Here is a 113,777-nt window from a genome sequence, read left to right on the forward strand (position 1 = left end):
AAAGTATGAAGGTGAATAAACAGGAGAATAAATTTAGTGAATGAAGCATCTTAGAAAAAACTATTGTAAATACAGGCATGCTACTTTTTGTGTTATTAGTACTAATACCATCCTATATCATCTAATGATATTAGAAGATGTGCCTTTCATTTTCTCAAGAAAAGTGTTTATTTTAATATTTTTACAAATCAGAACAAAATAGGCCAATGAGTTGGAAGGTAATATTGTAGGATTACAGAGTTGGTATAGATCTAATGGTTAATTGCAACAAATCTCTCAATAGAAGTTCTTGGTGTCTGAGATTCTACATCAGAAAACAAACTACAAAGACAGCTTCCATTACGGTCTCACTGGTTAAAAAAGGAATCATTTTGTATTTTTTAAAGCATGAATAACATAAAGTGCTTCAAATATATCGCAGCCAGGGCTTAGCCTGGGAATGTCTGTGCCCAATTTAACCACAAATTTAATTCATTAACTTTCTAAATAAACTCTTCTGCCGCTGTAGTCTGTAAGTTTTACTGAGACAATGTCATGATCAAATCACACTGACAGTTATTCCTCTTCTAGCTTTTGATGATCCTAATTTGTGTGAATATAATACAAAATTTTCTAAAGATGCATTAGAATATTGACAGAAGATTCACCAATATTTTCATGGATGTTTTACGTTTTTAAATCATAAATGGTTTGTCTACTTGCTGTCAACGTCCCTGTATTTCAGGGTTATTTTCGGGAATCAATCTCAGCGAAACTGGAAACATTATGTTCAGTAGACTTTAGAAACTATGCTGCACAGCGGGTTTGATGATTAGAACTGTCACCTGAGGACTAGAAGTTTTCTGGTTTTGGTTTCTGTGAAGTTTTATTTATTTATTTATTTATTTTTTACTATCCATGTGCGTATTTTCTCCTGTTAGTCCAACTTCCTCCACAGTTCAGATCCATTTGGGATATGCTTTAGTCACCTCTGTGACCCGAAACAAGTTGAGGGAGTATACAGCAAGTAATAAAAATTACCACTCATCAGCTGGTATAGTATAGTATAGTATATTATAGTATAGTATAGTATAAATAGCCTATTAGTAATGCTTCCTAATACGTGACAGTATAAATTGTCATTTATGTTAACTCTGCTCTTTTTGGAAAGTCTTCACATGATTTACCTTTGACCTCTTACAAAAAAAACTCCCTTTGTTTAACATTCACATTAAGCTAAAGGGAAACCTTACCGTGATTTGAAAAACTTGAACTTAAAACTAACTTTGCTTTCTCGGTGATATGACTGTTACTGTGTATAGGACACGTTTCCTCCTAAAAAAAAATCATTCTGTTTTTCAGGGACAGAATTCTCACAGAAAGTCTTTGATCATTTTTTTTTATTTCATAATTTAAAAATATTCTTTAGTTTTATAAAAGTGACATTGGTTACATCAGCATTGTTTTTATTGAACAACAAAGTAAAAACCAATAGGAAGTCTATCTGTTACCATTTCAGAGCTCAGAAAAAACAGGATTGACATGTTTGACATGTTTTTTGTTGATGCAATTCTCATAAGAAATCTCTTTCCATATGATAAGTGAAAGGAAAGAGATGAGTAGAACAAAAATAAATGAGATTAAAGGCCAAAACAAGGTAATGTAAAATACTTTTTTCTTTTATGGTTGTATGAAATCCAGGTAAGTTTTGCTAACTCCGACTGCACTGTTCAATGGTTAGGATTAATTGGAATGTATGAACCTGACTGTTGTGAAGTACCTTGAGACAACATGTGTTGTGAATTGGCGCTATATAAATAAAACTGAATTGAATTGAATTGAATTAACTGCTGCCTAAATGAAGACATAAAGTTCCAAGCAATGTTCTGTCAAAACTGACATACCAGTATCAAATATTTACTCAGGTTGTCGAAATATAACCAAATCAGAAGATGACACAGATTCGATGCACAGAATTAGATTGAAATTAGGTTCTATTGTTCCAACTTAGGTAGACCTTGATTAGAGTTGTTAGAAGCCAGAGGATGAGGAAGCCCCAAGGATCCGAGCAGAGAGAGAGTGTTCTGGCGGTGGAAATATTTACAGTGCAGATTTCCTGAAGAAGAGTTCCATATGGCGACAGGCAGGCAGACAGATGGGCAGATCGACAGGAAGGCAGGACAACAAGCGATCAGGCAGGCTGACAGAAGTCCACATAACAGAGACTATGTTCCAGCAACAGACTGTGTCAGCAGCTGTCTTAAAAAGCCATGAGCTCATTAGCTGAGAACAATGAAGTGCCAGAACCAGCCAGCAGAGATCTCACAACCAGTTGTTTATTGCCCTATGCAAATTGACCCTTGAGTTTTAAAGACATTAGCTGGTACTGTCAGCTGCTGTAGAAGAGTAACTCCCATAAGATTACCTTCAACACCAACGTTTTTTCTGTAACTCTGCTGCTGCTGGATCCTGTGAGTCTCGCTGAGGTAGAAACACTTACAGCATGATCACACTAAACTGACTCATAACTATTTATCTAGTAATCCTAAATATAATTTTTCCTCCACAGGTGTGAAATGTGACCAGCTGATACAGCCAGCCTCTATAACGGCGCAGCCAGGTTAACGTCAGACCATCAGATGAAGAAAACCTCAATTTCTAGTCCATTTTATAAAGGAAAGTCATACCCTTTTCAGTCTCTGTCAAAATGTTGCAAATAAAAAGAATCCCAACATGAAAACCAAGCTAGATAATGCATTTATTTTATTTTTTATCAATAAACATTCCAAGTACATTCCTTTTTGCCTCTCACAGTAGAGACTCATCTTGAAACATAAAATAAATTAACACATGGCTAAAGAGACTAAATCTGTTTTATACTCCTGTTCTGCAAAAAGCTGCTTGTACCTGGACCAGATCTGCTTTCTTACTTGTACTGCAGTGCATTAGTGTGCAAGATGAGACCACAATAACAAACAAACAGCAGAGCCATACAACCCCCTCACAGCCTGAACATGTCCTGGAAATAAAGTAGAAATGCTTTTATGAAAACTATTCACAATTTAAACTGATATTTTTTACAATCTTTTTGAGCAATTTAATTAATGGAGTGCTTATCACATTGTCTACAGTACGTTTTAGATGTATTGTTGGATGGGTGCAAAAACATGTTATCACTCATGTAAAAACTTTGTGTTGCAAGGCACCTGCACTATGCCTTCCCCCCTGTGTGTGTGAGATCATTGTTATCTTTGTGAGAACCAGCCTCCTTTCCGTCTCACACACACACACACCCTGTCTGAACTGTCTGTTGAACTGTGCATATAAATAAAGAGATAGGGTGTCAAAAACTTTGTAGTTTCACTGCAAAGTGGGCTACCCTTGCTGCAAGTAACTCTGACTGTATCGTTCTTACCTCTGAGTTGACTAAATAATACCTAACATTTATTGGTCCTTCGAAGCCGGATTAATTCAATAACCTTATTTCTCTTTGCTTTAACAGTGACTCTGGGATCCGTGGGGAAAGCCTGACGTCGAGCGAAGCACCGCTGCACAGCCTCCATTAGCCGGAGTGGCTGAAAGTCCCGGTGTGTGTGAATTCACACCTGGCCAGTGGGTTATCGCCTTCCTCGGCGCGGGGTGACTCTCACAGGGTCCAAAGAGTCACCAAGAAGTCAACTCCGAGGTGAGACAGTTTTAAAATACAGTTCATAGGAAAAGTACTTAACAGTCGTTGGTAGTGCGTCGCCGGTAAGGACGCTGCATTCGGATGGTTTTATTCCACCGTGAAAGGAATAGTGACAAATTTGGTACAATCCCGCCGTGAAGGGGATTAAAGAAAACGACTGAGGATTATTCCCCTGCGAGGGAATAGAATAAGCGCTATATAAATAAAAGAAGAAAAGTACTTAAAAGTCGTTGGTAGTGCGTCGCCGGTAAGGACGCTGCATTGGTATGGTTTTATTCCACCGTGAAAGGAATAGTGACAAATTAAGGTAGGGCCCCGCCAAGAAGGGGGCCAAATAAAACGACTAAGGGTTATTCCCCTGCGAGGGAATAGAATAAGCGCTATAAAAGTAAAAAGAACGGAGTAAATTGAGCTCATAAAATAACACCAAGTTAACTTAGAAAAATTACAAGGTACCTGAAACTAACTGTGTGACTGTGTTGTGTGTGTATGGAGGACTAAGCATTTTAATAGAATCATAGCAGGATTCTGCTAGTCCTGTGTTTTCTTTTGCCCAGATTAAAACTACGTACTGGTGACTTTGGAGATTAAGGTCGGATTTCATTCCAGAAAATGAACACCGCTGCGAATTAGTCGCAGTAGAAGGCCGTGTTAATGTCCTCTCCTTAAAGTCTCATGCCAGTGACCTTTTATCTGGGACATTTATACTACAATTAAACTAACATAAAACATAATGGGGAAGAAACAAAGTAAACTAATTGACTTAGAAGGGGAGGTAAAGTTTATGGAGAACTATGTAAAAGGAGCAGGTATGATCTGTCATAGATGGAATAAAAAATAAAAAACATGGGTTTTTGGGCAAATTAGATACAAAGGATGTCTTAAAATTACAAGGGGATCTAAAATTAGAAATAATGAAAACTAAAAAGAGAAAAATAACAAAGAACAATGGGGAAAGAACAGAGAAAAATCTCTGATTTAACAGAAATATGTACACGATGGCATAAAAATACGGATTTTCAGGTAACTTAATTATCACTGAAATCGTAAAACTACACGGGGATCTTAAACTGGAGATTATGCATTCAAAAGATTCAAGAGACAATAAAAAACCTTGCCAGATTATAATTTCAAAAGGGACTTTTCAGTCCCTGAGTGCTCACAGTTGATAAACAGATTAAAACAAAAAGTTTAATTAAAAGAACAACAATAAGAGCAGCTTTTAACTGACATAGCCATAATACTGAGGCCTTAAGAAAAGCACAGGAAAAAACTTTCAGCTTAACTGAAAACAAATAAAGGGGGGCGGACTGCCACCCATCCCAGGTTAGAATACCAAGGTAGCCCCAAATTATAAAGACTAAGAGATGGTTTTAGAGGACGTGGTAAAAGAAGTTAAAATAGGAGGTGACAATGTGGACAACATGGAAACTGTCCAACTGGACAACCCAGTGAACAATGACTAGAGAAGAGAGAACATAATGTTGTTAAAGAAGTAATCTGAGAGTAAAAGATTTTGTAGGCAAGCATTAGTGAGAAACAGGTGCTTTAAAAATCATTCTATGGTGTTATACTACCAACAATATCATGATAAAATGCAAAAGATTCATTTTACAGGGAAATAATTCCATATTTGGCTCAGATTGTGTGCATTCTTGATTTTTCCTCTTTGAGATAAGTTAAATTTCAGCTCTGTGAAACGACCTTGACAAAGAGATGCAGCTGCCTGAAAACAAAGATAAAACTTCAGCAAACAGCAGAAGCCTGTCTCTGCTGAAAGGTCTGAAAAAAATTGTAACTCTACCCTGCATGTGTCAAACTCAAGGTCCGCGGGCCAAAACCGGACCTCAGACGTTTAGTGATTCTCTAGAAGTAGAGCCTTTTAATATGGTGATTGTGTGCTTGAATGTTATTTTGTCAATCAATAAGCAGTTTTGTCTACATTCTGCCACAATCTGCCTTTTGAAAATGTTTTGAATCTTGCTCTTTATGTATAAAAAAAAAAAAAGAAAAGAAAAATTGGCTAAAGTCTGCAGGCACAAAATGAACCTGGATTGAAGCTCTAACTATGTTTATTTAATCTGAGATCCTCTCCAAATGAAACAGTATATGCCAGTCTACATGAGATACTAACAACTTCACCTACTGATATAATATAAAGATCTGATTTAATATGTGAAACAAACAATGATGAAAGTTTTTCAACAGGTGATGCTCATCCAGGAGGAAGACAGTGTTCCTAGGAAATGCAGCTCATTCATTAACAATCAATTTTTCTCCTATAGGTGGAAGTTTTGCTGACTAATCATAGGCTGGATCTATGAAACATTATGTGCACAGACCAAATGACCAAGGTTCTGACTGACTTATGAACCTCACTGACCTGACAATGATAACATGACACCCAACAGATAACACCTTTAAGGTGGACCCACTAAGACCACCTTATTGATTCTTGGTGAATAAAAAAAAAGAATTGAAGCGTTCAAAACAGACCTTGTGGAAACAAAAGGGGTTATGAGGAAACAATGTGCATTTTAAGAATAATAGAAGTCAAATTATGCTCAAATTTTTGCAAATAAAATGACTCTGACAGAGAAATAAGTAAGTAGTGTGTGAATGTGTGTGAATGGGAATGACTGATTTCATTGTAATGCATCTTTGAGGGACCTTAAAAGCGCTAATAAAGGTCTGATGTTCTGATGATCTTTGCCAAATTTATATCTTAATAAGGTTTCCAGAATCTTTTTCGAAAAATCATATAAAGATGGCAAAGGTTCTACCTGTATTGAAAATACTGATAACCATAAGAAAGTTCATAGACCCGTCTTCAATTTTTCATAATTCTTTTAAACTTTCATGTGGCCAAATGTCTGTATTTGACTTTCTGTTTTTGTGAAATAAATGTCTTTCATGTTATGTAAAAATTAGAGTCCTCAACAGTACCATAATAATATTAGGTCAGTTCTCTATGGTAAAACAAAAAGATTTTAACAGATGTTTAGACTTTTTCCAGTCAGGTTCAAAATGATCGAATTAGACTCAAACTTAACATAAGATGAAATGAACCTTAACAGAATTACTGGACTGGACTGAAATAGAGAAAAATTGAGTTAATTGAAACAAACTTTAGTTACTTGAACTAAATACAAAGCTGACTGAAACTGTATGTTGTATCTATAAAACTGGGTAAGATAAACTAAGATTATAAGATATAATATGCCCTTCATTTTTTGTGTTCATCAGTGAGTGAGTTTTTATTTTTTATTTTTAATAAGAACTAAACCAAGCATTATTTATAATAATAGCAACTACCAAAAATATTGATCTCATTTTTAAATGTAATAAGGACTTACTTTATAAAATATGATAAAAAAGAATAATAAGAATTTGGAAAAACAGAGGCTTTAATCTTCTGCAGGAACAGCACTGACACTGTCAAAGGTAGATCCTAATACAGGAATCTGGAAGCTCATTCTGGCGTGGACAGTCATAGTCCATCCAAAGACACATTTAGATGAGGCAGAGGGACAAATACAGGGCTTAGCTGAGAGCAAAGAGAGCAACATGCATCCTGCCCTAGCTGCTGTCCCACCTGAACTGTGGTCCCAATCATCAACTGATGTAGGACTTATAAAGGGGTTCCCACCATACAAGGTTAAACTAATATCTGAAAAAAGGCCATTAGTCCACCAATACCCCTTCAAGCCAGAAGCTGAAGAAGGTATTAAGTCAGTAATACAAGATATGTTGAAGTCAGGAATATTAAGAGAAGCACCTGATGCTACATGCAAGGCATATCACACTGACATCGCTATTATTATCACAGCCAAACATAACTCTAAAAAGATGTGCCCTTTAAATCCAAGTACTCTAATACCTACTGCAGAAGATGGAAAACCACATTCTTATAAAGCAAAAGTTGAAGAAGACACCAAAACCCAGACAAGACATTTCTCAAACCCTTATACCAGATGTGTTGTGTTTGTAGATGGCTCAGCATCTAAAGATGAATATGGAAAGAATAGAGTTGGTTATGCAGTAACAACCATCGATAGGATAATAGAAGCTAAATCTCTACCCAATACATGCTCAGCCCAAACAGCAGAATTATATGCTGTAGTAAGAGCATGTGAATTACATGAGGGACAAATACTTAATATATACACAGACAGCCAATACGTTTTCGGATCAGTACATCACCATGCTAAGATTTGGCAAAATAGAGGTTTTAAAACATCATCAGGGACAGAACTAACTTATTTCAACCAATTAAAGAGAAAATGTCAGATCTGCTATTTATAGACACAGACGTGCTGAAAGACGCCCAACAGTCAGCACCCAAGACAGAAATAAAGGCCTGGCTAAAGAGAGGAGCACAGAGAAAAGATGACATCTATCAGATAGAAGATAAACCAATCCTCCCAAAAACATTTATACAACACAGCGGCTACAGTGACACATTGGGAAGACCCACGTGTCAAGGGGGGAATATGTCACATCTGGTAAAGCATTAATGCTACACTATAAATTTTTCTGCTATTCAAAGAATTTTTGCAGATCATGCATAATTTGTTGCAAACACGGGGGAAGAAATATTGCCTAGTTGCAATAGATGAACCTAGTGACACATTTTTTCCCCACATATGGTATCCCACAGATTATAAGGTCAGATAATGGAACTCATTTTGTAAATAAATTAATAGAACTAAGTTCTAATGCATTAGGGTTTCAGTTAAAGATTAAGGAAAACAATGGAAGAAACAGGGAGGCCATGGCCCGAATGCCTATCCCTGGTTAAATTATGGATGAGAATAACTCCAAATCAAACTGGTCTTACTCCATTTGCCACCTACTGTACATCATTGTATAACTCCACCCACTATATTCTGAGCCTGAGATCACATGACACCAAGTTGCTGATATAAATTTGTATTCTCAAAGAAATAGTACATGGCAGACCGTTTTCTCTGCCCTCTGACATGAATGAAATAGAGAAAGCACAACAGGAAACTTCATTAGCTGAGTGGATGAATAAAATGTTGCAGACAGAAGAAGAACAAATGTCCAGTGGTCTGCCGATAATCTCTGCTCCTATCCCACAGAATGACCTGAGGCCTGGAGACCTGGTCCTGATTAAGACACTCCACAGGAAGGATTGGAGCACTCCTCGGTGGGAAAGGGCCGTTTGAAGTACTCCTGACAACGCCCACAGCTCTGAAAATAGCAGAGAGGCCTTCCTGGATCCATAAAAGCCACTGTAAGCCAGTTTTGCCGTTACAGGAGCCAAACCAACCGACGGGGTAGCAGAAGGAAGTCCGGGTTCAAAGGAGTTGGAGGACCCATATGGCCCAGCGTCTCAAACCGGTGAAGAAAACAGCTGATCTGCGCCCAATTATAAAATGGCTCTCTGTAACATGTGGACAGGACTGATAAGCCTGAGCTTAATTCTGGTAGCAGGACTCTTTCTCTATCTAAAGCAGGATCCACAGGAGGTGATACCGAACCAGAAGAGATGGACATCAGACGGGACCCATCTCAGACCACTGACGGAAGGACATGACACACACCCATTTCTGCAAAATTACTGGTATCGTTATGTGTATGACACAGCTAAAACTCAAAATAAAACTGATTATGTGTGTTCTATAATGCACGTGCATTCCCAAGACCCCACCATATATGTCAAAGCTATGAACCTCACCGAGACAAGTTGCGCCATATCAATGGGCCTGATAGGATATACAAATAAAAAGTTATGTCTTATGCCAGACCAATCTTTCAGTAACCAGAGATTAAATTATAGTTGTGACCCAGAAAACTGCACTTGCGACAGAAAACAATGGCAACCTCTCAACATTACAGAGAAATCAGACCCATTCAAAGCATATGTAACAGACCCCGGAAACCATCGACACTGCATAAGACAAAATATTACAGGGAATCATACTCATTTTGTAGGGAATACTACGAAATGTAACTACTTCTACACTTACAGGAATAATCCCGGAAACGGCACATACTGGATAGAAGGGGTGGCATGGTTATGTGGTAATAATGCTTATAATGTACTTCCACCCAGTTGGTATGGTGTATGTGCCCCAGTTTTCACATCAGACCACACTGTGGTACTTAGTAAGCAGACTATAGTTATACCACATAGGAGATCAAAAAGGGAAATAGATGTTAAACCACATGACCCCATTTGGGGAACAAATGTCCCAGATGAATTTAAACTTTGGTCTAAAGATGATAAAACATTATTATCTCTCTTACCCTGGTTAGGTGTGGACAAATTAATGCTGCGCGTGGAAACTTTAAGTTATCGATTTGGATTGTTACTAAATAACTCCATAATAGTAGAAGAGGGTCAAAACACAGAAATGAGCGCTATGCGAGCCATGATAATTCAGAACCGCATGGCTTTGGATATTCTAACAGCATCAACGGGGGGCGTTTGTGTTCTATTGAATAACACCTGTTGCACATATATCCCAGATAATATACACTCTGCAAACATAATGGGAGCATTAAACAACCTACGGAATCTGCAAAATGTCATGACACATGACCACCCAGATCCTAACTCTTCTTGGTTAGATTGGATGCTCACAGGGGGATGGATAAATCTTTTTAAGGTTCTCTTAGTTGCAGTAATAGCATGCATGGGCCTTCTGTGTCTCCTGTCAATATGTATTATCCCATGTTGCAAATGCATGGTACAAAGAATAGTAACTCAGTCAGTCACGGTGGCATATGCAACACTGAACCAGGTGGAAATGCACGAAAATGAAGGGGACGATTATGATGACATGTAAATAAATCACATCGAAAGCCTGAGTGTACTCATACATTGTATTTAATAAAATGACCTTACAGCAGAAAATCGAAAGAAGTTGTTGCTTAAGTGAAATGAGAAAAAGTGCAATGATGACATAAACAGGGCAGATTTTTAAATTCTTTTATTTTTATGTTTTCAAATATTATTCTTTTATTTTTATGTTTTCAAATATTATTCTTTTATTTTTATGATTTCAAGTATTATTCTTTTATTTTTATGATTTCAAGTATTATTCTTTTATTTTTATGTTTTCAAATATTATTCTTTTATTTTTATGATTTCAAGTATTATTCTTTTATTTTTATGATTTCAAGTATTATTCTTTTATTTTTATGATTTCAAGTATTAATCAACATTTAACTTTTAATGGTCGCTGAGGGCGGCGGGACCGTATGAGTATTTCCCACAAAATATAATCTGTTTACCGTCCGTGGGTTTTCGCTCATACAAAGTATTTTTCTTACTCGTTTTTATATTAAATGTTTTTACTTGTGATAAAAGGAGGGACTGTTGGATGGGTGCAAAAACTTGTTATCACTCATGTAAAAACTTTGTGTTGCAAGGCACCTGCACTATGCCTTCCTCCCTGTGTGTGTGAATTATATCACAAATATATATATATTTGTGATTGTTGAAACACGTTAATCTTATGTAGAAGGTCATTTTAGTTGCAAAAGTGCTGAAACATTTTTTGCTGATTTAAAGATCTAAACCCAATCTGCATTTTTCTAAGGCAGGATTTTTACTGACTCTGCAGACATTAGTGGCAAAAGCAGACATCAGTGGCATAAATTACACAAATTGTTCTAAACAAAATTCAGAATGATAGACTCACCTTCACCGCCTCCACCTTCCAATGCCTCTCCTGTGCGTCTCCCGGCCTTCCAATCAGCATCCTGTCTGCCTGATTCACCATCCAATCACCTTCCGACGCCTTGCTTTTAAAGAACCTTCAGCGGTGTTCACCCTCGCTTGTCAGCTTAGCTCATCCCTCCTGCGCCCCACCTCAACCATCTTCCTTCCCATCTCCTCCCAGCTTCCTCGCTCCCTGGCTGCCAATCCACCACCAGAGTTGGATCGGGGGAAGACATCCCTAAATCTAAACTTTACAAAAGTTCATATTAACTCATGTCATTCTCAGCATTCAGGTCTTCCTCCCAGGTCCGAATGCCAAAAAAATAACCATGTAATTTCACATCATTAAAACTTTGCCAAAGTCTAAAATGCAAAGCCAGATTTTAAAATATGAAACAAAGATGTAAAAATTTCATGAATTTCTTATATAAACATTGACCACGAATCCAAGTTAGCTTTTCCACTATGAGGCATTTGATAAAATATTTCTGACTGTATTTTTTTAAGATGAAGAAGGAAATTCATCTTCTGTCATTGTGTTTTAGAAACTACAGCGAGGTTGACTATGATTCAACAAAAGTAAGAAGATGTTTTCTATGTTCCCCATATAATACCTGAAATAATTTAATAACAGCATTGAAAATTCAGGAATGCTGTTCCCCCATGCAGGCTGAAAGAACAAAAATATTTTAAACAACAAGCAGACAAAGTATTCAGTGGCTGTTTAACGTTACGCAAATTGAGTTTTCTGGTTTAAAGACTTGATCTGTCAGCTGCAGAAGAAGACATCATCTGATTACCGTCAACACCAACATGTTCACTGTAGCTCTGCTGCTGCTGGCTGATGGATCTTAAGACAGAAACATTTGCCGTATGAACATTTTCTTTATTCAATATATTATAGACAAGAACTCTTAACATTTCTACAGATTATTTGGTTATTGTGATGTCATTCTTCTATTTGTGTGAAGTGGATGATAAAAAGGGAAGAATGTAAAAGAAAGTCTTTCCATTTTGAGATCATAAATAAAGAAAATATAATCACTAAAAATAACTGGATAGTACAATACAATTATTATACTTTTTTTAAAATCTTGTTTATATTCAGGCCAAAGATTTTATAATCCATAACAAATTGCAGTTACCCTTTTTATGTGAAACCCAAATGTAAGAACACAAAAGAACAAGTTAAAATTAAAGTTTTAATTAAGGATACAATTCTTTGTTAAATGGATCAAACTCTCTCTACATTAAGCCCCTCCCTCATATTAATGCAAATCTCCGCTGTGTATTTCAGTCCTGCTGACTGCTTACTAGTTTGTGTCTCCAGCCTCAGGATGATGAACATGCTCACTGATCTCCTTCTTGTCCTCTGTCTGAACTGTAAGTTCCCCAGCTTATGTTTTATATCATATTACTGGCTAAATGTGAGTACCTTTGTATTTCTGATTGTTGGTTTCTCGTTTTTAACCCATCAGGTTGCACAAGTCAGAATATGGAGTCCATTCCTTCCAGTTCAGTGGTGAAAAGTCCTGGAGAGACTCTCAGTCTGTCCTGCAGAGTATCTGCCATCATAATTAGCAGCTATCAGACAGCCTCCAGGAAAAGGACTGGAATGGATAGGAAGAGGGTTGAATGACTGCAACCGTAACACATATGCCAGCAGTGTGGGGGGAAGAATTGAAGTCAGTCCAACCTGAAACCAGAAGACTCTGCTGTGTATTACTGTGCCAGGGAAGCGCAATGTTTTATGTGAGCACAAAGGCTGTACAAAAACTACATGAACTATATTGTTTGTGAGACCTGAAGAGGGCAGCAAAAAGACTGATGACACCAACAGACAGAGACATGCTATACCTAAGAAGTGTGAACTTTTTTAGTAATTTATAGAAAATAATTAACAAAAACTTTATAAGAGTACGTATAATAGTACTTTCAAATATGTTTGAATTTCATATCAAATGGTATTTCCAAACGGTTGCTGTTTGTAAGAAGCCGTCTTCCTCTTTTATTCTTTTTATAATTACGTCTATGCAAAATAAAGATGTTTAGAGTTTATCATTAAAACGTGTTTGCTAGTAGATAGGTTAGATCTGCAATGAAAATTTAGTGGATTTGAATCACAATCTTGTTTAAATCCCATGTCACAAATATTCACTAAAGAACAAGTTTAGCATCAAAGATACTTCCAGTAAACCAGCAACTCTGACCGGACAGACTGAAGTTGCTGTCAGAGTCACGGTAATACAAACCATCAGTGGACCACTGACAGTCGAATGACGTAAAGCATTAAGAGACTAGAAGATCAGGAGAACTGAAGCCATTAATGATTTCAATGCTGATTTCATAAAAAAATATATATATAATTTTTAACAAAAGAAATGTTGCGATGGCAGTAATATTAACAGGCTATCCTGAATGTACTCACATGCTTCAGTCTTTCCATATTTTCTTAAATTACAGACTTATTCTCAAACTAACCTTATTATAGTGCTATTTGAAAAACAATCTACACAAAATAGCTTATAATGACAATGTTAAAATACGTTTTCAGCCACTTTTGTATATTCATATAAATGTTACATTTAGAGATCAAAGTCTTATAAGCCTTCACAGCCTTGGCTTAATGTTTTGTTAAAGCACTTTGGCAGCAATCACAGTCCTAAAGTCTTTTTGGATATGTCCTTGGCACACCTGTCTTGTGCTATTTTCTACCATTCTTCACTGCAGCCTCTCAAGCTCAGTCTGATTGAATGTGCAGTGTCAGCAGACAGCCATTGTAAGACTTTCCAAAGATGTTTAATTGGATTTAAGTCTGGCTCTAGCTTGGCTACTCAGGGACATTTACAGGCTCCTCCTCAACCCACTACTTTGTTATTTTGGGTGCTGCCATCATACCCTTTATGCGGACTAGTCAATTAATCTGTGCTACATTAAGACATCCTCACAGCATGATACTACCACCACCATGCTCACAGTAGGGTTGGTATTAGCCATGTGATGTCATGCTTGGAGTTCTGAACATAAGGTTCTCTTTTGATGTCATCCTACCAGAAATGTTTCTCTGAGCTGTGTTTTAACAAAAAATAAAATTAAACCATGTTTGTCTGGTCACTGTACCATAAAAACCTGATTGGTAGATAGCATTAGCATTGAATGATGTTCTGGATTGTTTCCCAATCTCCACAAGTTAACACTGGAGCCTGTGACAGTTGGGTTCTTGGTCACCTCTCTGATAAAGACAATTCCTCCCTGATTACTCAGTTTAGTCGGGCAAATAATGAACACAGAGAATTGAACTGAATAAGGCAGGACCTAAAGACCATAACAACGAGGAAATGATCAAAATGCAAACACAAAAGAAAACCAAAATTCAAACATCTGTGGATTAGGACATGGTTTAGGTCTACGGGAACTCTTTAAAATGCTTCCTCACTAAACAAAACAAAAATCAACATGGTGGTCTCTTCAGAACACAGCTCTGATTGAAAGACTAATGACCTTCTTCATTAGCCTGACCTTAAACCTTTTGAACCTCAGATTTTATTTTTTAGTGACACAGGTCGGATTAAAATAGTTTTAAATTGTTCTAAAAAATATTGGGAAGCTTTAGGGCATAAAACAGTGGTTGATGGCTGTGAACTGGCTTTTAGAAAAAGACTAATTATAAATCAGCAGGGAGTCCAAATTGTGTAAGGCAATGATGTTAAAAATTACTAAAACATTCAGGCATTTTATAACTACTCGTTATGAGAAGATCTTATGATAATATGATAATATTCCTATAAGATGAGCTTTTCTTTTCTAAAGTTTTAAAGAGTTGGTGCAATTTTTTTTAATGATAAAGAGAGAATAATAAAAATAAATCCAGTTTAAACTTTTTTTTTTTTTTTATATCTGTCTTATAATAGACAAAACAATGAGACTTACAGTAGTGTGTCGTCAGAGCTGGCTCAAGACACCAGCAAACTTGGCCCTATTTCATCATAATCAATCCTCTCACGTAATTTATGAGCCTAAATTAACTGAAAGTGGACCCCCAGATGAAACTCTGCTTACAGCCTCATTCAGCCACTGTGCATCATTAAAGAAACCTGCCAACCAGCAGATTTTCTCATCAGTAAGTCATCAGTGAGCAGCAAAATGCCTTTGCTTCCTTATGAGACATAAAACATAAAATTTACTTTTATAGAGTTCTATTTTAGAATGTTTTGCTTTATAAACTCTTAAATGTTCAGTGCTGCTCTAAACATACATCAGTGCCTCTTGTAAAATTGAAATGTAATAACAGTAAGGTAACTCAGCTGCAGTATAATATTGTACTTAGATGTCAATACATTTTTAACTGGTACAATATTACCTGTGAAGTATTTTACAGAATTTATGTTGCATTAATGTAATAAAAATCAAAATAATTTATCATTACCTCATTTTTACATTATAAAAATATGTACAGGACTGTGTAAACTGTTATGTATGGTGGCCGTGGGGTGCAAAACACTTTTACAAGTACCGAAACAAATCTACATTTCAGAAAACACTTTTACATTTCAGAAAACAAATTTACATTTCAGAAAACACTTTTACATTTCAGAAAACAAATTTACATTTCAGAAAATCAACCGGAAAGGGAATGTACCAATGCCGAGGCTGACCCGGAAGTCAGCCTCAGGGCTGCATCCTTCGTTACAGCGCGGCAACGAAGGCTGTCCCAATTCATGAATCATTCTGAGCAAATGCTGCCGACAAATGTGTCCTTATTTTGCCCGATTTGAAGGATGCATTGTGAGTATCCTTCGCGGCCCATCATTTCCCATCATTCATTGCGGGTCGAAGCGGATTGGTCAAGCAGGGGACGCCATGGCGGACCATAGCAACAAAAGCTGTGAGTAAATTGTGGAAAATTACACTTTCTGTGACACAAATTACATTCTACAATGTTTTTAGTGCGGGAATATAACTATGTAGACGTGAAATATCTGCTTGATTTATCTAGACATCGCTTAATTTCAAACGTGCTCCGACGTGTTCGGAGTTTTCCGTTCCCGGCGTAGTAACCGGCTCGCCTCGCCAGCCCTACCGGCGGTGAGGTGAGCTAGCCCGGTAGAGATCTGACCGGACTATCGGCACTAAGCTCCCGCTGGCAGTCATCACAGTGAACGTTTAACACAAGTGATTTCTAACAGTTTATGTTATTATTTTAATTGTTACTGAAAATCGATTTAACATTTCAGGTGATATTAAGGTTAACCAGAATAAATGGTCAGTTTTATGTAATCCAACTGTATCACTGGAGAGTGTGATTGAGAATAAATAAGCTTTACAATATGATTTTTTAATGAAGAAATGTGCTATATGTTTTAAAAGTTTATTTATAATTCAGTTAGCATTATAATTTCTGATTCCAGGTAAACCTGACAAGGAATACACCACCAAATGTAAGTAAATCTCAGTAAAGAAGTTAAAAGTTTGAAAGAGCTTGTTTTAGACATTTGCATAGAAATATTTTCTTCAAATTAAGACAAATGTGAAATTAAAAAAGGCTTTATTTTTGCTCTGATATTAAGCAAGATATATTTTTTTTTAGGTACAAAGGAGCAGACGGGCCAGTTTATTAAGCTCAGGGGTGAGAACCACCACCTTTTTACTGGAGCTAAATAACAACATTCTTTGCAGTCAGTTTCTGTCCAGTTTCAATAACTCCTATCTTTCTAACTTTCATAAATATCCATCCAGTGATTAACATACTTCTTTCGGTTTAGGACAATTCTGGAGAAGATGGACCAACAGGGGAAGGTCACCCCACTTGCAGGACAAAACAATGTGGGACAATTTGAAAAAAAAAAAAAGAATTTAGATTATGTTCAGAAGTTCTGATGTTACACACAAATAAAAAAATATTTCTAAAAGTCTTGTTGATTTCTCTGTTTAGTCAACTCTTTTTTTTTATTCCATCTAACTTTAGGATTGTAAGTATCCAGGGTCCGGAAAGGGAGTCAGTGAAAAGCCCACTGCTGCTACTTGGCCCTGGTTTGTCTTTATGGATGAGGTGTTGGGACAGAGGTCTTCCACAACCACAACACCTCCTGTCCTAATTGCCTCCATCCCTGAGGACACTCCAGGCCAAGCGGAGCGGTGGGCTACCAGATGGAGAAGGAAGACAGTGAGCCAGCAGGAAGGGGTCAGAAAAGAAAGAGGGACAGAGATGATGGATTTGATCAAGGAGGACATGAGGCTACAGAGAATGGACAGACTGTTTTCCAAAGAATGGCACCGAAATATTAAGTTTTGTTCAGATTGTTTCTTAAAATTTTAAGGTGTTCTAATAAATTTCAAAATTGTTTTTGTCACTAGTTATTTACATTTGATCTAACAATACATCAACTTCATTTAAAGTTATAAACAGAATTTATTATGAAAAATACAAACAGCACTTTAAACAGAATGGGGGAAGAAAACATTCAAACAGATCAAGATTACAAGACAAAAGGCATAAAATAAAACTATGTATAAGTATTTACAACGGCGACAGCAGGATCAACCTGAGTGACCAGTTCCTGGAAAAACCTCTTGAACAGAACAAAGAGGCAGATGTCTTTCTGAACAGAAAGTCTGGCGGTGTGGCTAAATCTCTTGCAAGGTCAGAGACATGGATGGGACGCTGCAACTGAGACCTGTGGTTAGTCTTTCTGGATGGTGAGCGAAGCATCACACAGGTGGTGTGCAGATGTTTGTGATGCCTCTCTCCGCTGTCCACGTCATCGTCCATCAAGTGGGTTTAAAGGGCTGGCTGAATTGACGGCTGCCACATCACTAAGAGGTAATCGGAAAAATGCAGAATTAGAAGATGGTGCTCACAAAATATTACAATTAGTTATACCCCTCAAACATTAATCACATCTATGATATTATACTTGGCTGCACACAGTAGTCATGTTCTGGTGGTACCTCCTCCAGGGCGGACACCTCAGCTGAAAGCTGGTCCCGCCAGAGAGCAACGCTGACTGTCTCAGTCCCGACCTCACCCTCATCCTCTTCTACAGCCTCCTCTGGGGCCATGACATCCCCAGCATCAAGGCAGATGTTGTGGCGGATGGCGCATGCTGTTATGACTTGAAAACAATTTAAAAGAGGGTGCATATATGTGTATGTGTATATATAGGTCCTTCTCAAAATATTAGCATATTGTGATAAAGTTCATTATTTTCCATAATGTCATGATGAAAATTTAACATTCATATATTTTAGATTCATTGCACACTAACTGAAATATTTCAGGTCTTTTATTGTCTTAATACGGATGATTTTGGCATACAGCTCATGAAAACCCTAAATTCCTATCTCACAAAATTAGCATATCATTAAAAGGGTCTCTAAACGAGCTATGAACCTAATCATCTGAATCAACGAGTTAACTCTAAACACCTGCAAAAGATTCCTGAGGCCTTTAAAACTCCCAGCCTGGTTCATCACTCAAAACCCCAATCATGGGTAAGACTGCCGACCCAACTGCTGTCCAGAAGGCCACTATTGACACCCTCAAGCAAGAGGGTAAGACACAGAAAGAAATTTCTGAACGAATAGGCTGTTCCCAGAGTGCTGTATCAAGGCACCTCAGTGGGAAGTCTGTGGGAAGGAAAAAGTGTGGCAGAAAACGCTGCACAACGAGAAGAGGTGACCGGACCCTGAGGAAGATTGTGGAGAAGGGCCGATTCCAGACCTTGGGGGACCTGCACAGGCGTGTGCAGGAAATGGGCTACAGGTGCCGCATTCCCCAGGTCAAGCCACTTTTGAACCAGAAACAGTGGCAGAAGTGCCTGACCTGGGCTACAGAGAAGCAGCACTGGACTGTTGCTCAGTGGTCCAAAGTACTTTTTTCGGATGAAAGCAAATTCTGCATGTCATTCGGAAATCAAGGTGCCAGAGTCTGGAGGAAGACTGGGGAGAAGGAAATGCCAAAAGGCCAGAGGTCCAGTGTCAAGTACCCACAGTCAGTGATGGTCTGGGGTGCCGTGTCAGCTGCTGGTGTTGGTCCACTGTGTTTTATCAAGGGCAGGGTCAATGCAGCTAGCTATCAGGAGATTTTGGAGCACTTCATGCTTCCATCTGCTGAAAAGCTTTATGGAGATGAAGATTTCATTTTTCAGCACGACCTGGCACCTGCTCACAGTCCCAAAACCACTGGTAAATGGTTTACTGACCATGGTATCACTGTGCTCAATTGGCCTGCCAACTCTCCTGACCTGAACCCCATAGAGAATCTGTGGGATATTGTGAAGAGAACGTTGAGAGACTCAAGACCCAACACTCTGGATGAGCTAAAGGCCGCTATCGAAGCATCCTGGGCCTCCATAAGACCTCAGCAGTGCCACAGGCTGATTGCCTCCATGCCACGCCGCATTGAAGCAGTCATTTCTGCCAAAGGATTCCCGACCAAGTATTGAGTGCATAACTGTACATGATTATTTGAAGGTTGACGTTTTTTGTATTAAAAACCATTTTCTTTTATTAGTCAGATGAAATATGCTAATTTTGTGAGATAGGAATTTTGGGTTTTCATGAGCTGTATGCCAAAATCATCCGTATTAAGACAATAAAAGACCTGAAATATTTCAGTTAGTGTGCAATGAATCTAAAATATATGAATGTTAAATTTTCATCATTACATTATGGAAAATAATTAACTTTATTACAATATGCTAATATTTTGAGAAGGACCTGTATTATGTATAATGTATATATAAAATGGATCTAGGTCAAAACTTACGTGAGGTACAAAGGTGTCATGCACCTCCAGCGCTTGCAGGAAGATGGCCCTGAATCTGGTTTTCATCATTCCAAAAACACTGTTAAAGCGCTGGGCTCCCACACCTTGTCTTGTCCTCTTGTAGGGAGTGATGAAGGGGAGTGGATATTGGAGGCATGAGTACCCTCCATCAGCAAGGATAAAATGCCCTGGAGGAGGATAAACTGTACAGTGGGCTGTGGCGGAGCACCCTAGAGTCATGCACTGACCCAGGCCAGCCCACATACGTGTCAATAAAATGGCTCTCAGAAACTGCCAGCAGGATTATGGAAGGGAAGAGTTTCCTGTTCCTGTAGCACTGACCATCAAGGCTGCTTGGACACCTGAAGTGGATATGGCAGCCGTCAATTGCACCCACAACTTTAAGAAAAACTCTGTGGCGTCTGGTGTCCTCCTGGTTGAAGAAGCGATCAGGACTGGGACACAGGTTGATCCAGCAGTAAAGGGGTCTGGTCAAGAAAAGGGAAGAATGGAGATGGAAAAACACATTATTTTTAAGGCATGCTTCTGGATATTTTAAGTGATCAAAGCAAGAAGATACCAATACACCAAAAACACTGCATTATTATATAATTATCTAAGAACAGCCAGAGGGGATCAAATACTTTATAATACCCATCTATCTTAAAATTTAATGTTGTTGTTTATAATATATATATATATATATATATATATATATATATATATATATATATATATATATATATATATATATATATATATATATATAAAATATGTCAACATACATTAGCCATAAAGTTGCTATCTCTTTGTTTATTGGCTAGTTAAATCAAACATCTTTTTTACCTGAACATGATTGTCTCTGGATTGTACCTGGAATCAGAAATTATAATGCTAGCTGAATTATAAATAACTTTTAAAACATATAGCACATTTCTTCATTAAAAATTCATATTGTAAAGCTTATTTATTCTCAATCACACTCTCCAGCGATACAGTTGGATTACATAAAACTGACCATTTATTCTGGTTAACCTTAATATCACCTGAAATGTTAAATCGATTTTCAGTAACAATTAAAATAATAACATAAACTGTTAGAAATGTAAATTTGTTTTCTGAAATGTAAATTTGTTTTTTCTGAAATGTAAAAGTGTTTTCTGAAATGTAAATTTGTTTTCTGAAATGTAAATTTGTTTTCCGAAATGTAAAAGTGTTTTCTGAAATGTAAATTTTGTTTTCTGAAATGTAAATTTGTTTTCCGAAATGTAAAAGTGTTTTCTGAAATGTAAATTTGTTTTCTGAAATGTAAATTTGTTTTCTGAAATGTAAAAGTGTTTTCTGAAATGTAAATTTGTTTTCTGAAATGTAAATTTGTTTTCCGAAATGTAAAAGTGTTTTCTGAAATGTAAATTTTGTTTTCTGAAATGTAAATTTGTTTTCCGAAATGTAAAAGTGTTTTCTGAAATGTAAATTTGTTTTCCGAAATGTAAATTTGTTTTTCGAAATGTAAAAGTGTTTTCTGAAATGTAAATTTTTTTCTGAAATGTAAATTTGTTTTCTGAAATGTAAATTTGTTTCGGTACTTGTAAAAGTGTTTTGCACCCCACGGCCACCGTAGTTATGTCCACTATATGGTAAAGTTTAATATACCAAAACGAATGTCATTCATAACTGTGAGAATAACAAAATAAGCAATAAATGAGTTCAATAAATGGTAAATAATGGTTTAAAATGATCACTGAAAATTAAGAAATACTGTTGCTGCATGCTGATTGAAAAAAAGACAAAACTTCCAGCAATATGTGGTCACAAATACTGACAGGCGGGGCCTGTTATTATGCAAACAAGGTCATTCTAGTTTAAAGACTCGATCTAAAGCTGTCAGCTGCACAGGAAAAGAAACTCCCATCAGATCATCTTCAACTCCAACATGTTCTCTGTAGCTCTGTTGCTACTGGCAGCTGGATCCTGTGAGTCTCACTGAAAAACTGAGATCAAACCATTCACACTCTTTACAGTGTGTTAAATTAATACACTCTGTTTTATCTTTTTAGATGTGAAGTGCGAACAACTGACTCAGCCAGCCTTTGTGACTGTGCAGCCAGGTCAACGTCTGATCATCAGATGTCAGGTCTCTTATGATCTGAGCTACTGGACAGCTTGGATCAGACAGGCTGCTGGGAAAGGACTGGAATGGATTGGGATGAATGATAGTGGTGGAAACTCACACTACAAAGATTCACTGAAGAACAAGTTTAGTATCGACGTAGACACTTCCAGTAACACAGTGACTCTGAACGGACAGAACATGCAGCCTGAAGACTCTGCTGTGTATTACTGTGCAAGACGCCACAGTGACACAAACAATCGGCAGAGCTGTACAAAAACTCCTCAGAACTTGAACATGTCTGTTATCACTAAACGACCAGAAGAGGCGCTCTTAGACCACAAATGAATTTCCACTATTCTATAAAGGAAACTTTTACGTTCCATCTGTATCAATATTTTGCTAAATTTTGAAAAGCAAATAAATAATATCAACAAAAAACCTAAAGTAAAACTAATAGGAAGATAGATTTTTCATTTATTTATGATTGTAATTAAGTAATTATCCAGCTACAGTTCTTTGTTTGTACAGCATTAGAGACTCATTTTGCCACCTACTACAATTATTATTTTGTTACAAAAACAAAATATTTTTTTGTCCCTCTTCTACAAAGAATGGTAAACTTGTATTAGTACTGGATTTACATTCTTACATGTTAGTTGTAATATATTGTAGCTTATTGACAAGAATTGTCAATATTTCCACAGAATGTTTTATTTAATGTAACATGATTCTACCTTATGGTGTGAAGTGGATGGAATAAAACAAAGAATATAAAAGAATATTTTTTATTCTTAAGATTAAACAACAACTTAATTTACATTATGTAATGTAATTTAGGCTAAGAAAAAAAAAAATCAGATAGCTAAAGTCCTTCCCTTATCTGGGTTTACTTTTGAACAGGATCAATCAGAGAAGAATTTATTGCCATTAACAAAAAAAAAAAATTCTCAATTGTCTTTTTTCTTCTTTATGTTATGGCCAAATGTCATGAAAACTTCAACTGAAATCTTAATCAAGTTAAACTTCACAATACAATTTAACACATTATCAGTACATTAAGCGCCTCCTTCTCCATTCTAATAGATAGGAAATCAGAATATGCCAACAGGGTGAGAGTATAAACTGAAATCATCTGAGACTGTCCACCATGAAACCAGTAGATTCTGCTGTGTATTACTGTGCCAGGGATGAGATTACTGTGAGCACACTGTCTGTACAAAATAAAAAAAACTACATGAAATACCGTAAATTTCGGATTATAAGCCTCTACTTTTTTCCTTCACTTTGAACACTGCGACCTATACAACAGTGTGGCTAATGCATGTTTTTTTTCATGCCGCCAAAAACATTTTGCCTGGTAACAGTAGACCAATGAAATTGATGAGTAGTTCACAGAAGTCCAATGAAATTGTGCGATAAATCAAGAGCACTTTCACAATTCAATTACCGGTATTGTAAATCAGACATTTATATTCACCCTCATCAACATGGAAAATCACCAACGGGTTTCAAAAGGCTGGATTGCTGCACGATAAACGGGACCGGGTGCGCTCAATGAGATCCTGAGGCTGTTCAATTCGGACACTGAAGAACAGGACTTTGATGGTTTCAGTGCGCAGGAAGAAGATGAAGAAGGTGATCAATGACTTTTGACCTGGTAGGCTGCAGTATATATCAGTTAGGAGATATTGGAATGTTGTTCATGCACTGTTCAGTAAAAAAGCATAAGCAACGTAATTTGTGTGTTACTGATAACGTACGTATATTTAAAGGTAGCCGTGTTAGCCACTGTTCGAAAAAAGCATACAATATGCATTTGTTTATATTACCATACGGATTAAATTAAAAGTTAAAAAACCCTCACGTGTAATATCTTTCTTTGTAAATATCTCATATTACAATGTGGGACATCCGCGGCTTAACATCCGGTGCGGCCTGTACAAGTACAAAATTTGTTTTCTTTCTAAAATTAGAGCATGCGGCTTTTAATCAGGTGCGCTCTGTAGTCCGGAATTTACGGTACATTGTTACGAAGGCCTGAAGAGGTCAGGTTAAGATTGGTGACACCTTCACACAGAGACTAAACAAAGGTGTGCTGTATTGATAAAACAGGTTCGATAAAATGAAAAACGTCTTCATCCTTTCAGGCCTGTGCAGAATGAAGTTGATGGGAGTTTGATATAAAGACTTGTTTACAGAAAGAGAGCTTGCAATGAAAATTCAGTCTGTCAATCTGCTTTATTCTAATCTAGAAGCAACAACAAAGAAACTAGCAGAAAAATTAATATAAAGTTTTTATATACCGCTTGTATAAATCTCTTTTAGACTTTTAATCAAAATATTTATGAGTTCAGACAAATTGTTAGGCTTTCCTTCTTGACTGTCTGACCTAGAAACAGAGGAACAGAAGTAATAAAGACTCAGCTGTTATTGTGGTTTGAGATTTTATGTTCTTCAGGAATCCTTTTAACATGTGGTTTAACAGATATGTTCCTGAAGCCCTCCCTTCACCAAACAGCTCAAAATGTGTATTAAAATGGATTAAAGGATCAGAAACTCCTGAGTCCATGAACAGTTTTAACAAAACAATAACCACTGAAGGAGCCATTCGATCAATTTAGATCAGACTACTGCAACAGCAAATGTGAATTTCTATAAAATGTACTTAATCTTCTCAGAAGGAAATGATTAAACAGTTTTAATGCAGAAAAACTGAACTCCTCAAAATGTTTGTGAAAGTGTTAACCATTAATTCCTATAGTACATCTGCTGTTACCTGTTGAGTGCAAGAATCTGAGACAACCGTGTTTGATCACTACTTTTTAGAGCACTTTCTTTGAAGCATCAAATATGTTTTGTCTTTTAAACAAAATCCATGAACTAAACCAGAATTTTGCTGCATTGTTGAAACTTTACAATTAAACAGCATCATTCCATCTCTTTAGAAAGACATCAAGAAAGGGAATATTGACTTAATATCATTCCCAACTTTTAAAGTTGGTTGAAATAAGGTAAAATTAAATTAAGAATGATGATCACGGTCAGTCTTCTGCTGGTTGCTGTCTCTCTGCTCTCTGAGTTATCCTGTTTCAAATGATTTCACATTGTTTGTAATTAAACAGATTCCTAGATAACCATCTCATCATCCTCTCTCAGAGACCCTCAGTCAAAGCATCTGGCTGGTGCCTATCTCCAGCAGTCATTGGGCGGAAGGTGGGGTACACCCTGGACAGGTTGCCAGTCCATCATAGCAACACGCAGAACAAACACTCATGCACACACACTATCATACCTAATGACACTTTAGAGAGAAAGAATTTCACAAACAAAGCTTCAACGATAGGTGTCCTCAGCTCCCAATTGCTTATTGAATGCTGTTAAAAGGAAAGATAATGTAACACAATTGAAAACATGCCCCTGTCCCACCTTTTTTGGAATGTGTTGCAAGCATCAAAATCATAATGAGTGATTATTTGCAAAAAAAAAACAATAGTCTATCAGTGTGAACATTAAATATCTTGTCTTTGTAGTGTATTCAATTGCATATAGGATGAAGAGGAATTGCAAATCAATGTTTTCTGTTTTTTTTCCTGTTTTGTACAATGTCAAAACTTCATTGGAATTAGGCCCCAGCAGGAAGCCTGCAAGGGCCTACTGTAATCGCTATGTTCCTTATTATTAAATAAAAGTGATGTACAGAAGTGCACCTATTGCCTCATGGCCACTGGACACCCACTTATTTTCGATGGAAGATTGTTGCCACATGTAGAGCACAACCAGTACTTTTTGGAAATTCCTGGTTGGACAACAGTAAAGGAGCTCTTTTTACATGCTAGAATATATGTCATTCATAACTAATGAAAATGTGCAGAACAAAAGACAACATTATATCAGGATGAAATATGGAAAAACTAACAACATAAATTTTATAATGCGGTTACTGCATGGAGATTGAAAATGGTAAAAAACTCACTGCATTATAGAGTCAAAATACCAGATTGGTGAAGCAAGTGATGGATGGTCAACACTCTTGAAAATTAGCTGTATAACAGGTTGTGTTTCATATTTGTTTCTACCAGGAAGCTTGACTGTAACACCTCTATAACTAACGAAAGACCAGAGGTGGCGCTCTTAGACCAGAAATGAACATTTGTACATTAGTATTAAGATGGTCAGCAATTTTACAGACATGACAACAAAAAAAGTGAGAACATAACTCTTTATGCATACTCTTTATGAAATAAAATAATACAATTTGTAAAACGTAAAACGTTTAAGAAAGTATAAGGGACAAATAAACAGTAAAATAAATTTAGCAAATGAAGCCTCTCTGAAAAAATTCACATACTGAAAGATACTACTACTTGTATCACTAGTATAAATAACATCCTGTATCATCTAATAATTCAACAAGATGTGCCTTCCCTGTTCTTCAGAAAAGTTTATTTTAATATTTTTAAAATCAGAACAAAAAGTATTAGATAGGCCAATGGGTTGGAAGTTAATAATCTAAGGTTAAAGAGAGTTTATCTGATGATCCAGTACATAAGTACAACAAATATTTTAACACGTTATTGGTGTCTAATATTCTAAACCAAAAAACAAACAGCAAACAAAATTCAGTTATGGTCTTAATGGTTGAGAAACCAATGATTTTACTGTTTAAAGCATAAATAACATATTTTGCTTCAGATATGTCACAGCTCTTGACTTTGAGCCAGGAAACATGTCAGCCCAATCTATCAACAGCAAAATTAATTCAGTGCTACTTTTGTAAATAAACTGTTTTGCCGCTACTGCTTTCCCTGAGTCTTACTGAGACAATATCATGATCAAACCACACTGACAATTATTCCTCATTCAGCTTTTAATGTTATTTTCCCACCACAGGTCTGAACCTGTTCAACATCTGTCAGGTTTTCCGATTCTCTGAGGTACTGACTCACTGGATCACAGTCTGCTGGAAAAGGACGGGAATAGACAGGTAGAACATCCAGCCAAATTTGTTTTTCCTCTTCTAATACAGACATATCTTCCCACATAAAATAAATGAACATGAGGCTAAAGAGACAGCGTGTAGGTCATTATTTTCAGTCAGTCAGTCATTTTCTACCACTTATTCCATAGTGGGTCGCGGGGGAGCTGGTGCCTATCTCCAGCAGTCTATGAGCGAGAGGTCATTATTTTGTCTCTTTCATTTGTTGTATGCTTCATAGTGAAAAAAAGAACCCCAATATTTGGGGTTAACGATCAGTCAAAGGAAGGCAATATATTATATAATCTTTGCTTCTCAAAGAACAATCAACTTACTAATTGACTTATGCATCATTATGCAACTAAATAGTAAGGTTTTATAAACATTAGCTGATGCTGTGAGCTGCATAAGAAGAGAAACTTCCATCAGATCACCTTCAACACCAAACATGTTATCTGTAATGATTATGCTGCTGGCTGTTGGATCCTGTGAGTATCCCTGAGGCAGAAACATTTACAGCAAGATTACACTAAAGACCTGTTACACCACTAGAGGAGGCACTCTAAGTTAACTTAAAGAAAGTTGATAGCACCATACTGATATGCAGGGCTATGATAATAATAATATAAAAAACTAAAAGAAATAAAATTGAATTAAATGTAAAGATCCGATCTGCTGAAAATTAACAAAAACTGAGACAAAAACGTATATTTTATTTTGGATGAGTAATACAATAAGTAAACTATTTCATTAAAACTTTAAAGAGTTTATGTGAAAATATCAGTCTAAAACATCCAACCAACAAATTGATAAATTATTAAAAATCCTAAACTTTGAAACCAAAATGAGCAAAATTACTGACTTTCTACAATGTGTAATCAGCCTGTTCCAGTTATGAATGTCATTAATGGATGACAAAAAAAATATTTTCCACCATTTTTCCTCTGTAAATGTTTTAAAACAAAAAAAAGGCTGTGTAAATTAAAACATAAATACTGTAATAATTTAAAGTGATAACTAAAGTAAAATGTCCGCAAACATTAGAAGACAAGTTCTGTTTGACTTTTAAGGGGAGGAGTTTATGCAAATGAATCAATTCCATCTTTGCATGTCTTGTTGGAGAGTTTAAGACCTTTAGTAAATCAGGGACAAACACTCTGCAGACTGAACAGGCATAAATATCCTCTACAATGATCCGGCCTGAGGTGGTTGTTGCTTTTGTCATCCTGTCTGTTAACTGGACAGGTAAGAATAAATGATTGCTTTATACAGCTTCTTGAGTGATGAATGCAACATTAAATGACAATTTAACAATATATTTTGGTTACAGTGGTTAATAATGAATCTGTTGGCAGGTACTGATGGTCAAACACTGACTGAGTCTGAACCAGTGGTTAAAAGACCTGGAGAATCCCACAGACTGACCTGCACATATTCTGGGTTTAGTAGCACTCCTAGCATACACTGGATCAGACAGACAGCTGGAAAAGGACTGAAGTGGATTGCTTATATCAGCAGTGGCAGAGGCACCTACTACTCTGACTCAGTGAGAAACCGGTTCACCATCTCCAGAGACAACAGCAGAAGTCAGGTGTATCTGCAGATGAACAGACTGACAGCTAATGATTCTGCTGTTTATTATTGTGCTCGAGAGCCACAGTGACACAGAAAGTAGAAACACTGAACAAAAACTCTGCAGCGCATGAATAGTTTTAACATGAAACCACCACAGGGGGCGCACTAACACCATTTATCAGTCACAGCAAATATTTAGACAGACACGTCTCTGGGACCTGAACGGTTCCCATCGGATAAATAACATTGAGACATTTTTATACCCAAAATCTTATAGTGCCTTTATTAATATTTTCTTTTATAAAAAGGTTTTCGCCTCAGTGTTCTATTTACCAAATTAAATCAGGATTCAAGAGAATATTCATGCATCAGATGAAAGTATTCTTTTGTAGTAAGCCTTTAATATATTTCCAGGTTTTTCCTTTTTAAAAATACACAATTTTTTCTTTCAAGGCTTTTTTAAGTGTCAGAATCAATTTCAATAATTATATAATGTATGCAAGAACATAATCGTAGTACTACAAAAATGTAGTTAAGCCGACCACTCATTTAACCTTCTGTATTGTTTTTCAGAGTTTCCCTTCATGTGTGTCAAAAATTTACATAAGACCAGGACATTGATATAAAAACTCAAACTCTTATTCCTTTGTAAATTGTGAATGCACACTTATGTACCTGACTGTTGTGAAGTGCCTTGAGACAACATGTATTGAAATAATAAAACAATTGTCAGCCAGCATTAGGTCCTATAAGTTTAGATACAACTGGAATCAAGCTGACAAACCTTTTGACTTGAAATAACATCTCTGGAAATAATCTAAAATGATGATTAATATTAAATGTTTGCATAGACTTTGATCAGGTGAGTCTTGTTTCCTCTCCAGGAAGAGGAGTCAATGCAAATAATAATTACTCCACTTTCACATTTTGGTTGGTTTAAGACCTGCAGTGAATCACTGTATAAAAGAGACAAATGGCTTCTACAGTGATTAGATTTGAGGCTGTCCTTTCCTTCATTATCTTGTCAATCAACTGGAGTGTTAAACTAACCTTTAACCAATAAAATAAAATGAATTTTAACAAAAAAAGATCAGTTATTTTTTGTCAATTAAAAAGATGGAGCAACAAGTAATGTACATATAGGAAAAATCTGTATTAAACTCAAATATAGATTTTCTTAGAAACATACATTACATGGAGCACTTGGCTTCAGCTGCTATGATTCAATCAATTCAGTTTTATGTATATAGCACCAATTCACAACACATGTCGTCTCAAGGCACTTTACAAAGTCAATTTAATCGAAACATTTAAAGTCAGGTACATACATTCCACTTAATTCTAAATATCAAACAATGCAGTCAGAATCAGTTTATTATTCAAATTGGTTAAAAGTTATTCTATCTAAGGAAACCCAGCAGATTGCATCGAGTCAGTGATTTGCAGCATTCACGCCTCCTGGACGAGCATGTAGAGACAGTGGACAGCCGCTTGCATTGACTTTGCAACAATCCCTCATACATCTCTCTCCTAGACATGGCGATTGACTGAGCTTAACTATAACTAATTATATGTGCTCTTTTTCAGACTCTAACCTTGAAAACTGGCTCAGAGTTTATCTGTTCTTTCTTTCTAGATGAAACGACTAAAGGAGCTACATCTATTAACATTTACTTTTCCTTCCCATAGAAAGGACTCATGGATCAGTGCTTCTGTGTTCTTTTTGTGTCTCTGCTCTGTTCTCTAAAACCTCCAGTCGGTCGTGGCAGATGGCCGCTCACATTGAGCCTGGTTCTGCTGGAGGTTTCTTCCTGTTAAAAGGGAGTTTTTCCTCTCCACTGTCGCTACATGCATGCTCAGTATGAGGGATTGCTGCAAAGTCAATGCCAGTGACTGTCTACTGTCTCTACATGCTCATCCAGGAGGAGTGAATGCTGCAAGTTACTGACTGGATGCAATCTGCTGGGTTTCCTTAGATAGAAAAACTTTTTATCCAATTTGAATAAATAACTGAATCTGACTGCACTGTTCAATGGTTAGTATTAATTGGAATGTATGTACCTGACTTTTGTGAAGTGCCTTGAGACAACATGTGTTGTGAATTGGCGCTATATAAATAAAACTGAAATGAATTGAACCGAGCATGCATGTAGAGACAGTGGAGAGAAAAAAACTCCCTTTTAACAGGAAGAAACTTCCAGCAGAACCAAGCTCAGAGTGAGCGGCCATCTGCCATGATCGACGGGGGGTTTGGAGTGAGCACTAAGCAACAACTTACCATCTGACTTTATCATTTTAAAGCTATATTTATAATAGTTGATGTTAACAGCATAACCTGATCCTGCACTTCTGATTTGGCAGTTTATTTTTGGCCCTCCCTGTGTGTAAAGTAAACCTCTTGGCAGTCAACTACAAATCATTTATTGGCAGCAGAAGAAAAATAAGTCTCAATAGATCAGCTTCGACTCTAACATGTTTTCTGTAGATCTGTTGCTGCTGGTGGCTGCTGGATCCTGTGGGTCTAATTGAGGCAGTAAGATCCAATCTACTTAATGTTATATTTTTTCATAATTATATACAACTCTTTGTCTTCCACAGATGTAAAATGTGAAGAGTTGACCCAGCCAGCCACTGAGATTCTGCAGCCAGGTCTATATCTGACCATCAGGTGTCAAGTCTCTTATTCTCTGGGCAGCTTTACAACACACTGGTTTAGAGAGGATGCAGGGAAAGGACTGGAGTGGATCGGTGCTGCACAAAGTGGATATACCTCAGTCTACAATGATGTGCTGATAAACACGTTTAGCATTACTTTACAGGATTCCAGCAGGACCGTGATTCTATATGGACAGAATCTACAGCCTGAAGACTCTGCTGTATATTACTGTGTCAGAGAGACACAGTAATACAGTCAAGAAGAAGAGCTGTACAAAAACCCATCACAGGAAATTTACATGTACGATTTACAACTTCCAGAGGAGGCACCCTGGGACCACTTGGGATTTCAGATTAATCTTTAAAGAAAACATTTGAAACTTTTACAATCCTTGAGAGTATTTTTAAAGATTTGTGTCATGGATTTTCTGAAATCTATATTTTGTTCTAATATCAGAGTACCTGGATGCACATACTAAGAACATAGTGCTCATTTGACAACAGATTATGTCCTTTACACACTACAAATAAATGTTTTCTTATTTATTTTTATACTAAGAAAAATCTGATATTTGTCCAACATCTGTCGTTAAAAGAGCCACAAATCTCTGCCAACACTGAAAACTGAATTCTGAGTTTAGATAATGCTAACATAAACAAAAACAAGTCAGGAATTAATAGACAAAGAAACCTTTTGGACATTTTGAACACTATTTTGCTTTTCCAGTTTCTCAATATCAGCAGAAAATAGTTTACGTATGTGAGGAGAAAATATAAACTGTCTTTGGTCATTGTTATAGTATCACAACCATGCAGCCGAATATGTTGTTGTGTTTCTGTCCTGCTCAACGTTCTTATACAACCCAGATGCCTGTCGCCGTCACCTCACTGGTTCCTTTTTCTCAGTCTGTCCTACAAAGGTTCTAGGTTCTCATTTACTTCCTGTCTTATGCACAGAATCAGACAACCTGAGAGAAAATCACTAAATGGATTTGGGTTTACGTTTTGTACCAGAAATTGTTTTGCTTTCCTTTAATCCCTACGATCATTCCAACAGCTTATCAATGGCTTCAAAAAGTTAGTGGTCGAGCTTCCATGTACATTCTTCCAAATATAATTTTTTACATATGGTTAGAACTATGTATATAACTTTGAGATTAAATAAATTAGAAAGAAAGTATGCAGTAAATACTAACTTTGGTATACAAAATTCATTGAAGTCGTTTGTTGTAAGACCCTTCCACCCTGGGAAGAGAAAGTGTCAAACAGACTATTAAAAGCACAAAAGAAAATCCTGTAATTTACCTAAACTCTGTGTTATAAATGCAAGCATACTGCTCCTTCATTCTTTTTGATAGTATATGAAACAACTTAATCATGTGTTCCTGGTGGGGATGGTTTGTTATTATGCAAATCAGAAGGATTTAAAGTCTTGATCTGACGCTGTCAGCTGCAGAAGAAGAAAACCTCCTATCAGATCACCTTCCCCACCAACATGTTATCTGTAGCTCTGCTGCTGCTGCTGCTGGCTGCTGTATCCTGTGAGTCTCATTGAGGCAGAAACATTTACAGCATGATCACACTAGACTGAATATTAACTGTTAACAATTATTTACAATTCAGTTTTAATGTGTTTCTCCACAGGTGTGAAAAGTGAACAGCTGACACAGCCAGCCTATCTGCCTGTGCAGCCAGGTCAACGTCTGACTATCGGCTGTCAGGTCTCTTATTCTATGAGCACCTTTGCAACAGTTTGGATCAGAGCGTCAGAAGGGAAAGGACTGGAGTGGATTGGTGCTGGACAAAGTGGACGTGCCTCAAGCTACAATGAAATATTAAAAAACAAGTTTAGCATTACTGTGCAAGATTCCAGTAAAACAGTGACTCTGAATGGACAGAATCTGCAGCCTGGAGACTCTGCTGTGTATTACTGTGCTAGATGGGGCTACACTGTGACACAAACAAGCAGCAGAGCTGTACAAAAACCCTGAACAGGTTATATCAAACCGCTAGAGGAGCCCACGACAGTTTTTAATTACATGCATTGGGAAAAATATTCTTACTTTTATGTGTACCACCCAGATGAATATCACCCGTACCTTTCTGATGCCTTTCTCTCAGTCTGTCCTACAGAAGTTCTGGTTTCCCATTTACCTCCTTTGTTATGCATGGGATCAGACAACCTGAGGGAACGGCACATAAATGACTCGTCTTTCTTGTACCTAAAAACAGTTTTGCATATCCATTAATTTCTAGAATTAAGCCAACACCTTGTGTGGTCAATCTGTAACTTGCCATGAGACATTTATCTAAATAATAGTGGAGTTTTTGTTTCGACTGTCTCTTGATGCATGCTTGGTATGAGAGATTGCTGCAAAGCCAATGACACAACACTATATAAATAAACTGAATTGAATTAAGTTGAATCTGTGACGGTCTGGGTAGATGTTTGTGCTTGCACATATAAATTAGAAAAAAATGCACAACGAATTCCAGTTGTGGTTTATAAAATGTATCATACAGGTCCTTCTCAAAAAATTTGCATATTGTGATAAAGTTCATTATTTTCCATAATGTAATGATGAAAATTTAACATTCATATATTTTAGATTCATTGCACACTAACTGAAATATTTCAGGTCTTTTATTGTCTTAATACGAATGATTTTGGCATACAGCTCATGAAAACCCAAAATTCCTATCTCACAAAATTAGCATATCATTTAAAGTGTCTCTAAACGAGCTATGAACCTAATCATCTGAATCAACGAGTTAACTCTAAACACCTGCAAAAGATTCCTGAGGCCTTTAAAACTCCCAGCCTGGTTCATCACTCAAAACCCCAATCATGGGTAAGACTGCCGACCTGACTGCTGTCCAGAAGGCCACTATTGACACCCTCAAGCAAGAGGGTAAGACACAGAAAGACATTTCTGAACGAATAGGCTGTTCCCAGAGTGCTGTATCAAGGCACCTCAGTGGGAAGTCTGTGGGAAGGAAAAAGTGTGGCAGAAAACGCTGCACAATGAGAAGAGGTGACCGGACCCTGAGGAAGATTGTGGAGAAGGGCCGATTCCAGACCTTGGGGGACCTGCGGAAGCAGTGAACTGAGTCTGGAGTAGAAACATCCAGAGCCACCGTGCACAGGCGTGTGCAGGAAATGGGCTACAGGTGCTGCATTCCCCAGGTCAAGCTACTTTTGAACCAGAAACAGCGGCAGAAGCGCCTGACCTGGGCTACAGAGAAGCAGCACTGGACTGTTGCTCAGTGGTCCAAAGTACTTTTTTCGGATGAAAGCAAATTCTGCATGTCATTCAGAAATCAAGGTGCCAGAGTCTGGAGGAAGACTGGGGAGAAGGAAATGCCAAAATGCCAGAAGTCCAGTGTCAAGTACCCACAGTCAGTGATGGTCTGGGGTGCCGTGTCAGCTGCTGGTGTTGGTCCACTGTGTTTTATCAAGGGCAGGGTCAATGCAGCTAGCTATCAGGAGATTTTGGAGCACTTCATGCTTCCATCTGCTGAAAAGCTTTATGGAGATGAAGATTTCATTTTTCAGCACGACCTGGCACCTGCTCACAGTGCCAAAACCACTGGTAAATGGTTTACTGACCATGGTATCACTGTGCTCAATTGGCCTGCCAACTCTCCTGACCTGAACCCCATAGAGAATCTGTGGGATATTGTGAAGAGAACGTTGAGAGACTCAAGACCCAACACTCTGGATGAGCTAAAGGCCGCTATCGAAGCATCCTGGGCCTCCATAAGACCTCAGCAGTGCCACAGGCTGATTGCCTCCATGCCACGCCGCATTGAAGCAGTCATTTCTGCCGAAGGATTCCCGACCAAGTATTGAGTGCATAACTGTACATGATTATTTGAAGGTTGACGTTTTTTGTATTAAAAACACTTTTCTTTTATTGGTCGGATGAAATATGCTAATTTTGTGAGATAGGAATTTTGGGTTTTCATGAGCTGTATGCCAAAATCATCCGTATTAAGACAATAAAAGACCTGAAATATTTCAGTTAGTGTGCAATGAATCTAAAATATATGAATGTTAAATTTTCATCATGACATTATGGAAAATAATGAACTTTATCACAATATGCTAATATTTTGAGAAGGACCTGTATCTGCAGATGAACAGTCTGACAGCTGAGGATTCTGCTGTTTATTATTGTGTTCGACACTCACTGTGACATAAAAAGCAGAAACACTGTACAAAAACTCCTCAGTGCATGAAGAGTTTTAACATGAAACCACCACAGGAGGAGCCATCAGGGCACAAAATAACTTGGATAAGTCTTCCCCGTGTCCTGAGGTAACGATCTTGTTCAGTAAGGTTTTCACTTAGATTTACCATTAACTGACCTATCCACATCTGACTTACTTAAATGGTATGTACACTTCTTTCCCCATTTTGAAGAACGGCTAAAAGAAATAGGACTCAGCTAGTTTTATTTGTTAGGATTTCTTCCCTACTAAGAAACTATGTACTCAGTTTTTTTTTTTTTTAAATGATTCCATGTGAAATTATGCTACTATAATTAAAGATTGATTTATTTGAAGGCTTTTTATATATCTAAACTTTTAGGGTTATTGAATGTGCATAACAATGATTTATATGTAGACTGCAGCAATACAAACGACTGAAGCCGTCAACATTTGTGTTTTGGTGCCTGATTATTTAAGTAAAGACTTTAGTTTACATGTATGATAACATAATGAACACATCACACAATAACCATTGTAGAGATCCTCTTTTTTAATTTGCATGTTGAAATATTCCAAAGATGTAAATTTTAACACAATCCGAGGATAATCCAGTATTAAATGGACTTTAAGGAAAAAGCACAGTAACGTTTTCCATCTGTTCTCATCATTCAAAATACTTGCACATTATACAACACTTCTATTTAAAGGTTAAAAAAATACATTGCAAGAGCATGTAGAGAACACCTCATAAAATACATTGATACAGGAGCATCTACAAACATTTGAACATTATCAAAAACGTTATTTCAGTTATATAATTCAAAAAATGAAACTCATTGACACTCAAATTTAAGTATTTCAAGCATTCATTTCTGTTAATTTTGATATTCCTAGGGTTTAAATTAATATATTACATAAACCTAATAACATTTTTTTTAATCCAGAAATGTTATTTTTATGACCTAGCCAATCATGGGAAAGAGTGTTTACTTTGCAGGTCTCTGGCTGACACCATCAACCTCCACATGGAGGATAAGCCACTAAAGGTCATTGCTAAAGAACCAGGCTATTCACAGACTGCTGTATCCTGGAATATTAATAGAAAGTTAATTGGAAGAAAAAAATATGGTAGACAAAGAAGCACAGGCAGCAGGAATAACAGCCATCTTGAGAAGACTGTGAAGCAAATCCCGTTTAAGGGCTTGGGGGAGATTCACTACGCATCGATTGTGGCCCGAGTCAGTGCTTGAAGCGACATCAACCTCGTGGAGTTTAATCAAGAGGAAGATGAGACATCAACCCAACAAAGCAGAGGAGCTTAAAGCCGCTATTAAAGCAACCTGGGCATCTTTCACACCTCAGCAGAGCCACAGGATCATCGCCTCCATGCCACGCTGCATTGATACAGTAATCTATGCAAAACGAGACCTGACCAAAGACTTATACTGCACGGACCAGTATGCTGTTCAGTACATGGATGTACCTCAGTAAACCAACATTTCTGTATTAAAAAGGATTTTTTAATTGATCTTATGCAATATGGAAATTATGAGAGAAGTTGAAGTTGGGATTTTTATAAGCTGCAAGTCATGATCATCAAAAACAACAGAAATAAACTCTTGAAATATATCAATCTGCATGTTGTTAGTCTATATAAATACATTTCCCTTTTTTAATTAAATTACTGAAATAAATTACATCCTTGTTGCTCTTCTGATTTACTGAGATGAAGCTGTATTATGTGTCAATCATATGTGAGGAAGCACTGGTTTTAATCTGAATTTGTTGTCCAGGAAAAAGTTTTAAATTTTTCTCTCAGGATTGCAGTTTATTAACGTCAAGCTGGACTCAGAGACATGGAAGTCAAACTACTTCCATCTCAGGGGTGTTGAGTTTCCATGTGTCTGTTCAAAGATGTTCTTTCTCTGAAACTTTTTCCACATGCCAGACATGAGAAGGGCCTCTCACCTGTGTGAGTTCTCATGTGGATATTTAGATTACTTTTTTTGCCAAAACTTTTTCCACACGTCAGACACGGAAAAGGCTTCTCCCCTGTGTGAGTTCTCATGTGAGAGGTCAAATCACAACTCTGGCAAAAGCCTTTACCGCATACGTCACAGGTGTATGGCTTGTCGTCTGTGTGACCCCTTTTGTGTTTGGTCAAATACCTTCTTTGACTGAAGCTTTTTCCGCATACGGAACAGAAGAAAGGCTTCTCCTCTGTGTGTGTTTTCATGTGGACGGTCATAAAGGTTTTTTCTCGGAAACTCTTTCCACAGGTAGGACATGAAAAAGGCTTCTCACCCGAGTGAGTGCTCATGTGACTATTCAACGCAGACTTTGTAATGAAACTTCTCTTGCAGGTCAGACACGTAAAAGGCCTGTCGCCCGTGTGCGTCTTCATGTGAGCCGTCAAATTAGCGCGAACGCCATAAGACTTGCCACACAGCTCACAAGTATGGGGCTTCTCACCAGTGTGAGTTACCATGTGACATTTCAGGCAGTTTTTCCTCATGAAGGTTTTCCCACAGAGTCTGCATTGGAAAGGCTTCATACCCATGTGAATTCTCATGTGATCCCTCAAATGACCATTCTGACTGAAACTTTTCCCGCAGAATTCACACGAATACGGCCTCTCACCTGTGTGAGTTCTCACGTGAGTGTTCAGCTGACCGCTGTCACTAAAGGCTTTACCGCATGCTTCGCAGGAGTACAATTTCTCCCCTGTGTGAGTTCTCATGTGGCTGTTCAATCCATATTTTCGGCTAAAGCTTTTGCCACAGACCCCACACAGGAAAGGCTTCTCACCTGTGTGAGTTCTCTTGTGATCAGTCAAATGATTTTTTTTCCTGAACACTTTCCCGCAGACGTCACAGCGGTGTAACAAAGTTTTACCACACATTTCTTGATCTTGGTTCTCAGCATGACTCTGAGAGAGGAGATCATTCCCACTTTGGTCTGAATCGCTGTGGTCCGTTTCCTCTTCAGAAGATGTTTCCACAGAGGTTTCTGTTTCTTGCTTCAGTTCATGCTGCTGGTCATCCTGATAGACTAACTGTTCAAACTCTTCCTCTTTAATCTGCAAAGGCTTTGATTCTTCTTGTTTCTTTTTGAGCCGTAGTTCTTCTGATTCTTCATAACTGGAGTGTGCCTCTTGGTTAGAGACCAACTGGTCTTGAGAATCAGCAGACATTGATGGATGTAATCCTACATGAGATCTGAGAGAAATGCCAGATAACATGTAATTGAGTTTTCAGACAAAGCACACGCTCATTCTTTATCTAACTATACAGATGTGTACCTCGTGCTCCTGAAAGCAGACATAAAGCCCAGTCAGAGCTTTATTAAGGGCTTGCAGTTTTATCATCGATTTCTGATAAAATACGGGCAGCTTGGTGTTCATGTGCTGCAGGATCCGGGGAATCGTGTAGCCATGTGGTGAAGCATGTGATTCTGTAAAGGAAAATGTCAGTTATGGTAATATATTAATTTTCACACTTCTTAAAACATCAGTTTTGTATACACTACATATTTTGACAATTATTGATAATAAAGTCAAAGTATGACAGACAGCAACATCATGTAATGATAAGCAGACTTGGTCTGCAAGTTACTCTAATGGGCCATTTTTCCTACAAAAAAAATTAGAATAAATATCAGGATTTATAAATATCTACTATATAAAGTTTGTTTTAAGGGAAATTAAAGAACGATACCTCTAATTTTTGATTTTAGAATAAAGAAAGATGAATAAGTAAGAATAAATACATTCAAATACAGTTTTCAGCCTAGTGAATAAGCAGTCTGAAAATAGACTGTAAAGAAATTAATTTCTTCTACTATTAAAGTCATTATATTTGGAATTTTTGTGAAAATATGTTTATTTTATTTGTGAAAACATAACTTATGTATTCATTTTATATTTAAAAATACTGCACAGGTCTAAGAGAAAATTGGGAAGGCCTAAAGAGCTTCAGACCTCCACTGTTTAACCTGGCTGTTCAAGAACAAAAAAAATTAATTAAAGTATTCAAAGTATATCCAGGTGTGTAAAGTATTTTTACAATAGTGCACCATGAAGGATTGGGTGCACATTTGTATAATTGTTGCACTATTTAAATGCATCCTCGCACCCGTTTGCTATTTGCTAGACTCCTGTTTTGAAAACTTGAATTACCTTCAGTATGAGTGCCATGATTAAAACAACAGCCAACTCTTTCAGATACAATCTTTCATGGGTTGGTATTAAGTGTTCAAGTAGTGGAGGTCATGGGAAATGTAGTTATTAAACACATTAAAGTTATAAGGTTCCCACTTCAAAACAACCCAATTATTCATTTTAAGGCCTGTAGTCTAATGTTAATTACATGCAGTTGTTGCTAATGCTAACGATTGATTAGTGTTTGTTGGAGATCCTCTCTTACTGTTTAGATTTGAAGCTTGCAGGAAAAAGCTGGTGACACACCAGCATCTGATAAATGTCCAGGCTGCTGTGGGAAGTTTTTTCGGTGGTTTTCTGAAGGAACATGCAGGTCAGATTTCACTCCAGAGTTAGCATCTTGTCATTCATCTCCTACTAGCTTGTTTTCCTCGTGAAACAGAAAGGAACTGGTTCCTGCTGACAAGCTGGATCAATCATCAAAAGCTAGAAAACACTTTAAGAACATATATATTTCTCTTTATGAAAAGCAGAAGTGCAGCAGACATATTTACACACAATCTACGAGGGAAAAAGCCTAGCTAGATTCGTGTTTGTGTGGAGGTGGAGTTGTGGCTACGTTTAAAGGAAATCCGGTCCACCAAACGTCCGACTTTCAAAATAAAAGCTGCTTTACCCAACATTAAGGCTGCCAATCCTAAAATAACCTTATGCAGTAAGGTTATTGAAGACTTACCGTTTTCTAGAATTCGCATTAAAAATTGTATAGTTTAATGACATATGTTTAATTGTTGTGTAATGTTTAATAAAAAAATATCCTTATGATGTTCTCCGTTCATAAATCATTTGCATAACATGATCTAAGAGGCATTTAAAGTGCTACATTTCAGAATATTGAGAACATGTAAATGTTTTATGACAATAAATGATATATAGATCAGATATATATATATATATATATAAATATATATATATATATATATATATATATATAAAATCACCAGCCACTTTATTAGGTACACCTTGCTAGTACCGGGTTGGACCCCCTTTTGCCTTCAGAGCTGCCTTAATCCTTTGTGGCATAGATTCAACAAGGTACTGGAAACATTCGTCAGAGAGTTTGGTCCATATTGACATGATAGCATCACACAGATGCTGCAGATTTGTCAGCTGCATCCATGATGAGAATCTCCCGTTCCACCACATCCCAAAGGTGCTCTATTGGATTGAGATCTGGTGACTGTGGAGGCCTTTTGAGTCCAGTGAACTCATTGTCATGTTCAAGAAACCAGTCTGAGATGATTCGTGCTTTAGGACATGGCGCATTATCCTGCTGGGAGTAACCATCAAAAGATGGGTACACTGTGGTCATAAAGGGATGAACATGGTCAGCAACAATACTCAGGTAGGCTGTGGCGTTGACACGATGCTCAATTGGTACTAAGGGGCCCAAAGTGTGCCAAGAAAATATCCACCACACCATTACACCACCACCAGCCTGAACCATTGATACAAGGCAGGATGGATCCATGCTTTCATGTTGCAGACGACAAATTCTGACCCTACCATCCGAATGTCGCAGGAGAAATCGAGACTCATCAGAGTTACTGATGCCTTTCTATCAGCTCGAACCAGTCTGGCCATTCTCCTCTGACCTCTGGCATCAACAAGGCATTTGCGCCCACAGAACTGCTGCTCACTGGATATTTTCTCTTTTTCGGACATCTGTCTGTTAACCCTAGAGATGGTAGTGCATGAAAATCCCAGTAGATCTGCAGTTTCGGAAATACTCAGACCAGCCCACAGAAATCCCAGACTGCGCTATGACCATCACCAGTAACACCAGTAGCACAAAAAAATACAAAGTTGTGATTTGTGAGTACATTGTGCAAACCAACTGGCATCTCAAGGGTTGAAAAGTTTAAAAGGAATGGATATTTAATAATAACAAAAAGAAGGGATATTAATTACAAACTTTATGCTGTAAAAATTCCCAAAGTATAAACAATCTAAGTTCTATATGTTAAACAGAACACGGTGCACCATTGTGTTTGATCTAGTGCAGTGATCTACTGAATATGTTTGTGTGTGTGTGAGGTGTGTAGGTTAATGTTCACAATTTATTATACATTATGATGTGAGAAAGCAATATCCGGTAGTTTATCATATTCATACAAAAACACACAACTAGACAAGATAGTTGGAAAAAAAATCTACAATTCTAATATTAATGCATGAAACCACATTGTATCAGAACATTTAAAAGGCTAATGATTCATCTCATTAATCTCTTAAGTTGTTCAAGTTAAAGTGTTGACTCCACTCTTTACAGTGCAGTAGTTGAAACATCAGCAGAAATGTCCTGAAGGACAGCTGGTTTCATATTTCGCTGATGAACTGGGTCAAAACCCACAAAAAAATTGATGTCAGTGTAAAAACGGCATGACGATGTATTAAAATCTCAGGTGAATATAGCATTGTAGTACTGTGCACAAATTAATGCTAAAACAGAGATTGTATAAAACCTTACTACAGCCATAACCTGAATGGCAGCAAGAGCTAGGAAGAAGAATAAAACAGACACTCAATATTCAGTCAAACATGGCAGCAACAGGTTTGTTTGTGAATTCCTGTTTCTCTGAGTTTCTATCAGCAAATGCTTTAGGTGTAAGGGTTAAGGTTCATAACATGAATTTGTGGTCACAGAAACTGCTGGAAAAGGATTGCAGTGAGTTGCTTTTATCAGCTGTCATCATTACAGCATATGATGCTCCTGGCCTGTGAAAGATCACTTTACCATCTATAGAGACAGCAGTGGAGAGAGCGTTGAAAAATCTAAAAACTTAACTGACATCATAAAAATGTCTCTACTGGATTCTCTGAATGAGAAACTGATCATTAAAACATCTGATGTTAGTGTTGACGCATATGTGTGCGTTTGAACGAGATGTTTTCCTATGCAAAGTGAACTTCCTGGCAGTTTCCTATAAAGACATGTTAGGCTACCATTTGCATCAGATGAAGAGAAGCATCAGATCACCTTCAGCACCAACATGTTCTCTGAAGCTCTGCTGCTGCTGCTGGCTGCTGGATTCTGTGAGTCTTACTGTCTCAAAAACTGTTAACAAACTACCCAGTATTCATTAATTTTTCCTCCTCCACAGGTGTTAAGTGTGAACAGCTGACACAGCCAGCCTCTGTGACTGTGCAGCCAGGTCAGACTCTGCCCATCCGCTGTCAGGTCTCTTATGAGCTGAGCTACTGGACACACTGGATCAGACAGGCTACTGGGAAAGAACTTGAATGGATTGGTAGAAAAGATAAGTGGAACTCGAACTACAAAGATTCACTGCAGAACAAGTTCAGTATCAGCTTAGAAACGTCTAGCAACACAGTGACTCTGCATGGAAACAATATGCAGCCTGAAGACTCTGCAGTGTACTATTGTGCAAGACAGCCCACAGTAACACAAGCAAGCAGCAGAGCTGTACAAAAATCCCCCAGACTGCAAAACATGCAATATAAAACCAACCACACGGGAAGCTCTAAGATACATTTTGTGTTGATTTTTTTTTTCCATTTTAAAATGAAAGAGAATTCTGTCTAATCTGTATAATACTGGTATGGAAATACAATTAGAAATACAAAGACAGAAATCATTGAATGAAGTTTCTTTTAGAATTGGCTCCATTGTGATAGAAAACCTCAGCCTACTCATTTAAAAAGATTGAAGTGCAAGCAGTGTGAAGTTTGATTTCATTTGGTGAAAGGCAGATAATATAATAATATAAAGTAGGAAAACACACAGAAAAGGAATGAATTAAGTTGGACAAAATGCAGTCTCAATAAAAAAAACAAAAAACGTTTTACAAAGATGTCATATCTCAAAATTGTATGCCTGAATTAAAAAAAAAATATATATATCTAATGTGAAGAAAATGTCATGGTCAAATTAAAGTAAAAATATTTTAACTTATTTGTCTCTTGGAAATGTCTTAAAATTAATGTGGCTTCATGGTTCTCTTATACAATTTTTGCAACATGTTTATCTTTAATATTCAATTTCTTGAAATTAAGGAGTAGTTTTAAACTTTCATGTTTACGTACACAGCACCTTGCCCCTTTAATGAAAACACAAAATAAAAAAAAAGACTTTTTGCAGAGAATGTTATATTTTTAAACAATGAAAATCTGCAAACAGCTAGTTGAAATGCTTTATTTTCAATTTGTTGACTTGCATCAATGCATGATTTTACTTTTATTTTAAGAAATTGTATATTTTAAAATCCTACCGAACTTTATTAACCAACTATATATAAAGTAAACATAACAAAGGACTTTTTATGAAAGTAACCTGTTTTTTTTTTCAGAGAAAATTGTTGACGAGAGGATTGATCATATCCTTAACATGTAATCTGAAGATGATCACAAAAATTTTTATTTTCTCCCAATTATCAACAGTCCTTGCTTGTATGTGTGCTCTATGAAAAAAAAAAAATAAATGTGCAAAACATTATTTCATATCTAGGAAGTTCCTAATTTTAACAGCCTCTCAGTGTAAGTAAATAAGTAAGTAATGTTTATTTAAACATAGTATCATAACAAGTATAATGAACACAATAACATTAATGACATAATTGCATAATTAACAAAATAGTTTTCAACTGGTTTTTAAAAACTCCCACAGAGTCTGCAGAGTGAAGTTGCCAGGTCAAACTGTTCCACAGTTTAGGAGCCACAGACTGAAAGGCCTGGCCCCCCTTAGTTTTTAGCCTTGTAAAAGGAGCAGAAACTCCTTGTACAAAGGCTCTGGGCTTGGAATTGAAGTCTACGAGCAGCAGAGTGTTTGGTTAAAACTTGGCACAAATAATTGGAAGCCTGGTCATTTAGAGCCCTGAATGGAGGAGCCCTCCCTTTGCAAAATAACTGGAGTGAAGGATGGAGATTGTCTTGCAGGGCCTCCTGTGTAATATTAGACACCCTCTACATGACACCCTGCCTGCTCAGAGGATTAGCCACAGCAACAGGCTCCTCTCCCTTTGTGCGGAACGGAGCGCTTTAAGATATCTTTGGTTCCTTCTGCTATAAGACTGTATAACAGTCAGTCTGAACATGTGCATCTTCTACAGTACTATCTCTAATAACGTTTTTAATTTGTGCTTTTTATGTATGAATAAATGTAAAGAAACTCCTGCTCCTTAGTAACTGAAAACTTTATTATTACTAACCCACCAGAGGAGGGGCTCTTTTACCACTAATGATATTGACTAACAGAGTCTATTATTTCTTACATAGAGATTGTGTGTGTGTGTTTTGTTTTTATTTTTTTGTTTTTCTTAAGAAAAGCATTTTGGATTTCCTGGATTTGAAAATATGTTACATAAATAAACCTCATCAACTGATTGAGGGACTGAATGATTTATCTGAAGAATAATTCAGATAGTATATGTAGTAGACCTATTTGCAGAAAGAAAATGACATACAGCCAACCTCCTTCTGTCTGGCTGTGTTCTTTATCAGTGGATAGAACTTCACTCCCAGCATCAGTTTCAAGGTAATGCTCAAACTGTCTGTCCTGCTGATAGTGAGCTGTCTGCCATGTAAGCTGAATCAACTTGATATCAGAAAACCATTTTTTATTGAATTTTAATTGATCTCCTGTTTTTGCCAATTTCTTTTCAGGTTCTAACAGCCAGACTCTGGAGTCCATTCCTTCCACTTCAATGATGAAAAAGCCCCATGAAATCCTCAATCTATCCTGCAAAGGATCTGAATTTGATTTCAGTTAGTATGGAAGGGACTGGATCAAACAATCAGCAGGGAAACCATTAGAATGGATGGGTGTTATTTGGTATGACACCAGTAAAAAGATTTATGCCAAAAGTGTTGATGACATCATAGAAAACACTAGAGATAACAGCAACAGCATGGTGTATCTAAAACTGTTAAATCTGAACAAGAGGATTCTGCTGTGTATTACTGAGCCATGAGTTACATATAGTGGTTAAGGTGAACACAGGCTGTACAAAAACTTCACATACAGACACAGAAAAAAGAAACACTGAGCTCACCTGCTATGACTTATGATTTCCTATTGACAGAAAGTATTTTTGTTGCGCATCTTCTACAAAAACGCTTAGTATGATAGGCCTAAAATATTCTTCATTTCATTTTCATTAAATGTTATGCTTACAACACATGCAGAAAAACACATTTCATGAAATAGTCAATCCTCAAATTCAAAAATAATAAAAGACAAAATCTTCAACTTTCCTTGTATTGACCTTAAGTTTATGCTATGAGGTCACAAGCCTACCTAAAGTAATTTAATATTGCAAGTACACAGAGGGGGCTCGAGTTTATCTCCAGCAGTCATTGGGCGAGAGGCAGGGTACACCCTGGACAGGTAATTAGTCTATCACCGGTCAGGATAGAGACACACAGGAAAAAACAACCATCCACGCACATACACACTCATACCCGGAGAGTGTGCACGGGGAAAACATTAAAACTCTGTGCAAAAAGACCCCAGGCCAGGATTCAGGCCTAGGACCTTATTGCTGCAAGGCAACAGTCCAACCAACCCCACCACCATGAAGCCATAATTACCATCATTATTATTATCATATCTGGCTGTTTTCTAAAATGTGAGATTTCCCTTCACCTTAAAAGCCAGGACATTTCCTTAGTAGGAAAAGACACTTTTATAATGATGAAACTGATCAAATTACTAGTATTAGTATTTTAGAGAAATGAAAAACAAAAATCTATATAGAAAGAAAACTGTCAAAGTGTGTGAAATAAATTGTTTATTTCACAAATCTGAGCTTGAATTCCCCCCTCCCTGGCAGGAGGAGTCAATGCAAAGCTTAACAATTCCCAGCTCTATTTGTGTGACTGTGTCAAGACTGTCAGAGAACCAGAACCAGGCTGAAACATGATGAACTACAGGTCTGGAGTGCTGCTTTTTATCATCTGCTTCACAGGTGAGAAATTGTTGACAAAACTTTAATCTGCATTTGTGAAACTGTGTTCTAACAAGAACTATATATTTTGACTCTGTCGCTTCACAGGTGTTTATTGTCAGACTCTGACACAATCCGAATCAGCGGTTAAAAGACCTGGAGAGTCCCACAAACTGACCTGTACAGCTACTGGATTCTCATTCGACAGCTACTGGATGGCCTGGATCAGACAGGCTCCTGGGAAAGGGCTGGAGTGGATTGCTTATATCAGTAGCAGTGGGGGTACCACATACTACTCCCCGTAAGTCCAAGGCAGGTTTACCATCTCCAGAGACAACGGCAGAGAGCAGCTGTATCTGCAGATGAACAGTCTGAAAACAGAAGATTCTGCTGTTTATTATTGTGCTCGAGATGCACAGTGACTGAAGTTGTTGCAGCAGCTGCACAAAAACTTCAAGCAGCTTCAGAATTAACTGGTGGATATTTTGTTTCTCTGCAAGATGTGGATATAAAACTAGCAGTAAGGCAGTTGCAGAAACACTGATACTGAGATGGAAGAATAAGAGAGGAATAATCCAAAACAGTAAAATTTTCCTTTTCTATTACAGTCCCATCATCAGGAATATTACATCTAATGTCAAGAAACATGATTCTGTGTATCTGCAAAGTGTATCAGGGGAAAAAACCCCTATGGTTTTCCATTTGAATTGCTTTGTACAAATAGGTTGGGCCCTGCTAAATGTCCTATTTAAAACTCACCAGGCAATACTGCCAGTAAAACCTCTGGTTAATGATTTTAAAGTTGTATTTGGATCACAAAGTGTTTTAGTATCAGAATTTTATTTCTATGATCTTGAAATATCTATTAAGTTCTTTGTGAACTATTCACCAAATTTTTTAAATAAACCTTTTGTAAAATGATGAAAGTAACACGCGTAAGATAAGGTTCTCATTCCCATAAGTGGTTTGTGTAACCAAACTTAAAATAGTTCATACATTGCTAACACAAACATTTTCACTTTTTAATTGTGTTTAAGATCCTTACATGTTTATTGCAAAATATTTGTAATATATTTGAGAATAGCTTCAGTACAAAACAATAATAATACTGCTTGTACCCTCAACATGAATCTGAATTGAACCAACCTTGATCCCCAGCTTTAGCTTTATTTTATTACATTTAAATTGTATTAGTAAATAGTGTTGTGATTTAATTAGTTTCAGCATTTATTCTGACTCTATTTGTAATTACTAAGGGAATAAATTTCCAAAATTTTTAAATAATCCCCATTAACACCATTATATAAAAATCGGTGTCAAAGTCAATTTTATGTGTAATCTGCTGATGCACAGAAACAAATTAATAAGTGTCACACTTTATTTGCTTAAGCATCTTTCTTTAAAAATGTTGACACCATTCTGTCATTGTTTTAACGGCCGACTTGACCCACATGCTGAAGAACATTCAGAACAGTGGAAAGGGTTGGAAGTTTATTGCCAATAATCAGGAACAATAATAAACAGGGGGAGCCTTCAGACGGGAACTGGAGGACTGCGGAGGGAAGAAAACAGGTCAGGTAAGAACCAGGCGAATGACAGCTAATAGTCTCTGTTTCTGAAGGCTTACGGTGTGCAGGGAGGGCTAGATCCGCCAGGGAGATGGCAGATGAGTCTGGAGATCCAGGGAGGCTTCTTCTGAGAATCCACCAGGAGCTTCCGGTGGACTATCCGAAGCGGGTAGTTGGAGGGTGGACAGGGTGCGTGCATGCGAGGGAGGAGTACCAGAGAAACAGACTGCCAGCTGGAGCTTGATCCTTGTTCTTCTGAAGCAGGGAGCGATCTATCACCAGACTGAGACGTTGACTGAACTTGGAGCCTAGAAGGAGCGAGACAAACGGTAAGTTAGACTTTCTTCTGTCAAAGAGTACGAGATTCAAAAACACAAGATTTGGCAAGGTAGTTGTACCGCTGTGGGCAAAACACTCAGGCAAAGAAGTGCTGGCGATCCGTCACCTTATACTTCTCCTGACCATCAGGATGAGGAACACCTGTCACACCCTGGAAACACAGACCTCAGCAGCACCTGGTGGTGGAAGAAGGTTAGCAGGAGAAGCAGAACTGCAGACACAATCTATATGTAATGATAAAATGATTAAAGTGGTGAGGTTTTCACAACAGAGCAGAGCTAATGAATAATTATTACTGACAAAATACAGCTTCTTTTCACTGTGTTTGAGGCAAATTATAATAATCAACATGCGTGACTGCATTTTCCCTACATAGTAATAAACAGAACTTGTTTTTGCATTTTGAAACTGTGACTGATAGGAGCCACTCCCTCATGAATTATATCCTGATGCAAATCTGTGGTCTGTACATGGTATACATATATTCACGACTGGTTAAGTTTTAGAGAATCAGAGATTTGGATTTCTAGACATGATGAATATATTCATTCTTCTTCTGCTTGCTCTCTCTTTGCCTTGTGAGTTATTCCACTTCCTTACCTATTTTTTATCAAACAACATTTTCCTATTCCGTACACCAAAAAATAATTTGCTCTCCTGCTTTTTGTAATCTGATCAGGTTGTGCAGGCCAGAGTATGGAGTCTATTCCTTCCAGTCCAGTGGTGAAAAAGCCTGGAGAGACTCTAAATCTCTCCTGCAGAGGATCTGGGTTCACATTCGGGTCTTTTAACATGCACTGGATCAGACAACCTGTGGGAAAGTCACTGGAATGGATGGGACGTATTTATAGCGATGCAAGTGGAACCAGCTATTTGGGCACTTTACAAAGTCGAATAGAAATCACCAGAGATAACAGCAAAAGCATGGTGTATCTGAGTCTGTCTGGCTTAAAGCCAGAGGACTCTGCTGTGTATTACTGTGCCAGACAAGCACAGTGTTCAAAGTGGGTGGAGAGGCTGAACAAAAACCCCTTAGACTGCAAACATGCAATCAAAAAGCAACTAGAGAGATTGCTCTGTATAACACTGGTACACACACACACACACACACACACACACACACACACACACACACATATATATATATATATATATATATATATATAAAATATATAATCACCGGCCACTTTATTAGGTACACCTTGCTTGTACCGGGTTGGACCCCCTTTTGCCTTCAGAACTGCCTTAATCCTTCGTGGCATAGATTCAACAAGGTAGCGGAAACATTCCTCAGTGCTAATAATGTTGGGACGTTGTTGTTCAACCTATATGCAAATGAACATACCATAAAGACAAGATATCCATGTCCATATTGACATGATAGCATCACACAGATGCTGCAGATTTGTCGGCATTGGATAAAGAGCAGAGTCTCAGAAAAAAAAAAAAAGATAAAGTCTCAAAAGTTTATGTCTGATCTAAGGGGAAATGAATAACATGAAGAAAATGTCATGGTTGAATTAAAGTCACATTTTTTTCTATTGTTTGTCTCACAAAGAAGCCTTAAAATGAATATGTCTTCACATTGCTCTTGGAGTAGATTTAAACTTTCACTTTTAATGTTTGTACACACTAAGTTCCCTTGTTCTTTTAAAGAAAACCCAAAATAAAATAAAAAATGAAAAAAGACTTTTTGCAGAGAGTTGTATTTTTTACAATTCAAATCTGCAAGTGCTAATTTGGTATGCCTTATTTTCAAGCTGTTGACTTACATGAATGCAAGAAACACAATATATTAAAATCCTGATTAAGGTCATTCACCTTCTAAATAGAAAATAATCATAAAAATAACTTTATGAGAGCAAGCTGTGTTTATTTCAGATAAATTGTTAATGAGAGGTTTGATCTTGTTTTACTTCTTAAAGAAGGAAGAGAACCAATTAACATAAAAGCAAAACAATTTTCAACTGATTTCTAAAAACTCCCACAGAGTCTGCAGAGTGCAGTAGCAGGGTAAAACTGCTCCACAGTTTAGGAGCCACAGGCTGAAAGGCCCGGTCCACCTTAGTTTTACCTTGTACAAGGAGCAGCCAGGAGTTTCTGGGCTTATAATTGGAGGGAACAAGCAGCAGAGTGTTAAATAATTGATACCCTGGTGATTTAGAGCCCTGTATGAAGTAGCCCCCCCTCTACAACTTAAACACTTCCTAGCAGTCAACCATAAACAGCTAATGTCAGGCTGTAAGTTGGAACAAAAGAAGATAAACTCCAGTTGCTCCGCAGTTATTGAACACTTGCATTATTACAAACCCCCAGAGGAGGGGCTCTTGTACCACTAATGATATTAGAGTTTGTTATTTATCACACATACACTCAGTGGTGAAAAAGCCTCAAGACGTTCCCAGTCTTTCCTGTGGAGGATCTAGATTTCATTTCAGTCATAATGGAAGGGACTGGATCAGAGAAATAATCTGCAGGAAAAAACACTGAAATGGATCGGCGTTATTTGGTATGATGGCAGTAAAACCATTTATGCCAGCAGTGTTGATGGAATCAGCAGAGAAAACAGGAACAACATGGTGTACCTAAAACTATCCAAACTGTAACCAGAGGACTCCGTTGTGTATTGTGTGAACACACACACACCATGTGAACACAGAGGCTGCACAAAAACTCTTACATACAGACAGACACGGAGCCAGTGTTACATTGCAGACGGGGCGAGGACTTGTAGTGGGTCCTTATAACATTTTGGCTATTTCACTTGTTGACAAATCACATTATGGATCTGATCTGTATCTGAGCTGTATTTGGTCGCTGCCAAAAAGGGACTGAAGCTTCAAAAATAAAAACCAACACACTTTGAACCATCAAAATATGAACTAAAATCATAGATCAACAAAAAGTCTCAATTTGCTTTGTAAACAGCCAGATATTACATAACATAAAGTAAACCCAACATTAGACACTGCACCGCAACAGCCTGTTTGACACAACGGATCAATTAGTAGCATCAATAATTGGACAGAGCGTGGATTAGGATGAGTTGTGCAGCACAATTTGTGCTATTTTCATCACCATGGACACTGCAATGGATTTATCATTAAACAGCCATGGTGCAGCATACTGATGTTGGGAAATGTCCTATCCATATCGATGCAGACAATAAATAGCAGACCAGCTTCTATGGTGTTAAGCTTTATTTCTAGTTTGCTACACATAGCACACAAAAAAAGAAGATCTTCCAAGACCTGCCCGGCTGTGGACATGTCTCCTTCATAGAAGTTGGCTAAATCCTGGATTCTTTCGGCTGCATCATCTGTGGAAGGTTTTGGGGTTCAAAACAGAGAAAAGCTTTGCCATTTGGTGAAAATCTGCAAAGTGTTTCTTGAACTATTGCAGAAGAATGTCTATGATGTACAAATAAAACTTCACTTTGAGACGTGTTGTGGGATCCTGGATCACTTTGTCTTCTGCCATCTCATCATAAAGACATTTTCGTCTCTGGCCTCTCCCCTCAGTGAACTTGCTGGAGGAGATGCACCTTCTAGCCATGCCTTTGCCTGTTTCAAGCGTCTCCTAAAACAACACATCTTTGAGAATTTCCTTGAGCTGCACAATACAGCCATCAATCAGCCGAACAGCCATGCTGAGATTATTTTTGGAGTTAGTGAGAGAATATGTATGTCTTCTGCAATATAGCATTTAAAAAGCACAGCATAAGTTTGAATTAAAATGTGCTTAGGTTGTGAAGTAGACCTTCTGCTTTAGAGGCTGTCTGCGGTGAATTTGTGTTCTTTTATCTTCTCTAAGGCCGCCAGTATAGCAAGTAAACTTCGCATGACTGCTTCAGTGGCTCACTTCCTCGATGCCCATGTGGTAACCGACATACTTTTTAATGTTACTATTGTATTCTTCCAGCTGCATGTTGGCCTGCTCCTCCTCCGGTATCTTATATCTTGGAAGGCTGGAAGTGAGGAAACATTAGAGCACTTCCAGTGTGCTCAAAAACAGCTTTGCGCTACCCAAGGAGCATGCTGCAGAATGGAGGACGAGATTTAGATTGTGCGCACAGCAGTGCACATAAAATGCTTTCAGGAACCCTGCCTGTGGCCCTGATAAACAACCAGACATTGTTCTTGCTCCATCATATGCCTGACCCTGGATAAGTTTAACATCCAGACCCAGTGCATTGAGTGTATTTATGAGTACATCATAAAATGTGGCGGCGTTGCTGTTTGAAAGCTTCTCAAACTGAACAAAGTGCTCAACTTTGTTGCCAGTTTTGATGACGTATCTGAAGGACAGAGAGAACTGATCTATTCTGGTAACGTCAATAGTGGAGTTAACAATAACATAATAAAACTTTACTGCTTTAACTTTTGTTGAGATGTAGTTCAGTGTCTCACTGTTAAGGGCTGAAATTAACTCATTCTGAAACTGGTGGCTCAGGTAGGTGACATGCCCCATCGGGTTTCTGTTGTGTTCTTCTAAAAGAGCATCATATTGGGCCGGCAGCTTTAATAGCTCCAAGAAGTTTCCCTTATTTCAGGAAGGGGCACCCAATCCTGCATATTCACTGAAATATGAGTTAGGAATATCCCATTACATTAAAAGGTATAAAAACATTGTGGGCAACCACTTGTCCATGAAATGTAAAAACAAATTAAACAAATGTCAGCCAAAGATTGCAACCTTTGTGTAAATGGGTTGAATAGTAAAAATGTCCTGTTCAAAAGCCACTTTTAAATATTTTTCTAGAAACTCTGGATAATGTTTATCTTCTGTTGTTTTTATTTTGATTTCAATTGTTTCCTAAGGTGGGACAGCATATTTTGACGTATCTATCAATCAATACAACTTTAATTCACACTTGTCATACAGTCAGTAACACAAAGTGCAGTTTTCTTGCAACACAACAATTTACAGTAAATCGTTTGGATACTGTCATGCATAAAATATGTCTTTGTATTGAGATTATTTGTTACTGTGTTCGTGCTTAATTTTTTATAATTGACACAGATCATACACGGCTAACAGACAGAAACATTTATGAAGTGTTTGAGGGAGAACAAATGTCAGTGTTGTTTGTTTTAAATGTATTATCTGGTGCACAGATAAAGTAACAGATACTGTCAACAAGCATCCTTACTTTAAACTTAACAAGCACCTCTTTGTGTTAGTGTGGAATAAATGAAAAGCCAACATACACAAACAAACACAAAATATTCAAAGGTTTTCTCACAGCTATTTTTTCACCACAACAGAGATACAAATTAAGAAATTTCTAAAAGTTTGACATGTTTACACAAACTTTTTTTTACTCCTTTTGAACCTGATTGTGAAAAAGCCAATCTCATATGGAAAATAATTTTGCAGGAAGACAAAACCTATTTTGATAAATGATGGATCAAGGGGCAGCAATCTTTTTCACCAAAATCCACAAAAAAATGTTTTTTGTATGCTTGCAGGGTTGTTTTGTTGAAACATCTTTGGATGAAGAGTTGGCACCGCTCAGTTTCCAAAGTAGATTTCGGCTTTAGCAAAGAGATGTACCATAAATCCATGTTACACAAACAAGCATGCTGCAAGCACACTGCAGGCATAAAAAATCTATCCTATAATCCTCAGAACAAAAATTAAGTACGAGGGGGACAAGATGATGAGTTGATGTAGAGCTGTTTCTGCAGGAAAAAGCAGACCTGTGCTTTGTAACAGCTGTGGCTAACAGCTATGTTATCCAGTAGATTTGTTTACAGTTGCTTTATTCAGTCTCATTATGATAAATGCCAAAAGATAATAATCACTTTCAGTCTTGTTAGATGTGCAGTTATAAAGGACAGAGGTTGGAAGCACAAATACCACCACTGCTCTAGAAAACCACATGCTTATTATTCACATTGACCAGCATCAACAAAAATGATCATTTAAAATAATAATGGTCTCAAATTACAAAGATGCAACATAAAAAGAATTCCTCTGCTAATCGGCAAACCGCTCACCTCATCTTATATAATTATCTACCAGTGACACTACATACCAACATGCGTTGTCCAGGTGTTGGCTGCTCAGTCAGCTCAATCTTCCCAGATTTGTGGCTCATACATGCACCACTGCATGTATGAACATTCTCTTAATCGTTACAAGTCTGTCTCTGAAAAAACATACATGGGTGTAGTTTTCCTCTTTGCTATATATGTAGCGTAAAGCCATTAGGCTGCCATGTGTACAGCTGAGCTGTATTCCTCTCACTACGCTGCCACCCAGCAGTGACCATACAGGTCCTTCTCAAAATATTAGCATATTGTGATAAAGTTAATTATTTTCCATAATGTCATGATTAAAATTTAACATTCATATATTTTAGATTCATTGCACACTAACTGAAATATTTCAGGTCCTTTATTGTCTAAATACGGATGATTTTGGCATACAGCTCATGAAAACCCAAAATTCCTATCTCACAAAATTAGCATATCATTAAAAGGGTCTCTAAACGAGCTATGAACCTAATCATCTGAATCAACGAGTTAACTCTAAACACCTGCAAAAGATTCCTGAGGCCTTTAAAACTCCCAGCCTGGTTCATCACTCAAAACCCCAATCATGGGTAAGACTGCCGACCTGACTGCTGTCCAGAAGGCCACTATTGACACCCTCAAGCAAGAAGGTAAGACACAGAAAGAAATTTCTGAACGAATAGGCTGTTCCCAGAGTGCTGTATCAAGGCACCTCAGTGGGAAGTCTGTGGGAAGGAAAAAGTGTGGCAGAAAACGCTGCACAACGAGAAGAGGTGACCTGACCCTAAGGAAGATTGTGGAGAAGGGCCGATTCCAGACCTTGGGGGACCTGCGGAAGCAGTGGACTGAGTCTGGAGTAGAAACATCCAGAGCCACCGTGCACAGGCGTGTGCAGGAAATGGGCTACAGGTGCCGCATTCCCCAGACCTGGGCTACAGAGAAGCAGCACTGGACTGTTGCTCAGTGGTCCAAAGTACTTTTTTCGGATGAAAGCAAATTCTGCATGTCATTCGGAAATCAAGGTGCCAGAGTCTGGAGGAAGACTGGGGAGAAGGAAATGCCAAAATGCCAGAAGTCCAGTGTCAAGTACCCACAGTCAGTGATGGTCTGGGGTGCCATGTCAGCTGCTGGTGTTGGTCCACTGTGTTTTATCAAGGGCAGGGTCAATGCAGCTAGCTATCAGGAGATTGTGGAGCACTTCATGCTTCCATCTGCTGAAAAGCTTTATGGAGATGAAGATTTCATTTTTCAGCACGACCTGGCACCTGCTCACAGTGCCAAAACCACTGGTAAATGGTTTACTGACCATGGTATCACTGTGCTCAATTGGCCTGCCAACTCTCCTGACCTGAACCCCATAGAGAATCTGTGGGATATTGTGAAGAGAACGTTGAGAGACTCAAGACCCAACACTCTGGATGAGCTAAAGGCCGCTATCGAAGCATCCTGGGCCTCCATAAGACCTCAGCAGTGCCACAGGCTGATTGCCTCCATGCCACGCCGCATTGAAGCAGTCATTTCTGCAAAAGGATTCCCGACCAAGTATTGAGTGCATAACTGTACATGATTATTTGAAGGTTGACGTTTTTTGTATTAAAAACACTTTTCTTTTATTGGTCGGATGAAATATGCTAATTTTGTGAGATAGGAATTTTGGGTTTTCATGAGCTGTATGCCAAAATCATCCGTATTAAGACAATAAAGGACCTGAAATATTTCAGTTATTGTGCAATGAATCTAAAATATATGAATGTTAAATTTTCATCATTACATTATGGAAAATAATGAACTTTATCACAATATGCTAATATTTTGAGAAGGACCTGTAATAGAAAATGTATGCTGTAACTTACATTTCAAGGGTCGATGTTTTAAATAATTTATTTTTATCTTCCTATAGTTGTTTCATGTTGCAGATGTGCCCAAATGAGCACTGTGCTCCTGTTAGACATGTTGGTAATAATTTACAGTAAAGCTCTTTATATACAGCAAGTTATTTTCTCAAAGTCAAGGATATAACTTTTTAACTTATTAACAATAATAATATTTATAATAATTCCAGTTTTTCCAAAATTGTCACTTTTGTGTTCATTATGTCGCCAGAAATGAGTTTCATGGCTGGTGTGCTTTGCTACTGTTTTACTTCACAAGAAGTGCTAGTTCATTGATTGCTCTGCTGCTGCTTAAAACATAGCATCAGTTCTACCATAGACTTGGAGAGTGCTTACTTCCAGCTGCCTTTGCAGTAGGACAGCTGTGACCTCACTGTTTTCATCACTCATGATGTCCTCTATGGCCTTGCTTCTGCTCCGACAGCTTTCAGAAAATGCTAGCTACAGTTGTGGAAGGACTACCAAATGTAGCAAACGACCTTGGTGATGTCATCGTCTGGGTCTGCAGTCAAACTGACCATGATGGTGTATTGAGAGCTGTGCTGCAACATTTAAAAGACCATGGATGTCTACATTAGCTTGGACTCACAGTGACAGCAGTGGGAATTCAGCCCAATGAGGATCGCATCTCTGCTGTTCTTCACGTTAAGCTGCAATCATTCCTGAGTATTCCTTGTATAAAAAGTTTATACCCAACTTTCCTACTGCTGTGGAACCTTTATGTGCCTGCATACGCCAAGAGGCTGAGTTCAACTGGTCTGAAAAAGCGGGGCGTAGTTTTGAGAAGATAAAACTGCTGGTAGAAAGTCCTGCTTTTGCACTTTTTGATCCTAACCTTTCCACTACTGTGTCCACTGATGCTTCTGTTTATTATTGGTGCTGTGCTATACCAAATTAATCAAATGGCACAGAACTCACTGTTGCATTCGCATCCAGAACTTTGAGTCCTGCTTAACGCAAATATTCAACAGTCAAGAAAGAAGCTGAAATGGCGAACCTATCTGTGGGAAATGTCAAAGTTAGACCCACTGATAAACTTAGAGAAGGTAAACATTGACGATACAAGCGAGTTAAAGTTATCTTTGGCTGGCCAGGGAGAGACAGTCCATTCTCTCAGAGGAGCTGCCCTGTGTCACAGCCTTTTATTAAAGAAAGGAAAAACAAAACACTCATGTGACAGCATCGTGGGTGTGGCTGCACACAGTTTCACAAATACAAGTCCAACTGAATAAAACTGGTTCTGTCCAGATACTGATACAGTCCACACGTCCACATCTGGCATTCAAGGACACGAAGATTGGCTGGGGTGCTATTAGTACTCTTCCCACGCGCACAGGTTCCTGGACAGTCTGCATAGCAACTACCCAAATGCAACTCTAAGGCAAGATGACAATTCTGTTAATAGTTTAGAAAAGTACTTCAAAGATAAATGTGAAAAGTATTCAAACCACTTCTATTAAAGTTCACCAAACTAAATAAATGAAAATGTGTGTTGCACAGTGGCTGCTGTGTTTCACTTATGTTACTTATTTTCCAGGTTCAAGAAAAGCACTGCTGACTGCCTCTCTCCTGCCATTGCCCACTTCACCTGATCATGCTGTGAATGTTGAATCTGGATGCATAAGGATGCTTCCCTGAGCCCCGTTCTTTGCAAATATCACAAACTTCGAAGTGAGCTGACCGTGCAAGGTAAATATGTTTTTCGAGGCTTTCAAGTCATTGCTCCAGTCTCACTCCGTCATGCCCTGGTTGTTCTCGACAATGATGTCATAATAGAGAACCAGGTGACTCTAGTGTGAGCAACAATTATGGAGGCAGGATCAGAATTAAACAAGTTCATTGAAAAGCAGGGAAACACAATAGAGTCGTAAGGGGGTCCGGGTCCGGCAGGTCGGAGTATTATAGAAGAGAGGTTGGTGGGTACGAATGTCAGGTTGTGGTGTGCAACTTGGAATGTTTCATGATAGCATTTACTTGAGAATGAAGTGGAGCAGCCGGGAGGTGGTGAGTGATGCCAAGCAACAGAAATTGAGAGGTGAGATTGTGGTGAGGCGGCTGGGGCTTCTTTGGGATTCCTTCCAGATAACTGGTGTAAGATTGGAGGCCGGACAGGGAGGAGTCTTTGTGATTTTAGGATCCAAGAAGGAGAGGCAAGTACCTTTCATACATTATCAGTTTCCAGGAAACTGGAGGAGATTCAGGACAGGTGAAGCCCAGAGAAGTGCTTTCGGCCACAGGTGAGCTAAAGCTTGGAACATGCACAGAGAGGGAACAGGTTCGGGTTTCCAGAGTTCCTTTCAACTCTAAGGAGATGAGAGCAAGGAAAGTACAATACAAGATCGTGGACAGTGAGTACACATAACTGGTGTGTCAAACTGATTACAACTCAGGTGAGTTAACAATCTGACGTCTCCTTCAGGCTCTTCCTGATTAGTCCCGATGATCCACAGCTGTGGCTGCACCTGCCTGTCGCACCCTGCAGGTGGAGATAAGAGAACACCACACACACAACAACACAAACCTGTCCTCTGCTCCGTTGCATGACACATGAAGAATGTCAAGGCACTGTAATAACTAAACAGCGCCTCTGTGAGGTCTACTAGTGGCCAGGTAGATAGACGTCACACTCCTTCAAGCCTGTGTATGAATAACAGATACAGAACAAGATTGCTGCTTTTATCATTCTGCTGGACATGTGAACATTTTCTCTGGCTCTAAGTTAGACAGAGTGGCCCAGCTTATATGTTGTTATATGTATTGATGGTCAAATGTGACAACATCTGAACTGGAGGATTTCATCATAGTTTTCACATAATCACGTGAAAGTGTTATGATTTGGGGTTGTTTGGTTTTTGGTTTCTGGTTTTTTATATGTTTTTCACTGCTCAAGTTTTGAATCATGCTTTTGTTTATTATTTTTCTGGTCATGTTTTAGTCTTGTTCATGTTTTGTTTGTATATTAGTCTCTGTTTTTCCCGCAGCCACATTTTGTTCTGTCTGTCAATTAAGTTTATTCGGTTCACCTGCACCATGTTAATCAGTTTTGTTTTCCACCTGTACCATGCTCCATATATACACACCTGTTCAGTTAGTCGTCGCGGAAACATTTCTCATGCTCATGTCTTGTTGTCTAACCAAGTCTTGTCTTTTTGATCATGCCATGCCTGTCTTGCCTGCCCGTTTGTTTTGTTCATGCCTCCTGTAGTGAGTGAGTTTTTTGTTATTAAATATTTTGCACTTACCGTCATGCTGCCTCCTGGTCTGCATTCTGGGGTCCTATATCTCGCAAACCGTAACAGAAAGGTAGTTGACAGTTTTAAAATAGTTAATTTATCGACCAAAAGACAGCAAATCACACAATTAAAACTGTATGTCATTTACAATTTTTATTTTGTTTTTGATTAAATATGTCATGATTGAATAACGTCTATTTTGTTAATTGTGTTCTCTTTCATTTGCTGGTCAAGTTATTTTCTTTAGTGTTTTCATCCATGTTGCAACTATCGTCATAATTGATCAAAATTAAATAGCTAGATTCTAAAGGGATAAAGGTTCTACTGAGGTAAAAACCAAATCTGTCAAACTGCATGAAATAAATCCAGTCAGACTATGATATTAAGCCTCAAATCTAAGTTTCCGTTCCTCCCTCCCAGGCAGGAGGAGTCAATGCAAAACCTTACAAACTTCCTGCCATATTTATGCTCCTTATTCTACTGTCAAACAGCAAGGAGCAAACTGGACCATGATGGACTACATATCAGCAATGCTCTTTTTAATCATCTGCTTTATGAGTGAGAAAATGCTGACAGAACTATGGCCTTGCTTCTGCTCCGACAGCTTTCAGAAAATGCTAGCTACAGTTGTGGAAGGACTACCAAATGTAGCAAACGACCTTGGTGATGTCATCGTCTGGGTCTGCAGTCAAACTGACCATGATGGTGCATTGAGAGCTGTGCTGCAACATTTAAAAGACCATGGATGTCTACATTAGCTTGGACTCACAGTGACAGCAGTGGGAATTCAGCCCAATGAGGATCGCATCTCTGCTGTTCTTCACGTTAAGCTGCAATCATTCCTGAGTATTCCTTGTATAAAAAGTTTATACCCAACTTTCCTACTGCTGTGGAACCTTTATGTGCCTGCATACGCCAAGAGGCTGAGTTCAACTGGTCGGAAAAAGCGGGGCGTAGTTTTGAGAAGATAAAACTGCTAGAAAGTCCAGCTCTTGCACTTTTTGATCCTGACCTTCCCACTACTGTGTCCACTGATGTTTCTGTTTATTATTGGTGCTGTGCTATACCAAATTAATCAAATGGCACAGAACTCACTGTTGCATTTGCATCCAGAACTTTGAGTCCTGCTTAACGCAAATATTCGACAGTCGAGAAAGAGGCTGAAATGGTGAACCTATCCGTGGGAAATGTCAAAGTTAGACACACTGATAAACTCAGAGAAGATAAACATTGACGATACAAGCGAGTTAAAGTTATCTTTGGCTGGCCAGGGAGAGACAGTCAATTCTCTCAGAGGAGCTGCCCTGTGTCACAGCCTTTTATTAAAGAAAGGAAAAACAAAACACTCATGTGACAGCATCGTGGGTGTGGCTACACACAGTTTCACAAATACAAGTCCAACTGAATAAAACTGGTTCTGTCCAGATAATGATACAGTCCACATGTCCACATCTGGCATTCAAGGACACGAAGATTGGCTGGGGTGCGAACAGCCTTCTTCCCAGAAGTCCCACGCACACAGCTTCCTGCTCAGTCTGTATACCAACCACACAAATGCAACTCTAAGGCAAGATGACAATTCTGTTAATAGTTCATAAAAGTACCTCAAAGATAAATATGAAAAGTATTCAAACCACTTCTATTAAGGTTTACCAAACTAAATAAATGAAAATGACTTTTAATGATAAATCATCGAGGATAAAGAACCTTTTTAAACTAAGCAATGATAATTTATGTACAAATTTTCCAACAGACTGGAGATTTACTCTCTTCACAGAGCACCTAGCTCTGACAAATCCCCTGACTTCTAAAGGTTCTGACCGTGCTGGCATGCGTGTTGCACAGTGGCTGCTGTGTTTCACTTATGTTACTTATTTGCCAGGTTCATATAAAAGCACTGCTGACTGCCTCTCTCTTCCATTGCCCACTTCACCTGATCATGCTGTGAATGTTGAATCTGAGTTTGTTGCAATACTGTCTGCCAGCCAGCTGCCTGCTGTTTCTCTTGATGATTTTGTTGCTGCTTCTGCTTCCTGTCCTGAATGCTGTGCATACGGATTGCCTCCCTCTTCTGCAATCCTTGAGCCCTGTTCTTTGCAGATATCCCAAACTTCAAAATAAGCTGTCTGTGCAAGGTGAATCTATTTTTCGAGGCTTTCAAGTCATTGCTCCAGCCTCACTCCGTCATGCCCTGGTTGTTCTCGACAATGATGTCATAATGGAGAACCAGGTGATTCTAGTGTGAGTAACAATTATGGAGGCAGGATCAGAATTAAACAAGTTTATTGAAAAGCAGGGAAACACATTGTAGTCGTAAGGGGGTCCGTGTCTCGCAGGTCGGAGTACTATAGAAGAGAGGTTGGTGGGTACGAATGTCAGGTTATGGTGTGCAACTTGGAATGTTTCATGATAGCATTTACTTGAGAATGAAGTGGAGCAGCCGGGAGGTGGTGAGTGATGCCACGCAACAGAAATTGACAGATGATATTGTGGTGAGGCGGCTGAGGTTTCTCTGGGATTCCTTCCAGATAATTGGTGTAAGATTGGAGGCCGGACAGGCAGGAGTCTTTGTGATTTGAAGATCCAAGAAGGAGCTACCTGTGTGATCCCTTCTCTTTTCCGATGGTTATAATCAGTCTCACAGAGAGAGGTATCCCAATCCTTGTGGTTTTTAGTATAACAATGACCATCAGTGGGACCCTTTGTGTGGTGCCTTGAGACGACATTGTTGTGAATAAGCACCGTTTAAGTAAATAATCTGAACTGAAACTATCTCTGTAGTTATGCTGCTATAGGCTTAGGCTGCTGGAGGACATAACGACCACTTTCACCCTCTTCGCTACATTCTCACACTACTCTACAATTTTGCATTATTTGCTGTTATTTCAGCTTTTAACTTTGTTCTCTCTATTCTCTTCCTAGAAGCTACACCTGGCCTGGCTCTGTGTCTACCTGTGACACCTTTCTGGAGAGGGGAATCGTCCGAGCTTCTGCTGACAACAACTTAATGCTCACCCTCTACCAATGATCCACATAGCCCTGTCTTTTAGTGTTTAACCCTTTCTCTCTCCTAGACGTGGCGATTGACTGAGCTTAACTTTAACTAACTCTATGTGCTCTCTTTCAGACTCTAACCTTGAAAACTGGCTCAGAGTTTATCTGTTTTTTTTTTCTAGGTGAAACGACTAAAGGAGCTACATCCATTAGCATTTACTTTTCCTTCCCATAGAAAGTACTCCTAGATCAGTGCTTCTGTGTTCTTTTTGTGTCTCTGCTCTGTTCTCTCTAACCCCCAGTCAGTCGTGGCAGATGGCCGCTCACACTGAGCCTGGTTCTGCTGGAGGTTTCTTCCTGTTAAAAGGGAGTTTTTCCTCTCCACTGTCGCTACATGCATGCTCAGTATGAGGAATTGCAGCAAAGTCAACGCCAGTGACTGTCCACTGTCTCTACATGCTCATCCGGGAGGAGGGAATGCTGCAAGTCACTGACTGGATGCAATCTGCTGGGTTTCCTTAGATAGAAAAACTTTTTATCCAATTTGAATAAATAACTGAATCTGACTGCACTGTTCAATTGTTAGTATTAATTGGAATGTATGTACCTGACTGTTGTGAAGTGCCTTGAGACAACATGTGTTGTGAATTGGCGCTATATAAATAAACTGAATTGAATTGAATTGAATTGAGAGGCAAGTACCTTTTGTACACTACCAGTTTCCAGGAAACTGAAGGAGATTCAGGACAGGTGAAGCCCAGAGAAGTGCTTTCGGCCACAGGTGAGCTAAAGCTTGGAACATGCACAGAGAGGGAACAGGTTCGGGTTTCCAGAGTTCCTTTCAACTCTAAGGAGATGAGAGCAAGGAAAGTACAACACAAGATCGTGGACAGTGAGTACACATAACTGGTGTGTCGCACTGATTACAACTCAGGTGAGTTAACAATCTGACGTCTCCTTCAGGGTTCCAGCGACTTAAAAAGGCTCTTCCTGATTAGTTCCGATGATCCACAGCTATGGCTACAACTGCCTGTCGCACCCTGCAGGTGGAGATAAGAGAACACCACACACACAACAACACAAACCTGTCCTCTGCTCCGTCACATGACACATGAAGAATGTCAAGGCACTGTAATAACTAAACAGCGCCTCTGTGAGGTCTACTAGTGGCCAGGTAGATAGACGTCATACTCCTTCAAGCCTGTGTATGAATAACAGATACAGAACAAGATTGCTGCTTTTATCATTCTGCTGGACATGTGAACATTTTCTCTGGCTCTAAGTTAGACAGAGTGGCCCAGCTTATATGTTGTTATATGTATTGATGGTCAAATGTGACAACATCTGAACTAGAGGTTTTCATCATAGTTTTCACATAATCACGTGAAAGGTAGTTTACAGTTTTAAAATAGTTAATTTATCGACTAAAAGACAGCAAATTACACAATTAAAACTGTATCTCATTTACAAATTTCATTTTGTTTTTGATTAAATATGTCATGATTGAATAACGTCTATTTTGTTAATTGTGTTCTCTTTCATTTGCTGGTCAGGTTATTTTCTTTAGTGTTTTCATCCATGTTGCAACTATCGTCATAATTGATCAAAATTAAATAGCTAGATTCTAAAGGGATAAAGGTTCTACTGAGGTAAAAACCAAATCTGTCAAACTGCATGAAATAAATCCAGTCAGACTATGATATTAAGACTCAAATCTAAATTTCCGTTCCTCCCTCCCAGGCAGGAGGAGTCAATGCAAAACCTTACAAACTTCCAGCCATATTTATGCTCCTTATTCTACTGTCAAACAGCAAGGAGCAAACTGGACCATGATGGACTACATATCAGCAATGCTCTTTTTAATCATCTGCTTTATGAGTGAGAAAATGCTGACAGAACGTAATCTATCCTTAGCAAAATGTCTCCTAACAAAATAATTTTTGACTGTCTTGCTTCATAGGTGCTGATGGTCAGACTCTGACAGAATCAGAACCAGTGGTTAAAAAACCTGGAGAATCCCACCAACTGACCTGTACAGCCTCTGGATTCACATTCAGAAGCTACTGGATGGCCTGGGTCAGACAGGCTCCTGGAAAAGGACCAGAATGGATTTCCACGCTTGATAGTGGCAGTGGTAGCAGCAAGTACTACTCTCAGTCAGTCCAAGGCAGGTTCACTATCTCCAGAGACAACAATAAACAGCAGCTGTATCTGCAGATGAATCGTCTGCAAACAGAAGATTCTGCTGTTTATTTCTGTGCTCGAGAGCCACAGTGACTGAAGTTGGTTAAGCAGCTGTTTAAAAACCTCAACTGCCTCATCTGGATCCCTTTATTTTGCTGTGAGAATATTTTCCCATACAAGAGACTAACAGCGTTACAGTGACAGCACTGATACTGAGGAGAACAATTAGTCTACCATGTTCTTTTGTCTCACTGTCCCACCATCAGGAAAGCAATTTTATATCAAGAAACATGATTGTGTTTGTCTGTATCAAAAGAATAAATGTGGATTATTGTATTTGTGCATTAAGTGCCACTCCCTTATGCATCCCTTGGTTTCAATTTAGGGTACACACAGATGACTGATCCTGTACTGTAAGTTAAGCATCAGATAGCCTGTGTCCTCAGCAAGTTGAACACATTCACTGTTGTTCTGCTTACTTTCAATATTCATGTCGAGTTCCCACCTTTCTTTACTTGGGTTCAGTTAGACAATATTTATATATGTTTGTAATTCAAAAACATGCTAAATAGCTTCCTAATTATAACCAGTGCAATATCTTCTGCTGTTACCTCATCAAGTTACAGTTCAGAATATGGAGTCTGGTGGTAAAACTTCAAGGAGAGAACCAGTCTCTCCTGCAGATGATCTGCCTCCATTTAGGTCTGGGATATGAACTGGATTAGACAGCCTGTGGGGAAAACATTTGTGGGATACATTTATAGAGATGCAGGTGGAACACAATATTCTCAGTTTTCAGGGCAGAATATGACTAGAGGCAACAGCAATAGCATGGTGTATGTTAGCTTAAAGCCAGAGGACTCTGCTCTGCATTGCTATGAAAAAGATGCACTGTATTCAAAGCAGGTGGAGAGGCATTCAGATATTTTCTCTTTGACCATCTGGTGGCGCTGTTGACTACAGAATGACTCACCCCTTTTAGTTATATTTATGTATTTTTTTTATTTTATTTGTGCCATCTCAAGGCATTTTTCCAGACATGCATACATGTATACAATATTTGCACATTTTTAACAAGTTGATTTTTGATGATTATTTTTATTACTGAACACCTACAGTGCTCTCGGTCAATCAAAAATGATAATAAAATGTTAAAAAATATCAGACCTGAGTATTCAAGAAAAGAAAAGTGAGGATCTATTGGGAAAATGTAGGTGTGCATTATTATATAATCAAATGAAAAATGGAAATGTTCCCATCTCACTTGTTTATTTTTGTCTAATAAAGTGAAAGTAAAGAACTACCAAAATAAAATAATTATACCCCTTTCTTTTGGATAACAGCCACAAGCCTTCCGTTCATCATTTTTTTGATCTCTTTGACAATTCAACCACAGCCTCCCAAACACTCTTCAGTGAGGTGGATCATTGTCCATCACCCTATAGTGGCCCAGAAATTCTCAACAGGGTCCAGGCAAGGTAGGGAAGAGGGTCATCTCATTATTCTTTTGTCTTTAAGCCTTTGCTAGCCATGCAGTGGAGTACCCCATGCATGCGATGCAGACTTTTCCCTGAACCACTGCTTGAAGAAAGTGTGCTCTAAGAACTGGCAGCATGTTTGCGAGTTGATATAATACACCCCAACCCAAAAAGATCCAACTAGGTCATCTTCAGTAATACCAGCACATACCTCCACCTTGATTGCACTTAATTCTAAAAGGACCTCTGTCCTCTTTACTGTTCAGGCTATGAGCCCATCCGTCTGGTTCACCGGTTCCTTGTCATTCAACCTGTGTATTGTTCAGAGGTGGTCGGTTTTCAGCCTTTCTTAGCTTAGCCATGTCTCTGAGACCTGAACACTATGTACTTCTGGACAATCCAGGTAATGTATACCAGGAGTGGACTCCTGGTATACATGTTCTGTTTTTTCTGTATGTGTGTGGATATAATTTGAATATTCACAAGATTAAATAATTTCTGACACTTGACCTGCTGGAAGAAATTACATTACCTCTGTTTTGGTGGTAGTTTAAACTAATTAACACTATTGCCTCCTTCTCTGGCTCTATGTAAATGATGTGGTTTCCAGGTCATATGTAGACACAAAGTGAAAGAGCATCAGATTTCATCTCTGCCAGCGCTCCAACCATGTTTTCTCTGACTCTGCTGCTGCTTTCAGTAGCTGTATCATGTAGGTATTTTTGCATTTGTCATAGTCAACAGTCATTTGTTGCTCATTTTAATGAATTGTTATGGAGTAAATCCTGTCTTTTTCCAGGTGTAACATGTGAACAGCTGAACCAGCCACCATCTGTGACTGTGCAGGGTGGTGGAAGTCTGACCATCATCTGTCAGGTCTCTTATTCTATTGATAACGACTACACACACTGGATCAGACAGCCTGCAGGGAAAGGACTGGAATGGATCAGTAGAGACACAACAGTCAAAGATTTGTTAAAAGACAAGTTTAGGGTCAATCTTGACTCTTCCGACAGTAGAGTGACTCTATATGGAAAGAATATGCAGCCTGAAGACACTGCTGTGTATTACTGTGCCAGAGAGCCCACAGTGACACAAACCAGCTGTGGAGCTGAACAAAAACCCCCCTGTACCTGAGCACATATACAGAAAGTCACCACAAGGGGGCCTCAGATCACAGATTTTAAAAAGAAAAAACATTTCAGAATATTTATGTTTAGAGTTGTCTACTCGCAAAAATTGTATAATATTTTTCAACACATATTTTTGTTCATCAAACCTCAATTTGACATTTTTAAAGTTTTGGGCCTGAATTCCCAATAAAACAATCTGTAGTATTTCAGTTCATCAGGATGGAAAAAAAAAAAACAACAACAAAAACATTCCCTCTCCACTGGAAGACGACAGCAAAATTGAAAATAAACTAAGCAATTTTGCATCTATCCATGATGGGCAAATAAAATGCTAATATCCTGGAATAATGTCCAACTTTTATAATGATTTACTCGTTGGATTTTATTGTGGCTTATTCTCAAGTCAGTGGACCTATTTAGAGTTGGTGTGGTAAAACTAAAGGAAGCTGTCACAATGTACTCTCTGGAGAGCAGTGGTGCTTGTGAGGAGGAGGAGCTTGTTCAAAATCGGACATTTCCACCACTTCATAACTGGCACCATCTGTGAGAGAACAGTCAACACCCACGATGGACTGCAGAAAAGAAATATTGGCAATAATCATTTGCTTTGCAGGTAAATCTTTACTGGAAACCTTTAAAACTTATAACAAGTAACTATGTTTGATTATTTTTCTTCAGTTATTGTTTTATTTTTTTAAGTTATATTTCTGCTATCTCTCCTTTTTTTCCATTTTAGTTGTTAATGGTCAGACTCTGAAAGAATCTGCAACCAGCAGTGAAAAACCCAGGAGACTCCCACAAACTGACCTGTACAGCGTCTGGATTCACATTCAGCAGCTACTGGATGCACTGGGTCAGACTGGCTCCTGGGAAAGGACTGGAGTGGATTGCTAATATCAGACATGATGGTGCCAGTCAATACTCTCAGTCAGTTCAAGGCAGGTTCACCATCTCCAGAGACAACAGCAAACAGCAGGTGTATCTGCATATGAACCATCTGAAAACAGAGGATTCTGCTGTTTATTACTGTGCTCGAGAATCACAGTGACTGAAGTTGGTGCAGCAGCTGCACAAAAGCCTGCAGAAAACAACCCACACTGATCTGATAAACCCCAACTACTGCATCTCAATGTTCACAGAATAATACTTTCCCTAATATATCATTTATATAATATATCTTTCTTATTCTCTGAAGAAAGTCAGTAGTTTGGCTTTCTTGGTATTTTACTGGCTGCTTTTGTGTTGCCATATTGTTGATTTAAATAAAATGGAAACACAAATTTTGAAAGTGGACGTATATAGTTTTTATAAATGTTATGTTTCCATTTGAACAAACGTTCGAGTTAAGAACTGGTTTTAGAGGTAGCCATAGTCCTATCAGTACTGGTGCACACTCAGGTGTGGCTAGGACAGAAACTACATTGTGCTGACTTATTTGTACATCTTTTAAAAAGCATTTAACTCCGCAGATTATTAATTACTTCCAGACAAACTCAAGAATCTAAGGCTTGATCCTGTGGGACTAAAATGGCAAAAAAAAATTATCAGACTTTTTTGAGACAAGTAAAGGTACAACTTAAAGGTTCCATTTTCGCTCCAATTTCATTTCCCCTTTTCTATATCACTTAAACAAAAACATTTCAGATAAATTCCTTTTGTGTAAGAATAATGCAATTGTCTACACATCTCCCACTGCAGCATAGCTGATAGAACTTCACATTGTACTTCAGTCATTACAAAGAGCTTTGGAGTGTCTAAAATTTTAAATGCCCAGAAAACAAAGTATATAGATTTATTAAAAGCTCTTTTGCAAAACATCTTTTGTTTTTACACCTGAAGGGCTTCCTTCTATAAGAGGTTAGGAATATCAATTGATGAAAAACTTTTATTTATTCTACATATCTCTAACCTAGTTAGGAAACTCAAAATGGAAACTGTTTTTACTTCAGGGATAAATCATATTTATTGCGTATAACTCAAATACTACAAATAAGAAACAATAAAGACTCATCTGTTCAACCTCAATCTTCAGGTCTCAGTCTGTGAAATAAATTATAAGTTACATATTGGAATTTTAATTTGCTTCACTTCTATATACAAAATATGTGTTTAAAAATGGACACTGTAAAAGTATACCTCAAAGTAGTATGAGTTAGCAGCTGGCCTTTAAATATTTATTTTTTTGCTTTTCAGAGACATTGTTCCTAACAAAATGTTTTTTGTTCAATAAAACCGAGGATGAGCCCCAACACAACTACTGATTCTACAAATGTACCACTGTCAGCAATGAGAGAATAAATTATAAAGAAAACATTAAGAGGCAGGAATCTTAATAAATAAAAGTTATGCTTTAATCGTTTAGGCCAATTCATCGTCCAAAAAATGTGAATGTTGCTGATGAAATGTATGTTTCCATTTGAACATAAACAGTACCTGATTCTACTACCTCCCTCTGAGGAGGAGTCAATGCAAAACACTGATACTGCTTTAAACACCCTGCACTGGCAGAGAAAACACACTCAGTTCAACATTATGGACTATAGGACAACACTGCTGCTCTTAGCTGTCTGCTGGACAGGTAACATCTTATTGTAACCTAATGTGGAATTAAACATTTTCTTTGGGTCCCAATGTTAAAACTTTGTTGACATGTTTGCAGGTGTTCGTTGTCAAACTCTGACAGAATCTGAACCAGCAGTGAAAAACCGAGGAGACTCCCACAAATTGACCTGTACAGCCTCTGGATTCACATTCAGCAACTACTGGATGCACTGGGTCAGACTGGCTCCTGGGAAAGGACTGGAGTGGGTTGCTATTATCAGTGGTAGTGGTACTACATACTACTCTCAGTCAGTCCAAGGCAGGTTTACCATCTCCAGAGACAACAGCAAACAGCAGCTGTATCTGCAGATGAACCGTCTGAAAACAGGGGATTCTGCTGTTTATTACTGTGCTCGAGAACCACAGCGACTGAAGCTGGTTAAGCAGCTGTACAAAAACTTCAAGGCCCCTCAAAGTTAACTGATGGAAGCTTTTATATTGACTGTGAGGAACTGTTACTGTATGGGACACCAATAGTATTACACTGAAACACTGATGCTGAGACAAAGTGAAGAATAAACCCAATTTTTTATTTATATACGGTTAAAATCCCATCACTGTCTGACCATGAAAAATGCAAATGCAATCTATTGTCAAGAAACATGACATCCATTCCATTCCTGGCATTTTAAACAAGTGGATCTTTAGGATTTTACTCTTTAGGCACAACTTAAACATAAAATGTGACTACTCTATAAATTATCAGGACGCGAGGCCTGCTTCAAATACCTTTCTGAAAAGGACCTGAGAATATTGCCAGTATATTATGAAGTTTTATCCAGAATTTATTAATAATTAAAAAAATAATAATTTTCCTAAATGGTTCAAGAATTTCCCTAAACCTCGTCATTAATAATCTGTGGTCTCATTGTTTAATCTAACATTGAATTTTTTTATGTAATCTGTTCTGTAGGTTTACAGAAAAAACCTAAAATCAGAGCCACTTAGTAAACAGTTTACAGCCTTACTTTAAATTTATTAAGCATGCATGTTTGTGTTAAATGTAAACAGAGCAGTACATGAATTACAAATGATTACACAGAGCTTTCAACAATCATCTTAAAATTAAGCAAATTATTTAGGATAAAAAGATGTTTCTTTTGACTTTATATAGAACAAATCCTGTAATGTAATATGTATTATTGAATTTTCCCTATATGGTAAAAAGAAAAGTAATATTTGTAGATTGAAACTATTTGACTGATATGGGAGCCAAAAAATGTGTTTTATATCTGTGTTTCTGCTCTGTGGCTGCATCAGTCAGCAGCTATCTTTTCTTTTTTTATATTCTTTAAAAATATTCTCATGCAGTATATCTTTAATTTCCAGGTGTAAGATGTGAACAACTGAGCCAGTCAGCCGCTGTGACTGCAGCCTGGCGAACGTCTGACCATGACCTGTCAGGTCTATTATTCTGTCAGTGATGACTACACACACTGGATCAGACAGGAACAAGACTGGCGGGGATCAGTAGAGACACAAGTGTCAAAAGATTTGTTAAAAAACAAGTTTAATGCCAACGTAGAGTCCTCCAACAAAGCAATGACTTTGACAAAACCTGCAGCCTGAAGACACCGCCATGTGTTACTGTGCTGGAGCACTATTACACAGTGGTCCAAACTAGCTGTGGAGATGTAAAAAAAACATCAGAACCTGAGCATGTGTTACATGAAGTCACCACAAAAGGGCCTCAGTTCACTGATGTTAAAAAGTGGAAACATTTTGGAATTTTGAGTTTTAATAGATGGCTACTTTTAGAATTGTTACCACACATATTTTTTTAAAACTTATTTTATTTAACTCACATTTTTATTGATTTTTGGGAGATAGCTTCAATGACAGCTGTATTACAGACAGAATACTTATAATAATCTTTAGTCGGCCAGGGTGAAAAAGAACAAACATGTTGTGTTTCCTGTATTCACTGGAGGAAGACAGTTACATTTGAAAAAAATATAAGGGGTGCTGCATTTAACTGTGGGTGAATAAAATGCTGGTTTCTAGAGAGTCTGTCCTCATTAAATTATCATGTTATACCTACTAATTGTTTTCCTGTTGTCCATTGATACACCTGCATCTGAGAATAAATTGTTACAAGGAATGAATGGAAGTACAGACTGTTTTCTTTCTTGATCTGATGGAAATTTATGGTCAGTTTTGATCCCGGTCTGAGACACTAAACGCCATTTCCAATTGATTACAAGAAGACAACTGAACAATCAGTGCTTAGTTTATGTGAAGTAAGACTAACCCATCAACGTTTTAATGATACCATTGGTTGGGGAGGGCTCGGTTCAGCATTAATGGACCTGTATAGAGGTGAAGCTAATGGGAGCTGTCACACTGTAGTTCCTCAACATCAGTAGCATCTTTGAGGACAAGGAGTTTACGCAAAATCTATAATTTCAATATGACACCATAAGTGAAAGACAGTTGATACAAAAGATGGAATATACAACAGGCTGTTGTGAACTGCTGGTTTTTTTTACATATTAATCATAAATTACATATTAGAATTTCAATTTGCATAATTTCTATATACAACAAATGTTACTGAAAACAAACATCATAAGAGTATACTTCAAAGCATTATGAGTCTGAAGCAGCTGGTCTTCATTTATATATTTATTTAATTGCTTTAGAAGTCATTATTCTTAATAAAATGTTTTGCTACATAAAACCTGAGTAGGAGCCCCAACACAACTGCTGATTCTAAAAGTGCACTACTGTCAGCAATAAGAAAATAAATTAAAAAGAAATCATTAACAGATAGGAATCTTCGTTCGTTCGTTCGTCGTCTTCCGCTTATCCAGGACCGGGTCGCGGGGGCAGCAGACTCAGCAGAGACGCCCAGACGTCCCTCTCTCCAGACACCTCCTCCAGCTCCTCCAGGGGGAGCCCAAGGCGTTCCCAGGCCAGCCGAGAGACATAGTCCCTCCAGCGTGTCCTGGGCCGTCCCCTGGGCCTCCTCCCGGTGGGACGTGCCTGGAACACCTCCCGAGGAAGGCGTCCAGGAGGCATCCGGTATAGATGCCCGAGCCACCTCAACTGGCTCCTCTCAATGTGGAGGAGCAGCGGCTCTACTCCGAGCTCCTCCCGGATGGCCGAGCTCCTCACCCTATCTCTAAGGGAGTGCCCGGCCACCCTACGGAGGAAGCTCATTTCAGCCACTTGTATCCGTGATCTCGTTCTTTCGGTCATGACCCAAAGTTCATGGCCATAGGTGAGGGTAGGAACGTAGACCGACCAGTAAATTGAGAGCTTTGCTTTTCGGCTCAGCTCTCTCTTCACCACAATGGACCGGCACAGCGCCCCCATTACTGTGGCAGCTGCACCGATCCGTCTGTCGATCTCCCGCTCCATTCTTCCCTCACTCGTGAACAAGACCCCGAGATACTTAAACTCCTCCACTTGAGGCAGGAACTCCCCTCCAACCTGAAGAGGACAAGCCACCCTTTTCCGTTCGAGTACCATGGCCTCGGACTTGGAGGAGCTGATCCTCATCCCAGCCGCTTCACACTCGGCTGCGAACCGCCACAGCGCATGCTGTAGGTCTTGGCTAGAGGGGGCCAGCAAGACCACGTCATCCGCAAAAAGAAGAGACGAAATCCACTGGTCCCCAAACCAGACCCCCTCCGGCCCTTGGCTGCGTCTAGAAATCCTGTCCATAAAAGTTATGAACAGGACCGGCGACAAAGGGCAACCCTGCCCGAGTCCAACATGCACTGGGAACAGGTCCGACTTAGTGCCGGCAATGTGGACCAAACTCCTGCTCCGCTCGTACAGGGACCGGATGGCCCCTAATAAAGGGCCCCCGATTCCATACTCCTGGAGCACCCCCCACAGGGCATCATGAGGGACACAGTCGAATGCCTTCTCCAGGTCCACAAAACACATGAGAACCGGTTGGGCAAACTCCCATGAACCCTCGAGCACCCTGTAGAGGCTATAGAGCTGGTCCAGTGTTCCACGGCTGGGACGAAAACCACACTGTTCCTCCTGAAGCCGAGGTTCGACTATCGGTCGGACTCTCCTCTCCAATACCCTGGCGTAGGCCTTACCAGGGAGGCTGAGGAGTGTGATCCCCCTGTAGTTGGAACACACCCTCCGGTCCCCCTTCTTATAAAGGGGGACCACCACCCCAGTCTGCCAGTCCAGAGGCACTGTCCCCGACCGCCACGCAATGTTGAAGAGGCGTGTCAACCATGACAGCCCTACAACATCCAGACACTTGAGGTACTCAGGGCAGATCTCATCCACCCCCGAAGCCTTGCCACCGCGGAGCTTTTTAACCACCTCGGTGACTTCAGCCTGGGTGATGAAAGAATCCAACCCGGAGTCCCCAGCCTCTGTTTCTACCACGGAATGCGTGATGGCAGGATTGAGGAGATCCTCGAAGTACTCCTTCCACCGCCCGATAATGTCCTCAGTCGAGGTCAGCAGTCTCCCGCCCCCACTATAAACAGTGTTGGCAAAGCACTGCTTCCCCCTCCTGAGGCGCCGGACGGTTTGCCAGAATCGCTTCGAGGCCAACCGGTAGTCCTTCTCCATGGCCTCACCGAACTCTTCCCAGACCCGAGTTTTTGCCTCTGCCACAGCCCGGGCCGCAGCACGCTTGGCCTCACGGTACCCGTCAGCCGCCTCAGGAGTCCCACAAGCCAACCACAGCCGATAGGACTCCTTCTTCAGCTTAACAGCATCCCTTACTGCCGGTGTCCACCACCGGGTTCTGGGATTGCCGCCACGACAGGCACCGCAGACCTTACGGCCGCAGCTATGGGCAGCAGCATCGACAATAGATGCAGAGAACATGGTCCACTCGGACTCTATGTCTCCAACATCCCCCGGGATCTGGTCGAAGCTCTCCCGGAGGTGGGAGTTGAATACATCCCTGGCTGAGGGCTCCGCCAGGCGTTCCCAGCAGACCCTCACTATGCGCTTGGGCCTGCCGAGTCTGTCCGGCTTTCTCCTCCTCCAGCGGATCCAACTCACCACCAGGTGATGATCAGTGGACAGCTCAGCCCCTCTCTTCACCCGAGTGTCCAAAACATGCGGCCGAAGGTCTGATGATATGACAACAAAGTCGATCATCGACCTCCTGCCTAGGGTGTCCTGGTGCCAAGTGCACTGATGGACACCCTTATGTTTGAACATGGTGTTCGTTATGGACAATCCGTGACTAGCACAGAAGTCCAATAACAAAACACCACTCGGATTCAGATCGGGGAGGCCATTCCTCCCGATCACGCCTCTCCAGGTGTCACTGTCGTTCCCCACGTGGGCGTTGAAGTCCCCCAGCAGAATAATGGAGTCCCCGGGAGGGGCACTATCCAGCACCCCCGACAGGGACGCCAAGAAGGCAGGGTACTCTGCACTACCACTCGGCCCGTAGGCTGAAATGATAGTCAGAGACCTCTCCCCAACCCGAAGGCGCAGGGATACAACCCTCTCATCCACTGGGGTAAACCCCAACACGAGACGGCTGAGCTGGGGGGCAACAAGCAAACCCACACCAGCCCGCTGCCTCTCCCCGTGGGCCACTCCAGAGTAGAAGAGAGTCCAACCCCTCTCAAGGAGATGGGTTCCAAAGCCCACGCTGTGCGTGGAGGCGAGCCCGACTATTTCTAGTCGATATCTCTCGACCTCCCGCACAAGCTCAGGCTCCTTCCCCCCCAGCGAGGTGACATTCCACGTCCCTAGAGCCAGCCTAAGCACCCGGGGATCGGGCCGCTGAGGTCTCCACCTTCGTCCGCCACCCAATCCTCTTTGCACCGGTCCCTCACGCTTCCCCCTGCATTTAATTTAAAAATAACATTACTGTCTTACATACAGTACAGACCAAAAGTCTGGACACACCTCATTCAAAGAGGTTTCTTAATTTTCATGACTATGAATATTGTAGCTTCACACTGAATGCATCAAAACTATGAATTAACACGTGTGGAATTATATACTGAACAAAAAAGTGTGAAACAACTGAAAATATGTCTTATATTCTAGGTTCTTCAAAGTAGCCACCTTTTGCTTTGATTAATGCTCCGCACACTCTTGGCATTCTGTTGATGAGTTTCAAGAGGTAGTCACCTGAAATTGTTTTCACTTCACAGGTGTGCCCTGTCAGGTTTAATAAGTGGGATTTCAAGCCTTATAAATGGGGTTTGGACCATCAGTTGTGTTGTGCAGGAGGTGGATACAGTACACTGCTGATAGTCCTACTGAATAGACTGTTAGAATTTGTATTATGGCAAAAAAAAAGCAGCTAAGTAAAGAAAAACGAGTGGCCATCATTACTTTAAGAAATGAAGGTCAGTCAGTCCGAACAATTGGGAAAACTTTGAAAGTGTCCCCAAGTGCAGTCGCAAAAACCATCAAGCTCTACAAAGAAACTGGCTCACATAAGGACCGCCCCAGGAAAGGAGACCAAGAGTCACCTCTGCTGCGGACGATAAGTTCATCCAAGTTACCAGCCTCAGAAATCGCAGGTTAACAGCAGCTCAGATTAGAGAACAAGTCAATGCCACACAGAGTTCTAGCAGCAGACACATCTCTAGAACAACTGTTAAGAGGAGACTGTGTGAATCAGGCCTTCATGGTAAAATAGCTGCTAGGAAACCACTGCTGAGGACAGGTAACAAGCAGAAGAGACTTGTTTGGGCTAAAGAACACAAGGAATGGACATTAAACCAGTGGGAATCTGTGCTTTGGTCTGATGAGTCCAAGTTTGAGATCTTTGGTTCCAACCACCGTGTCTTTGTGCGGCGCAGAAGAGGTGAACGAATGGACTCTACATGCCTGGTTCCCACCGTGAAGCATGGAGGAGGAGGTGTTGATGGTGTGGGGGTGCTTTACTGGTGACACTGTCGGGGATTTATTCAAAATTGAAGGCATACTGAAACAGCATGGCTACCACAGCATCTTGCAGCGGCATGCTATTCCATCCGGTTTGCATTTAGTTGGACCATCATTATTTTTCAACAGGACAATGACCCGAAACACACCTCCAGGCTGTGAAAGGGCTATTTGACCAAGAAGGAGAGTGATTGGGTGCTGCATCAGATAACCTGGGCTCCACAGTCACCGGACCTGAACCCAATCGAGATGGTTTGGGGTGAGCTGGACAGCAGAGTGAAGGCAAAAGGGCCAACAAGCGCTAAGCATCTCTGGGAATTCCTTCAAGACTGTTGGAAAACCATTTCAGGTGACTACCTCTTGAAGCTCATCAACAGATTGCCAAGAGTGTGTGGAGCAGTAATCAAAGCAAAAGGTGGCTACTTTGAAGAACCTAGAATATAAGACATATTTTCAGTTGTTTCACACTTTTTTGTTCAGTATATAATTCCACACGTGTTAATTCATAGTTTTGATGCCTTCAGTGTGAAGCTACAATATTCATAGTCATGAAAATAATTAAAACTCTTTGAAGGAGAAGGTGTGTCCAGACTTTTGGTCTTTACTGTAAAATGACCTGATTTTTTTTTCTTTGGAATAAAGAAGTATTTAGCTTTCATAATAAAGATAGTTATGGAAGTTCTTCTGCTTGCATGAATTTTACAACCGAACTAATTTGTGACTTACAGCATTCTTGTGCTGTATTACTTTCTGTCTTTGTAGAAAACCCTGTTGTTGATTGGCTTCATATAAAATTATAGATAATACGTTATATGAATGTTGCTGATTTCCATTTGAACAAACAACAGCACCTGATTCTATCTCCTCCCTTTGAGGAGGAGTTGATGCAAAACTGATGGTAAAGATACAGTTTTAAACACCCTGCACTGATGATGGTAGAGAACACACATTCAGTTCAACATCATGGACTGCAGGACAACACTGCTGCTCTTAACTGTCTACTGGAGAGGTAACATATTTTTCTAACCTGATGTGGAATTAAACATTTTCTTTGGGTTCCAATGTTAAAACTTTGTTCACATGTTTGCAGGTGTTGGTGGTCAGACGCTGACAGAATCTGAACCAGTGGCTAAAAGACCTGGAGAATCCCACACCCTGACCTGTACAGCCTCTGGATTCACACTTAGCAGCTATGCAATGAGCTGGATCAGACAGGCCCCTGGAAAGGGACTAGAATGGATCGCCTATATAGGCACCTCCAGTTATCCAATATATTACTCCCAGTCACTCCAGGGAAGATTCACCATCCGCAGAGATGACTCCAACAGTAAAATCTATCTGGAGATGAACCGGCTGAAAACGGATGACACTGCTGTGTATTACTGTGCTCGAAGAGGCACAGTGGCAGAAGGAAGCAGGAGGCTCACACAAAAACTTAATTTGCCACTTCCTCTGGAAACGTTGTGCTCAACCTGTTACTGGTAACTTTTTAGATAAATACCTCAGTGGCAAAATTCCTGGAAACAACCTAATGAAATGCATGATAATATTTTGATGAATATAATTATGTATTACAGTTAGAATGGCTTTAAATTACAGCATATAGCAAAGGGCTGTAAAGGAAAAGACTATTATTTTGCTGACAAATTACAACAAAATAAAAATCTAATAAACTACAAATGGCTTCAGACTGAGCAGATTGACTATTCACAGCCTAAAGAACACTGAATATCTAGCATGGACAACAAAATAAGAGTCAATATGACAATAAGACTTATTTCGGATCATGTAAATAGTGGGATGAGGTGTTATATGGATTTGGCTTTGTGCCTATGGGTAGGTTCATCTTCTTATCTAAATCTGTGTTTATAGTCCAGATCAAGACTGTTTTCTCACATAAAATAATAAGAATGCTGAGTAAAAGTGGAAGCTTCATTGGCTGCAGAATAGCTTAGGTAGAAATGACAATTAAGTATAAATTTCATAAATAAACTTGTTTACATGTAAACTTAAATGTGTGTAAATTACAGCCCTAGCGACCTTAAACTGCAATAAGGAGCAGCTGTGGCTTCCGTTCTTACAAGGGTTATTATAACTAACATGGATATTCTGCAAAACATACAGTTTTTGTATATTTGCACCTTTAAATGAAACCAAACAAAGGTAGAAAAAAGACATAGCTATTACTTTATTTTGGAAGTGAAATGAATAAGCAATTTATCTGTGTGTCTAGAGAAACCGGGTCTGGATTAAAACTTGGCTGACTTCATATGTTTTGTTTTGTAATTTCTACAGTTTAGATCTGACAGCCTGCAAGGAAAATGCTGGAAAAGACCAAAAATCTAACTTTCCAATTCTAAAGACTCCACAAACACAGTAAATCTGAATGGCCAAAATTATTAGCTGGCTGCACTTTACTTTGCTAGAAAGTCAAAGTAACCCAAACCATCAACAGGCCAATCAATTCTGTTTAAGATGTAAACAGCTGACCCAGTCAGCCTCTGTGACTTTGCAGCCTGGGGAATGTCTGACCATCACCTGTCAAGTCTCCCATTCTCTCAGTACTGACTGACTTAGACTCCTCAGGACTCCACCTAGACTCCTCCATTAAAAAAACGACTCTGTATGGCAAAATCTCCAGCCGAGACACTCCAGAGACACTGCCATATATTACTGTGCTGGAGCATTGGCAACACAGTGGCCCAAACGAGCTGTAGAGCTGGAAAAAAAACCTATTAGAACATGAAAGTGTATTATAGGAAGTCATCTCAAGGGGGCCTCAGTTCACTGATGTTTAACAATTGTGCTTCTTTAGTCTTGACAGATGGCCATTTAATAATTGTTTCCACATTTATTTGTTTCGAACTTATCTTTTAATTGATTTTGCAAAGTTTGGGAGAAAGTTTCGTTGACAACAGCAATACAGAAAGAATACCTTCTAAAATAATTAAAATACCAGTGAAGATCATCTTCAGTCTGTCAGGATGAAAAAATGAGTCTGTCCTCATTAAGAGTTCACATTATACCTACTGATTGTTTTCCTGTTGTCTGTTGACCACTCTGCAACCCTGTCCAATAATAAATGGTTAGAAACAATGGATAGAAGTACAAACTGTTTTCTTTTTTAATCTAATGGAAATTTCTGGTCAGACTTCTAGTCTGAGACACAAAAAGCTGCTTTTAATTGAGTAAAAGAAGAAAACTCAACAACCAATGATTAATTTTTGTTACGACTAATTTATAATTTTTTATTGATTATTTTGGTGGGTGAGGGCTTGGCTAAGAGTAATGGACCTATATAGCAGTGAAGATAATAGAAGCTGTCGCACTGTAGTTCAACATCAGTAGCGTCTTTGAGGAGGAGGAGTTTGTTCAGTATTATAATATACTATTATAATACTAAATAAAAAGATACCTCCCAAACTTTACAACTCACCACACCATAACTGAAGTCCTTCCTGCAAGATAGCTGTACATCTCAATATGATGTGTTTCTAATGATGATATAATTCAGTGGTTTGGTTTTCTTAATATTATTTCCATAATTTCTCATGCCATCATGATGTCAGTTTGGACAAAATGCAATCAGAAAAATTTGAAAGTTGGGATATATGTATGTTTACATTTGCATTCGAGTAAAAATAATTTCAATTAAAACAGGAAAACAAGTATCTGTTCTGTTTGATGGGGAGTCTGTTTTTAACCTTCCTGGAGTTTAGAGACCTGACAGCGTTTCTTTCATTTTTTTGAAATAATTTATATATACATAGACATTAAGTTATTATAAGATGAAAGGATTGTAATGACAAATACTAATTTACTCTGTGTAAAAAATGAAGGAAAACAGATGAAAGAAGACTAAATACAAAAGTAGGTGCATGAAATCATAACAATAATCTATCAGTCATAACAAATCATAACAAACAATTATCAGTTACCTACGTCTAGATTGGTTAAACGAAATACTTTTACAACTAAAACATAAAACAACTACTCCATCCATGTAAATAATCTGATTTATAGCTGAAGGTTAGAAACAGTAAAATCAGGCTGTCTACAGATCATGTAATCTAAACCAGGTTATATTCTACATCGAGATTTTCATGAAACAAAACCTATGATACTTTTTCTCTTTAAGGGACCACATTCTATTTAGAGCTTTAAATGTTTTCATTTACTTTGTATTTTTATGTGGACTCAGTCACAGAAACAATGCAAAACATAAATATAGTGGTGTTGAAAGTTAACAACAGTATGAACATGTCCAGAACAAGTCAGACTGAAAGCTTGTCCAATTAACTGTGACTGTTCTATGCAAATAAGCATTTATTAATATCTATATTACTTATATTGCAATACAAAAAGGACGTGTGTGTGTGTGTGTGGGGGGGGGAGCTCTGACAATGTTCGCTTAAGGAGGAGTCGGTGTAAAACTCAGCAGTATATATGCATGATAGTACAGAGAACACTGAGGTTAACATGATGGACTACAGGACACAGTTGCTATTTTTAGCATTCTTTTGGACAGGTGAAGATTTTCCCTGATTTTAATCTGAAAATGTTTATTTGTGCTACTGATTTACCAGAATATGTGATTCATTTGTTTTCACGATAGGAATCTGTGCTCAGACACTGACAGAATCTGAATCAGTGGCTAAAAGACCTGGGGAATCCCACACCCTGACCTGTACCGCCTCAGGATATACATTCACAGATTATGAAATGCACTGGATCAGACAGGCTGCTGGGAAAGGACTAGAGTGGGTTGCAGTCGTAAGTAAGCCCACTGGTAGCACCCAGAACTACTCTCCGTCAGTTAAAGGCCGATTTACCATCTCCAGAGACAACAGCAAACAGCAGGTGTATCTGCAGATGAACAATCTGAAGACTGAAGATTCTGCTGTTTATTATTGTGCTCGAAGAGCACAGTGACTGAAGTTGATTTAGCAGCTGTACAAAAACCATCAGAAACAAAAAACACCCATCTGTTCAACCGTAATCCTTAAGTCTCAGTCTATGAATTGCTTTTTTATTTCAAATAAATCATAAATTACGTATTACATTTTTAATTTGCATCACTTCTACAACAAATGTTTGTGAAAATGGACTCCATAAAAGTCAACAGCAGCTGGCCTTTATCTATAAGTGGGATTTCAAGCCTTATAAATGGGGTTTGGACCATCAGTTGTGTTGTGCAGGAGGTGGATACACTACACAGCTGATAGTCCTACTGAATAGACTGTTAGAATTTGTATTATGGCAAAAAAAAAGCAGCTAAGTAAAGAAAAACGAGTGGCCATCATTACTTTAAGAAATGAAGGTCAGTCAGTCCGAACAATTGGGAAAACTTTGAAAGTGTCCCCAAGTGCAGTCGCAAAAACCATCAAGCTCTACAAAGAAACTGGCTCACATAAGGACCGCCCCAGGAAAGGAGACCAAGAGTCACCTCTGCTGCGGACGATAAGTTCATCCAAGTTACCAGCCTCAGAAATCGCAGGTTAACAGCAGCTCAGATTAGAGAACAAGTCAATGCCACACAGAGTTCTAGCAGCAGACACATCTCTAGAACAACTGTTAAGAGGAGACTGTGTGAATCAGGTCTTCATGGTAAAATAGCTGCTGGGAAACCACTGCTGAGGACAGGCAACAAGCAGAAGAGACTTGTTTGGGCTAAAGAACACAAGGAATGGACATTAGACCAGTGGGAATCTGTGCTTTGGTCTGATGAGTCCAAGTTTGAGATCTTTGGTTCCAACCACCGTGTCTTTGTGCGGCGCAGAAGAGGTGAACGAATGGACTCTACATGCCTGGTTCCCACCGTGAAGCATGGAGGAGGAGGTGTTGATGGTGTGGGGGTGCTTTACTGGTGACACTGTCGGGGATTTATTCAAAATTGAAGGCATACTGAAACAGCATGGCTACCACAGCATCTTGCAGCGGCATGCTATTCCATCCGGTTTGCATTTAGTTGGACCATCATTATTTTTCAACAGGACAATGACCCGAAACACACCTCCAGGCTGTGAAAGGGCTATTTGACCAAGAAGGAGAGTGATTGGGTGCTGCATCAGATAACCTGGGCTCCACAGTCACCGGACCTGAACCCAATCGAGATGGTTTGGGGTGAGCTGGACCGCAGAGTGAAGGCAAAAGGGCCAACAAGCGCTAAGCATCTCTGGGAATTCCTTCAAGACTGTTGGAAAACCATTTCAGGTGACTACCTCTTGAAGCTCATCAACAGAATGCCAAGAGTGTGTGGAGCAGTAATCAAAGCAAAAGGTGGCTACTTTGAAGAACCTAGAATATAAGACATATTTTCAGTTGTTTCACACTTTTTTGTTCAGTATATAATTCCACACGTGTTAATTCATAGTTTTGATGCCTTCAGTGTGAAGCTACAATATTCATAGTCATGAAAATAATTAAAACTCTTTGAAGGAGAAGGTGTGTCCAGACTTTTGGTCTTTACTGTAAAATGACCTGATTTTTTTTTCTTTGGAATAAAGAAGTATTTAGCTTTCATAATAAAGATAGTTATGGAAGTTCTTCTGCTTGCATGAATTTTACAACCGAACTAATTTGTGACTTACAGCATTCTTGTGCTGTATTACTTTCTGTCTTTGTAGAAAACCCTGTTGTTGATTGGCTTCATATAAAATTATAGATAATACGTTATATGAATGTTGCTGATTTCCATTTGAACAAACAACAGCACCTGATTCTATCTCCTCCCTTTGAGGAGGAGTTGATGCAAAACTGATGGTAAAGATACAGTTTTAAACACCCTGCACTGATGATGGTAGAGAACACACATTCAGTTCAACATCATGGACTGCAGGACAACACTGCTGCTCTTAACTGTCTACTGGAGAGGTAACATATTTTTCTAACCTGATGTGGAATTAAACATTTTCTTTGGGTTCCAATGTTAAAACTTTGTTCACATGTTTGCAGGTGTTGGTGGTCAGACGCTGACAGAATCTGAACCAGTGGCTAAAAGACCTGGAGAATCCCACACCCTGACCTGTACAGCCTCTGGATTCACACTTAGCAGCTATGCAATGAGCTGGATCAGACAGGCCCCTGGAAAAGGACTGGAATGGATTGCCTATATAGGCACCTACAGTTATCCAATATATTACTCCCAGTCAGTCCAGGGAAGATTTACCATCACCAGAGATGACTCCAACAGTAAAATCTATCTGGAGATGAACCAGCTGAAAACGGATGACACTGCTGTGTATTTCTGTGCTCGAGAGGCACAGTGACTGAAGGAAGCAGGAGGCTCATACAAAAACTTCATTTGCCACTTCCTCTGGAAACATTCTGCTCAACCTGTTACTGGTAACATTTGAGATAAATACCTCAGTGGCAACATTCCTGCAAACAACACTGATTAAATTAATTATATGATAATATTTTAGTAACTATGTATAACAGTTAGACTGGGTTTAAATTACAGCATATAACAAAGCTCTATAAAGACAAAGACTATTATTATGTTAACAAATAACAGCAAAAAAAAAACAACAATAATAATAATAATAAACTAGAGCTAATAAGCTTCAGACTGAGCAGATACCCCTATTCACAGGACCACTGAGTAGTCAGGGCATGGACAACAAAAAAAAAAAGACAATGTGACAATAAGACTATCTTTTGGATCATATAAATTGTGTGATAAGATGTTATATGAATTTGGCTTTATGCATACAGTCCAGATCAATACTCCATGTTTTGTTTTTAGAACCACGTTAAAGCCGTTTTCAGGTGTCCTGCTTAGTGGCCATTATTATTAAAACCCATGACCTCATCACTTGGATATGTGACATTAGCATTAGTCTGAAAGTTTTGAGACCAGCTTTGTGGTTAAAAAATAAATGTATGACGTTGCTTTATAATCTGTTTTTCTACCAAACAGTTGACACAACAACAGGACCAATACTGACTAGATGTGAGAAGGTTTGGGGTGTAATTTCTACTTTTAGCACAGCAGTGGTAACCTTGTTTTGTATCTATGGCATCATTAGAAATGTAAAAATGTATTGAATGTTTTCTCACTTAAAATAAGAAGAATGCTCAGTAAACGTTGAAGGTTCATTGGCTACAGAATAGCTTACACACACTGGCCACTTTTCTTAGGTACACCTTGCTAGTACCAGGTTGGAACCCCTTTTGCCTTCAGAACTGCCTTAATTCTTGGTGGCATGTTGTGTTTCTATCAGCTCGAACCAGTCTGGCCATTCTCCTCTGACCTTTGACATCAACAAGGCATTTGCGCCCACAGAACCACCGCTGGATTTTTTTCTCTGTTTTGGACCATTCTCTGTAAACCCTAGAGATGGTAGAGCGTGAAAATCCCAGTAGATCAGCAGTTTCTGAAATACTCAGACCAGCCCGTCTGGCACCAACAACCATGCCACATTCAAAGTCACTTAAATTACCTTTCTTATCCATTCTGATGCTCAGTTTGAACTGCAGCAGATCGTCTTGACCATGTCTACATGCCTAAATGCTTTGAGTAATTTGCGTTAATGAGCAGTTGGACAGGTGTACCTAATAAAGTGGCGTGAATGTAGGTAGAAATCAGTGGCGGATGCTGGTCTTTCAAGGAGGGGAAGCTCAATTTCAAGATCGCTGATTCGCTCATTTCACTGTCAATCCAAAAGGGATTCAGCCTCAGACAGATCATCCAATCATCATGCAGAAGCTGAACGTCCGGGCTAGCCGAGTCCAGCCCACTGCCCCATAGACCCCCAGAGACGCTGAGCGTCCGATGGGTGGGACAAAGCCCAGCATTTTTGCTTCGCTGTTGAATCACTGTTTAAATCACTGTGAAGCTGCGGGAATGAGTGAGAGGAAAGCCGTGTCATTACCAGTGATAAGAAGCTGATTCTGAACAAAAGTTAAACGCGTTAGTCAATGACATGTACACACAACAGTATATATTTGATCACTTAGTTTTTGACATTTTAGGGGAAGCTGAGCTTCCCTTGCAGTCTTAGAGCAATCGCCACTGGTAGAAATGCTATATAATTATTTAAATATCATACCTAAACTTGTTCACATGTAAACTTCAATGTGTGTAAATTACAGCCCCAGAGACCTCAAAATGCAAGAAGGAGCAGCTGTGGGTTTCTGTTCTTATAAGGTTTATTACTAATAAGAGGGATATTCTGTGAAATAAAATGTTTTTATAGATTTGAAACTTTAATTAATATTAAAAAAGGTAGAAGAAAAGGAGCTATTATTCTTTTTTGGAAGTGAATTAAAAAGTAATTTATTAGTGCATCTGTGGGTCCAAAGAAACAGGATTGGGAGAAAAATATGGCTCATTTCACACAGACATATGCTTTTTTTGGTACAGTTTGGATCTGACAATCTGCATGGAAGATGCAGACACAACCAACAACCTGAAGTACAAATAAAGTGCAAAGGTAACCCCGGAAACAATAGCTGAGGTGTTAAAGGTTCCTTAAAAACAGTAAATTTCAATGGTCAGAATAATGAGCTGTAAATTACTTTGCTAGAGAGTCAAAATAACCAAAACCATCAACAGGCTGAACAATTAAAACTTATTGCATATAAAATGCAGCATAAAGCCAGCAGAGGGAAACCAATATACTCTAAATACTTAAAACCAACTGATTAGGTCAGTATCCATCCATCCATAAAACCTTTGGTTGGTTTTCAGCCTGTCTTAACTTAGCCATGTCTCTGAGACCTGAACACCATATACTTCTGGGCAGGTTGTAATCATGGAATATGAAAGCCCAGCAGGAGAGTGGACTCCTGGTTACTTTATATTAGATCCCTCTCATATTGTTTGCCGGTAAATTATGTATTTTTTATCTCAACGCCTTTCTTGCAAACCCGTTGACTATTTGTAACAAAACACTTGATGGTTCAGTGACTTTGTCCCATTATCTTCACAGTTCCAAGGTTGATTAATTTCTCCAACTTCTACAGATTTCTGACTTTTCAGTTACAACTGTTTTTTTGTCCAATTTCAATTCATTACAATTCATAATATCAGATATACAGAAAAGGTAAAATTGGAGAGCCCCAGATATTTTTCATTTTTTAATATATGTAATATTTGATTCCCTAGAACTACATCTTCTCTTTTATTCTGTATTGTGGACATAATTGGAATATTCAAAATATTAAATAATTCCTGACACTTGACCTGCTGGAAAAAGTGCCTTCTGTTTTGGATTAAACTAATTGACACTATTACCTCCTTTTCAGGCTCTATGTAAATCGTGTGGTTTCCTGTTCATATGTAGACACAACAGTGAAAGAGCATCAGATTTCATTTCTGCCAGCGCTCCAACCATGTTTTCTCTGACTCTGCTGCTTCTTTCAGTAGCTGTATCATGTAGGTATTTTTGAATTTGTCACAGTCAACAGTCACTTGTTTTTTATAATAACATTTGTTTTAAATTGCTAGGGAGTAAATTGTTTCTTTTTCCAGGTGTAACAAGTGAACAGCTGAACCAGCCACCATCTGTGACTGTGCAGGGTGGTGGAGGTCCTACCATTATCTGTCAGGTCTCTTATTCTATTGATAGCTACTACACACACTGGATCAGACAGCCAGCAGGGAAAGGACTGGAGTGGATCAGTAGAGACACAACAGTCAAAGATTTGTTAAAAGACAAGTTTAGGGTCATCCTTGACTCCTCCAAAAGTAGAGTGACTCTATATAGAAAGAATATGCAGCCTGAAGACACTGCTGTGTATTACTGTGCCAGAGAGCCCACAGTGACACAAACCAGCTGTGGAGCTGAACAAAACCCCCCCTGTACCTGAGCACATATACAGAAAGTCACCACAAGGGGGCCTCAGATCACAGATTTTAAAAAGACAAGCTGGACAAAAACCCCTCAGTTTGCCAAAGTCCTGGTGGTGTAGGGGTTTAGTGCACAGCCTCAAAACGGGTTCAATTCGCGGACCTGGCGACTTTGTTGGATGTCTACCCTTCTCTTTGCCCCTCCTTCCTGTCTACCTATTGTCCAAAATAAAGGCCTCTAGTGCTGAAAAAATGCTTATTATGATATAATTAAGTGGTTTGTTTATCTTGTTATTATTTTCATCATTTTTCATGCCAACATGATGTTGATTTGAAAAAAATGCAATGGCAAAATGTGGAAGTTGGCATACATGTATGTTTATGTTTGCATTCGTATAAAAGCATTTAATTTAAAACAGCTCAAGTTTGTGTTCTGCTTAATGAGGAGTCAATGTTTTACCTTCCTGGAGTGAAGAAGACAAAAGAGGAGCACAGTTCACCATGAGCCAGTGCAGGACAGAATTGCTGCATAGCTTTCTAATGTACACATAAGCATTTTGTTTTAACTACATTTGAAAAATGGAAAAAAATAATAGCAATGACCCAAATTAAAGCTTAATAAATATTCATTTATCAGTACATGGTCAGATTCTGACATAATCAGAACCACTTTGTAAAAGACCAGAAGAATCCTACACATATCCTGCAAATCCTCTGAATTCTTAAGCACCAACTATCTGACTAATGGGACAAATCAGACTCCTGGAATGAATGGCAAACACGTTTTTTTCATTAAAACGAGTATGTTCATGATGCCAATGTGTCACGTGACAAATTATCTTCACCTATTCACATCTGTTTAGGATTTCATCCTTTATGGTTTGGGGAGGAGCAATGCAAATTTTGAGCCTGTTCCATCTTTATTAATTTCACTGAAAAACTACTCACCAAACAGATATTCAACCATTTTTACAATGAACTTCTGTTTTTTTCTCCTCCTGCAGTTAAAGGTTTCTGGTAAATTTCAAACGTCTCTTCTCACCTGCTGACAGCGTTTCTGATGGGACCTTTGTTGATCAAAATTATTTTCTTTCAGGTGTTTTCCGTCAGACTCTGACTGAATCTGAACCAGTGGTGAAACGACATGGAGAATCTGTCATACTGACCTGTACATATGCAAGGATATCTGATGATTCGACTCATATCAGCTGGATCAGACAGGCTGGAGGAAGAACTGGAGTGAGTTACCTACATTTCTGCTCCCGGTGGAAGCAGTAAAAAGTATTCCTCATCTGTCCAGAAGCGCTTCACCATTTCCAGGGACAACAACAAAAATCAAGTGTATCTGCACATGAGCAGCTTGATGACTGAAGACACTGCAGTTTATCATTGTGCTCGAGAGAAACAGTGATACAGGAAGCCTCAGAGCTGCACATAAACTCTGCACTCTCTCTCTTTGTTAGAAAACCCCCAAAATCTACAAATGATTTCATATTTTTTGTATTGGATACTATAATATTTGGTAACATTTTAGGTGTTTGTTGTCTTATCAAAAAAAATATCTGTTTGTCAAACTGAATAATGGCTTTAAAACAAGATAAAACGGTGTGGCGCGGGTGGTGTAGTCGATTAAGTGCGACCCATTTTTAAAGGCTTAGTACCCGACGCGGTCCTACATTTTTTCTGAAAATGGACTCCATTAAAGTCGGCTGCAGCTGGCCTTTATTTATTTGTTTTTGAGAGTCATTTGTCTCATGTTTTCTTTTAGATAAAACCTGAGGAGAAGCCTCAACATAACGTTTGATTCTAAAACTGCACCACTGTCAGCAATAAGGAAATAAATTAAAAAGGAAACATTAACAGACAGGAAGCCTAATAAATTTAATTTAGATAAATATACCCTTCAAACGAAAAACATCACAGTCTAAAACAGGATGACCTGCAAATAAATAATAACTTCCTTGGGATAAAAAAGTCTTTGTATTTCATAATAAAAATATTTATTAAGTTCTTCAGCTTGCATGAATTTTACAGCAGAACTAATTTGTGACTAACAGCGTTAAAATTCAATGGGATATTTTCTTGTGCTGTATTAATTTCTGTCTTTATGAAAATCCTGATGTCAGATGGTTTAGTATGCAGTTATGTGAATGATGCTGATAAAATAAATGTTTCTGTTTGAATAAAAAACAGCACCTGATTCTATCTCCTCCCTCTGAGGAGGAGTTGATGCAAAACTGATGGTAAAGATACTGCTTTAAACACCCTGCACTGACGATGGCAGAGAACACACACTTAGTTCAACATTATGGACTGCTGGACAACACTGCTGCTCTTAGCCATCTGCTGGACAGGTAACATCTTTTTCTAACTGTGGACTTCTGCTGGGGTGTGGTAGAATCATTTCCTCCCCCAGGCGATTCTAGCCCCATACAAGGAAAGTTGTAGAAAGCTGTGCCTCCTGTGGCTGTCTGGGTCAGAAAGCGCTCTCCAGTTTAGGTGGAGTAAACCACGTTTTGTGGAGCTGCTGTGACTTGGTGGAGATCCTGCTGCTCTGCATTGGCTCTATTCTGTTTTTATTAGCTTTGGGATTTGTTTGTATTGTGATCCTGACTTGTCCATATTTATATGGGTTTGGGGTGGGATTTACTTAATAGTGTCCTGTCTTGAATAAGCTTTTGTTTTAAACTGACTTTGTTTTTCTGTATAATTTATCCCCTTTTCTTGTGTCCAGGTTGAGAGCAGAAGGCGTTGGGGCAGGGGGCTCTCAAGGGGACTGGTCCGTTGTGCTGTGTGAGTGGTTGGTGCTGGGGTTTTGTCACGATGAGTGAATGCCCACAAATGTGTGAGGTGATTTAGGTTGATCCAGTTAAATGTTTCTTACTTTAGCTGAGGAACCAGTCCTCCTGTTCAGACGGCCTCTCCCTGCTGTAAGGCCTCAGTCCTGCATACTTTCCCTCCCTTGCAATTTTAGTGTTTGGTTTCTTTTTTTTTTTTTTTTGTCTTTTAAAGAAAAGTTGTAATAAATGTTTTAACTTGTGAAATCATGTCTCTGTCATTGGTGTACGAAACTGGTCGCCTTATTGGTGCTAGATATATTTCCCTGGTGCAATTCCCAAGGTGCCGTTGTTGGCGGTTTTCACTCTGCTCGCTGAGTGAAAACATTCACCCCCTTGTGTTGTCACACGGACAAAACACACGTACCTTGCTGATTGCATCCACGCTGTGCGATTCAGCACACTTGCACAGCAAATCAAAACAGCTCAGCATAAAACACTTCAATCAGTATTGCATGCAACAAGTTGATACCTTGGGTTAATTACTGGTGATTCTAAATCACCTTAAACTATGCCTCACCCTGCCCAGACCTCTAGATGCACCTATCCAATTTAATGTAAAAAAAAGAGTGAAATTACTTTGACATTGATTTCTACTCTCCACTGGTTGAGGATGGGTAAGTCTGAAGAAGAACAGGGGGGGGGGGGGGATCGTGTGTCCGTGATCAACTCAAAAATAAAACGGTAAACTTCTCATGCGTCCAAAACAAGGAAAATATGAACAACCGTTTAGTCGACTGAATCAACAAGGGGTCTCCTTGGAAATAAAACCTCTGTGGTTTTCCACCCGCGCCGTAGTTTCGGCGGGGTCTTCGATCGGTATATGAATCTTCTGATCTTCTTGTATCAGACAGATTCCCAGCTTTCAAGCTCTTCCAGGAATGGCCGTGTGGAGGAAAAGTTCGCCTGCGAGTTTCTGTCGCATGTCAAGCTACACAGCACAGCCAGTCTATCCCCCAAAATGGATGACCCTAACAGTAGCATATTGCTTTATAATCTGTTTTTCTACCAAACAATTTAATACAACAAGAGGACCAATACTGACTAGATGTGAGAAGGTTTGGCGTGTAATTCCGACTTTTAGCACAGAAGTGATAACTTTGTTTTGTATCAATGGCACCACTTTTTCTGCTTCCGCCTCTCTGCCTGCTCAGACACTTTTCTCCTAAACTCCCTGCTTGCTTGGATTCTTTTAGTCCTAACTTTATATCTCTTAGCCAAAATTACGGAAATATTGGACTAAAACAACTTCTCACCAGCGACTCCCAAGGATTATTATTATTATTTTTTTTTTAAGGATTTTGATGTTTTTATAATCGAACTCGAAAGAAGGACAAGTTGACGCCAGCTGATCAGCACAAAATGCCCCCCTTCACCACAGAGGATTTCGGCAAACTTTTACAGAAATTGGCTGTTTTGGAGATGAAAATCCATCAACTAGAAGTGAATGTGGAGGTGATTATGGGGTACAACGATGATTCAACACTGCCTGTGATCACCAAACAGTGACAGCCAGCTCAACGACTCAGCAATCAGAACACTGAGAATAAACCTACCGGCAGACCCCCCTGGCATGTTTTAGGGGCATGCCCAAAAATTCAAGGTGGATGACTCACTGGAAGATCTCAGCAATTAAATAAATTAGAATGGCCAGAATTACAGAGAAATGCCTCTGTTTCCACTGGGAAAAGGAGACTTCGACAGTGAGCTGCTGTCACAACAACTGATAGGAGTGAGGCAGCTGAAAATAATGAAATTCCCCTCCAAAACAGATTTGCTCCACTACAGAACGAAAACCAGGAAAACTATCCATCTTCTGAGAACAATAAAAGGTTTGAGAACATCCTTCATTCTAAACAGTCTTCTCCTAAGCTGCCAGAGAAAAAGCGCCCCACCGGACCAAGAACCCTAATAGTGGGCAACACAGCTGTGGATGGGATTAAAAACTTCTGCAACAACAAAAACACAGAAGTTATGATTGGTACCAGTAACGTGGTCTCTGATATCTCAGAGAATATTCTTGCAATCACAGAAAAGCACCCGTCTCTAGAAAACCTTATTATACACTGTGGAGCCATGGATGACGTGGCTAAGAAAAAATCAGAAGGATTGAAAGAGGATTTCACTCATCTTCTGAATATTGTTGGAGGTCTCAATATCAAGGTGTTTCTCAGCGGAATCTTTGCATCGATTTTCTGTGGAGATGAGATTTTTTCGAGACTTCTGATGATTAAGAAGTGGTTGAAAAAAACATGTGCCACCACACCTGTGAACTTCATCAACAACTTTAATATTTTTTGAGAAAAAAGACAACTCTTTAAGCAAGATGGTTTCTGTTTGAACAAGCCAGGAGCCAGATATCTCACATCTAATCTCTTCTATTCAGTAAATAATCTGCCAGCAGCTTCGACCTTCAGCAGAGAACATGGAGTATCAACAACAATGATAACGCTGCCTCCAACAGCTCCAGCAGAAACAATGGGCCAGTTGGCTGAGAAAGAGAGGTCATCACAAAAGGTCTCCCCATCGAAATCCACAGGAGAAGTGGAACTCCCATTATACCCCCGTCGCCACAAACCCAGACCCAGACCGACACCCCCAGTAAACCCCCCTCATCCCAGACCCCGACCCTGACCGCACAGAACTCTCCCATCTCCCCAGTGAGCCCACTTTTTGCTTTACTGGATTCTGATAACATGAAAGGAGCTCTTAAAATCGGGACCCAAATTGCTCTGACATCTTCTCCATTCAACACCCCCCGTGGCCAAGGCCCTGCTACTAAACCAACATCTTCCAAATGCCGCAGAGCCCCACCACTTCCTAATCTATCTCCTCCTAATCAGGACCTTCAAATCACTTCTCTGTGATACAGTCTGGGCCCCAGTGGTAACTCTATCAGAAATGAACATGTCCAGGAAAAACCTGAGCCCCTAATAGGAGATAGTTGTAAAATCTCTGTGCTTAAACGTGACAGAAAGAACAAAGCTAAAAGGATAAGAGACAGTAATAAACAATCAAAAAAAGCCATAAACTGTCAGGTACAATCAGACACAGAGTTAATATCAACAACTAAGTCATATAAACTTGGACTTGATCATCACTAAGGGTCTAAATATTTCCAAGGTGTCTGTAACTGATGTTGCCCTATCTGACCAGTTTTCTGTTATTTTTGAAAGCATCATCTGCAATGACTCAGTTTGTCAAAGAGACATGATAAGAAAACGCATCTTTAAGGACGGTGCTGCTGAAACCTTTAACCAGATTTACTCTTCTACCTCCACTTTGCCCTGTAATGCTTAGATGAGCTGGTAGATAACTTTCATGCTAAAATCTTGGACATCATTGATTCAATTGGTCCAATTAAAGTGAAAGTTGTTTCTGGGAAGAAAATGTCTCCATGGAGAAGTGATCTACCAGTCAGAAGTGAAAAAAAGGAGTGTCGAAAAGCTGAATGCAGGTGGCAAAAGACTGGACTCCAGGTTCACTATATTATCTATAAAGAGAGACTATACAGATATAACCTACAACTGAAAAATGCAAGAGAATCTTTCTTTTCTGAGATCATCAGCAAAAACATGAACAATGCTCGTGCATTGTTTGCCACAGTCGACAGGCTAACAAACCCTCCTGTAACTGTAGCATCTGAACTCCACTCTACCAGGACCTGCAATGAATTTGCTAAATTCTTTACTGAAAAAACCCAAAAGATCAGAGAGGCAGTCAGCACATCCACATCAACTCTACTAATATATGCTTTTGAGCAACAGCTTTCAGGATATTTTTGTTATGGCAGGAAATGTCGAAACAATAAAAAAATAATCTTTGTTGTCCCTCAGTGAGGAAATTCAAACTGGTGAATAGCACACTTGTTTATGAATCGGTTGTCTAAATGGATTTCTAATTCAGCATAGTTTTGTTAAAATATATTTTTTTAAATGTTTACCCTTCTGATTCACATTGTGAACTGGTTGTGTAAACACATACAACATGCTGTTCTTAATTAGTTTTAAAACTAATTTCTCCTCATTCCTCTAAACGATCCTTGGTTCTAAAACATATATATTCACACTGAACTGTGATATCAGTGCATCATTTTATCATGTTATTGGTTTCAGTTTTATTCTTTTATTCCCTTTTCCAATATCTTATTAGTTTTCCTTATTCTTTCATGTTTACCTATAAATAAATAAGTTATTCTATTTTAGAAAGTCATTGTTTGTATTTATTCTATATGTGTGCAGGGCTTGCTGTTTGAAAATGCCAGTGCTTGAATTCCCTCCTTCACCTATTGTTTTATAATACCGCCGCATTGGGCTGGTATTCACATGACAGTACTGACTGATGTATTTTGGATACAATAAATATTTGAACTCTGTTTATGGTTTTGTTAGTAATTATTAATTATAATTATTAATGGTTGCTAATAGCCAAGAAATAATTATTTCACAACAACCCTCAACACTTACATGTTCTCTGTAGCTCAGCTTCTGCTGGTTCCTGTGTCTCAACGAGACTGAGACAATTACAGCATAATCACATCACACCGATGGTTTACTGCGGTGAACAGTTCAGTTCAGCCAGCCTCTATGACTGTGCAGCCAGGTCGACATCTGACCATCAGCTGTCAGGTCTCATATTTTATGACCAGCTATGTACAACAGTAGATCAGGCAGCCTGCTGGGAAATGAATAGGTCACACATGCACAACATCCACCCTTGTCCACAAAGATTCTTTAAAGAAAAAGTTCAGTCTCACAGTGCAATTTTTCCAGCAAAGCTATGACTCTTAATGAACAGAATCTACAGGTTGAAGACTCTGCTGTTTATTTGTGTGCTATGCCGTACCACAGTGACACAGACATCTACAGAGCTGTATAAAAATCCCTGAACATAAACACATGTTGCATGAAGCCACCAGATGAGGTTCTCTAACACCACAAATACATTTAACGCCAGTTCTCTTCCATGTTCAATATAGAACATAGTACAGTTATATTTGACTTTAAAATCTTACTAAATGTAGTTTTTCTTTCAGTGTTCTTATTATAGCAACAAAAATAAACAAAGATCACCTTTTTAGTTGACAGAAAGCCACAGATTCTCCAAAAGTGCATAGATTATTTGAATTGTGGCAACATTAAAAATGTTACCTTTATTAGGGAAATAATATTCATATTTTTTAAATGTTTGAAATTTTTCATCCAATCATTTTGGCAATAATTGGTTAGTTGAATATATTTTTATCTAACCAATCAGTTAATGTATGATTTCAGTTAAAAATAGATAAAAACTAAAGAGAATATCATACAAACCTTTTAACTTAGATAAAGCTGAGAGACATTTGCTTCTTAAAATCTTATATTAATGCAAATATCAGATTACAGACCTCCCACTGTATGTCTGCCTTCCTCATTAAAGGGAAGAGCTTCATTCACACCTCTAGATTCAAGATGATGGTCAGACTGTCTGTTCTGCTGACAGTGATCTGTCTGCCCTGTAAGTTGAACCATGTTTTTACTAGATTCGCTACTTTGTATTTTTCATTTATGCAATTTATGTCTTTTTATTACTGGTTCTTTGTCAGGTTTTTACAGCCAGGCTCTGGAGTCCATTCCTTCCACTTCAGTGGCAAAAAATCCTCAAGAAGTTCTCAGTCTTTCCTGCAGAGGATCAGGATTTGATTTCAGTCAGTATGGAATGCACTGGATCAGACAACCAGCAGGAAAAGCACTGGAATGGATGGGTGTTATTTGGTATGATGCAAGCAAAACTGTTTATGCCAAAAGTGTTGATGGACGTATAGAAATCACTAGAGACAACAGCAACAGCCTGGTGTATCTAAAACTGTCCAACCTGAAACCAGAGGACTCTGCTGTGTATTACTGTGCCGGAGAGCACAGTGATCAATTTGAGCACAGAGGCTGTACAAAAACTCCTCATACAGCGGAAGGTGGGGTGATGCAAAACAGGAACAAATATGGCGAACTCCATAAAAACAACAGTTGAAGTTGTGGTTTGTGACTTCCTGTTTTTCAAGCATTTTTCTGTTAAACATCTTCAAATAACAAGCAGTTACAGCTCTCTAATGTACCAGCAATGTACCGATTTTCTTTAATTCCTTTTTCCACTTTCCATGAGGTGATTTATGTGTAAAATTATAACTGATAAAACATTAAGATTGAATAAACAAAATTACAGCTTTTTATGTTTCTACATTATGTAGTCACATTAAAAATTATTATTTTAAATATTATTATTCCAGGTCTTCTTCTGTCCTGCTAAAACCTCAATTATGATTGTCACTTCTCTGTCTCCTTCCAGTTTCATAACTTATCTTTGATTATAGTTTCTAGATCAAATTCTTCCTAAATCATCACATAACACTTGCAAAATAAATTCTTCATCATCTTCTTCTTTGAGTGTATTTTGTTCAGTCTGTCTGACATTTATTGTTTTTTTAACTGTATGAAATATACATTTATATTTATAAATATACAGTAGCATAAAACATGTGATGATATTGTAACATCTATACCCCAAAAATCACATTCTAACAAGAAAACTTTACCCAAATATTTTAAAATTGCATGAGGTGTATAATATTTAAAAATAATGTATGCTTGTTCAACTTCACATCAATTCAGTGTTAATGTTAAATTGTCACCTCATCAATACAAATGAGAAATAATTCTTTAGGTTTTGGTTTGTTGTCCCATCTTTCTATTTTTTTGCCACATATCTAATTTATGTAAGTAAATTATACATATTATTATACATATTTCTTTATGTCTGCTGTAAAACATCCCAGCACAAATAATGACATTGAAAAATGCATAGGTTGAATGGATATGTTGAGATTGAAAATAGTGGTCAATAGCATTTTCCATACATAAATATTTATGTTGAATCATCAGGTTTTAGAAATGGGTTTGATTAGAAAGCTTATAAAAACCTAATCTTATAATGATAATTGTACCTCTTTTTTCAAATACAAACATGTTTGTAAAGACTATAGTATCAAAATCACAGCAGATGAAATCAAATCAAATGTAGTAATCCAGTCAGAGAGACTGTATCTGTACCCTCTTTAAAATAACTTTTAAAGTTTCTCCCAATAAGATGCTAAAACTGTAAACACCATTTGCCACTGGCTGCTCGGTCATTATTCAAATTAAATACTGTAATTTTGGGCCTTCTTCTCATGCTGACAATCCCAAAGGGAACCGAAGCTTTCATCAGATCAACCTCAGCTCCAGTATGATTTCTGTACCTCTGCTGCTGCTGGACCCTGTGAGTCTTAGGCAGACACACTGACAATATCATGCCACAAATATTTTAGTGATATTACACTTATATTCACTTGATATTGTCACCAGCAGGGATCAAGTTTAGACACCTGACACAGCAAGACTCTCGGAGCTGTCATTAACTATCTGCTTTTTCTTTAACATGGAAAGTACTACGGAAATAGTGCTTCTGAGTTTTTCTTGTGAGCTTGTTTTGTCTTCCAAACCTATACATAGTTAATATGAGGGATTGCAGCAAAGTTAACAACTTGATGCAATTTTTTGTTCAATGTTACTACATTGTCATAAAGGAGGAGTGATTGCTGAAAGTCTGAAACTTCACAGAAAAGAATCTTCAATTTAATAAATCTACATTAGAAACCTACTGCGGCTATACTATGTTTGAAAGACAGTGAATCCTTCACATATGGAGTGTTTCAGGAAAAATCTCATATTCATTTGTGATTGGCTGGTCTAGCATTATACAAATTAAGCATTTTGCTTATACGATTTGATCTTTTGTGGTAACAGAGGAACAAAAGGTAATTGGATCACCTTCTAAACCAACATGTCTGTAGCTAATCACCTGCCGCTGGCAACTAGCTTTTGTGAGTGTTACTGAGAAAGAAACACTCACAATATTATCTCCCAACACTATTGAGGATATTACACTTATACTGATTCCACATTGTGATCAACAGAGGTAAAATGTAAACAACTGACACAGCCAGCTTTTCAAACCTTGCACCCAGGTCAGGTCTCTTATTCTGTTACAGGCTGCTGGCACACAGCTTTGATCAGCAGGAAAATGACTGGAGCAGATTGGAATAGCAACTAATAGATTTGCAACATACTAAAAGATTATCTCAGAAACAAATTTAGCCTTTCTGTAGATTCTTCCAGTAAAACTGTGAGTCTTAATGGACAGAATATGAAGCCTGAGGAGCTGTACAAAAACTCTACTGAGCCTGAACACATGTATCACTACTTATTAACAGGAGGAGGTGCTCTTAGGCCATTGATTGTTTGATTCAGTTGAATGTTTCATGTTTATTCAAACTAAATTTCTCAAATATACAACAAAGTAAAATGTTTCCTGTATATACAGCAGGTACAATTGCAACAAGTGAATATCACTAACAATTATTAACAAATAAATTTGTTCTTCACAACTTTGAAATGTTTCTATATTTTAATTGCATAGCACAGCTCTGTTGATACTGTATTATCACCTGTCAAATCCAAAGTATGTGTTTAGTTCTCAGATAAGATCTAATCAGAAGAGGATTATGTTATTTGATGGTGTTTATTTAATGTATCACAGTCAATTGATAAATGTTCCAGCATCTTTTAGCATGTCTAAGTTATGCCAGTAACATCTGTTTGTGTTGCAGCAAGAAATTACAGCATACTGCCATGGGAAAATACATGTGATGAGATGATTGTGCTATGGCAACATTGGTTAATGTATGTTTTTCTTTGGTACAGAAAAATGTTAATAAATTAATAGGTTGTACTATTGTAAATTTTAGGTAATTGAACTTTTTTACAAGGTAATTTGGTATAAAACATTTATTGTCATTGTTATAATGTGGAATTTAAAGAAACAAAATATGGCGAATATTAAAATATTGTAAAGAATCTTAGCAAATGTAAATTTATATTTTTCTTCCTTATAAAATCAGATAAAAGTATATAACTTTTATAAATCCATGTAGAGTAATAAACTTAAGCTGTAACCTGTATGAAAAACCATAAAGCCTCCTGATGTGCTGTTAAGAGTGTGGTAGCTACTCATGATTGGCTGGTCTGTCATCAGGCAAATTAAATCTCATGGCTTTTAGACTTGATATCATGCTGCCAGTCACAGAGAAGCTCTCATTGAATCATCTTCACCACCAACATGCTCTCTGTAGCTCTGCTGCTGCTGGCTGCTGGATCCTGTGAGTCTCACACACTGACACACTCACATTGTGATGATATATCACACTTATTGATATTACACTGTAATTCATTTGATTATGTTATCAACAGGTGTTAAGTGTCAGCAGCTGACACAACCAGCCTCTACATCAGTGCAGTCAGGTCAGACTCTGACCATCAGCTGTCAGGTCTCTTATTCTGTCACCAGCTATGGGACACACTGGATCAGACAACCTGCAGGAAAAGCACCAGAATGGATGGGTGTTATTTCGAGTGGTGGAAGCAATGCATATGCCACCAGTGTTCAAGGACGCATAAAAATCACCAGAGACACCAGTAAAAACATTGTGTATCTGAGACTGTCCGCCATGAAACTAGAGGAGTCTGCTGTGTATTACTGTGCTATTAACTCACAGTGATCAATGTGAGCACAGAGGCTGTACAAAAACTCCTCACAGAGCAGAGGAGGGGGGTGACATTAACTCACATATGTGGTTGTTGGTGATTTCCTGCTTTTTCCAACATTCCGCAAACAGTTTCTTTTTATTTTTTTATTTTTACCAGAGAACATGTATAAACAGGAAATGTTTAGGCACTATGTTTATCAATTTTAAATAATGTGATTAAATTAAGCTCCAGCAAACTGGTACCGTTATGAAAAAAGCCACGGCCATTTTTAAAGTTCTATAAAACTAGGTAAAACGCTTCCAATTTTTTTTTTTTTTAAATCCATCACAAGAGGAGGCTTTAATGTTAACAAAACAATTCCCCAAATGAGTTTTGGACAAATACTGTTAGTTTTACAGCAACTTAAACACACGTGATGACAAATTAAAGGTCCCTCAGACATGTCTGCCTCTGTGAACAAAACCGTACACAACACACCATTTATTCTTTTGCAGAACCCCCACATGTCTCATATCATAACAAACTAGAGACACTCACCTTTCTAACAAGGCATAATTCGTCTTTCTAGCACTGTCTCCAGTTATATAATTTGGGTGCGTAACTCGTCCATAACTCATGCAATTTGTTCCTGCCCAATCTGCAGCTAGCTTGCGCACTCTGTTTGCTCCCATTGTTTTGTTATTTCTGGATAATCGGTCACTCATAATGGCACAGAAGAGGATATTCACTGGTTTGGAAGTTTTGGACGACATTTAGTGGACCAGTCACATGAAGATGGAATATTCTTCAGACAGACAGCTGCTTTGAGAAGAAAACAAAATGTTCAAAATACAACATAAAAAGAAATATGTATAAAACAAGTCTCAAAGTTCCCCCTTATATAGCTTCCTTTCCAGTACTGTCCTAGCTCTGCTTAAGTATTTTCAGAACTTGCCTAATAACTCTCACATCTCATTTCCTTAATCTGTCTCCCTGCCATTAGTTTATTCGGCTTCATTATGTCAAGTTAAGTCAATACAGTAATCCTATTGATATAAAAAGACTTTTAAACGCATTGATCTTCTGCTATGGAAATTGTTTGATTTCCCTCATGATGCATAATGAAATTGCTCGTGCGTGTGCAATTTCATTATCCTGTTGTTGACTGAGACATAGTTAAAGTTCCAGCTTTGCAGTTCTTTGCGATATTCACATTGTATCAGTAATTTTCTAATGATAATAATACATTTGGAATATGTTGTCCAGCCCAACATATATTTGTTTTCCTTTAAAGAGGGTGAGATGATTAATCACATCTTTAAATGTCATTTACAGAGTTTAAGGGCTTAAGTAAATCAAACATGCTGTTGACTGAACAAAGATAGATGTCTTCTACAGTGCTTTGACATGAGGTTGTGATTGGTTCCTGTCAAGGCTGGTAAATAACATGCTGAGTAAAAACAACGAAATTCTTAGAGATCAGTAACCAACATATGCCTTTTTTTCTGCAGGTACTGATGGTTAAACATTGATTAAGATGAAGATCTCGAGAATTCACAGACTGACTTGTACAAATAAGTCAGTCTTCCATCTTGGAAGGACTCCCTTCCAAGATGGCGCCGACGATGGCTTTTTCGAGCCACAGTTCTGTGGTGTCGGGCCACAATCCTGTGGTCTCATTCAGTAGAGAGGAACTTCTCAACATCAGAGAGTCCTCTCTTGGGATTTTTTCACCATCTTTCATCGATCCGAGGTTCACTGAGCTCCTGGCAAGCGGAGCTGCGGCTCTATATGGGATCCTGCGCCGAAAGCGGTGGAGGGGAAAGCGTGCTGGCACGCTGGTAAAGCTCAGAAAAAGAGGACTTCGCACACCACTGCCTTCAATCCACCTGGCAAATGTCCGCTCTCTCAACAACAAGATGGACAAGCTGCTTCTTCTCACCGGTAAAAACACGGACGTCCACGGATCAGTGGTTTTCTGCTTCACTGAGACATGGCTGGGTGAAAACATCCCGGACCGAGCACTGCTGATGCCGGACGTCCAGCTGCTCAGAGCGGATCGCAGCACGGAGCTATCGGGGAAGAAGCGAGGAGGCGAAATCTGCTTTTATATAAATGAAGGTTGGTGCAGAGACATAAAAGTGCTGGGGAAAACATGTAGCCCGGATCTGGAGTCATTTCCATATTCTGTAAGCCGTTTTATTCACCGAGAAGGTTTTCCTCGTTTATAATAATCGGCTCATATTTTCCACCGCATGGCTGCACTTCTGCCGCGGAAAATCATCTTGCTGAGCTGATTACAGACCTGGAGAAAAAATACACGGACTCTTTCATCATAATACTGGGAGATTTTAACAGAGCAAACCTCTCAAATGAACTCCCCAAATACAGACAGCATATTAAGTGTCCCACCAGAGACAAAAACACACTGGACCATTGTTACACAGCTTTAAAGGACTCATATCATGATGTTACCAGGGCTGCTCTGGGTTTTTCGGATCATTATCTAATCCACCTCATCCCAACCTACAGACAGAGACTAAGAGCTTCCAAACCCAAGGTTCACACTGTTAAGAAGTGGACTGAGGAATCAAAGCAGATGCTACAAGCCTGCTTTGAATGCACAGACTGGACTGTTTTTGAAACTTCAGCCACTGACCTAAACCAACTAACTGATGTGGTGACATCATACATCAGTTTCTGTGAGGACATGTGTGTGCAGACCAAGACCTTCTGCACCTTTGGGAACAACAAGCCATGGTTTACTCCACACCTCAGGAATCTGCGCAGGGAAAAGGAAGAAGCTCACAGCAGTGGAGACTGGGCGCGGTACAGGCAGGCCAGGAACAAACTAACAAAAGAGATCAAAGCAGCTAAGAGAAGCTACAGTGAGAAGCTTAAGAACAGCCTTTCTACTGGTGACACTTCAGCTGAGAAACCTGACTGCCTACAAGAGCCCCTCCACCCATCCTGAACAGAGTCGTTTCCTGGCCAACCGTCTGAATGGCTTCTACTGCAGACATGACAAGAAGCCATTCACACCTCAAATCATCCCTTCTACATCCCATTCAGGAACAAATTCCTCCCATAAAGCAACCAACCCCCCACCATCAGATCCTCTGCCTGCACTAAAGATCTCAGAGGAAGATGTAAATAGGCTCTTTCAGCGTATGAAAACAAAGAGGGCTCCAGGACCTGATAACATCTCCCCATCATGCCTGAAAGCCTGCGCACATTCAACTCGCTCCGATCTTCACAAGGATCTTCAACAAGTCACTGGAGAAATGTGAGGTGCCCTCCTGCCTCAAACGATCCAGCATCATCCCGGTTCCCAAGAAACCCACCATCGTAGGATTAAATGACTACAGGCCTGTAGCCCTGACATCTGTGATCATGAAGTCCTTTGAGTGGCTGGTGCTGAAGCACCTGAAAGACATCACAGGCCCCCTGCTGGACCCCCTGCAATTTGCTTACCGAGCAAACAGGTCGGCAGATGATGCTGTTAACTTAGGTCTACACTTCATCCTGCAACACCTCGACCGTCCAGGGACGTACGCCAGGATCCTGTTTGTAGACTTCAGCTCGGCCTTCAACACCATCATACCAGACATACTCCACCAGAAGCTCACCCAGCTCAACGTCCCAGCCTCCACCTGTCAGTGGATCAACAGCTTCCTGACGGATCGACAGCAGCAGGTGAGACTGGGGAGCATCTTCTCCCGATCCAGATCAATAAATACTGGTGGCCCCCAGGGGTGTGTTCTATCCCCACTCCTCTTCTCTCTGTACACAAATGACTGCACCTCATCGGACTCGTCCATCAAACTCCTTAAGTTTGCAGATGACACCACTGTCATTGGACTGATCCAGGACAGTGATGAGTCTGCATACAGACAGCAGGTGGATCGGCTGGTACACTGGTGTGGTCAGAACTACCTTGAACTGAACCCACTCAAGACTGTGGAAATGGTGGTGGACTTTCGGAGAACACCACCCTCATACACCCCCCTCACCATCCTCAACAACACTGTATCGGCCGTGGACCACTTCAGGTTCTTAGGAACCACCATCTCTGAGGACCTGAGATGGTCTTTGCACATAGACACTGTTCGAAAGAAGGCCCAGCAGAGACTGTACTTCCTGAGGCAACTCAAGAAGTTCAACCTTCCACAGGAGCTGTTGGTCATCTTCTACACTGCCATCATTCAGTCTGTCCTGTCTTCATCCATCTCAGTGTGGTTTGGCTCATCCACAAAACAGGACAGGTCCAGACTGCAACGAATAATCAGGTCTGCAGAGAGAATAATCAGGGCTGACCTTCCCTCCATCCAGGACTTATACAGGTCTAGGGTCAAGAAAAGAGCTGCTAAAATCTCTGCCGACCCCACACACCCTGCACATAAACTGTTTAGAGTTTTACCTTCAGGCCGCCGTTACAGAGCACTGTTTACTAAAACCAGCCGCCACAGAGACAGCTTCTTCCCCCAGGCTGTTTCTCTGATGAACATTCAATAGAGTACAAAACAACAGCATACAGATTATATTGTACATTGTAAATTGTAAATTGTAAATTTGTATATTCTGTAATGCAAAATCAGAACAAAAGAGCAAAGTGTACCGGAGGCAAATTCCTTGTTTGTATGTACGAACTTGGCAATAAAGCTGATTCTGATTCTGATTCTGAAATAAAGGGACTGATCAACATTACTGGAATGGTTTGCTCAGACAGGCATGTTGGCAAGTAATATATTTAAGTTTGTATATTTATTAATTAACCAAACAACCTTCCTATGAATACCAGCCCAATATGTGGTATTAGAACAATAGCCGAAAGAGTGATTCGAGCAATGACATTGTCAAAACACCAAGCTGCACACATATGGAATAAATTCACAAGAACGTCTCTCCAAAATTTAGGAAAGTGCGATACTGTGGTTCCTTTGCTGTCTCCTCTCAGGAAGCCAGGGGGAAAGCCGCTTCACTCAAAGTGATCAGAGATACCGTCTCTTCTGGGGGAACCTCTGGCTCAGATTCATTCTCTGCAGAAGCTCTGAAAGAAAGGTTTAAGACAGCTTGTCATAATTGCCCCGTGATTTGCTAGGATGCACATAGAGCAGAACATAACTTAACATTTCGTTGTTCTCCCACCAACACATACACTAACATCGGATCGTAGTCAACTCTACATACAAGGATTCTTGAAGGTAGAGTCTTAGTCGGCAGCGGGTTTCGAAGACATTCAGGTGGTGGCAACCTGCCTCCCTGAGGTGATTAGCTGTACAGTTAAAGCAGAAAGAGACGTGGCTGGGAGAATGTTGTTAGTGGCTCCATGACATCACTGTGATTCCAGCTGTGACTCCTCCTTCCTGTACTAAAAATGGGTTAATGTGGTGCATTTAGGGATTCAGAATTTTTAGCAGTTTCTGTGCGTGTACAGTTCAGTACATATTTCGACCCATGGCTGGGGCACAACAGGCATTACTATCACAGGGCAACATAAAAATTATAGCTTTAAGGAACTACTTATGGAAACATAGTTGTCTCAGCATTTTCAATTATTAAAAGCCTGTGATTTGGATCAATTAGAGATTTTGTAGAAATATATACGAGAGCATAACATTAATTTAAAACTATATTACAGAGACATACAGCGTTTAGATTAATGTTGAAAGTGTTATAGTACACAAGGAGTGGCACTGAGAGAGACATAATTGACCCAAACACATAAAGTACTTCTGCTATAAAAACAAGCATAACCATGTGTTTCCTGTGAAACTACTCTATTTACACTGTAAACCAAATTGGTAATATATTCACAAAACACAGAAGTTCCAGTAAAACTTCACAATCACCTGAAGTTGGCAGAATGTGCTGTGAGATTGGATTACAGTCTGCAGACTAATACACCAGAACAGAAGCATCACCAGGTCATGTTAATGTTGGTGAACTCCTGTTTAATAGTTCCTGAATAAATGAAACATTGGCACACAGCAATACAAAGGACAAATAACCAATAACACACAGAATCATACAAAAGGGCAATTTTGGGTCATGCTTTTGCACTGTGGGAGGATGCAGGAGAAACCAGCAGAGAACCCACAGGGAAAACATGTAAACTCAGTTCAGAAAGAACCAAGGGCCTTCTTGCTGGACTGAAGCAGTCATAACCACCGAACCACCACCGTGCAGCCCACTTTATGTCTTTCTTTAAATGAACAGCATCCAGCAAAACATTTGATTTAAAAGTTGCACATCAGTGAAAGTATAAAGAGACACACATTGCATGTTTCCTTCAATAAAATAAAATAAAAAAATAATAGTCGATAAAAATGATGAACAATTTTTATTTTAAAAGGTCAGGCATTTTACTGTCTTTGCTCAACTTGAGTAAGAAAAAAAACATCTCAGCAGGACATTCAAGGACTGCTGGTTTGTTTCTAGATGTTTTGTGCCACGTTCCCTTTTAAAACTGTAGGGGGGGGTCTATGCAAAATGTTTCTCCTTTATAAACACACCATCAATTACTCTCATTTTATCCAAGGGAGAAACACTCTGACAGCTGCACAAAGATAACTCTGAACAACATTGTTCATTATGAATTCAAAAGACATGTTAATTTCCTGGAGTTTAGTTTTTGGTTTTGCTATTCATGGTAAAGTATAAATTGTAATGCTACACAGAAAGACTATTATTGTACATGTTAAACAGAATGAGTGTCATCTTTCTGTTTCTTACAGGTGTTTGGAGTGAGATTAAACTACAACAGCCCCCTTCTGAGGTGAAAAGACCAGGAGAAACTGTGAGGATTTCATGTGTTACATCAGGTTACACTATGACAGATTATGGCATGAACTGGATAAGACAGAAACCTGGGAAAGGTCTGGAATGGATTGGCTGGATAAACACAGCCACCACTGTTGCTACTTATGCCAGCTCTTTTCAGAGCCGTTTTAGCTTCACTCAAGATGTTTCCAGCAGCACTCAGTTCATGGAGATCACCAGTCTCACTACAGAGGACTCTGCTGTTTACTTCTGTGCTCGAGAAACACAGTGACTGAAGATAAGGGAGCAGCTGTGCAAAATCTCTCTCGACTGTGGACCTCCAGGTGACAATCTAGCTCACATACACCCACTCAACACAGAAACACACTGTTCAAGATGCTTTCCAAAGTTGCTTGGTAAGTAGAATGTGACGAATGTGACAACCTGCAGTGAAAGACTAGAAAAAACACTGCTTGCAAGCAGAGTGCAATGATTTATTCAACAGCAAGTGTTACATTTCCTCAGATTCCTCAAGTGCACTTATTTTTCATAATCAAACTGAGAATCAGAATAACAAACTATCAGCGGCAACTATAAGCAGATTATAAATACATTCCTAGAACTTCATATTACCCAATAACTAATTACATAAAAATGGGGGCTTTTCATTATATTTATACATAAATCTTTATAAATGTGGGTAATCCAAGACAGCACATAGATGCATATGAATTTCCAGCAGTTTTATTTTAATCCATCACCCCTTGCGAAGACTGAATTAGAAGAACCACTGTATTTATTTTATTAAAATTACTAAGCAAAACAAACTTTTTACTATCATACCCCATTATGTTTTTTTTAAAATTCTGAGTTACATTCCCAGTTTTGCTTCATGTTGTCACATTTGGTTTTTATATTATCGTTTCTTTAAAAATCTGGGCAGGTGTCTTATATAATGCTGAGGTTCTGTTGGACCAACGTGCAGAACAATGCTCAGGAATGGCAGGGTTACTTGCAGAGCTTTATTTAATAATAATAATAATAGTAAGGTAAAAAACGTACAGACGGGGTAACTGACATGGAAAAGACAGAAGCCAGGAGGACCTAGTGGAGAATAATGAAACCAGAGACTATAAATAATTGGGTAGGGTGGAGAATGGACCAATGAACAATGGCAGTTAATCAGGGGAAAATCAAGAGCAGCTAGTGGGAGAGAGAGAGAAGGAAATACACTAATTAATACTGATGAGCAGGGAGTCCAGGAAAGTAACAAAAACATCTAATGGAAGAGAAATGGAGTTTTGATCTGGAAATCTGGAAGACTCTCCTCCACCACCGGCTCCGTACTATGACTCCATCATGCGTCTCCCCTCCAACCAATCAGTGTCCAGTGTGCATTCCTCCTCAGCCAATCACCCTTCAAGGCTTCGCTTTTAAGGACCTCCAACCATGGATCTCCCTGCTCTCCCGCCGAGCTTCGACCCTCCACCACCCCATCGTCACCGTCTGGCTTCCTAGCTCCTTCCAGCTCTCTTATTATCGGTACCTCCACTCCATCACCAGTATCCGATCCTGGTGGGGAAGACATCTCCAATCCTAATCCTAAATCATTCATTCAAGATCATGTCATTCATAGCATTCATGTCTTCCTCCGGGGTCCGAGCGCCAAAAAAATAAACCTCTGCTATTTAACTTCTCTAATCGGCATCTTTGTGTTTTTATTGTGGGTCTACAGTGAGTTTACAGGATTGAAATAAGTCAACAATAAGACTATCTAAAGAACATAAACAGGGAGGAACCAGATCTACACGGAAATACGAACTAAAACATCTAAACACAGGAATCCAAGAAAAAAATCTAAACAACATGAATGAACTGAAATAACAGCAACTGAGAACAGGGCAGTGCAGAAAAAAGGAGACAGAACTCAAACTCATAACATAGGTAGATTATGACAGCAGGAGCCTCGTCAATTTGGGTTTATTTCATTAGGAGCCAGACCACTTAATTACTGGGCAACAAATTTTCACAGTGACTTTAATTGTGTGTGTACAAAACTACTTCATCCATTTGCCACTTCCTCTGGACACATTCTGCTATCTGATCTTGATTATTTAATCATTTCTTGAAATATAAATGTAGCGTTTAGAAAAACACAAACAGTAATGTTAGACAGGGCATTCAAATCATGGACTCAATTCCTGACCCTTTGAGAGATAGATAGCCATCTGGATTAGGTTAAATCTTTAATCAGATAAAGATAACAAACAATTGCTTGCGAGATGAAGATTTTAGTTGAAGCCCTGACCCCACAACTTAAACGTGTTACATTATTTCCTCACATACTACAGCTCATGAACTGTGACTACAACTGTTAACACAACACATACTCACTTTGGAGGACATATCCTGCCATAATTAAGAATATATACAGAAATAAATAAAAGACTCAAAAAGAATACTTACTGGGCCAAAAAGAAGATTTAAATAAAAATTAGTTCACCATTAAATGCAACAAAATGATAAAAAGAATAGATTTATTCCATTATTGATCAGTTAATCAGATATAAATATGTGTATTTCTGCTTTAACCCATTATTTTTATTTAAACCACTAATTTCAAATCAAATTTTTTTTCTTGAACTCTATATTTTTCCTTTGTATATTTAATACAAGTGGATTTCTTGCTGTTTTATTTTTCGTACACGTTTTATTTATTTCATATTTATTATCACTCAAAATTTATTTAAAAAAAGTTTTTTTCCTTAAAAATATATTATTTTATTTTTTATATTTTATTTTTATTTGTTTTACTGTCCTTTTATATCTTAACCACTGATATACAGGGGTTGGACAATGAAACTGAAACACCTGGTTTTAGACCACAATAATTTATTAGTATGGTGTAGGGCCTCCTTTTGCGGCCAATACAGTGCCAATTCATCTTAGAAATTACATATACAAGTCCTGCACAGTGGTCAGAGGGATTTTAAGCCATTCTTCTTGCAGGATAGTGGTCAGGTCACTACATGATACTGGTGGAGGAAAACGTTTCCTAACTCGCTCCTCCAAAACACCCCAAAGTGGCTCAATAATATTTAGATCTGGTGACTGTGCAGGCCATGGGAGATGTTCAACTTCACTTTCATGTTCATCAAACCAATCTTTCACCAGTCTTGCTGTGTGTATTGGTGCATTGTCATCCTGATACACGGCACCGCCTTCAGGATACAATGTTTGTACCATTGGATGCACATGGTCCTCAAGAATGGTTCGGTAGTCCATGGCAGTGACGCGCCCATCTAGCACAAGTATTGGGCCAAGGGAATGCCACGATATGGCAGCCCAAACCATCACTGATCCACCCCCATGCTTCACTCTGGGCATGCAACAGTCTGGGTGGTACGCTTCTTTGGGGCTTCTCCACACCGTAACTCTCCCGGATGTGGGGAAAACATTAAAGGTGGACTCATCAGAGAACAATTCATGTTTCACATTGTCCACAGCCCAAGATGTGCGCTCTTGGCACCATTGAAACTGACGTTTGGCATTGGCATGAGTGACCAAAGGTTTGGCTATAGCAGCCCGGCCGTGTATGTTGACCCTGTGGAGCTCCCGACGGACAGTTCTGGTGGAGACAGGAGAGTTGAGGTGCACATTTAATTCTGCCGTGCTTTGGGCAGCCGTGGTTTCATGTTTTTGGATACAATCCGGGTTAGCACCCGAACATCCCTTTCAGACAGCTTCCTCTTGCGTCCACAGTTAATCCTGTTGGATGTGGTTCGTCCTTCTTGGTGGTATGTTGACATTACCCTGGATACCGTGGCCCTTGATACATCACAAAGACTTGCTGTCTTGGTCACAGATGCGCCAGCAAGACGTGCACCAACAATTTGTCCTCTTTTGAACTCTGGTATGTCACCCATAATGTTGTGTTCATTTCAATATTTTGAGCAAAACTGTGCTCTTACCCTGCTAATTGAACCTTCACACTCTGCTCTTACTGGTGCAATGTGCAATCAATGAAGACTGGCTACCAGGCTGGTCCAATTTAGCCATGAAAGCTCCCACACTAAAATGACAGGTGTTTCAGTTTCATTGTCCAACCCCTGTATTTTCCCCTCTAATACCCCTGTTGTATTTTTTTTCACAACGGATTTCCCTGAGTCCATTTATTTCCATCTTTCTTTTTTACATTACTCTGTCTCTGTATTTTCTTTTCCTCCTCAAAGATGAGCAAGAAATACATAAACTTGGCGGGACTGAGACGGAGAAGGCGGTCTTTGGACCAGCGTCACCCCCTCAGCCTCTCTCCTATTAACTGAGGTCTGTCCACACTAACATGAATAGTCGGCAAAATAAGTTTTTTTTTTTTTATTCATACAGAAAAAAAAAGCATTAAAAAACTGACCTGTTCTCTTTTTTAAGCACTGAATTAAAGAGACATTTATGTTCAGATTTGGAGAATCGTAAGGCTTTCTTTACACAGACATGCTTATTTAGTCATTACTATAGTCTGGATCTGACAACCTGCAGTGAACGGACTGGAAAAGCACAGCAGCTCAAGCTCCAAATAAAAATATATGTTTCACATTTCCAGACACCTCTCAAAAATAGTGAATCCAAAGGAGCAGAATCATCATCGTCATATTTTGACAGAATATAAATTATTTTAATGTCACGAAATTATTTCCACATTAATTTTTACAAAATGTGGGTAGCTTTCATTCTGAATGTATACATACAATAATTTTAAATTTGCAGAAACTGAGACAACAATGTAATGCAATTGATTTGGCAGAAGTCTGCATCAAACATCAGCCTTTGGTTAGAGAAATTCAGAATCTCATTTGCTCCTGTTTAGCTGCTTCAAAGTCATGCAGTGCTTTAGTAGATCAGGTTCTCAGTGCATTAAAAGGAGCTGAGCAGCAGCAAATACTTTTTTTTTTCATCCTAAACATTATTTATTGCATCTTAGCAATCAGTCGCATAACCATTTCCCTTAACACATTTACATTGGTCTTTATGTAATTGGTGTGGGGAGGAGCCAATGCAAATATCTTTATTTATCTTAGTAGAAACCAAACCACCAGAGAGATGTGCAACAACTTTTCACAATGACGTTAGTTGTGTGTGTTTCTCTTCTGCTGTTAACAGTTTCTGGTAAATATCAAACGTTTGCACTCTTCTGTTAACGGGTTTTCTGTTTGGATTATTTCTCATCACACAATTTTTCTTCCAGGTGTTTTCAGTCAGACTCTGACTGAATCTGAAGCAGTGGTAAAAAGACATGGAGAATCTCACACTCTGACCTGTACATATGCAGGAATATCAGATGACAAAGCTTATATCAGCTGGATCAGACAGGCTGAAGGACAAGGACTGGAGTGGGTTGCCCACATTTCTGCTCCCAGTGGAAGCAATAAATATTATTCCACATCTGTCCAGAATCGCTTCACCATCTCCAGAGACAACGATAAAGATCAAGTGTATCTGCACATGAGCAGCTTGAGGACTGAAGACTCTGCAGTTTATTATTGTGCTCGAGAGCCACAGTGATACAGGAACCATTAGAGCTGTACATAAACTAGCAGCTGCAACTGTGACAGTCTGTTAGAAAATGAGAAAATGACTTTACTGTTTATTATTGTTTTTCATCTGATTTTAAGAACCTGTTCCGAAGATGATTAATTGCTAAAGAAGAGAAAAAAGAATACAATTTATTGTGACACAAGACAAATTGCTCTTTTTTTTACTGAAATTTTAGACAAAATATATAATCTCAAAAAATTTGCATCAAACTAAGGCAAAATTAATGTCAGCCAAATAAATCTCAAAATTGTTTATGTCAGGTTTAAACAACCTAAAAGACTTTCTCACATGCACACATTTTAAACGTGGAATTTTCTTAGTATTTTTGTTTGAAATACTTAAACGCGGACTCCGCTGTCCTTAAAACACGGAGTTTTCAGTATTACTTCTTAATACTTAAGAGGACTCCGCCGTCCTACTCGTACCTGTTAGGGCCCTAGGATTCACAGGGTTTTGTTTCACGCAATGACCCCCAGTCATTCGTCACACTTTTTAATCCAAACTCAACTCACCACTTTGTCTTCCCCTTTCTCTCGGAGTTCCGTCAGCCGTCAGACCCCAGCGGGGGAGCCGAGATCCAGTCCGGAAAGGGTCTGTGAGTCTCCCTGTTGAAGACTGCCGTGCGCACGGTCTTTACTGGAGTCCACCAACCTGCTGGAATCCTCAGGCGTAATTGGAATCCAGCTCCGAAGGATCAAATTAATGTCAGGTTTAAACAACCTAAAAGACTTATAACATCACAAAAGAAGAGAAAGACAAATAATTAGTTATTTTACTCGCTGCGAGGAGAACGGACAGAGATGTGCTTTCAGTTACAAATCTCCTACCGCTCTGAAAACCATCTGTCCGTACCTCTCTTTTTATTATCTTCGGGGGTCCCTGGTTACAATGAATGTCGCTCTCTAAGGATGGGAAAAACAGCTGCATCGTAAACAGGTCATAAACACCATTATCTTGTAACAACACACTTACACAGTCTCCCCCCATCTTAAGATCAGTGTGTCTTCTGTTCAGCAAAATCAGCCTTCATCTTTATGACCTCCTCAACTGTGACTGCTTCCTTCTCAGCTCCATCTTTGATCTTTGCCTGCAGACAAACTCATCACATCCTTACTCA

General features: G+C 38.9%; 2 protein-coding genes and 6 gene segments (V, D, J or C); 7 read left to right on the plus strand and 1 right to left on the minus strand.

Annotated features, from left to right (window-relative positions):
- The first annotated feature begins 22,063 nt into the window (after window positions 1–22,063).
- LOC124864920 lies at window positions 22,064–22,588 on the plus strand. The segment is given in 2 exon segments: window positions 22,064–22,103; window positions 22,188–22,588. Coding segments are annotated over 2 exon segments (441 nt in total).
- Window positions 22,589–28,408: 5,820 nt separating this feature from the next.
- Window positions 28,409–33,807, plus strand: LOC124864921 (Ig heavy chain Mem5-like). Its single transcript, XM_047359879.1, has 4 exons — window positions 28,409–28,463; window positions 31,392–31,669; window positions 32,899–32,989; window positions 33,093–33,807. Exons 1-4 carry the CDS (start codon window positions 28,409–28,411, stop codon window positions 33,437–33,439), a joined length of 771 nt encoding a protein of 256 aa, XP_047215835.1. The 3' UTR covers window positions 33,440–33,807.
- A 2,386-nt stretch (window positions 33,808–36,193) lies between these two features.
- Window positions 36,194–40,442, minus strand: LOC124864413 (gastrula zinc finger protein XlCGF57.1-like). Its single transcript, XM_047359204.1, has 3 exons — window positions 40,088–40,442; window positions 38,965–39,116; window positions 36,194–38,881 (listed from the first exon to the last, which is right to left on the minus strand). The coding sequence occupies exons 2-3, from the start codon at window positions 38,985–38,987 to the stop codon at window positions 37,543–37,545; spliced, it is 1,362 nt and encodes a 453-aa protein (XP_047215160.1). The 5' UTR covers window positions 38,988–39,116; window positions 40,088–40,442; the 3' UTR covers window positions 36,194–37,542.
- Window positions 40,443–70,089: 29,647 nt separating this feature from the next.
- Window positions 70,090–72,272, plus strand: LOC124864417. The segment is given in 2 exon segments: window positions 70,090–70,206; window positions 70,288–72,272. Coding segments are annotated over 2 exon segments (474 nt in total).
- A 5,755-nt stretch (window positions 72,273–78,027) lies between these two features.
- On the plus strand, window positions 78,028–78,563 carry LOC124864922. The segment is given in 2 exon segments: window positions 78,028–78,087; window positions 78,169–78,563. Coding segments are annotated over 2 exon segments (441 nt in total).
- A 5,328-nt stretch (window positions 78,564–83,891) lies between these two features.
- On the plus strand, window positions 83,892–84,346 carry LOC124864923. The segment is given in 2 exon segments: window positions 83,892–83,951; window positions 84,033–84,346. Coding segments are annotated over 2 exon segments (360 nt in total).
- Window positions 84,347–99,870: 15,524 nt separating this feature from the next.
- LOC124864924 lies at window positions 99,871–100,338 on the plus strand. The segment is given in 2 exon segments: window positions 99,871–99,939; window positions 100,031–100,338. Coding segments are annotated over 2 exon segments (348 nt in total).
- A 6,520-nt stretch (window positions 100,339–106,858) lies between these two features.
- On the plus strand, window positions 106,859–107,360 carry LOC124864925. The segment is given in 2 exon segments: window positions 106,859–106,958; window positions 107,044–107,360. Coding segments are annotated over 2 exon segments (375 nt in total).
- Window positions 107,361–113,777: the final 6,417 nt, after the last annotated feature.

Source organism: Girardinichthys multiradiatus, chromosome Y, assembly GCF_021462225.1.
Source record: "Girardinichthys multiradiatus isolate DD_20200921_A chromosome Y, DD_fGirMul_XY1, whole genome shotgun sequence".
NCBI classification, from domain to species: domain Eukaryota; kingdom Metazoa; phylum Chordata; class Actinopteri; order Cyprinodontiformes; family Goodeidae; genus Girardinichthys; species Girardinichthys multiradiatus.

Bases quoted from the DNA above. Each gene is read 5' to 3' on its own strand.
- LOC124864921 (XM_047359879.1), top strand. From the start codon at position 28,409: ATGATCCGGCCTGAGGTGGTTGTTGCTTTTGTCATCCTGTCTGTTAAC. The intron at 28,464-31,391 runs GTAAGAATAAAT...TGTCTTCCACAG, and splicing joins CCTGTCTGTTAACTGGACAG to ATGTAAAATGTGAAGAGTTG. The intron at 31,670-32,898 runs GTATATTACTGT...TGACGCTGTCAG, and splicing joins TACAGCCTGAAGACTCTGCT to CTGCAGAAGAAGAAAACCTC.
- LOC124864413 (XM_047359204.1), bottom strand. From the start codon at position 38,987: ATGTCTGCTTTCAGGAGCACGAG. The intron at 38,882-38,964 runs GTACACATCTGT...CATTTCTCTCAG, and splicing joins TCTGCTTTCAGGAGCACGAG to ATCTCATGTAGGATTACATC.